Source organism: Eleutherodactylus coqui, chromosome 6 (assembly GCF_035609145.1).
Source record: "Eleutherodactylus coqui strain aEleCoq1 chromosome 6, aEleCoq1.hap1, whole genome shotgun sequence".
Taxonomy (NCBI): domain Eukaryota; kingdom Metazoa; phylum Chordata; class Amphibia; order Anura; family Eleutherodactylidae; genus Eleutherodactylus; species Eleutherodactylus coqui.
Window position 1 is genome coordinate 175,713,007 of NC_089842.1, and position 144,179 is coordinate 175,857,185.

General features: G+C 44.3%; 1 protein-coding gene across 2 annotated transcripts; it reads right to left on the reverse strand.

The window, feature by feature from the left end:
- Positions 1 to 11,159: 11,159 nt before the first annotated feature.
- Positions 11,160 to 88,196, reverse strand: PELI2 (pellino E3 ubiquitin protein ligase family member 2). Of its 2 annotated transcripts, XM_066608260.1 has the most exons (7): positions 87,846 to 88,196; positions 45,834 to 45,963; positions 29,856 to 29,933; positions 18,759 to 18,860; positions 16,378 to 16,572; positions 14,964 to 15,152; positions 11,160 to 12,358 (listed from the first exon to the last, which is right to left on the reverse strand). In XM_066608260.1, exons 1-7 carry the CDS (start codon positions 87,920 to 87,922, stop codon positions 11,792 to 11,794), a joined length of 1,338 nt encoding a protein of 445 aa, XP_066464357.1. In that variant the 5' UTR covers positions 87,923 to 88,196; the 3' UTR covers positions 11,160 to 11,791. The 2 variants fall into 2 exon arrangements, with proteins under 2 accessions (XP_066464357.1, XP_066464358.1); XM_066608261.1 differs by lacking the exon at positions 29,856 to 29,933 and having other exon boundaries at positions 87,846 to 88,194.
- Between the last annotated feature and the right edge of the window lie 55,983 nt (positions 88,197 to 144,179).

Sequence of the window (144,179 nt, forward strand, 5' to 3'; positions counted from 1 at the left end):
ACAGCACATATCGGCAGGCCGATATGCGCTCATGTAAAAGAAGCCGAATGAAGAGGAAAGGCAATAATTGATTTTCTCTTGTTGTTCCCACATCCTAGTTGTCCATATTTTTGATAAATAGGGGGCTTAGATGAAGAGAACATATATTTATGGGACATTTCAAAACTTTCCTAAATTCCAATGAAAGGAAATATGCAACAAATTCTACATTAAACTATTTATACCATATTTATAATATATATTTTATTATAAGCCGTAACATTTCTACCGACTCCACCGCCTTTACCACAAGCCTGCATCGGAGCTGTGCTCACAGAAAATTATAGCATATTTGGAATGAATACTTTGCAAAGTTGCTTAAAGGGGTTATGCAGCTCTGAAGTATCGATAGCCTATCCTCAGGATAGCAAATCAATAGCAGATCAGCAGGGATCTGCCATCCGGGACCTCAACTGATCAGCTATTTGCAGGGCCGCTTTTTCAATGTAGGGAGGAGAAAGCAGAAAACTCTATACATTGCGCAATATCTCAGCATGGTAATGCAGGCACAGCTCCCATCCCCCTTATATGAAAAATGCCCTTTAAGTTAGTCTTAAAGGGGTTGTCTTAATATTAAAAAATAATAAAAATAATGTAATTGGCTGGGCATTTGATAGAATTACAAATGAAGCAGCACTTACCTCTTTCCTCCTACCAAGAAGCATCAGAGAGGCTCAAGTGAAAGTCCTGCTGCCAGCACAGACTGGATGCAGCGTTCACCTGACTTCCAATCAGAGGCATCCATTCTGCTGGCATCAGTGCTCACATCCTGGGCACCATGATGATAGGAGTTAAAAATGGTTATCCTGTGGCCTCTGATTGGCTGCAGAGGTTTCCTGACTTCTGGTCTGTGCTGACAGTGGGATCTTCACCAGTAAGTACTACTTTTGTTATTTTATCACGTGCCCGGCCATAAAAAAATGTTTTGTTTTGTTTTTTTTTATACTCGGGCAACCCGTTTAAAGAAACACTGAACTTAGAAATGATGATAAAAGTTAACAGGAGAAAGTCTTGCCTACACTGCCATCAGTCTGTGGGATTTTGGGCATGTTTCTGAAACATACAAATCTTGCAGAGAATATGGGGCCCTTTCTTGCTGATCTATTTCACTTCCAGCAGGAGAACAGATGAGGTAGTGGTGCTAGGGTCACTGGCAGGGCTCAACAATAGTCTGTCCTACTGCAGGCAAGGCAGAGGGGAGAGGATCCTGCTGCAGGCCGCTGTCCAGATACATGAAAGTAGGGGGAGGGAGGAAACGGCTGATCTCCTGGGACTTATATAGGCAATTTCTTCCTATGTTTCTCAGTTTTCATTGTTCCTATTTTGTTTCATATTGCAAAGGAAGGAATTGCTGGGATAATTTTTTTCTAGTTTTTGTGGATTTCTTTGTAATTTTGGTTTAACATTGAATTCCAAAATTGCTAGTATTTTTTTTTTTCTTGCATTGCTCCTTTTAAGGCATAAAAAATAATCAGTGGTTAAATTGCGTTAAAGTTGAGTAAGGATGCAGTACAATAGACTGTGCACAATGACAACCCGAGCGGCTCTCTCGCTGCCGATTCCTATCTCTGGTAAATGCTTTTTTTTTTTTTTTTTTATAGCTTGAGAAAATAATTGCAGTTCTCATATCATTTCTTCTGAATAATATTAAGACAACATAATCATATCACAGGATCACAGAGTGAATTCCAATGAGCGGCGGTCTATTGCCGTGTATATCAAGCTGTCTGCCGCGTAACACATGTATAAGAGGGGAAGTCTCATTTGTTTACCAGCAGATTTGAAGTGCTCATAATATTAGTGTCTAATGACAGGCTGGGAGGCAATTGAATTTCCAGGGAGGACTTTCAGAGAAATAGGTGTCATGTTTGTTTTTGTGCTATTTATTTTAGCAGTTGCAGAGCAGCATGAGAAAAATCTATTCCTGTCTGCTGTAGTCAGTAGGATGTGCGCGGATGAAACGTGGTACATCCTCCCATGCTAATGAACCTTCTAAGTCCAGCGGGACCAGCTTACATAATAGCACCATGCGGCAGCCCATGCACGGTGCAACTATTTAAAGGAACACTCCAGGTCAAACTTATACACTGTTATGTCCAGTGCAGGCCTGAAGGGGGGCTGAGTAACACATGGGGTTAAAAAAAAACAAAACACCAAGGCCATCTGCTCATGGCACAGCCCGATGACAATACAGCCTCAGATTAGTTCGGGGATGCAGGGAATCCCCCACCATGGCATTTCTCCCATTGGAAGACCTCTCATTGCATGCACCTGACAGGAGGTACGATGCTGCCACCGGCCCCTTTGAAAAGAATGGGTGCTGCGATGCAACGCAGCATGATAGAACGTGCTATAATTTGTTTCCCGCAGAGCATCGCAGCGCGGTGCCATGCAGAGAAACATCCCTAATGTGAATGAACCCATTCTAAAGAATAGGGTCCATAATTTTTCATCTCACAGTGCATAAATCTTTTACGATTTTAGCGCCTATGTAAAGCCGTTCTTAGCGGTACGTTGGACACATAATGGAAATGCTGTGGATCTACACCAAAATCAACAGCATTTCTCCAAAATGCACACCCGTAATGCGAATTTTGACACGGCTTTTGAAGCAGACATGCTGCAGATTTTGGTGCCAATCTGCAGCATTTCTGCTGTGTGTAAACATACCCTTAAGTGGTATTTTGAAGAGGGGTAGTTTTTTTTTTCAGTTTTCACCCATCCACCGAATAGCTGAAAACTAACAGCTTAGTCTGACCACTGGGACCCACAGTGATCCCACACTTTGTGTGGTGGGGGTGTTCTGCTTACCCTTAACTTACTTCACTGCTGTATCGCTGCACTGGTTGCACATGTACGGTGCCGCACCATTCATTTCAGTGGGACTGACTGAAATAGCCGAGCACTTCTACTAGTCTATCTCGCATTGTAAATGAATAGAGTGGCTTGTGCTTAATTCACATCAGTCAGGGCAACGATATAGAAGTGACCAGCAGAGGTACAAATTCTACCCCCTGTTTTTAGTCCAAGCATTCAGACCCAAACCAATCTATCAGTTTTCACCTATTCAGTGGGGGAAAAAATAAAAGCCCCCTCTCTGGAATACCCTTTTAATGTTTATATAGTTGAAGAATCATTCCATTTAGGGGCTGTCTGGTTTTGAAAAAACTAAGTACATGCATTCACGTTTCTACTCCAATTTATAGTGAAGGAAGTGGCTGTAAGGAGCATCTGTCATACCTGTGCATTACATGGACAGCTTGATAATTTCAATCGGCACCATGCAATTCTTCATTTTCCCTATGGTGGAGCTGCATGGAACTTGAACATTTGATCTGGTATCCCTATGCAAATAACAGCTGTGCATAGTGATCAGCTTACGAGAGTTTTGATATTGAAGGGTGGTTTCAAGTCACAAAACCACAGAAGAATTTGGGAATATAAATTGATAACAACATTTGACACGCTGAATACTGGGTTAAATTATTCCCCAGGATTTATGCGTGAATGGGAAGTGTGAGACAGTTATTTCACAGATAAGACACCCATCAACAGTAATTCAGGGACCATAAACTTTCACTCCCTTATCAGTGTTTAGTTAAAAATGTCAGTGTACCTCTTGTAGCATGCTGACCGACACCCCCCCCCCCTCCTCCAACAGTAATTTAGGGACCATAAAACTCTCACTCCGCTATCAGTGCCTAGACAAAAAAAAATGTTTGCTGTTGCGGAATTCCTTTTAAGTGCGAACCAATCACATCCATATCTGTGCCTTGTCATAAGTATGTATGTTATAAGTATGTATAAATATGCATGCCTCTTCAGATCCAATCCATAAGCCTGAAGAAGAACCCTGCGTTGGTTCGCAAGCTCGCTATTATTACATCATGTATTTTTGTTAGCCATTAAAAGGTATCATATCTACAAGATTACGTGGTTTCTCTTGCTGGGAACAATCACATTTTACACCCTTCTCCCAGAGGGACTGTACAAAGTGGACATAGGAGATGTCCACTTTGTACAGTCAGGGTGTAGGTTCCTATAAGTCCCAGATCGGGTATAAGGCTTAGGCTTTAGCATTAGTTCTGCAGATCTCTCAACAATAGTAACATATTTCATGAATGTTGGCTAAGACTTTCTGTAAATGCCACTGAACAAGGCATCTTATTTTTGAAAGCACAAATGATAAATGGAAGCCGCTTACATTGTGTGTCAGGGTTCAGGTTAACCTACCTTTTCTACTTGTGACACAGTGAATTATTTGGATTGTGGTATTTACAATGTCCGTTCTTGATTGTTTTTGCAGGCAAGTCAGTCCTGTGCTCCACTTTGCTAAAGAGGTATTCCAGTTCTATTAAGTTATCCCTTATCTTGTCGGTGTAGGAGATAACGTGATCGATAGGAGATAAGGCCCTTTTATACACAACGATTATTGCTCAAAAGCCCTATCGTGAGAGATAATCATTGGGTGTAAAGGCCCTTTTATACACAAAGATGGCTTTTGAGCGATCATTTTGCATAAAGTACTACTTGGTACTAACGCCTATTAGTACCAATTAATAGCGTCTGAGCTGCCAGGAGCTGCTAAGACAATGTTATCAGCGCTCCGAACGATGGATTGCATGCCGAACTGAGAATAATCGTTCGGCAGAAAAGTGAAAGTGAAAGATTGGCACATTTACACCCAACGATTACCGCTCAAAAGATGGCTTTGGAGGTATAATCTTTGTATATAAAAGTGCCTATAATGAGAATACTGCTTTAAGGCATCAGGTAAACACCGCAAGATCTTTCCATTTATTATAACCCAATTCCATCCGGGGGACTCGGGTCCATGGATCCTATACAGCCGAACATGGCTGTATGAGTCCATATTATTAAAGAGCTGTAGGTACTCCATGCATTATTGTAGAGAACATCGGTGTGAGACTCCTTTTTCCTCTAGAAGAATAGCTTCTTGAAAGGTTTTCACATCTCAACTATTTATGCATGATGGGTTGGGGGTCTCCCACCTCTAGGATCGGTGCGAATGATGGCTAATATGGGCACTTGTGGAGGCAACTGCAATACAGAAGGGGTTGTGCTTGCCCATGCCGCTCTTAATCTTACATATGGGAGTTAAGGCCCTTTTAAACACAAAGATCAATCCCTCAAAAGCCATATTTTGAGTGATAATTCGTTGTGTGTAAATAGGTGCCCAGCGTGCACTTTTCGTCCATCGCTGACTTCAGGTCCGCATGAAATCCTCGTCCCTCAGGATGATGAGATAAGACTGACCACACGATGTGTTCTCCATGGGCAGCACTGATTTTTCCTTAACATGTGTTAAAAGCCACTATCCCACTGAAGAATAGCTATGTATTTAGAGAACAGACCACCCGCTGTTCTCTAAATACATGTAATGAGGTACTCAAAGGCTGATTAGGCCATTAGTACCTATGCAAAATGATCGCTTAAAACTGTCCGTTTCTGACCAAGTTTGAGCAATCATCTATGTGTGTAAATGCATCTTTACTGAAAGGGCCAATCACAGGGGTGGCCACCGTACAAGCAGCTACTCTTCAACGGCAAAAGCCTCCTATTTTCTTAATAGGGCAGGAGATCTAGATCCTAACATACCAGGAATACCATACCTAACATATCCTTTTTAACGTAGTATGCAGATTCATATAGACACAAAGAAGAAATGGTGCGTGTTAAGGCTCCTGTCCACAGGTGTATGTGTAAAAACTTTTTATTTTAAATTCCCTGCTCTGTTCCATAGCGGGGTTGCGTATAAAAACACTGTCCATACATAACGTATTGCGTATAGACAGCGTTTCATACATAGCCTGTACTAATGTACAGAAAAACAGTGTGCTGCGATCTATTTCTTGTGCGTATCGATACTTTGTGTCCACCCGCTCATGGATCAGTAAAAGTCTATTTACAGTCAGTGACTCTATTCACCGCGTATCCTGCGGCTGTCTATCGCACACACAGTACATGGTGAAATTAGTGTTGTGGGCATGAGCCCTTAGAATGGCAAGACCCCTTCCCCTTCTTAATCACATTTTGGGTGCATGCCACCAAGCATCATATCCATAATGCTGTATATGATCAATCCAGGCTCAAGACATGAAATAAAAGCCAAGCATATTCACTGTGGACACACAGAATAGCGGTGAGCAGCAATTGCATCTTGTACTGTGCCCAGCACTAATTAAGGGCCCTTTCACACGGGCAAATTTTTCTATCGGGACACAGCAAAATTTGCCACTGTGGAATTCTGCATCAAAATCTGCAAAGCTCCATTTAGATTTCGTGTGGAATTGCAGATTGATTTAGGCCATTTTCATTGCACATCAAATTTCACACCGAGCCGTGTGCAATTTACTGTGATTTGTGGGGCAAAATGTGGAAAATTCCACCATGTGAAAGATCCCTAGAAGAGTTTTGCAGGCAATTTGTGATCTATCCTCAGGATAGGTTATCAATAGTTGATCAGACAGGGTTCAAGCAGTAGATCCAAGCTGATCAACTGTTAGGGCAGCTGCCATCACTGCTGTGATGTAGTGGTCGACCTGGTAACTGAAGGCGCAGCGGTCATTGATATCAATGAGCACGGGACACGACACAGATTCGGAGCTTAACTGTTTCTGCACAAAAATATAAAATAACAAAATAGCATTACTTCTAAATCTCCAATGTAGCCCCCCCCCCCCCACATGTGATATTTTATGAACCTATAGTAAAGGGGGAGTGTGGATCACTTAAGACCTGCACTTTCAGTCCACAGTGCTCTATTGGCTGTTTTAGGCTCTTCCCAGCAGCTGAAGACCACCTCATAAAGCGCTATATAGGGCGGTCTTTAGCTGCTGGAAGGAGCAGAAAACAGCCGACAGAGAACAAACGCTGCAGCCTGCAAGTACAGGTACTCTAAAGGAATACTCCAGAGAAAACCTAATGTGCTGTTCTATGGCTCATGCAGAACTTAAGAGTGATTCTATAGAGGAGTCATGGACTGTGCTTTCAGTTATAGAAAGAGGAAAGCAGAGCGGCCAGGTCCAGCCATGGTAGATTGTTGCATACTTATCGCAACTGTACTTGGCTGAGATGGGACTACCCCTTCAGGCAGTCCCCAAAAGTAGTATATAGTCTGAGGAGACTACTATATAGCCAAACTATCAATGAGAGTATATAATAACCCCAAGAGAAATAGACCCAGCAAAGGTTCTTCTGCTGGGATCCCTCCCCTATTTCCTTAAAGGGTTGTAGAAGATTAGAGAACCATTACAGACCCTGTGGGCAGGAGTGGGGCAGGAGTGGCGCACAATATGGCTGTTTAGCCCCATTAACTTCAATGGATTGGAGATGCAATTCCAGACACAGCCCATGGACAGTCATGGTGCCATTTCTGGAAGAAAACAGCCATATTTTTCTAATCTTGACCAATCCTTTTAAAGCCAGACTTACATAGCAGCATTTATAAACCAAAATACAGAAGAGGTGCAAGTATTCTATTCCTCTCGTTATTCTACTCCATGTTCTGGCTTACAACCAAAATACTTAAAGTGGCATAAGGAGCACCAAACCTCGTCTACACCTCCTATAAACAGAGACTAATATCTGCACCTCTGGGTGTGTTTAATTTTTAGCACTTCTTAGAAGTGGAGAGTAGCATAAAGCAGCAATTACGACGGCAGGGATGCATAATAGAGGTTGAAATCTGCAGTCAAAATCCAAAGCAAAGTGACACGTGATTCGGTGTGGAATTTTTCTACTCCACGTGGATGAGGTTTTTAAAGTCGCTTTCACATGGCTTGTAAGAAAAAAAAAAAGCAAAATTCCACAACCTTTACAGATGCAATTTTTTTCAATTTTTTACATCAGATGCTCCATTTGGTGTTTGGTACTGAAAACAAAATGTGATTGTTCTCAGCAAGAGATATCTACAAGATTGCTTGGTTTGATACGGTACAAACTTTTTTCAATTGTATTGAAAACCATAAGTGGCATAAAATCTCCTTAAATTGCTATAAATTGATAAAAATTAAATTTAAAAAACATCTATATAAATTCATGGAGGTTTTATGCCGCTTGCTTACGTACCAAACACCTAATGGAGCATCTGATGCATTTTTTGCACACCTCTGTATGTCTCTTGTAAAGGTAACCTAACTGTAAAAGGCCAAGATGGTTTAAGAAGGAGAAAAAATAAAAAACTACTAGAAATGAAAGCTCATTATTGAATGCCAGCAAATAGTATTTAGCAATTCCTCACAATTTATACAATAGCCATGTTGACAAAGGCTTTGGGACATCCACCAATCCTGTGCTGTCCAGAGAAGGAAGTTTGAAAATCAGTTGTGGGAGCATTAGGTATAAAGGATCGTATGACATAGGCATCCCAGTACAGAAACCATCAGGATGCCTCCAGGTGTAGAGCGGACAACGGGGTCTGGTGGTGGGATGTCACCAACCAATCAGTACAGACATCACTGCACTTCTAGAACTTCCAAAGTCCACTGTTGGCCGTGTTATTGGGAGATAGAAGACATCTGGTGTGTGCAGTGCAGACATGTTTGGGGAGACCTCGTAAACTGATGGTAGAAGGCTTAGTTGCCCACATTCTAGCAGTGAAGGTGTCACACACAACTTCTGCCTAAACACTTACTCAGAAGGTCTCACAGGCCACTGGACATCCATTAGAACCATCCATAGGAAACTACATATAAAAGAACTATCCTGGATGAGCGGCTGCACACAAGCCCAACATCACAGCAGTGAATACAGAGGAGCCTACAATAGTGCTTGGAGCGTCGTCCTTGGACTGTAGATGACTGGAATCAAGTGTTGTGGACAGATGAATCACAGTACAACATCTTCCAATCAGATGGCCGCACTTTGGTGTGGTGGTTGCCTGGAGAGCGGTTTGTACGTGACTCCATCGTCCCAACAGTGAGGTTTGAAGGAGGTTCTGTTACGGTGTGGGGGTATTTCTGCCGGGAAGAACTATGGCTGTTATTGTGAAGTCCACCCTCAAGACCAATGGGTTCAGACAGTCCGGACAATGTGGCATTGCCAATCCTCTGGCAATACTTTGCTACAGCTCCATGTCTCTACCAGCATGACGGAGCACCATGTCATACAGCACACACTGTTGAGGCTTTGTTTGAGAACATCTGCAAACTTCATAGGCTAGCATAGAGTCTGAATCTCTGTCCCAAAGATGCTCGATGGGATTAAGTATAAAGCCGTATCTATACATACACCCATCATTCAACGCATCACAATCCGAAGCTCACCTAAAGGAATGAAGTCAAATCCCTCCACACATTTATCAGAGTTTGGTGAAAAAGCGTCATCAATGACTGCAGTGACCCTCTAGGGCGAAGGCAGCCCAACACCATAATGAAAAATGTGAATAAAATCAAAATTTCATCACCTTCTATGTGCCTCTCAATACTTTTGCCAACATAGTGTAGAAGGTAATGTATACTTGAAAACTCATTTGAAAAGGAGGGACTCCGGTTTATGCTCTCCTAAAGAATAAGCTTAATTTGCTTAAACCAAAACATACAATCCATAACTTTTTTTTGAAGCCACTTTGTTCTCCGCTCCTGGAAACAGGGTAACAGAGGTGTGTGGTGACGGTGAAATATCCGATTTTCTAGATTCCACAGCAATTTACAATAAAATGGAAAGGAAAACAAACAATTTCAGAAGGCAGTGTTGCCCTAAAGATGCCATGAATGGTCCGATGGTAAGCACACCCCAGGTTTTATTTAGAACTAATTGGATTGCAGCTTAACAGATGCAGAGGAATAATACAGGTACATTCAGAGCTAGGACGGTGTAATGAGGACGAGAACACAAATCATGGGGAGTGTGACATCAAGTTATTATACGAGTCATTGCATTTTGTTGCTTTAAGCCCTTGCACTGTGACTGTCTAGAACAGCTTTCATAACCCATGGGACGAATGCCCCCGAGGAGTACCTGAGATGCAATTTGTGATGACTTAAACAAAGCAAATCTAACAAAAAATGCAAAGAATAGATTTCATTGTCCAAATAAAAGAAAAACCCATGTTTTCAAGCACATTTTTACTGGTTTAGACAAAGGTTAGGAAGAAAAAAAAATGGGGATTTTCTTCTCAAAAATGAAAGTCTTAGGGAAATTTTACTTCCAAAATAAGTTGTGTAATTCTTTAAGCCATCCATGGATCTAAAGTAATTAAAGTGTCCTACAGTCGATAACCACTTTAAAAAGGAGTTGTCCAGTATTAGTAAAACATGGCAGCTTTCTTCCAGAACCAGCGCATCTCTTGTCTGGAGGTGGTGTCTGGTACTGCAGTTTATTTCTTTTTACCTGAATAGAGCTAAAACTTTAATACCAGACACAGCCTATGGCCAAGAATGGCACTTCCTAGAAGGGTGGGGGGGAAGGGAAATAAAAAGTGGACTGGATGGCACAACCTGTCAGCTCCTATGAGCCCCATAGACTAAAGATATCAGCTCATTGGAGAGAGAGGGAGCAAGGGTAGTATGAGACCAACATCCCCGTTCCCTCGACATGCCCACTATCCTCTTTATGATAATGTTAGGGCAGTGTGTATGTGCCCATATAGATCATTGCACACATTGAGCAGCTTTGTAGGCAGGTGAGTATAGAAACAATGCCTCCCGAACCGCAATTTAGTACCCCCCTCTTCTACAAACCCTATAAAATAGTTATGGGCTCATAGAAGTGGACAAATTCCCTTTTCATGTACCATATTGGGAATGTTAAGAAAATGCTATAGTCATTTTCTGTTCTAGGTTTAAGAAATACTGAATCTACAGGGTTTCTAGGACTAGAATTTTTTTCTAATGTAAAAAAGGCAAAAAAAATAATATACCTACTCTAGCGGCTTTCCATCCAGCTCTGGAATCCCAGTCCCTGCCGCTAAGAACCCAGAAGCAGCAGGCGGCGGTCACATGCCGTACATTATGCACATGACTGCTCAACCAATCAAAGGCTTCAGGGGCGATTCTTCCATGGTCACTAAAGCCTGTGAAGTCATGTTCCAAGCCGTGGGTATTGGGGCTCCAGCAGTAGATGGGGAGGCGCTGGACTAGGAGATTCCCCCCCCCCCCCCCCCTCTATATTTTGTATCATTTTAAGCCTGCAGTTTTTTTATGTCACGGAAAACCCGATTTAGTGCCAACCTGCAAGGTATGTGAAACTGTCAACTATCAATCATAGCCTGCTTGAAAGATACTAAGTTCTTCCTTAACATTAATTTGAACACTTTGCCATTCAACAGGCTGTAGTTTGCACCTATATTCGGACTACCATTTTGGCCACATGACCGTGCTCGCCCCAATTAATCCATAGGAGACAGACTTTAACTTTGGCTAAGCCTTATGATGGCTGCCTTCACTAGGCATCAGACAAAAAGGTAAAAACACAACTTACCATAGATTTCAAAAAAAGAAAATTAAAAAAAAATTCCTCTTTCAAGCAAAGGGTGTATGTTAAAACCAAATCTACAGATAGAAAAATCTTAAAGAAAAAAAAAAAAAGTATATATCCATGGTTAAGTTGCTGGTGTACATGCCAAAGTATTGACATCTGATCAATTTAGGAACACATCAGTTATCGGAGCCCCTTTCATAAAGTTATAAAAAAAAAAAAATTGGACTAATAGTGGTGAAAATTTCACAGTAATTTTTCTTTTGTTTTTATTTCTTTTTATTAACAAAACGTTATCTTATTATAAATAGCATCAGTCAATAGGGCCCTGGAAAATAAGTTTAACGCAGCTTTCTTCGCCAGTCAGTTGTGTTGCACAGAAAGGACAGGCAGCGTGAAACGCATGGGTACCATGAGGAAGTGGGATCTGAGACCAGTATTTGGCAGATTTTTCTGAGCTAACATGTCCACAAGGGCTAAAAGCATGTGTAGGAGGGCCAGCGTCTACGTAAAATCCAGCTTCACACCCAAGCCAGAGAGGCACATATGGACCAACAGTTCTGCACATAGGGCATTCCCTCTCATTGGCCTCTGTGTCACTCCGATGACCCCAGTTGTGATATCCGTGTACATGGCCACAGGTAAGGTAAGCCCAAGGCTGTTTTTCCTCTACTACATCCTTGCGATTAATACTTGGAAAAGCTAGAGTGTTTAATCCAACCGGACACTGGGGCCGGGCGGCGTTAATCTCCTGTCTCAAGGCTTCAATGTGTTTTTGGGTTGGTGTATGTAACAAGCCATCTGCCGTTCTCCAGAGGAGGGTAGCTCCACACAAGTCAATAAGAGATCCATCTTGAAGAATGTTGGTTTCATTTTCCACCTAGCAAGAGGAGAAAAAGAATGTAAATTGTGTCATTCACTGGTCCGCGGTCTAGTCACAGATTACAGGCCCCTGACATTTGGCGACAGCAGGGAATCTCAACTCCTCACATCTCCAATTGTAAAGAAGTCATTTGTGATAAACCAAGATTAGGCAGTTAATATAATAGGATAGTGAATATCTTACAAAGTATATTCAATAATAGTAATCCAGTGGCTAAAGAATAAGTTAGGCCTTAAATACATTATAGTAATTCAAAATTGGTATTTTGTGGTTTTATTATTTATCCTTTATATATTTCAGTCTGTGTGCTTGCACTACTATTGGAAAATAACCAATTTTACCAATTAAAGACGGCTGAGGGGCGATCTAAAACTATGTATAGATATATCATGGGACAATGCAGAGATCTCTCCCATTATCTGTTTATACCCAGGACTAGGACCGTGGCAAGAGGACATACTCTGACTTTCCTTTAGATGTAAAGTAGTAAAAAACAGCTTGAAAAAGAAGGTGACTAGAAACCTTTGAATCGCGTTGCCTGGCTCTATCTTCCTTTCTTTTGTTTTTTTTGCTTTGTCATTTTAGTGTAGTACTAACGATTTAAAGTCATCTTATCCTTCACCTTAATATGGTGAAAATTGGCTTCCACCTCACTGTTTTGTTTTTTTTACCTTCCTCTGGATCAACATTTGGGGGGGGGGGGGGGGGGGGGAATAGGCTGAACTGATGGACATGTCCTTTTTCAGCCTTACATACTATGTTAAAAGCAGGCGATATTTTTTTTCCCCTAAGGGACTATTTAAGTCATGTTTTAGCTATTCATTCAGTATGTACATTTTGATCATTCTAATAAAAAAAAAAAAGTAATTGCCCAACGCATCCATAGACTGATTAGATCAATAGGGGTCAAAATCATAGTTTTGAACTATACACACACTTATTTTGTGGGATCTAAAAGTTTGTCATACAACTTATTTGTAACATAAATAAAAAAAAGAAAGTACACCTTTTTTTTAATTTATTAGTCACTAGGAAGTGTAAAGCTTTATGTTTCCATATGTTGATTGTACAAGTTTTTGTTCTCAAATGCTTAGGGAAAAAAATTGCTCGTCTACAGAACTTTAAAACTTTACAGTGAAAATGTATACTTTATGTAAAAGCAGGCACAAATGTATGAAAATGTATAGCTATGTATATAATGAATAAGCAAAAAAAGGCCAGATTTGCATACATTGTAATGTACATTTAACGTATAAGGTAAATCATGAAAACGTGACATGAACTGCTACTAATAAGTTTTCATTCTCCAATTATAAATTTTAACCCTTTCCAGTCCACTGTCTGAAGACATTCTGATTGAAGGCTGTAAAGCTTCCAGACGCCAATGTTGGAAGATGTTCGGCAGGGTATTCTTCCTGTATATTACTGGCCCCTCTGTTGTCGGGGGCCTCTTCAGCATGTCCCATACCACAGCACTGGCTCTAGCCAGCAGATGGAATCATTGTATAATGTCGGAAAGCGAAAACCCCCTAGGAAACCCTGAATCCAAGATTGGATAGCAAAGGGTTAAATTCCTATTTCTGTACATGACTGGGGGAGGGCTGCCATCTTTCCTAGGTTGCTGTTAATTTAGAGAGAGATGCTTTACCGCAGACTGTAGGAAGCTCTAGTTTCACAGAAGTCAGTAAACATCCCCAGAGTGCTCTGTGACCTGTGCCGAAAGTGGAAGTGAGCCGCTACAACCGCCTATTGTGAATGGTGCATTCTCTTATCCATGTGATGGCCCATTCCCAACAGTGTTGGATTTCTGTTCAGAGCCTGCTGGGCTAAATCGGACAGTAAATCCCGGACAGCATAGCATACATGGCCTGCTGTGCTAGTTTGTCTGATAAAATGTCAGTTGGAATGCTGAAAGGACCCCACAAATCAATGGGGTCTTTGACCTCAGGACAGGCCCGAGTCAATGGTTCCAGCATTTTCATTACTCTGCTCCAAAGATGGAACAAACATGTAACCCCAGCGTAGGTATGAATGGGCCCTACCTTTCAGCAGTCATCCTGCCTATGACGATAATGAGAGGACTGCGGAAAGGGAACAAATAGTGGGAAAATTTACGAAGAGCGGCGTGCCACAATTCTGAAACTAAAAAAAAGGTTGCATAATTTTATACAAGCCATACATGCACATTAAGTTTTACCTTTTTGCCCCTTTAACCTACAGATGGACTGTAGTGGCTCCGCCTTTCATTAAGCCACACCCAACAAATCACTATAAATTATGGCAGCTCCTCACTGGTATAGAATTGACTTTCACATAGCCAGAGACGCACACCTCTTATTAAATTGGTTGCATCTTATTCCAGTGGCCATTACACCAAAACACCGGTCTCTGTAAATGTGCCCCAAAATGTCAATCTATTATTAGGCTCAGTGGTCAGATTTTCAGGATTTTTTTTTTCTTTTTTTTTATAATCTAGATGGTGATATGAAGAATTATTGGTGAATATTTACATTTATTTTGTAAAACACAGTCTTGGTGTAACAATACCAGTAGGTCCTTTTTCATTATCTCTAACAGAAAATAATAAATTTTAAAAATTTACCAGTTTTCCTCTCTGCTGAGCAGACCTGGTTTCTCGGAGAGTGTAGACATCCCCACAAACAGAGATTTCCCTCCAAACTCCAGGTTTAGATTCTTCAGTGAAACCGCCTTTCGGATGCATTACAAGAACACCGTTGGTGGTTAATCCATCCATATGGCCATCAGGATTCTTCCACTTAGCTGCCTTCTCCTAAGGTAGGGAGAAAAACGTGTTCAACCTTTGCCAATATGATGACATACTATGTGGCATCAGTTCTCACTGCTGGTATTCTTGGCTTATCTTATCTGGTCGCCAGGCACCCGCCATATGCAGCCCTCCTGCGGATATACATATTCTTCCTGCTGCCTGGCATGATCATTGCTACTACCATAAACAGCACTGACGATGTGAAGAATGGAAATGTAAAAAAATGTAGATACTCAATTAGATTGTAGAAGGGGGAGAACTATTAATTTAGAAGTATTTCTAAATGTTAGGTATGGTTTAGTGAACTGTTTATGCAAGTCTCAGAAAGGGAAAATTCAAAGATTTGTCCATACAAACAGTGGTATCTGTTCCCTGGCTAAAGCTGCCCATGCGTGTGTATGTGCGCGTGTGTGTAGGGTGGTGGGGGAGGGCAAGATTCCAACAGTGTAACAAGACCCTGTAAGCAGTTGATTGTCAGGGACCAAAAGTCAACCATATTGGATAATTTTGAGCAGCACTCATACCAAACGTGCGCTCTGGTCACGAAACCCTCCTCCGGTCATAGAAAGAACATGCAGGTTTGGCCAAACCGGTTGCATAAACTTTTTGTTTGATATTTTCTCAGTCTCCAGCTATCCAAGATCCCATACAAAAGTCGCTGACTGACATACTGCATTCCCAAAGTCAAACATTTTTTGGTAATATGTTGTCTATATGGCAAGGTAGAACACCAGAAGAAACAAAATGCTTCATGAAGGTGTCTTTAAGCCTGGCCTACAGGAGGACTATCTGGAGATAGAACATGGCAGCACGAAGGAAAGCCTTGGGTCACATAGTGAATGACTACCACCATATTGAGACAGCAATGGGCTGAACTTTTGAACCTCAGAGAAGTCATTGCTATAGAGGATAGCATCATGATTTTCCATAGACTACAGTGGAAGACTCTTACAAAATCCGACTACTGCTGCAGGGAAGTCCTTGTGTAGCCCAGACCATAAAAGGTAGCCATACAGACTAACATCAGCCGACCATTTAAAGGTGTACGGAGTGGGCCAAACTCTTTCCCGCTGGTAGATGTTCAACCTGCTCATTCCAAACTTCCCCATGCACCTACAAACTCGGCCAAGCGTTCATCTGTTCTGAATAGGGAGAGTGAAGCAAGCTATAGTGGTCAGCAAATTGGCCATTTGCTTCCAAGTACTTAAACACCATGCCCAAAACTTACACCAAGAAAGATATTCTTTGAGGAGTCAAATCCCGCTGCAAAGATTCTTGCAGTGTATGGTGGATTCCGGTCACAGACGATCCTGCATGCAAACCTGGAGATGGTACTTTGTGTTATCTGAGTTTCATCGTTCTGGTTACCGGATATGGTGTCCGTAACAACAAAGTCAATTGGACTCTCAGTAGATCTTCCAATCTTTAAAAAAAGAAATAAAAAAAGTCACATTTAGGAAAAGGATCAGTGAGGTTACAATCACAGGTTGAAGAATGGGTGAGGATTTTCCACAGTAGAAAATCCTCACCTGAAAACTGCATCAAAATCTGAACCATTGGTGTGCAGCAAACTTCACCACTTCAACTGAAAGAATGAGATCTGCTGTGGATCCATGCCAAAAACTGCACCAAGTGGTGCGGATCCACACCAAAAAGCACTGTGCGAACTACCCTAAAGGGGGTTTTCAAGGTAAAAACTGTTGATGACCTACACTTAAGTCATCAATAGTTGATCAGCTGGGATCCACCATTTAGAACCCCAGCTATTCCGGTGGTGGCTGTCAACGCTATAATACACAGGATACGGAGCAGAAGCACATAATTCCGACCCCTGTATTAGTAGCCGGTGCTGGTATTTCTAGGCACAGCTCATTAAAATCAATGAAAGCCACCCCCATTACCAGCGCTGGTCATTACACAGCAGTCAGAGCATAAGCTTCCGCTCAGTACCCTGTGTATTTTGCTGGTGATCGATTGAACAATTGATCAGCAGTCATCCTGAGCGGTGGACCCCAGTCCATCAACTATTCACCTATCCTGATGATAGGTCATCAATAGTATTTGCCTGCAAACCCCCTTTAATATATTTTACTGAGAAATACCATGTAATATACATATACACACTTATACCATTTGTGACTTTACAAAAAACACAATAGACTTAAAATTTTGGATTTTTGTCTATTAAGAAGAATTTTCTATTGTCAAGGTCACTCATAGGGTCCCCTTAAGATGAAACCCTATGGACGACCTATTTTACTATATATGTACAATGGCAGTGGTGCAGCCTTCCTTTAAAAAGGGACAGATTGGGAAATAATACCCTATATACTTATGACAGAAGGCAAAAATGAAGTGGAGTCACACCTGCCTATAGTATTCACAAATATAGATCCGCGCCACCACACAAAAAAACCGAACTAAAGGGGATTTTTACTCACCTAGTGCACAGCGGGATTCTTCGTAGACGCAAAGAACCCGCTTGCACCGATGATCCCCGTTAGCCTGTAGGACTAAAGATGTTTCTTCTTGCAAAAAATCCCCAATAATCCTTGAAGGAGATGCAGCAGTAGGAAAAACCCCAGTAGGTGATAACACCTTGCAATGGGGAAAATACAATCTGTAAAAGACAAGGAAAAAAAATCCTCCTGCGCTCTTTTTTTGGGGCTTTTTGCAATCCAAAATAGGAACTTCCAGATCACCGAAATATACAATTAAGTATATTTTTATTCATACAATAAAATTATGTCAGTCTTGCTTAATAATTTTATTGTATGAATAAAAATATACTTAATTGTATATTTCGGTGATCTGGACGTTCCTATTTTGGATTGCAAAAAGCCCCAAAAAAAGAGCGCAGGAGGATTTTTTTCTTGTCTTTTACAACCTGCCTATAGTACTAATTCTTGTAATGACAGGTACCCTTAGGCTTCCTGTCCACGGGCGATGATCTGCTGGCGATAAATCGTCCAAGGATCACACTCTGTAAAGGTTTCCATAGGGTTGTTATGGAAAGTGCAGCACCGGCATCCACAAGCGAAGAATCATAGCGATTCTCCGCTCGCGGGATTTAAAAATCACGATTGCCGCGATTCTCTGTGGTGAGACTACCTAGTACATAGGCTCATCTTGGAGACCTGTCAGTGCTCCCCCGCGGCGGTATATCGCTACACATATTCCGCCTCGCCCATCAACAGAGCGCCTTAAGGTGGTTCTATCAGCTTAACATTCTGCACAACGTAGGGCAGCATATTACACCACAGACCCATAGTCCTCGCGTTTGAAAACATTGTGCCATATTGCTAAAAGCAGTGCTGAAAGAGGACACTGCACTTTGACAACAAAACCTCCCGTGGGTAACCAGGATAAAAGCAGTATTTTATTTCGACCTCACGGATAAAAACATCTTCCAGAAAAAGTTTTTTTGTGCTTGCATGTTTCGAACAGAGTTCTTATTCCTAGCATATTTATGACTACATACGACAGAAGTTTGTTCTGTTCTGCAAATTCCTAAACTGAGATCTGGCCGCTTAATCTTGTTTTTTCTTGAACTTTTAATTAATAAAATTTTTACATTAAAATATCCCAACTACGTAGTAATATAGGCACCTGAAACATATCCGTGTCTTTGTCATGAGTGTACTCCACAACCACCGTCTGGCTTCTGGAGAGCGTGTAGGAGATGCTGTGTTGACCTCTACTGCTGATTGCCTGCCAAGAGTAAGAAAGGCAAAAGAAAAATAAGTTTATTGATCACAAACCCTTAATGAGGCGCTTTCTCTGTAAATGTCATCATTCCCACAGTGAACTTCACACAGCATTTCTATCAGTGGGGGAGAGCAAGAGAAAAAAAAACACAACAAAAAAGCAAACACACATGGTATAGGAAAGGACCTGTTATTTGTATAGCACCAACTTATTCTGCAGCGCTTTCAGGTAATTTATTACCCCCCACCAAGCTGGGTAGTCATTTTACCGACCTAGGAAGGAGGGAAGGCTGAGTCAACCTTGAGTCGGCTACCTGAACCATGCATAGATTGAACTCGCAACCTTCGGGTCATGAGCGAGAGCCTTAGGACTACATACTGCTGCCTTAACACTGCACCGCACGAGGCCCCTATGTATAGCGAGAGAATGGGGCGAAGCTGTGATACCCAAAAACAACCTACGAACAAGACTGGTCATTTCTGGGGAAAATTAAGCAACCTCTTCTATAACCTTACACAGCCCCTTAAATGAGGTTTTGTCATTAGGAGGAGAGAAAAAAAAAATCCTTACCTATTTCTCCCCAGTCAGTCTTCTCACCACATCTTCAACTCACCTATCTTCCCCTGGCTCCTCCACCCCGGTCACCTCACCGCAAGCTGTCCGGATCCTCCTCTTCCTGTTTTGGAGCATCCATTAGCTGCAGTTCACTTCCTGCAGGGCTGTGAATGCTGAAACATCAGCAGCTTGCTTTAGCATGCATGCGTGATATCCCGCCACTAGTGTTTGATATGGCATATGAAACACTAGCGACGAGACATCACACATGCATGCTAGAGCAGGCTGCCGAGGATTCAGCATTCCCTGCTAGGCAGCAAACACTACGTCACTACTGACCAGTGACCGTCCTGACCCGCAGGACGTAGAATGCCGGCAATGTACGCTCCATAAGAGGAAGAAGAGGGTCCGGACGGCTGGAGATGCCGTGGCCCGGGGGACTGGAGGAGCCAGAAGATCTGTGAGGTGAAGATCTGGTAAGTAGACTTTTTGGGTAGGAATAGGCAAGTATAGAAATTAATTTTTTTTTTTTTTTTTTTTTTAAAGTGACAGAACCCCTTTAAGGGTACTTCACATGTAGCGGAATTGGTGTAAAAACGCAGCAGAATTCATCCCTCCAATTGAAAGTGTGAAATCTACTGTGGGACCGCATCAAAATCTGCAACATGTGAACACAGTCTAAGGCAGGTTTCACATGGGAGTTAATAAAAACGCCATGTTTTGACAAAATCGGGCCCCATGTTGCTTGCAACATCATCCAGCATGACCGGTTTGGTGATGGTTCAGTGGTATTTTGGGAGGCATGTCCTCGCAGGAGAATAAAAGCCTCTATGTGATAGCCAACGGTACCCTGACTGCTCTTGGGTACAAGGATGAAACCCTCAGAGCCTTACTCTGGTGCAGCAGGCCATGGGTTCCTCCGGGTGCAGGACAATGCCCAACTTATGTATGCAGTTCATATAGGCAAGAGCAGCCCACATACACTACTGTGACATTAGGAGTTGCCATGATAAAAATTCATGCAAATTGATTTTCTGGGCGATTTTGACTCCAGCCCTCAATGCGCTGACGATTTTGCCCTCCACCGATACGTAGTTTTCCTTAGGTCATCGAGCTCTGATGTGCGATTAAAGCGTTGTCCTACGTCTTCAGAGCAGTGTATTTGTATTTTTGGAAAAGTCACCAGACGTTAGGTTATAATGTAATCCATAATTACGGGAACTCGTGATCACATGTTGTGCCGCCATTTACTAGACAGGTCCGTAGTGTTTTAATGACCAGTTCACCAGACAGCGATGTAGTTCCAATCCTCTACCCTCCCTGTTTAATAACAGGACTTGAAAACCAGTAAGGACTACTATTACAGTTAACCCTTCGTGGAGAAAATCAGCTTAGTTTGACTTTCCCCGTAGTGGTAGTGTGCCAAGTGGCAGAACTAGGCACGGCGTGTCAGTTTCGCAGTAGTTACTGCCCGTACACAAAACATGTTAAAAACAGTGTTTTACCTGTTATAACTGTAAAACCCATGCAGCCAATAAGTGCATCATAAAACTGCGGCACTTTTCAGCTGGAAGTGCAGTTTTGCCACGTGGTATTTGCGTACACGACACATTACAACACATTACAGCGACTTTGAAGAAGCATTACAATTTTATATGCAAAATAGAAAAAAAAAAAAAAAAAAAAGGTAATTCTATCGCTTGGAGAAACTAAAATTTGCTATTCCAGTTTTTGTCACACTTACACGTTCTACAGATATGTCCCAGAGACTATTAAGCCATGTCCACTGACGGTTTTCCACCGCATATTATGCGTGCGTTGCACAGGCGCGGGATACACGGTCAATGAAAGTCAATGGATTTTTATTGATCCACGCACACATATGCGTATGGACATTGCATGTTGATACGCGAGGAGGAAAAAAAACAAAACCGCAGAATGCTGTATTTTACAGCATACTATTTGCATACAGCCCTATTGATCTCTATGGGTGTATATTCAGTATTCCCCCTCTCACTTCAATCTTGCTGTAGCTCCTGATCCATCACAGCTGAAAGCTTGGCAGTGGCCACAATAAAACTGGATCTACAGCCACTTACTGCTTTGGATGATCAGAGCTTGTTCTACTTCAACGTCCTTTAAGAAACTTCAAACAAGGCATGGTCATTGGTGCTAGACTAGCCGGGGGCCGAGGTCAGTATCCAAACCTGCCAGCCTTGTGTTTTCTCATGCAACAGGCTCAAGTGTATACAGAGACTAGTGGGATCAAGGAAAAACATCCACCAAAGGGGATCCTCTAAACAACTCAATGAAAAGGGGTCAGAGGAAAATGGCAAGAATGAACAATGCAACGCTGGTGGTTCCAAGTAATGTGTCCAAATGCACAACTCTTCATTCCCAAGCATGGATGGGCTATAACGGCAGACAATCAGCTCAAGTGCCATTACTTTTATACAGGACGAGGATCTCCCGATTCCTCAATTGCCCGAGCTGGTGAAGTCATCACCGCTAGGGCAGCGGCTTTAGAGTGAACGAGATACGTGCAGTGTGTCACATCCTTATGTGACACACTGAATGACCAGATTTGAATTGCACAAGCAGTCGCAGATTTTTAGGTTGGCTGAAACTGAATGATAAATGAGAGAAGCACGGTTTGTTGCTGGTTGAGTTTAAACCAAACGATTATAGCTCAGTTTTGCTCGTTTGGGCGATTTTTTTTCAGCATTAGAGAAACAAAACAGCAAGACTCCAGTGACTGAGCAATGGACAAACATTGCCTGGTCAAATGAATCCAGACATCTGTTGCACCATGCTAATGGGCGATTCAAAATTTAGCACAAGGCGCCAAAAAAAAAAAAAAAAAGGATGAATTCTTCCTGCAAGGCCAATAGGATATTTAAGGAGCAGAGATCCCATGGGATCCAGGCTTTAAATGGTTACTATGGTTGGTTTTTCCATCCATTGAGAGGATGCCGGTTTAACTTCCATATGCTGAGGACATTTCAGGGTCAGGTGGGGAAGCCTTGAGCACTTTCCAGAACATCTGGCTGGAGAATCAGGTGACTAGGTGTCAGCACTGGATCAGCTGGTAGGAAGATCTGGAGCCTATAAGAAGGGGAGAAGCAGGACCCTGGCATCCATATGTTGATTGAAGGCTAGACGTCTCAAACTATGATGGAGGACCTCCTCAAACAGCTAATCATCTTCTCTAGAGAAGCCGGTGGAGGAAAATGGCTGAAACGGTGCCCCCGCCCCCTGCAGTAAAGCATTAGAGTCTGTGACCCAGAACCAGATGTGCTGGAAGAGAGCCAGAACTACTCCCTACCACCACTGCCTGTAAGAAGCAAAAGCAGGCCACAAGAGGGTGCTGTTTCTGTCAGCATCGCAGGGACAAAGGCCTTAAGTACCATGGCAGCAAGGACCAGGTAATGACCCCAAGGATGGGGATATCCACGGTGGTCAGAGTTAGGCAACGCCATTCACAATTTCTGCCCATATACCAAGTAATAGTGAATTAGATATTGTAGCTTTGATCAACGTTTTATTAACGCTTTCTAGTCTGCTGCAATGGGATAAAGGGAGTGGGGCTAGGTTAACAGCCAGTATATCTACTGATTCTAGGCTGTCAAATGGAGGTCCAGGTCCAGTCTAGAGGCGAGCAGGTGTTCGTAAGATGTGTATGTACGCACTGATGTACAAGTTGTCTCCTCTGGATTTTATCTCCCTCAATAGTTTAAAAGGAAAACATATGGAGAGGTGAATTTGTGGAACTGCTGTCCTTCGTGCCATCGACAAGTGTTTGTGACAAAGTCCGATAAAGATGACGATGACAAGCAGGATGAGTATAGGAGAGCTCCTGTGAAATCATAATCATTTACTACAAAGCCTTTTGTATGTTTGCTGCCGTTTTGACAAAGTGTTCACAAATTGACCATTTTAGAAGCTCTACATGTTGAAAGAACCCTTGGCATTCGTATGACTAAGCATTTCGCCAAAAAATAAGTTTATGCCAATGTTAAATGGGGTGTCAAGGACGTTGGTCTCCGGTTGATCTCAATGCTCCCTCAAAGGCCATCTAATTTTAAAGTCTCAATCTTCTGTCACTACTTTGCCTGACTTTTGTAAAGGAGTCTGCTTCGTCTTTAACGAGGGCCAATGTAAGTGGTTACAGAATTGAATATACTGCCATGAATGCCATTTTCCTGGTGGGACGCATCCCATGTTTCAAAAGAACCAGTCAGCTTAACATCCATCCCGCTGGTAAATAATCTTTGCCCAAAAGCCTTGACCTCCGTGAGGCTTCCAAGAATGTTTCCCTTGCTTGAAAATTCTATCCAGATCTTAAGGCCCGACAATTAGTTTGGGTTTATTTGTTCCTGAATTTACAGGTTCAGGGTATTCATGAGTTAAAAATTTAAAGTCTGTGGATAAGCATCATAACACAGTTAAAACTAGAATTAAAAAAGGTGTTGCTGCCAGTTTTGAAAGCCCCCACCTTAGACCATCTCCACTAGAGGTTGTCGGGGTATACAAAAGATTGGGAGATGGGATTCTTCGCACTTGAGGCTGTATGTTTGGCCACATTTGATAATTGTTTTTTCTTCCTTAGGTGTCGCAGTAATAGATTTGGATAAGGTCACTCCTTTGTCTTTTGAGCCCAGAGGAGGGCTTCGAAGACAAGGTACACTAAGAATCTTGCACTGGATGACTCTAGATTTCACATTTTTGGGGTGATTTTCGAGGTTTGAAATGGGCTAGGTTATTAGCGGAGATTAAGACTAAGAGGGGTTTGGCCTGACCCCGACATCTTAATTTTTCACACTGGAGGGAATGAGATGTTGGGAAATGATGAGTCTTTGCAAATCTTAAGGCTATTCTTCCACAAGTTGTACTTTTTAATTATTACCCCTAGTCTGTTTTGGTGTTTCCTAACTTCTATTTCATTGAGAAGATAAGGAAACAATTGAACTAGGCGATTGAAAACGTTGTCATCCTGTGACGGCTTCAGTTTTCGGCAGTTTGAGTTAGGGGGATTTTTGCCCGGCTTTTACAGAAGTGACTGTCCATTTATCGGATGTAGCATTAGATATACTGTATTTGTTGTCAATTTTCAAACTATAACTGAGCATGCTGCGGGTTGGGGCGGAGAGGGGGGCTAATGGCTTGTGGCAGGTTGACATCCAATTCACGCCAGGTGGGCATAGTTTCACTAGTTTAAGTCAGTTTTGGACTTGACAGACTTGAGTCTGTATTACTAAGTCACTGGACATGTTTTATATAGGTTACTGAATATCGTATATATTATACAGCTAATTAAAAGTTGGGTGACCCTTTAAATACAGACCACAGTATTTCATAATCAAATGGTGTGCATTTCTGATTGATAATATTTATGTGTCAAGACTCATTGGGTCTTATGTCCGGCATCAACAGTTCACACAGGTGTATGCGGAGTAATGGTGTAGAGAAACTTTTCTTAGCGCACTCTGGGTCCGCTTATATCCATGAATGGAGACCAAGATGAATCACTGCGTCTCTTAAAGCCAAAGAATGTCCAGCCCATTACTACATGGGTGTCTCCAAGAAGTGGCCAATCAGTATAGACAGAAAGGGCAGACATCCCCAAGAAAAATGGAGCATACAGCTCTGCCGTTTACCAGTCAGGTCGTCACATTAACACCATTGATCCCAGATTTGTACAAGTTCAATTTGCTACAAAACTGGTTCAATTATACTCTAGCATTCACGGAGAGGCAAAAACAAATGTGATGAAATATTAACAGTATTTCCAAATGAAATCTATAATTACATATAACAGGCACACGGTGAACGTATGACCGGAGAGCTGCTCGCCGCACAACGCGGGCCGCTGCTCTTCATATAAATGCCTCTGCTAGCGTTACATTGTAGTATATAATCAGTGCTAAGTACAACATTAATGGCTCCATGCGGCAGCCAGCTAATATAGAAAGCAGATTAAATTAACCAAATTAAACGTCTAGAACAGATAACGCATGCTTTGTAAATAATATTTATGGCTAAACGATTCTCTGTAACTGAATCCTTCATAAATTATGTACTATCCGCTCTAACCCACAATGGGAATTAATTAATGCATGACGATGGAGAAGAATCGATTAGAATGTTAATCTAGATTGGAGAAAAGAAGTCTTCAAGTGTTCAGAAAAAAAAAAAAAAATTGAAAAAAATATTTATCTGGACACGTGATGCTTTACAAGAGTTGTCTCATCCCAGCCAATAGCTTCATTGCTGCTCTCATTAGACAAGGTGGTCTGTAATGAGACGGCCCAATTAATCAGATCCATGGTCTCAGACTTTAGGGTCACTTTCAGATGTGTATTTTCATTGTTGATAAGATGAAATACTATAGAATCCAGTACAGTCCCATTTATTTTTAGAAGAAATGTTCTCAGCTTTTGACAATCCCGTTTTGCCAGAGGGGTTCTCCAAAAATAAGCCAAAACACAGGGTGCGCCACCACTAGGCAAATGGAAGTATTACTTAGGGTCAGTTGAAATCGATCAACTGTCCATGCAAATGCAAAGACACAACAGATCCTTAAAAAGGGAACCCGCCTGCTCCTGCCATCTTCTGGGAGCTTAAAGTAGCTGAAAGTTTCCCTTAAAGGGGTTGTCCCGCGAAACAAAGTTGGGGTAAGCACTTCTGTATGGCCATATTAATGCAATGTAATGTACATTGTGCATTAATTATGAGCCATACAGAAGTTATTCACTTACCTGTTCCGTTGCTAGCGTCCTCGTCTCCATGGTGCCGTCTAATTTTCAGCGTCTAATCGCCCGATTAGACGCGCTTGCGCAGTCCGGTCTTCTCTGTGTTGAATGGGGCTGCTCGTGCTGGAGAGCTGCTCCTCGTAGCTCCGCCCCGTCACGTGTGCCGATTCCAGCCAATCAGGAGGCTGGAATCGGCAATGGACCGCACAGAAGACCTGCGGTCCACCGAGGGTGAAGATCCCGGCGGCCATCTTCGCAAGGTAAGTAAGAAGTCACCGGAGCGCGGGGATTCGGGTAAGTACTATCCGTTTGTTTTTTTTTTAACCCCTGCATCGGGGTTGTCTCGCGCTGAACGGGGGGGCTATTGGAAAAAAAAAAAAAAACCCGTTTCGGCGTGGGACAACCCCTTTAAGAGAGACTCTATATAGCGGCTCTTTGCTAAGGCCAATTAGTAGCTGTCCTGAATATTGAATCCTCCTTTGCCAACTCAGCGTGCTCTAATAGGGTATTTAAAAAGGATTATTCTTAACCAGACTATTCCTTTAATGTATAGTTTCCTGGCTTAAGGCCCATTTAGACTACAATTATCGCTCAAAAGATGTCGCTCAAGCGACTTTTGAGCGATAATCATTGTGTTATTTATAGCGCAAGATGAGCAATCACCCTGGGCTGCAAGCGGAAGATGCAGAAGACAAGCGGGGTGTCCCACTTGCCTTCTGCATCCAGCTGTTTTCCGCTCTGAGCGCCCAGCTATTATACACCCGACGCCCAGCTATTATACACCCGAGCGTTTGGAGCAGAGGATGAAGAAGACAAGCTGTGAATCCCTGATAAGGCTCATCGTTGTCTTTCAGCACGCTGAAAGACAACGATGAGCGATGGGCTTAATGAAAACTGCACGATGTCAGTATAGTTACACACGATTATTGCTCAAAATACAGCTTTTGAGCGATAATCATTGTCTAAATGGGCCTTTAGGCTGGGTTTAGACTGCAGTTCAGTCTACGCTCAACCTTTCCTGCAGTGGTTTTCATCTGAAAAGGCGAAAAGTGAATTCAAACACAACCCAGAAGTTGCAAACTTTTAAAAAGGACAGAAACCAGACCAAAGCAAATACAAGTTTTTTGGGGAGTTTCATTTTGGTTGACACATTGTCTAATGAACAAAACTAAACTATAGTTTGCACTTTTGGTCTCCAATTGCACAATGAAAGTCAGTGGTTCTGTTCAAGGTTCCATCCAATTTTTTAGGAATTCTAACAACTTCTGGAGAAAAGGCTGGGTACACTTTAAGGCTGCATTCACACAGCGTTGGAGTTCAAGTGAACACACCGTGGAGAGTCAAGTTGCTGTGCGTGTGCTGACTTTGCCGGGGCAAACCACAGGGGACGATTTTGTCGAGTATGAAAGAGGCTCGACAAAAGAAGATTCCACGTCATTTAAACTAGAAGCACCATGACTTGTTTATGCTGCTTATAATTAATGACAGGTTCCCTTTAAAATGGATAAGCAATTAAAAGAAAAAAAAACAAAACAGCCAGCATGGCGATCAGCGATTATTGCCGGCGATGCAGTGACTAGGGGGTAATGTAGTTTTATATGCCAGCTGTTCACATGAACGACAAGTAGTGAATGCATATGCTGGGTCTACCAGAGGGTGCTGACGCACAACAGGGGTCCCACGCAGGAAAACACACTCTCACATCCTTCATAGGGCATATGGATAGGGAGTTTTACCATGAGACAAGAATATGGTGAAACCTACACAAAAAGTTAAATGGCCACTTTACATGGCAGCCTGAAATGGTCTGCTACATGGAAAACGTTACTTTTGGCAGGTGGTTTCCAATTTCAGAACTTCAACAATGTGACTGTGCCAGGATGCTCTGCCCACTTTTATGCTGCAACACATCAGATAATGCATAACCGTTGCAGAGGCTGTTGGCGCATTAAAGAGGTTATCCCATAAATCCTTTAAAAGTCCCCAAAGTCTGCTTAGAACTGTTTTAGAGGTAACCTGCAGTGTTTCTACTAAAATCTAAATTAAAAATAATTTTTAATTAATTTCTGCAGTGGACAGAGGATCACCGTGCAGAGACCTGACTGTGGGTATATTAATGACCAGGTGTGTCATCCAGTCACATGGCTCAGTTTTTTGTCTACCATGAAGGATAGTTAATGGTGGGCCAATCCTTTAATAAGCACGACTAACTTAATTTCTAGGTCAATTATTAGCCCAACTGTTGCACCAGACCAGTACCAAACTAGGTCATACGCACCGATTTTGCCAAAACTGGTGTGAACCATGGCAAGTACAGGTGCAGCATGACATATAGTGGTGATCTGCACACAGTCAGTTACCACAGCCCAGCAGCAGTGTGTAGAGAGGGGAATATATGGGGATGGGGGAATAGAGCTAGGCTTTGATAAATTTCTAAACATTTTATATAAACTTACTTGGGAAGTGAGAGGACGATCAGTTTGTTTATTATCGGCCATAACAGACCCCAAGACGCTATTTAAATGCTCCTACAGGGTAGAACGTGTAGCAGAAATATGCATTTTGGTAAATTAAAGTCCTACGATTCGAGCGCTGAGGTCTGTGGCTGGCTGCAGTATACAGCACCATAGTGGAAACGAGAGAAGAGTATCCGATTGTTTATTTTTATACATTGCGAGCATCATTTCTTTACAAGTTTTTAAGTGACGCTGTCACTGGGTTCATGCTGCCTGATTGACCCGGGCCAGGTATGCCCATTGCCCCCGTGTATGTGTTAATCTGAAACGCTGTGTCATTCCAGAATAAGCACACTTTAAAGTTTGACTGCTGGTATGATGCCAGCTTCCCCCCTCGCCTGCATCATGTAGACTGACAGCTTTCTCTCTCTGCTTGTGTATAGGGAGAGAGCCGTTTGTCAACACGCCGCAGGCGGGGAGATGCCGGCGCGATCCGCTTCTGACTTGACAGCTCTGTTCTGAGTCAAACTTTAAATTGTATTTATTCTGAAGCGCAGCAGCAGCGTTTCGGAATAACAGTGCCTACCTGTCCCGGGTTCATGCTGCCCGTCATTCAGTGACAGGTTCCCTTTAACTCCAACAATTCCTTTAATCCGAGGAGGTTGGCCTGATCTCTGTGTTTACAAGCAGTAATGTCCTGCCTGCTATGATTGTAATAACAGTGATCAGAGTCGAGAAACTTAGTAATCACTAGTTTATAAAGCAGGGTTGCCAACTGTGCGTATATTCCTGGACAGTCTGTAAAAACCGGGAACTTTATGTTCCCAGAGGGAAAAAAAAAAAAAAAAGGGTCCATGATATATATTTTTTGAAGCTGGGGGAGCTTAAACAGATTGGGATTGTAAAAAAGTATCATTTTACAGTAAATGCTGCTAATGTGTTCACATCAGCACTTTGGGCTAGACACGCACGTTACTTCAATCTTTAGGTATCATTCCGGCTTTCCAATTTGTTTGAAAAAAAACAAAAAACAAAAAAAAAAAGCCAGTTTTAGTTTATTAAATAAGATGTCCAGAAAAAAAAATTAGGTTGGCAACACTGTTACAAAGATGGAACTATATAGGTTATGCCATCAGTAGTCAACATGTCAGTGCATCCTTATACTATAGGTGACGTCTAAGTAACAAGTGAAGAAACTGTCATAGTAATCTTACATGTTCTATAGTCTATCTCACCTCCTTGGTAGGACTGTGTGAGATTGCCCCAGCCTGCAAACTATCAGCCACGTTTCCTTCATTCTGTATACATAGATCCTGCATACCAAAAATTAGAAAAAGAAGTTACTCTGTGCAGAAGACGACCTACCACATGTAGTATACAGGTAGTTGGCGAGTCTAAAAGGACCGAAAGAGACCCCTTTCACCAGTAACATAATAGTACAGTAGCATGGTTCCATCAGGCTTCTGTGTGACATCCTGTAAATGGCACCACCCATAAGGACACAGATGGGGCATCCTCAACGGGAGGTAGGCCTCATACATGATAGTTCTATTGCCATCCGACAACATGGATGATGCATTTTCAATATCATGCCTACACAAGGGGCGAAATGTTTTTAACATGACCGGGCATTTTGCAGCATTCACATAAGAACACAGGACTGAGACACCAAGAAAAGCATGCCGTGGCATTTTTGTCGTCATATGTAGCAGAATTGCCTATGCAAGTTGTGAACGGAGCATTACTTAGCCCAACGAAGCTTTATCTTTAAATATTTTATATACTACACAATCCTTTGATCTTGGGTTGGAATTTAGGTTTGGGGGAAAGATTTAATCTTAGTATTTAGGAGAGTGGTGAAGAAAAGAAAAAAAAAAAAAGAAAAAAAATTCCCTGCCCAGTAGGATAGCAAGCAGTAGCATTTTTATTAGATCCAAGCTTAAAAAGGGCTTCCCCAGAGAATATATACTAAATGATCAGTTCTTCAAATGTAGCAGCTGCATAGAATAGGCGATAACACGAAGGGGAGAGGAGGACGACTTCTATAGAGGAAGTTGTAAAGTCATTGCTTCTCATTAATCGTTCGGTTATGAACGATACATCAGTTTTCAGGGATGCAGAAACTGAACGACTGTCTGTTTTCATGTAAAGGACTGGCTGCTCGTAACAATCCCCAGCCTGCTCCACCTCCATTCGGTGAGTGATGCTCGTTCCTATGTAAAACCACAGGAACAATTACCGCCCGGACATCTGTAGCCCGACAGGTCATCCCAGGAACCAGTAAGATCATCAGTTGGAGGTCCTGGTCCATATACCAACTTGCCTTCTCTGTTCTCACATATAGTGATCACTGTGGATCCTTACAAGCAGAACCCTGTATGTCATGTTTGGTTAAAGATAAACAAAACACTGGACCCCAGGCGGGACCACCGACCAACATCCAGTGTTGGCTCATTTGGTAAAACAGCCCAGTGGTTAAAAACAAAACTCAAGCTCTGGTGCCTAAGTGGTGAAAAACTGTCCAAGGGAAAAACTATGGAACTTCTAGCCAGGCCGGAAAACGGCTCATCCCTACAGAAATTGTTGGAATTAGTTAAATACCACTGTTAGGACATAGAACTGAACGGCTGCTGTGTTAGTGAATGGAGAGGGGCGGGGGGAGCGAGTAGTGAAGTCTCCTCCAGCCGCCCCGCCGCGAGCAAATGATACTCACTCCTGTGCAACAGCATGGGAGTGAGTACATGCGGGGACGAGTGTCGGGCATCGTTTGCTCGACAGTCGTCCTGTGTAAAAGAGGCTTTAGGGTTACGCCTGGGTTAGGTCCATCATTTTTTGTAGACTTCTGACAGCACCTTATCACCTGCTCTAAAGAAATCCCATTTCTATCATCTGGATCACATTCCTAATAGAATTAGCTCCACCCTCTTTCTCACATAGTAACATAGGCTGAACTGGACATGTGTTTTTTTGGCCCACTACTTCCCCCAATGTTGATCCAGAGGAAGGCAATAAACAGCCCAATGGAGGTAAAAGCCAATTTTCCCCATTTAAGGGAATAAAAATAAAAAAAATTCTGACTCCAATCTGACAGAGGAATAATCCCTGGATCACCGACCCTTTTGAAGTCATTAATAACAGAACATTGTATCACTCAAGAAAAGGTGTCCAGGCCCCTCCTGTACTCTCTTAGCGAGTTTGCCATCACCACATCCTCAGGCAGAGAGTTCCACAGTCTCACCGCTCTTACAGTAAAGAACCTCCTTCTATGTTGGTGTAGAAACCTTCTTTCCTCTAACCGTAGAGGGAGCCCGCCTGTTACAGTCCTGGGTATAAACAGGGTACCGTCCCCTGATACATTTATACATAGTTATTAGGTCGCTCCTCAGCCGTCTTTTCCAAAAACTAAATAGCCCCATGATAAACTCTTTGGGTATTGTAGTCCGCCTATTCCACTTATTACTTTAGCTACCCCTCATTGTACCTGCACAGGCTCTGATATGTCCTTGAGTACTGATGCCCAAAACTGTACACAATATTCCATGTGTGGTCTGACCAGTGATTGTGAAGAACAATGTTCCCATCATGAGCCCCTACACCTCTTTCCTTGGACGCTTTGATCATGACACACGGGTTATATTAGGGAGAACAGCAGTCACAAATTTCCCAAGTTCTAAGGGTCGTCATGGTTTGAAGTAGCAATTTATTCAATACAAATGTAACAAAATCCCATGTATATTGTATAACGGCTCATTCAGCTGGATTAGAATGATAGATCCCACAACAGCTGCAAGACCATCTTCCTGCAATATTGAATTATCTGGACAAGAGGAGCAAATATAGAATTATTATTTCATATTACGTTATACCCTTCACTTCGTGCCCATGTGAACTGATGCATTCAAGGTTATATGTGATCAAGGCAGAAGGATCCCTTACATAGCAGAGCTCAGTCATAATCTCCTTTGATGGTAATACCTACAGAAGAACACACCTTTCACAGAGTATTATGTAAAGCCGCAGAGGCTTAGAAGAAAGTCTCGGGGTCTAAGAAAGGTTAAGAACAGGGTGTGTGCGTTCTGGGGATTCAGCATAGAGCTCTACAAGTTGGAGAAGTTATGCAGGCAGTTGGGAGAACTCCTCCTCATGTTCTTCGCCTTGGCCGAGAACCATATAACAATGCAAGATTGTTTAGAAGAGGCAAACAGCACTAAACACGGGACGCTGAAAACACAACCGGCTCACATAGCAAAAAACAGATCTGTTTTATATAAAACATCAGTGCACGCCCCAAGATGTATCCACAGGGTCGCCAGGAAAGTTTAACAACTACGACGTAGTTTGAAGAAGTTTTTCTATTTAAAGGGAAAATGTCACATCTTTGCATATATAGTTCCATCTGCAGGAAGCATGTCAGATCAGAATGATATAGTTTTATGGGGAAAGTATCAGTATAACTTACTTTAGTCATTTCCATCCCTGCTCATTCTGAGCTTAGAGGTCCAGTGAGCAGTCCCAAGTTATTTCTGCATGCAGTGTCACACACAGAAGGCTGTCGATCACAGTTTAGGACTGCCTACTGGACTCCTAAAGCCAGAAATAGCGGGAATTTTATTAAAATACAAAATTTCTATTGAATTTGTTTCCACCACACTAATCAGCTCTCCTGAACGTGGGTGGGCACTACCAAGTGAATTAAAGAAAAGTACAACTCCTGTGTTAAACAGTTAAATGAAAAAAAGAAAGAAAGCAACACAGTAATGGAGATGCACACACAAAAAAAATAAAAAATAAAATGTATAAAAGCTTGATTCTGGGACACAAACATTAAAAACAAGTTAAAAACCAGAATTGAACCAAGTCATCACTCAGGACATAATCCTAAAAGTGTTCATAGCAGCTGAACATCATGAGGGCTAATCGGGCAGCATAGATAAATGCATAGCTCCAGAAAGGGATTAATCTATGACAGAGTACCTGAGGGACAACAAATCACCCAATAAAGAGTGAGAGAATATTAAATTTTATATACATACACACACAACCAAGGCCAAAAGTCTGCTATAGGAGGAACCCACATAGATCGGTTCCTGACTACTACTAGATCACACATCTCTCCAGACAGAGCAGCAATGTAGGAATCATATAAGTTGCTTTCTGGTTTCTACTTGGATGACCAGAAGAAACATTCATCTCCAGTTAACAGTTCTGCCTAATTGTTTTGTCATCGCCTGTAAAATAAAATCAAGACCCAATTAATCTCATAGGCAGGTGCCTCATTTTGCAGACAATAAGGAGGCTAATGAGATATTAAGACGACACTGATGATTGGTGGGTATGGGATAACTCCAAGTTCAAGCTCCTAGAAAACAAGGAGTCAGTATTCGTGTATCTTGACACCACCAAAAGCTAGGTGTCTGACAGGAAGAACGCCCCTTTCACACCCCTAGCTTCTGATAGGGTCAAGCCTGCAAGGTGCTAGCAGCAAGCTGTGGATCAATGTTGGCTGGCCCTGCTGCATTAGGCAAACGGTTCGTTGTCTTCTTTGCCTTACATTATTACCCGCAGCATTAACATGTCATAATGTAAGGCAGCAGGGCCGGCAGAAATGGTTGAAGACACAGCAGTGTCTCACCTGTGTCCCGGCCGGCATTTGTGGCATGTATCCCACCCGGCTGCCAGCCTGACACCTCCATCCCGGAGCCACGTGGCAGCTGCCCGCTGACCAATAAAGAACATTCCCCTACGCTAACACGTAAAGTTCCCTGCTCTGCACTGACAGCATTTCCGGCGCACCAAAGGGGAAGCTACTTTGAGATCTGGCTGCAGCCCCCGGTGGCCACTCTATGCCTTTTGTAGCTTTGTTTAGTGCCCTTCCAGGACCTTGTGGCCAAGAAGCTGCACAGCCAATCACCTTCAGGGGGCGTCACCCCGTCAATCTTGACTCCACCACCTACTGCTGGTGGCGTCAAGATACACTAATACCTAAGGAGTCAATAGACTTCCTTCACACATGCTTCTATGTGTCACTTCTACTTTTAGAAGGGTTTTTGGGGCACACATTTTTATATGCATTTTCAGTCTAAGGCTGCAGTCAGACGAGTGTTTTTTTTTTTTGTTTTTTTTGCACGCTTATGTGTACGAAAAAAAATACGCTCCTCACATAAGCGGAAAGCGCTTCAACGCACGAACTTTCATATGCGCAGCACATTAAACTTTGCCTGTTCACTGGAGCAACTGCTCCACGAAGGTCCCCTCACCACTGACCACTGTATCAGCACTGTCAGTGTTCAGTGATAAGGGGATTCCCCACTGGAATTAACAAAGAAGCACCTTTTAAATGCCCTGCTGTAAGCAGCAGGGAAGCTTTTTCCATGCGCAGGAGTTTCCATTAACTCCTGCTCCTATAGGAGTCAATGGAAACTCCTGCAATACAAGCACCTATCTTTTTTAGGTGCACGGTTTTGCGCTTCAAATTCCGTGCATATGAACGCTTTTGTAGAAACCCATTGGTTCTTTTAGAAGCATGCATTATACGCACACAAAACACATGCTCGTCTAACCAAGCCCTAAGGGAAAACACCTGCGGAGAAAAAAAAAAAAATACCTAGACCATGCTGTGTTTTGCAGATGTGACCATCTTAGGCTGGTGTCACACAGTGTTAAGACGACGACCCTTTTTTTTTTTTGGGGGGGTTGCCACAAAAAAAAAAATACAGCTGTGTCAAAAGCAAAAACTTTGCATTAAGGCATTTGCTATAAATTAATAGTGAAATATAAAAAGCCCTTCAAACAAAGTTTTTTGTTGTGCAGTGTCTCACTGGTGCTGCGTTTTGGTTCCATGGTGTTCATTTTAAAAATTGCAGCGTGTTCTGGGTCTGGTGCTTTCTGGAGTTTTCCTATAGGCATCTCTATAGGGGGTTAAACATAAAAATAAAAAAACAAACGACAAAAAAAAATAAAAAAAAAAAAATTTAAAAATTCTAAAAGCCCTTTTCCTCTCTCACTAAACGCCAGGCAAGAAAAAAGGCTGAAGGAAGCCCAAGAGGGGTCTTCTGAGACTGAGACCATCAATGCCCGATTGGTGGAGGGGTTTAATTGGCGGAATGAATGGATATGACATTGCCTGATTCCTAGTCAAATACATGGCACTGAGCAGTACAAAGTATCTCCTACTGCTAACAATGTGCCTTTATTCTCCTTATTCGCAGTAGTCTTGCGAGTCAGGCTTTCCTAACCAAAACATGGATGACTTCTCCTAAGGAAAGGCCATCAATGTATAAAATCCCCTGAAAATATATATATAATTTTTGCCATTATAAAAAGAAAGCTTTACATTCTGATGTTAATGCAGAGTTGTGAAGAATCCTGATCCCCTGAAGTTACAGCAGTATGTAATCTGTTGCTGGGTCGATAGAAAAGCCAATATTAATTCCCAACTGCCCTGCTATAAGATTTGCTTAGGCTTCTTAAGCGGTCAGGAAAATTCAGATTACATTAGGGACTGATCATTCATACAGTAACAACAGACTACAGTAGATTCATAAAGGTAAAAACTTCTAGGAGCCATCAGTGTAATGCATTAGCCCCATCATATGTCCTTGGCTTCTCAGGTGCCAACTCGTTCTGAGCATAGGAGTAAAGCAAATTCAGCTGGAACACCTTGTGATGGGCCAATATGTCATCTGAACAGAGGAGGGGCAAAGAAATTCCTCTATAGTAAATGTCCCATTCTAGAGCTCGGCCAAGAGTATTGCACATGTCCGCCGGCGGGCCGTGTGGACCATCTGCAGTACAGATAATCCTAAAGAGAGGTCGCGCAGATGCCGCTGACTGCACGCACAGGTACACAGGGTCTGCCGCCATGGTCAGAGGCCGGATTCCGTGCAGGATTCCGGCATGAAATCAGACCCGCCCGTGGACATGAGGCCTTAATGTGTGCAGTGAATACCATGAATACTGACATACAATCCATTGTTTTTGTCAATTACAAAAGTTAATTCCACACATTCATTACACACTTTGTTCTTGTATTGTATTTCCTTTTCTCAAAATAAGAGTGGCTGCGCACTGGCGAGAAAAATCGGGCGATTTTCTTGCACTGTGAAAGTGAAAAACACACGATTATGAAACAAATATTTTCAGTGCTTTCATTCTCATTTGCAATGTTTCCACTCCTACGATGCTGCGTGGAAAAAAAATAATAAAAATCACCCACTCTTTTTGCAATATTGCCCATGGTTTCCAATGGGGGTCAGCGGCAGCAGCGCCAGCCCTATTAAAAGCAATGGGAGAAGATCGCGATCCCCTACCGCAGCTGTCATAGCTGCAGCAGGGGATTCCTTCAGCCCCGCAGTGATGTGAGGCTGTCACATCCAGGGATTTAACAATGCTCTCAATGGGGCCGGCAGCAGCAGCGCCAGCCCTATTGAAAACCTAGGAAGAACATTGTGATCTCCTGCCTCTGTTGTAACAGCAGCAGCAGGCGATTCCTATATTCCCGCGGACAGTCCCTTCATCACTGAACACTGACAGCAGCGGCAGGGTGTTCAGTGATTAGAGCTCCCCCTGCGGGGGATGAAGGAATCCCCTGCCACTGCTGTGACAGCAGCAGCAGGGGATTGTGATATTCTTCAATTGCTTTCTGCCTTCGCTAGTGAGAGGCTTATGATATGGGCCAGGAACACCATCTTTTCTCCTTAGAGAGAGCACCTCGAAGGTGAGGGAGGACACTTATAAGGCCATTCATGCTCCTCTGGGTAATATGCAAATAGGGGAGATGTGTTTTATCAAAACACAGACAAATTTTTGTCACGGAGAGTTTGATGTCACTAGGGCAAAAGGAGCCCCACCAAGTAGTAACATATGGAAATAAATACTACTTCTGATTCTTCTTCAGCTGTCCAATTACTTCTGGTAGGATAGTGTATTCATGGCCGGAACACTGAAGCCCATTAGTTAGAGCATGAGGTTTGAGATGCTAGGCTAGGTAGGAAGAAGAGGATCTACAGTAAATGCTGAAGTCCCTTTGATCTCTTCATCCCTGACCAAGTGGAAGTCCGGCAAGACCAGCTAAGATCTCATGTGACTCTACATGTGGATTACAGCCCGTATGAAAGGATGTACAGCAAGCAAGTCTACATGATACATCGAAATTAAGCTTAACTTCAGCCATTAACAAGAAGGTACCGAATTGCAACAATAGAGAGCAGCTGTAAAACACAGTGATTGAGACAAAAGATGCGCCAGACATATAGAGCCATTAATATTGGATGAGAAAAATATAGATTTTTTTTTTTTTTGTTCCTGGCAAATGAATCAGACTTTCCAATAAACTCAATTATGCATAAGCTTCTTGCGACCTCAGAAATGTCTTTTAATGAGAATGTTACGCTGGTCCCATCTCTAAGGGGGCGGTCAGGAGTTCCTCACATTATCCACAGATGTTTGGGTGGAATTCACATGTGCAAGTGTTCAAATCACATTCCATATATAGCAGTAGGAACAATGGGAACAAAATGTTCATGTACAAACCCTGGACAGCAGCAGAAACAAACACAACGTGGTTCTGCATCATGTCCCAAGCTATGGCAGCGCCAGTAACCTCCTCCTGCAACTTTAAGAGGAGAACCTAGATTTAAAAAAAAAAAATAGGACCTGTCCGCTCTCCTGACATAGCTGTTATAGTAAATACTTTCTGCTTCACATTTTCAAAAATCTGAACTATGGCATTCCTCTGTTATTCTCCCTGAAAATGCATCACTAAGTTGCCAACTGGGTGCTACCACTCTACTTGTTGATTGCTGACCCTATCAGTGTGCAGGGGAACAACTCTGATTGCACAGTGTGTGGGACACACCTCTACTGGCCAGGAAAATGGTAACACCCAGTTGTCTATTTATTTCTACATTACTAGGAGCAGTAACAGAGGCACACACAATGCGGAGTGATGAGAAACGATAAACCAACACTGTTAATTGTTGTCAGGAGAGCAGACATATCTGTGCAAAAGAGGTTCTAAGTGTCCTAGACACCTTCGCTGCTTTCAAGCTGCTTACAACTATATTTAACCATTTCTTAAAAAGGAACCTGCCATAGGTGCTTGTAGTTTAGGTAAAGTGGAGTCCAGTGGGGAAGGGTGGGTGGGCTGCGTCATCCTCACCCGGTTCCCTGATGAAGTCCATGCACACATTGACCAGGTGAGAATGAAGTGACTAGGCTCCCCGGACTCCATGTCACCTAAACCATGAGCACCGTAACTTAGTTTAAAGCTGGTCATAGACTTCATAGGTGTGCAGAAAATAAAGCATATGGGCACAGTGGTCAGACATGTATGTATGTCTACTGCTATAGGTGTTCGATAATGGATACTGGATTTCTAGAGATATCAATAGTTGTTGGCCGACTTAACAGAAGCATCATGAAAACAAGACATGCTTCAACTGTTTGCAGTAAAGATTCACGCCACAAAGTCTTCCAGAAGAGCGAAATCAGGATATTTGTATCAAAACCGTTCCCAGTCAGGCTGCCCATATACATAAATGAGAATTATTCATGGATTAGGAGAACGGCTAGAAGAGATGTGCTATACCCCCATAACGCACTAGCATGGTCACACAAAGGTCCATAGCCCCAACATTGATGACAGAGCAAAGCACAAAGTCTACAAGTCTGCACTTGATTACACAGTACTATCAGCCATCTAAATTGTCAAAGGGTGAAGGTGCTGGTGCCCACTTTAATAAGGTGTGTGATTTGTAGTTTGCACTTTGTTACTGCACTTGTGCTCCCTTTTACACTGGCTGATAGTCATCTAAAGGACTGCACGAGCGCTGATGTCACCACCGCCAAGGTCATAAGCGCTCGGGCAGAGCGTTTAGACAGAAAGACTTCTCTCCGGATCACGGGCTTTTCGCTCAGCGCTTCACCTTCTATATGGTTCACCATAATATGGGGACTAGATCCCTGGTGCGAGTTTCTGACCAACCTTCTTCAGCGTGATCTAGTCCCCATATTATGGTGAACCTCTGGGGAGCCGTATATCAGGGGTCCAGTCCTCACATTATGGTGGACCTCTGGGGAGCCGTATATTAGGGGGTCCAGTCCTCACATTATGGTGGACCTCTGGGGAGCCGTATATTAGGGGGTCCAGTCCTCACATTATGGTGGCCCTCTGGGGAGCCGTATATTAGGGGGTCCAGTCCTCACATTATGGTGGCCCTCTGGGGAGCCGTATATTAGGGGGTCCAGTCCTCACATTATGGTGGCCCTCTGGGGAGCCGTATATTAGGGGGTCCAGTCCTCACATTATGGTGGCCCTCTGGGGAGCCGTATATTAGGGGGTCCAGTCCTCACATTATGGTGGCCCTCTGGGGAGCCGTATATTAGGGGGTCCAGTCCTCACATTATGGTGGCCCTCTGGGGAGCCGTATATTAGGGGGTCCAGTCCTCACATGGTGGCCCTCTGGGGAGCCGTATATTAGGGGGTCCAGTCCTCACATTATGGTGGCCCTCTGGGGAGCCGTATATTAGGGGGTCCAGTCCTCACATTATGGTGGCCCTCTGGGGAGCCGTATATTAGGGGGTCCAGTCCTCACATTATGGTGGCCCTCTGGGGAGCCGTATATTAGGGGGTCCAGTCCTCACATTATGGTGGCCCTCTGGGGAGCCGTATATTAGGGGGTCCAGTCCTCACATTATGGTGGCCCTCTGGGGAGCCTTCTATTAGGGGGTCCAGTCCTCACATTATGGTGGCCCTCTGGGGAGCCTTCTATTAGGGGGTCCAGTCCTCACATTATGGTGGCCCTCTGGGGAGCCTTCTATTAGGGGTCCAGTCCTCACATTATGGTGGCCCTCTGGGGAGCCTTCTATTAGGGGTCCAGTCCTCACATTATGGTGGCCCTCTGGGGAGCCTTCTATTAGGGGTCCAGTCCTCACATTATGGTGGCCCTCTGGGGAGCCTTCTATTAGGGGTCCAGTCCTCACATTATGGTGGCCCTCTGGGGAGCCTTCTATTAGGGGTCCAGTCCTCACATTATGGTGGCCCTCTGGGGAGCCTTCTATTAGGGGTCCAGTCCTCACATTATGGTGGCCCTCTGGGGAGCCTTCTATTAGGGGTCCAGTCCTCACATTATGGTGGCCCTCTGGGGAGCCTTCTATTAGGGGTCCAGTCCTCACATTATGGTGGCCCTCTGGGGAGCCTTCTATTAGGGGTCCAGTCCTCACATTATGGTGGCCCTCTGGGGAGCCTTCTATTAGGGGTCCAGTCCTCACATTATGGTGGCCCTCTGGGGAGCCTTATACTAGTGGTCTAGTCTCCACATTATGGTGGACCTCTGGGGAGCCTTCTATTAGGGGTCTTAGACTCCACAGTATGGTGGACCTCTGGGGGGGGGGGGGGGGAGGCTATTAATAGGCATCTAAAGCTCTCTGCATCATCTGTGACATGCACTTTGCTCTAACCCCCTGGATGGGGGTTGTACTGCAGATGCACTGATGGCTTTTGCCCTGAACATATATTGTATACATCCATCTGGATTTATATCCTGCTTTCAGGGACTCATACCATTAGGTGATTTTTATTTTTATTTAATGCGTTTTGATACTTGTGTGTATTTGTGTTTTTTCTTCTTTGTATGACTTTTCTATATTGAATAAATATATATATATTTTTATAAGTCCTGCACTCCAGTTTCCTTTGCTTCTGATATATACTATAGGAGGGACTTTTTGCTATATGTATGGGTTTTATAAAATAGGTATTATCTACCTCTATTGTATGATGTATGATGCCCTGCGGCTTTTGTTAAACTACGTGAATTTACACATGTGGATTTGTTTTCCAGATTCCACATGCGGAAAACAAGTCGCAGCATGCTCCATTCTAGTGCAGCTTCCATTAAAGTTAATAGAAGCCATCCGATCCATGTACCGTCTGTAAAGCAGGAGTTGGGAAAGAAAAAAAAACAAAAAAAAACAACTGTATTGCGCATGTGGACCAGCCGGTGCTTCCGCACACATCCGCAATGCAGATAAAATAGAAGACCCAGACAGGTACACAGGGTGCTTGGCCGGATTCCACTGTGGGTTCTCGCATGCAGAATCTGACCTGCCCGTGGAAATGAGACCTAATTGTTACTCACAATTCTCCATTAGTCTGATTTTATGTATTATCAAAGTATATAAAAAGCACCTTAAGGCCGGAATCCGCAATAGTCACCTATGTGGATGATCTGCGATATTACGCTTCTATTGAAAAAAAATATAGAACCTCCGCATGTCTACTCAGATAAGCGGATAGCGATTTCCATGAGTGACATTCAAAAATAGAACATGATACCATTTTAAAGTCAATGGAAGCCGTCCGAACCACAGCCCATGTACAATTGACACTGCGGATAGGCTGCGGGTACCCGCGTCATCGCCTAGCGAAAGCGCTGAGAAACTAAATATTGAAAAAAATAATCTGTACTACACATGACCAACGGCGAGGGTCCGCAGTCATGCACAGTACAGAAAAGAGAAGGTACGCTCGGTCAGTGTCTGGGGTCAGAGACGGATTCTGCTGTGGGCTCCCGCATGCAGAATCCGGCTCTGCCTGTGTACAGGAGGCCTAATTGTGTGAGACCAACGATGAGCCAAACAAAAACCATAATAAAAGGTCAGCTAAAAAACCCAAAGAGGAAATTCCACCAACAACTCATCCCATGTTATCTGCTAATAAAGATGACAGGGTGGCTAGTTGCCGTCTACCCCGTTTTCACCATAGACAAGACATGCGCAAATGACAAGTCCACGATAAACATGCTCTTGTATCGTCTGTAAGAGGAACAGCGTAATCTTGTAGATATGATTTAATGGCGAACAAAAAAAAGATAATTATGTTACAGCAAGCCTTCAAATCTACTTAGGGTTCTTCATCAGACTTCATAGAGAAACCCAAGTAGTTTCAAAAGCTTGCTTTATCATGCATTTTTGTTGGCCATTAAAAGGTATATCTACAAGAATACTTGGTTTCTCCTACTAAAAACAATCATTTTGTTCTGACTAACATGGTGCCCAAACCTTTTTTTTTCCTGTATCGTCAGTTTAATATATTGAGGACTTCAAATTATGTAAATCAGGTGACTCCAACCGTGGTAAAACCACGACTCTCAGCAGGTAGACTGTCAGTGCATGCTGGGAGTTCTAGTTCCACAAGTTAGAGATCACTAATAAAATGTCAACTCTCTGGGAATGTCAAGACTGTAAAAGTATTAAAACTGGTCCTGATTTTAGCAGTGAAGTGGCACAATGGTTGGCATAGCCGTCATATCGCGCTGCGGAAGCTGTTTAGATGCTGACCAGGATACCATCTGGAAGCAGTTTTGAACGTGGATTTCCTTCATGCATTTCAGTTTCCTCCCACAGACCAAAAACATAGTGGCAGGTTAATTCTGCCTAGATTTTAGGATGGTTTAAAGTGTCAGCGAGTGCAGCCAACAACATATGGCAGCCTATTTCCCCGGACCTGTTAGGAAGGATAAGTCCTGTGTATCCGGGCTGCAGGAGCTTTTCGCCATCTACTCAAGCGCAGCCAGGATTTGGAGGTCAGCAATTTCTAGGATCCTTAAAAAAAAAAGAAATCCAGTTTTTTTTTTCCAGAAGCTTCATGACTTTCCATTGATCATAAAGAACAGCAGCTACAAGGAGCAAAACTATAGTTAGTTATTCCTTTCAATTGGAAACTCCTGGTCTCTTCCTCCTTGGATGCTTATGTGATCTCACTTCTGACCAGATCAGATGTACTTGGGTTTATGTACTCAAACTAGTCAGCACAACCCCTGTGTTATATTACATGGAGTGTACCACACATGCTCTTTAGAAGGTGGGGGGGGGGGGGGGGGAATACACAGACATCTCTATCACAGTTACTGAAAATTCACACAGCTCCTGTCACACAGTCATAATAGAGGAGATCACAGCTCATCCTCCTAGCCGTATACTTATGGTCTGTAGCTTAGAGTCATTTTACATCAAACCAATATCCTTTGCACATGTGAATGATGTCAGAGTTCGCTTGTGCAGCCTGTTTATATAGACAAATACATCATTGAGACGTTTAAATAAGAAATTGTTCAGTCTTTCACATTTCTGGTATAAGTGACTGAGAACGAGTGAATGAACGTTCTTTAAACTCAACGATTAATGAATGACCCAACAATGATTTTTACACCTGCATAAAATGTATAAATGAAAAGTAAAAGATCGTTGTTAGTCATTGGTTGCGTTTAGACTGAACTATTAGGCCGGCTGCACACGAGTGTGACAGTCTCTCTCTCCCCCCCCCCCCCCCCCCCAGAGACCGCATACTTCCCAGCAGATCCGTCGTTCTGGGTCCCGCGTGACGCTTGCCCGCCCACTGCCGCCGCGTCATATGACACGCCGGCCGCGTCACATGACGCGGCGGCGGTGGGCGGGGAAGCGTTTTCACGCTATCTTCCGCTGTGCTACAGCGGGAGATAGCGTGAACGGACGGCTTCCATTGACTGCAATGGAAGCCGTCTGCGCGCACACCCGCGGCATGCTCTACTAGAGCATGCCGCGGGTGAGGACGGGAGTTTTCACGGTGCGGAATTCCACACTGTGTGCCCTGAGCTATTAGGTTCAATAGAACCTAAATAGCTGCGGGCACCGCAGCGGATTTTCGCCGCGAATTACGCGGCGGAAATCAGTTCGTGGGAAGGAGGCCTTAAAGTTAACTTCCGCTCATTTGAGCCATAATCATTCGGTCTGAAAGGGCCTTTACTTACTTAGGCGAATACAGAATGTAATGGCAAGGTTTTCCCTGCAGCAGAGATGGTACAGGCTCTAGCTGCTCATGTGATGCATCATGGGATTCATAGCACAGACTAGTGAAAGGAAAAATCTCAGCATCAAGATGGAGCCTGACAAGCATCAGACAGGAGGCTGCACTGCATGAAAGTGGCTGCAATGCAAAGAGGAGCTCTCCAGAGTGTCATAGTAAAGGGAGCAGGAATGGAAAAATATGTTTCTGACAGAGTGGCCCTTTAAAAGGTGTATTCCTATATTGGACATTTATAGCATATCCACAGGATATTCCATATATGACAGAAGTCTCACGTCTACCAAGATAAAAGCAGTCCTCCAACTCCCATCTTGCCTGGTGAGTCACTCTGCAGTGTCAAGGTGAAGAATTAATGATCAAGTGGCTACACATGTGCGCAGCTTGCTTCATTCACTTAAATGGGGCACATCTCCATTAATTCTTTACCTAGTTCATACATGTCAAACACAAGGCTTGCCATCTCTTTTGTGGCCTACCGGCCATGCAGCAAGCATTTCACTCGCCCAGCCTGCAGCTCGGGTCTGGTGGCGGCAGTTCAGAGTGGGACCGCTGCCCTCTATCCCCCACTGTCCGAGTGGGCAGTCCTGTACGTAGCAGAGAGGTCAGCGGTCACAGACTTTGCACTGCCATCGATGGACCAGAGCTGCAGGCTGGGTGAGTGAATTGCTTATGGCCGGGCGGTATCCCTACAGGCATTTGGGGTCACTATCACTATACAATCTTACAATTACAAGGTAACCATAAGGATAATGTGGCCATCGGTGAAAAGGAGTTTGACACCCCCTTGACTTGGATGCAGTGACTGCCTCACCAGGTGGGACAGAAGACGTCTGTCCTAAGGATATGTGCAAGTTCTATCAGGCATTTATGGCAGATTCTGTTGGTATACCATAAATGTATATGATAGAAACACCTCTTTAAAAAGAGAATGTCATGTCTGGTGAGTAGCATACACTAAAGTTTATAGGCTCATAAGACAGGGGGGCATAGAGGGGAGAGGGGGGGGCACTTACGCAACTCCCCACCCCATTGTACATCCAGTGGACTGTTTGCAGCTTTAAGTGCGCATGCATTGAAAGGTGTCTGTGCCGTACACTAAGTGGTGACTTCCCAGGTCAGCAGCGACTGAGCAGGGAGAATTCTTAAAAAAAAAATAAATAAATAAAAACCTCTGCCCAACCCCGGCTCCCAAACTCCAAGTCCCATCCATTTAAGCAAGCGCTCCCCGCAGCCCGAGACACACTGCTACATACTAAGATTGCTGGGAATAGATCTACAACACACAGAACTACCAAAACCTTCAACAGTAAACTGATCTCATACAGCAATGACGACGAAATCCTTTCTAGTTGTAAGCCGCGGCACCAACCTTAGAGGCCTGTGGAGTGGAGATCACGTGAACGCTGCTGGCTCGGACACCGTTTGATTTAGGCCGCTTATAGAGTGCAAATCTGCTTTTCCTTCTGCCTCGGTCTCCATTAGGAAGGCAGCCATTGTACCTACAACAACAAGGATAAAGAGGGGTTAACAGTGCGCTAATACCGAGGGCTGGAACTACAGCGGACAAAAGGTTCCCAGAACCCCCCCCATACAGCATCTGCCCACATGGACAAGGCCTCACCGCCAGCACTAGGACGGGGGCTTGTGCATTAACCCCCTGTGGCAGAAGCCAGCTGCAGTTTGTTCCCACTATATGCTGTTCATGATGGGGATGTAAGCTGCATCATGTAGTTACATAATGTACACACATGAGAGCAGAGTTTGGAGTGGCATCACAGCAATAGTAATATAATATTTTTCTTCATTTATTTTATTTTATTTTTTAAACATCTGGGTGTTACAAATTTCATTGTCAATGGGGTGTGTCCTTATAGTCTATGGCTGCTAAAACATATGCACTCTGAACCACTACAGTCAGCTGGGTTTATTCATGTTTCTCCCCCCCCCCCCTTCCCCAATGATAAAACATTCAACTGCGTGCTTTTGTGGCCCAGTTCACAGACCGGACATACTGCAATGCCCACTGCCTGACAGATCGCGTGCGCGGTCCTATGAGTTGTACCTGACTATTGCGGGCTACTCGCAGTCAGTCCTCTCTCTCCTTACTGTATGGGCTCATTCACACGACTAGTTTTGACGCATATAACGCCCATAATGCATGGCGAACGCAATCAATGAAAGCAAATCCTTCATTGATCTATTCACATTAGCGTGTAAATACTGCATGTCGATACGCGCAAGAAAAAGATGGCAGCATGCTCCATTTCTCCGTGTACCATGCAGCGTGAGCCCTATTGTTTTTCTATGGGTAGCATATGCAACGCTGTCCATGCGTAATACATTGCATATGGGCGGTGATATACGCAACCCCGCTATGAAAGACAGTGGGGAGTTAAAAAAAATAAATAAAAAAAAAAAAATCACACTGCGCATGATGGCATGCGTGAGATAAGCGGTCATACGCAGTGCCCTCTCTGCCATACGCGGTCTCTGCCAGCATCACGCAGACTAGTACACTGCTGCAGGACACCTGCAGTGTTTTATGCGTATGGTTGTGTGAATGAGCCATGAAGGCTGTATTCAAAGAACTGAAACAAAGTCCAGCATATTAAAATTAAATCGGTTTCTGAGTCGGAACCGGCGGCCGGAGATTCCTTTGCGGATGCAGCTGAAAACTGAGATAAAACACTGTATGGAGCGCTATTTCTCCCGTCCAAAAGCAATCCAATCCCATTATAGTTAATGGGGACCGTCTGGCGCTATTCGTTCTGTCCTGAGACTGAAGCATTCGGACACAGGGATTCCCCTTTCCCAAATGGAGCAGAAAAGTGGAATCCCCAGCGCAAATGTGAAACCACCGTTACAACATCATTGTGGAAAGATTGATCTTTATTTATGTACGACTGAACAAACCCTTTTTGCACATCCCACGACACATCAGAATAAACCACCAATGAGGTCACCAATCTAGAAGGCCCCCGCATCCCCCAAAAGAAGGGGGTGGCAGGGTTTCCATAACTTGGGTTCACAATACAGCACAACTCAAGGAATAATCAAGGAAGACCTGAAGTTATCAAAAAAAGACTGATGCCAAGCTATTCCCTGGATAGAAGATCCATAGCGGAGCCCGCTCTTCATGATTAGCACTGCCCTCCCCCTTTAATACGATGTAGGGCAAGAAATGAAGTAGGCAGTGCTATAGTGCTGGGGAGCCAGTAGATATGTAGATGAATAACAACCCCTCCCAAAAATTGTTTTTTTTTCTGCCGGACATTTATCCAACCCAAATGTACCTAGTAAGATCCATAGAAGACTGCAGGAACTAGAGTAATAAGAACAAAAAAAAGTTCAAACCTGTGGCAAGCGGTTCTATTCCTCACTAGTGGACTGCTAACTCCGTAGGATCGATGGAGAAAACCCATGTAGTGGTGGAGTATAGAAGGCGTCTCACTCGTGTCTCACTTCTAGCTATTGAGGACCTATTCTCAGGGTAGGTCATCAATAGCAGATTGGTGGGGGTCTGGCACTCAGGGGCCCAGGGATCAGCTGTTCCCCCTCAGCAGTTTTGCTGCAGCGAGTAGACAGCTCTGTACATTGTGGCCTGGGTTGGTACTGCAAGCTGAGCCCTACTGAAGCGAATTGGACTCAGCCGGAAATAGCAATTCTGGCCACTGCGCAGTGTTTTTCTCTGCCGTCCCTCAGATCTGCTAGTTCCAGATTCTACTTTTTGCCTTTCAAGATTGTCAACGCAATTTTCAGACTACCTAAATCCCCACAGTGCACTGGCAGTCTTTAGATTAATTATCAATGCACTATACCGACTTTTTGACTAGCCCAAGTTTGTCACGCCATCAACACTAGCCAATCAGAGACCAGTACCAGTGTTGAAAATGGGGCCCAGAACTGGAGGAAAGTCAGAGAAGAACAACTGTAGGTAGTATACCCCCTCCTGTCCCGAGACAGTTTTATTTATCCTGAAACCAAAGGGCCACTTTAAACACAACCACACTGGTTTCTCTTAAACACATGACAGTTGTAGGTTCTTCACAGAACACATCATACTGGCCAACTGAGCAATCCCATCCCCAAGCATCAAGACATTTACTCCAAATGTCTAGAAGCATCTGGGATCTTCTATGGACGTCTTCCACAACCCATGGATATATGGAACAATTGAATGACCTTATGGTAGTATCTCTTTTCAATGACCCAAAAACATGCCTACTGCTGGTAGACTGACAATTTGTCTTCACATGTCAGCAAATCTTAAGATTGGAACACTTTTCCGTGCCAGTAAAGTCATAGCTAAACTTTGCCAAGCTTCTCATATTTCCTCTTTCTCACCGATTAAGAAAGATCCGTTAATCTTTCCATCCTCCCAATTAAATGGATATATAAACACAAAGCTCAAGAGGCCAGATAAAAATATGGAGACAATGGATCAAGTCAAGCTGCTGCTCCTACAGCAATAACTATGGAAAGTTGAAGTGTGTTTTTGGCAAACTCCATTGCCCATGTCTTACCTCATCCTCCAGCTAAGAGGTCATTACCATATATTTACCATTTTATTGTTCTCCACTCTTTCCAGTTTGGTTTTGCTTTCTATGAGACCATATTTCAGTGTAACAAATGAAAATACAAAAGCCCCCCCATCTTAACCCCATACATTTTTGTATGGACCTCACTAATGGGCTTTAAACCTACACATACATCTATTTAAGGTGCCTTTCTTCCAGAGGCTCCTCTTGCCTATGGTCTGTGTACACTATTCTAGTACAGCCTCATTTACTTGAGCTATGCTAAGCCGCAATACCAGACACAGACCATATAAGAGAGTGGTGCGGTTTCTGAAAGAAAGCAGCCATGTTTTTTGTAATACCATACAACTCAAAAAAAAAAAAACGAACACAAAAAACACACTGACCCTCCAGTTTTTGGACAAAATTCTGTCCCAGGACCAGAGGAGTTGGGGATATATTACCTGCAATTGTACTTCGCTGTAGTCCCTCCGATCTGCCATGTCCAGGTCCTGTGGTCAGGAGGCAATCTTCAGAATACTTAAAGGGGTTGTCCCGCGGCAGCAAGTGGGGGTATACACTTCTGTATGGCCATATTAATGCACTTTGTAATGTACATCGTGCATTAATTATGAGCCATACAGAAGTTATTCACTTACATGTTCCGTTGCTAGCGTCCCTGTCTCCATGGTGCTGTCTAATTTCATAATTTCAGCGTCTAATCGCCCGATTAGACGCGCTTGCGCAGTCCGGTCTTCTCCCTGGTGAATGGGGCCGCTCGTGCCAGAGAGCTGGTCCTCGTAGCTCCGCCCCGTCACGTGTGCCGATTCCAACCAATCAGGAGGCTGGAATCGGCAATGGACCGCACAGAGCCCACGGTGCACCATGGGAGAAGACCTGCGGTGCATCGTGGGTGAAGATCCCGGCGGCCATCTTGCTAAGGTAAGGAAGAAGTCGCCGCAGCGCGGGGATTCGGGTAAGTACAAAAAAACATTTTTTTATTTTTTTTTAACACATGCATTGGGTTTGTCTCGCGCCGATTGAAAAAAAAAAAACAGTTTCGGCGCGGGACAACCCCTTTAATTTCCATAGTACATTAGTAGTCTTAGACTGCCAATGTACTGTACCTGCACTCTGATTGGCCAGAGCTGCTCATGTGATCAGTGCTGGCCAATCAGATAGCAGCGTACATTAGGTAGTTCGAAAATTGCTGCAACCATCTGGACAGGTGAAAACAGGGCCCAAAACTGGCAGAGCGCAGGAGCATCAGAAAACAACTGCAAGTAATATCCCCCCCCCCCCCCCCCCCCCCCTGCCCCTCCAGTCCCAGGACAGAATTCTGTCCTGAAACTAAAAGGCTCATTTACATTGGGTGAATACTAGGATGCCAGAAAACCCACTAATCCTACTTTATATCAGAATCAAGCCAAACAATAAAGACTGCAATTCAATATTTCAAACAGCAAAGTTATTGAGTTGGCCACTTCTGCCAAACCTAGAACTTATAATACACATTTTTTGATATAGGCATTTCAGGGAAAGCAGTTGTCACCCAGATTTCCGAGACCCTAGTTCTGCATCTGCACAGAAGCTCTACTGCCCACACGGTGGTATAGCAAGACATAGTTGTCATTCAGGGTTCTAGAATGGCCTCCATTTCAGCTGCAATAAGAGTCATACTTTTCCAAAAAATTATTATTAAAAAAAAAAAAAAAAAAGGTTCACAATGATTTGAGGAAAATCAGAGACTGATTGGAAGGTTTGAAATGCTCCTTAATTATCAACATCTTGAACATTTTAATTCGTAATGTATACCCGATGAAGGATGAAACGTCTATTTCAAGAAGTATATTTTATTGTATCCCTGGAGCTTCCGGTCTGATAAAGCCAGGTCTAACCTTCAGGTAGGTGCAAAAAAAACCAAAGTCAGCGCTTCCAACAAACTAAACGTGAAGGTGCAACAAACATTGAAACACGTGCCTCAGCGTGCGCACACACGTGTAGTATTGAAATAACTGTTTATAATAAAGGCTTTTCATCTATATTTTGATCAAAACATGTGGGCCCATCTGCCATGCTCATGTGAACCTTATTGGATGGGTTCCCAACACTAAGAGAAGCCACTTTGAACCAAAAAGCTTCCCAATGCATTCAGGGAAAGGATACCAAGTTATATACTGGATGCGGCGGATGGGCCCACATGTGATCAAAACATATACTAAGATCTTGTAGTGCATAGAAATGCAAACTGCTTTTATACGGATACTACAAGCTGTATGAATGCTGAAGCACGTGTTTGTTACTGCATTCTTTAGGTGGGATCTTCTGACAAGACTTGTTTAAACTTGAAGAATGAAAAAGGACAAGGTACATTAGTTTGGCACTTCAGAGTTACTGATCCATGATGTAGACAGGAGGAATGATCATGAATGATAACTGTTTGTTTTTGTTGTATGGCAGGGTTTGACGTGGAAGATTTAGAAGTCTAAATACATTTAGGGAATTCCACTGCCACACACAGCTTAAGTACCACAATAAAACAAAGCGTGTTCTGACAAAGAAGACCTGGAGCAGGAGCACAAAGAAGCCATTGATGTAGAGAACGTTTCATCCTCCAGTCACATTTTCAAGAGTGATCAGACAGGCTGCTCGGAACTTGTGCGTTCACATGAACAGCTGTACTACAGAGGAAACTGTCATTAACCTTTATTCATGGGACCGCAAATATATCACATCCTCCAAACCTCCATCATTCCACAGAAAACCTCCAAAGTCAATTGGGCGCACAGTTCCCATGAGTCCCAGATGTCCCCAAAAGGTCCCTTCTGGCCACTTTTAATATTTAACCCTTAATGTTTCAGCACCCACTTTCACCAGCAACACACACAAGATACAGAGTAGAAGCAGATGCTCCGACCCCTGTGTAGTGGCGGCGCTGATCACTGCAGGCGCAGCTCTCATAGTCAACTGTTGGTTATTGTTTGTAAATACTTTTTTAAACACACAGATACCACCGTATGTGATCATTCATGCAAGTTCCTGTTGGAGTAAAGTTTACCCACAACTCTTGCAAGTGACAGGACATCTCCCCTTTCACAGGGGCCTAGCTGATAGAACTCATTACAAGCAGTTGTTGCAGAGATTCCTGCCGCAGTTTGTCGCACATTCAGCTACAGAGCCTGCCAGCATTTTTTTTGCTAACTCTGCCATTAACATCCTCTTTGGATTGTCACAAGAGCTAGAGCCAAAATCTTTTCAGCATGTTTTGGGATAAGTGGCTTAAGCACACACTAGATATCCAGTTGGCTCAATGAAGAAGATTATGCATTCAATGTTAATTAACACACTGGCTCTTGCTTACATCATTTCCCCTACTTGCAATCCCTTTATCCTGCAAGGCTTTGTGAGCCCAAGAAAACAAGCCGGAAGAGTCAAGGCCCTTTTATACGCAAGGATTATCGTTTAAAATACGTTTAAACAGCAAAAAGTGAGCAAAATCGTTACATGTAAACGAGGCATTGTGCACTATTTATTCACTTGTCGTTAGCTTGGGGGGGGGGGGGGGGGGTGTTAACTGCCATAAAAACCATTGTTCAGACGCCTAAAAGAGGTTTCATTTAAGTGGAATTTGTCCAGTCTTGAGCGGCTGCAGGATGTTTTTTTCTGACCTTGTATACACAAAAAAACTACATTGTTTACTCAAGACAATGGAATCCTGTTGGCCAGATAATCCCTCGCACAAACACATGCCCACCCAAGCAAACAGCTGCTACTGAGTTTACTTTAGCTAATGAGGGAAAATAAAAATGATTAGGTACGAGTAATTTTTTTGCAAAAATATTGTAAATTCGTTCGGCCGTTTAAGCGATAATCGTTGCATATAAAAGGGGCTTGACACATAATTTGCTACAGAAAACGAGAGACAAAGATATTGAAATAGTCTACTTTACACAGGCCAGCTCAGATTAGGAAACAAACGATCGATCAATCGATCAAGCACATGAATGTTAGTCTCCACAGAGCTGTCATTTGTCTGCTGGATATCTCCTCATTTACAAGGACAGTTGTGCAGCCAACAACTGATTATCCTTGTATAACAGAGCTAGACGAATTAGAATTTGCACTTCTAGGGTAAACACAGACTTGCTGTGGATTTTTTTCCGACATTTTAAATGTCCTGAACGATCACTCCATGATGAGATTACAGGGTGCTGTTTGGGTGTCATGTCAGACGGGCACCACCCCCATAGCCATACACAGGCGGGAGCGCGCGCACCGCCCCCATAGCCATACACAGGCGGGAGCGCGCACACCGCCCCCATAGCCATACACAGGCGGGAGCGCGCACACTGCACCCATTAAGACGTGCCATCTTAAAAGAATGCCTGAGGAAATACAATATATTGCAATACTGAAGTATTGCAGTATATTGTACAAAAATACCTTTACATGGGACAACAGTGGAGAACCTAAGCACCAGACAGTTGTCCCACAGACAATTGCTCCTGTGCTTTCATATAGGAACGATAGCTCGTTCAGAGAATGGAGGCAGAGCAGCTGGAGATCTCTTCCGGCCACCGACCTCTATTTACTGCAAACAGGGAGACATTCATAGTGTTTTGTTTCTTATTATTTTGCAGTTTTCAACTGTAACAGTGGTCACTGGCAGAGCTGGGCTAGGGTCTACCTAGCTGATCCGCTATGCTGGGGGCTGCCAGCAATCACATGATCACCAAGTTCAATAGAGGAAACAGCATTGCCTCTTCCTCTATTCACTAAATAGCACTGATTGAGCGCTATGTGGGCTGGAAAAGAAGAGGCAGAAGTGGTTAAACAGCTTCTGTCTTCTCCTCTGGGTCCTGGCTGTCTGACAGCCGAGCACCCGACCAGTTCCTGCTGGATTACAGGAGGTTTCAACCTACGTCGTACATTTACAACGGCATAGGATTAAATCCCAGGACCAAGCACCGTGCATTTACAGCGCTTCAACCCTAATAGGTTAACACTTGTACAGAGATCTACAAAAAAGCAATATTTTGTATTTTTATATCCATAGTAATGAAAAATATTATTAAATTTGTTTTTATGACTGAAGTTAAGAAAATAAATCTGGCTTTCTGATGGCAGTGTCCCTTTAAGCATCCAGCTTCCTCTTGACTTCAGCAATCCTACAAGGCAAGGACTGCCACGGCCCAGCATGGGAACCTTACACTTTTGGTCGTCTGAGTTTACAACAGGAAGGAGTTCTAAATATGAACATGTTAAAAGAATAGAGAGCTGTAATCTGCTGTTGCGGTGTGCAAACTATTGCAAACTTGCTTAAATCTTAAAGGAGATGTCCCGCGCCGAAACGGGTTTTTTTTTTTTTAAACCCCCCCCCCGTTCGGCGCGAGACAACCCCGATGCAGGGGTTAAAAAAACCACCCGCACAGCGCTTACCTGAATCCCGGCGGTCCGGTGACTTCAATACTTACCGCTGAAGATGGCCGCCGGGATCCTCTATCTTCGTGGACCGCAGCTCTTCTGTGCGGTCCACTGCCGATTCCAGCCTCCTGATTGGCTGGAATCGGCACGTGACGGGGCGGAGCTACACGGAGCTACACGGAGCCCCATAGAGAACAGCAGAAGACCCGGACTGCGCAAGCGCGGCTAATTTGGCCATCGGAGGCCAAAAATTAGTCGGCACCATGGAGACCAGGACGCTAGCAACGGAGCAGGTAAGTAAAAAACTTTTTATAACTTCTGTATGGCTCATAATTAATGCACAATGTATATTACAAAGTGCATTATTATGGCCATACAGAAGTGTATAGACCCACTTGCTGCCTCGGGACATCTCCTTTAAGAATTAAAAAAAAAACAAAAACAAAAAAAAACATGTTCTATTCTAGTCCTGAAAACCATATGTAATTTTAAGTACAAAGAAGATCCTGCAGAGTCCAACCACCAGGGAAAACAAGGAAGCCGATTGTCTAACAATTCAGGTTATTTCACCAAGATCAAAGGAAACAAATGCATGCCGAGACAGAAGTGGTCTTGTAAGAGAAAACAGGAATTAGCAATGTTTATGCCATTATTAGAATGGTATTTGTGCTCCTCTTCCTCCTCACACTTATCCATGTAAACAGTATATGAGAACCGTCCCTGATCATCTGATTAGACCCGTTACCAGCGCTGTGAAGTCAGAGTCCCATTTTGGTGGAGTCGGTAGAAATGTACCGATACATAATATACATTCCATTAGCAAAAAAAAAGGGTGTGATTGATATTGTAGTCACTTACTTATTTCAATGTTACAGAGCAAATAGGATCATTTATTGTAGAAAACTGACCCCTTCAAGGCAGGCTCTAGTACCCTGTTGGGTCATCTCTAGCTTGGATACAAGATGTGATATGGGCGGGCATGGAGGCTCTAGTACCCTGTTGTACCACCTCTAGCTTGGATACAAGATGTGATACAGGCAGGCATGGAGGCTCTAGTACCCTGATGTACGACCTCTAGCTTGGATACAAGATGTGATACAGGCAGGCATGGAGGCTCTAGTACCCTGATGTACGACCTCTAGCTTGGATACAAGATGTGATACAGGCGGGTGTGGAGGCTCTAGTACCCTGTTGTACCGCCTCTAGCTTGGATACAAGATGGGATACGGGTGGGCATGGGGGCTCTGGTACCCTGCTGTAGCGCCTCTAGTTTGGATACAAGATGGGATACGGGCAGGCATAGAGGCATACAGGTTCTGTTTGGTATCATGTGTCATATCTGACCACATGTGTTGGAACTGAGCCTCTAGATCGACAGCCTACGAGTTTGCACAAAGTTGCTACCTCAGATGATTCCATACATGTTCTATTGGTGATAAAGCTGGCAACTGGGCAGCCACGGGAGTGTGACAATATTGTGGGGACATTCCTGTGACATACCTGTATGTGCAGCAAAGCATTATCCTGATGGAAAATGCCTCTTGGAAGCCGCCATGAGAGGAACACATGTGGCTGCAGGATGCCCTGAACATATCGCTGAGCTGTCATTGTCCATCCTACCACTAATTGGAGGACCGACTGTTGTATGTAATGACTCCCATCATACCAGCAGGGGGCAGTGTGCGCTCTACAGCAAAGGCAGGATCAAGGCGCTCACCCCTAAGTTCCGACAGACACGCCTGTCGTTCGTGCCCAAACTACACCTGTATTTGTCGATGAAGACAACCCCATTCCACTCCGTTGCACCCTTTTTTATTGTACACAACACCACCACCACTGCAAAATGGAGGAGACGGTGGTTGCTGGAGGCTGTACATGTAATGGGTGCCGTGAGACTAAATGTTCTTCAGCCAAACACCTGAAAATGGTTCCGGCTGACACAGGGGTGCAACGATGGTGCCACCTGTCTCTGGATGGCGGACCACCAAACAGTTGGAGCTGCTCGTGCTTATCGGACAACCAGACAATGCTCTCTACTCATCCGTCGAGGGTGTCCTGGGCCCGGTCACCTTGTGTGCCCTCACAGATCCACTGGTCACAAAACCTCCTAACAGTCTTATCGGAATGGCTCAGTTGGCTGGCAATGCGTTGATACGACAATCCAGGTTCCTGCATTCCAAAAATATGCTTCCTCTCAAACTATGTTAACTGGGCAATCTAAAGTAAAGGTAACTTTTCACGGGGCGATCACACCTGAAGTCTAACTAGGAACAGCGCCTTCAAGCAATAATCGTCTGGTGTACATCCGGCCGCCAACAGGGCACCGAGTAAGCAATTGCTCACCTGTCGGGAGGTTTTTTTTAGCAAAGCAACAGCCGGCCGTGTAAACAAGAGCCAGTTAATAATTGAGTGACTGCTGCTACTGTGAATGCAATATATAAAAACAGTCTTACCACGTTTCGTGGATACAGTCCCTTCTTCAGAAACGCCTGTGAAAATGCTGGAGGTGTAAACAGAACTGTCTGCTGGCGCACCATGAGGAGGCATCACGGGTAATTCCCTTGTTTGATCATTTAGCTACCTACAAGTGACACCAGAAAGGTAGTTTTCCTGCTGCTGGATTAAAGATAACTTGCATTATTTCATGGGACACTTACATGAACCAAACCACTATGTAGATGTAATGAATATAAAATTGTATGGGTCTTTCACAGCAGTGTTCATTAGTTCTTCAAAACCCTTATGCTAGACCGCTAAACCGCCATCCACCGCAGACGTAGGCAGGGAAACCACTACTGATCTTACGATATACATCAATGCTGCGGGCTAAACACAACATTTAGCCAAAAATTTCAAAGACGTTTGATTTCAGCTCAAAGACTAATGAGCATAAAGGATAATCTGTTTCATCACCGCGCACCTAAAATTCTACGGACAGCAAGCATATGTCCCCAATTTTGAAGCGGCAACATAAACTGGTTAATCAAGATGTAAAGATGCCAAAATGAACACACAGCTCGGTATCAAGCAGTAGCCCGTAATGGATATTTGAGAACGGGAAGTAATGTGAAACATCCCACATTTCCCAGAAGCTTTCAACAAGTCATTTGTCAAGCTACAAAGCAGGTGCACTAACTACGTTTCATGGTGGTTAAAGACCAAAACAGATTTGCACATGAGCACTTAAGGGCCGTTTACACAGAGCAATTACGAAAAAGAAAAAAAAAAAAAAGTATATGGAGCAAATGTTCCCAATTATTGTCCAGTGTAAACATGTGCAGATATTGCTCGATCAGCGAGAATTTGTTGTTGATCAAATCTTCTAAAAATCGTATGCCAGAATCACATTCCCCCGTGTAAACAGGCATCTGCTAGTCATTAGAAGGTGGCACAGGAGGGAATAAGGAAAGACAAGTAAGCAAGCTCAAAAACAACAAGTTAAAAAATTTTAATTATATAAAAAAATGTGGGATTGCGTCACGGTATCAGACGTGGATCCGCTGTGCCTCTACAGAGATATGACTGAGTTAACTCCAGGGGCAGCACCTGGGGAATCCCTGGTTTTCACTCCTCAACCACACCAATCAGAACCTCGTCTTCACTGTTGGGACCCCCAGGCCACTGCCCACAGGTAACTTGGTCAGGAAAACCATAGCGTGGTACCAGAGGGTACAGACAGACGCAGTCCATGAACAAAGTAGAGGTCAGGCCTGGGGAAAACCTGAGCTGTTGAGAAACGGGCAGAGTTAGTGAAGAATTGAGGTCAGTGAGCAAGCCAAAGTCAGGAGAGGAGAAAACTAGAAAAAACGAACAGGACAAGAAAAGGTCAAAACTAGGAAATCGGAACAAATGCAATAGCACTTTGGGAACAGTAGCACACCAATTCCGGGTGAGACCCCTGCTGCTTGGGGTTTTGTATTAGTTTTCTAGTCAGATTCTCAATCTGAGTGATGCTTTTACGTGAGGCTACCACAGAAACCGCTTAGAGGTGAGGCATAGACACTCCTGTGATAGTTATGAATGACGATCACACACCTACTGTCACAGTTATAGTACAGGAGATCACAACTCATTCTTCTGACTGTATACTTGTAGTGTGTAGGTTATATAGATGAATACAGAAAAGCAATGAAAATTTAAAAAACTGTCCCCCCCAGCAGGCAAAAATGGCATAGCCTCAGCCAATGAATCATGGAAATGTGAAACTGAAAGTAAACAATTTTATCATCAAGATAGTGTCTGATAAATATCGAACATGGGGCTACACTGCAGTGAAGCGGCTAGAAAATAGAGACCTCCAGAAACCTCCACAAGCAATCAGGTGAGGGGGGGACAGCATGGAAGAAAAAAAATGTGTTTTTGCTGGAGTGGCCCTTTAACATAACTCATGTCTATGGTGAGCTTTAGATCAGCAAGTTAAATTTAGTGGCTGCATGGTGGCTCAGTGGTTGGCACTATTGCATTACAGTGTGGGGGTCCTAGGCTTAAATCTAGCTCAGGACATCATCTGCATGGAATTCCTATACTCTCGTCAGGTTTGTGCCAGTTCCTTCCCACATGACAAAAACACGTTATTAGGAAAGATTAAGAATTGTGAGCCCTGATGTAATACGCATGGTCTATCTAAGGGCTCTTTCCCACGAGCGTATATCGGCCGACCATTTTCACGGCTGGCCGATATACGTGGTGATCTGCTGCACTGGATTCCAATGCATCAGATCACATGGCCGTATTCCTGAGATGTAAAAGCGCCCGGCCAGGCCAATATAGCGTCAGGCGTTTTTACATCGGGCCCAAAAGATAGTCCTTGAACTATCTTTTTGGACGGAATATGTTGGCAGCTGCATGGGCTCCTATGGGACCCCATAGCAGTGGACGGAGGTGGGAGGGAGTTTAGCAGCGTGGCTGCTAAACTCCCTCCCTCTGCTCTCCTCCCTGCTGGCTTTTTGCAATTAAATGGAGCGGAGCTAAGCGCCATCCCGCCTCCTCCCATTGCTGGCTGCAAATAAGGAGCGAGATGTGGGTGGAGCCAAGCTCACACCCTCTCCCCACCCCTTGTCCATAGCCATCAATAAGAGGAGGCAGGACAGGCCGGTGCTTAGCTCCACCCCTCCCATTGCGAAGCACGAGCGGGGAGGGAGGGGAAAGGGGTGACAGCATGGTAGTCTCGCCGTATATGCGCCGGGACCCATGCCGTCTGAACGGGCGCACAAATGTTTGATTTGTGCACCCATTCACCAGTTTTAATCTTTCCTAACATAGCGAATATCGGCCGGCCGGCCTACGCTCATAGGAAAGAGCCCTAAAGGCGATTATTCTACAGCAGTACAGCATGTGAGCATTACTCCAAACACAACAAAGTAAGCCAACGACACCCACATGACGACACAACCCGTTCAGTTGGGAGCCCCTGGAGTGATCCATCCGGCACCCATGGCACACTGCTGATTTTGGGGGAGGGCGGCTGTTTATATAAAACATGGCTGGCTTGAGCCTGCCAGAAGAGGAACCAGTTGTACAGGCATCCATATGCCCTGCATCAGACAACTAACAACAAGTGTGGGCATGCATCAAGAGGGGAGAAGCAGCTGTAAACACGACAACCAGTCTCCTACCGTCCACGGCAAATAAAGTCAAGGAAAGGTTTCTTGGAGCTCCACTGCAGTTTTAGAAGAAAAATCGGTAACAGCCCCCTCCTACCATCGGCAAGTCTGTCGACACTTACAAAATTAATACAAGTGATCCTTCATTAGGTAAGTGTTTGTGTGGCACTCTTTAAATGGATTAATAAAAGCAAAAAAACATTTTCTTCTACTCCATGTGCAATTTTTTAAATTCTGTGTTCGTATATGATTATGGGGGCAGCCATCTTGCCCGAGCTGCTCTTTTCAGCAGCCATATAAACCTTTTTAGAGGACCTATTGATTCCTATGGGATACTGTTGCTGGACCTATGCAGGTTATATTGTGCAGGGAGGGGGAGGAGGTGAGCCCTGATTGTCAGCCATTATGAATGGTGGATCCTGTGTTAGCGATATATACAGGTATGATCTTTCATTGTAATCCTATGTGTGATGAAAAGGTCTCTCCACGGACCACGAAGGATCAGCTATTATCTTAAAAGGGGATTTCTGCAATAGCTCTAACTGACTCAGAGATTTTCCAGGGAAGACTATTACCGATTACCTTATTCTTAGGATAGGTCATCAATAGTTGATCGGCCAAGGTCCGGGACTCAGGATCCTGGAGGATCAGGAGCTTGCTGTCAGTGCTGCGGTACACTAGGGTCAGAGTGGAGGTGCTGTTCTGAACCCGCTGTAGTAGCCGGCAACTGTAATTGCAGATGCAGCTCCCATTGATTAAATTACAGCTATGCCTGCAGTTACAAGTGCTGGCCACTACACAGGGACTGGAGCTTCCGCTCCAACCCCTGTGTGGAGTAGTGCTGACAGCAGGCACTCGCTCAACTGATTGACCCAGATCTTGAGGGATCCCGAATGATCAACTACTAATGACCTATCTTAAGAATGGATCATCAGTAGTATTTTTCCTGGAAATACTTTTTAAAACAAACAGAGCAGTACTTACATGTGCTCTGCGGCAGGGATCCAGTGAGGTTGCACTGCAGTCCTCCCGGTGATTATTGTAAAGCAGGGGTCCTCTAGGCCAGGGGTCCCCAACTCCAGTCCTCAGGGACCACCAACAGGTCATGTTTTCAGGATATCCTATAGTAAAAACACCTGTGGCAATGTCTGAGGCACCAACAATAATTACATCACCTGTGCATCACCTGAGGAAATCCTGAAAACATGACCTGTTGGGGGTCCCTGAGGACTGGAGTTAGGGGAACATTGTTGTAAAGGACTAGTAATTATTAAGAAATGATATAGCACAAGTGTTTCTGGTGGCACAATGCTCCACACAGCTCTGCTACATACACTTTTTTCATCCCATACAACAGGGATCACATCCAGCACAGCAGTCCTGCACACACTGATCACCCCGATCACCCCCCTGGTCATGAGACCCCAGACTCCTCCCCCGCAGGTGACTGCTTACAGGACCTGTGGGGAGGTCACCATCATGTGGTCACACGGCTGCTGTCTGGCTCGCATATATCTATATTAAACCCCAGTTCGGCACCAACAACCAATCAGGTTAATTCAGGGAACCCAAACAACCAATGAGGTTGAATCACACAAGCCAAACAACCAATGAGACTGGTTGTGATTCACAATTCCAGCAATGAGGTTGCTGGAATTGCTGCATAGTGCCAAACTGGGGTTTTATATAGATATATGTGTCTGGCTCTGCAGGTTTTTAGTAACGTGAAGGACCTGTGATGATGACATAGTCATGTGATCAGGGCGGAGCTCAGAGACCTGGTGACTAATCCCAGGACGGTGCCATCTTCACATGTAACTCATTCACTCAGACAGGTAGTTGTTAGTATTCCATAGCAACTGAGGCCTTGGGGGTTTGAAGGGGATGTAGTCCGTCCATAATCTGCACAGGGATGAAGGACCTGTGATGACGCCACCTTCATGTGATCAGGGGCGGAGCATGTAACTCACTCACAGACGGACAGGTAATTGCAAGTATTTTGATTACTTCATCAGAAATCACCACACCACTGCAGCACCTATGCTCTGGACGCCTGGCATCATGGCACCCAGGACGAGAGCACTGATACCAGGAGAAAAGGCAGCGACGCTGCAGCAATCAGGTGACTTCTGCTGACGTCATCTCCCAAATCAATGAATGGGAAAACAGCTAGGCAATATCACTGGATCCTCGAAGCAGAAGATATACAAGTACTGTTCTCTCATTTTAAGGCAGTTGGAGCAGTGTTGTCTCTTAACCAGGCAATCATTTTACTGGCCGAAGTGAGAACTTCAAGATAAGATTTTTGTTAGATAATGATATGAAATATGGGCAAAAAAAAAAACAAAACACCTAACTTTTTTTTTTCTATGGACAAAGACTGGATTTAACTCAATAGGTCATTTTCTGATGACCTATTTGCTTTAAAGAAAAGCTGTAACCCTAGGGCTACTTTCACACAGTCGGTGCTCACCAACATGCCATTTCCCCGCTGATGTGATTAGTTTGTGTTGAAAAAGGCCTCGCATCACTTCAGGCAAGTAGTGATCCTCCGCCACGCCATTGTTTTCAATGGGAAACCTTGCATCACACTTGTGTGCACCTCGCTGCGATGCTTTGGCAGCCCCATTGAAAACAATGGGTGATGCGTTCCAATTATGGGCATGCTGAACAAATTATCAAAACAAGACGACATGTGATAAACTTGACTTATGATATCTGCTACAATCCTTAAGCATGTATGGGATAAGTGTAACACATCAGTATTCTTGGACTCCATAGTGCCATCTCGATGACTGCAAGCCCGGAACGAACAACATGCATGCCGCAGATGCAACACATCAGCATCGTTGGGTTTGGCAAAGTACAGACCCGCTAACCAAATGATGGGCAACAAGACGCCATGGATTGGAAGCTTACTGGTGTGGTTATTCAGATCTCAGTGTAGACACAAACAAAGAAAATCTGCTAAGCTTCATGGTACCCCTAAATATGCACAATATAGTAGAACAACCAACATTTCTTACACCTACATATCAAACTAATAAACAAAGAACTAATGATTCAGTTGCAATTATTCTAATTATCACAAACACGCAGGTAGAAGGAAGCATCCCCAACTCCATAGCACCGTGAAATACAGCAATCAAGCAATACAACGACGCATTGACATGAAACGCTACAAAAGGGTATATGTATGATTTGAGGAAATAAAAAAATTAAAAACAAAAAAAACACAACACACACAATAACTCAATTACATAAGGCTTCAAGGGGTTGCCTCATGCCGAAACGTTTTTGTTTTTTTTTTGCATAGGCCCCCCCGTTCGGCACAGGACAAACCCAAGGGATGTGTTAAAATAAAATAAAATATAATATATTACTTACCCGAATCCCCGCTCTGCGACTTCTTCCTTCTCCAAGATGGCCACCGGGATCTTCACCCACGATGCACCGCGGGTCTTCTCCCATGGTGCACCGTGGGCTCTGTGCGGTCCATTGCCGATTCCAGCCTTCTGATTGGCTGGAATCGGCACACGTGACAGGGCGGAGCTACGTGCTGCCGCGTAGAAGGGGGCGGAGCCAGAACGCAGCTCGTGCCCGGGCCGACCAGAAGGGAGAAGACCCTTCTGCGCAAGCGCGTCAAAAAAAGCAAGACGACCCCGGAATTAGACGGAGTCATGGAGACGGGGACGCCAGCAACGGAGCAGGTAAGTGAATAACTTCTGTATGGCTCATATTTAATGCACGATGTACATTACAAAGTGCATTAATATGGCCATACAGAAGTGTATAACCCCACTTGCTTTCGCGAGACAACCCCTTTAATGTGAACAAAACCAAAATCAGTAGTATCGAAATACCAAAATAACGAAGCACAAGAATTAAGTATGCAGTCTGATATAGACGCTGGCAATAAGTGAAAGACCATTGAGGACCATATAAAGCCCGTAACCAGAGTTCGAAAACCATGAGTAATCACGACAAATACAATTCTGATCTAAAACATAAAAGTGTAAATGACTCCTCAAATTAAACCCGAATGGCACAAAATGTTTTGAGCTTCATAATCCAAAAGGATTCCCTGGTCAAGGGAAGACACGCACTGTCACCTCATCGAACCAGTTTTATAAGGTTTGGTGGATAACATTTTCCTGAGGCTTTATTCCCACTAGCGTATATCGGCCGGCTGATATATGTCGTCATCATCAGGGGCGTAGAAGCTCGTGAACGGGCGCACAAATCTAACATTTCTGCACCCGTTCACACAGCATGGGTCCTGGGGCATATACGCTGAGGTCACCATGTCATCCCCCCTTCTCCCTGCCCATCCTAGGCTCACCTCTGCTTTCCTTCCCGCTTGTTCTTTGCAATGGGAGGGGCGGGACAGGGGCAGAGCTAAGCGCTTGCTCGTCCTGCCCCCTTCCATTGATGGCTATGGACAAGGGACGGGAGCCAAGCAGAGGGAGGCTGCTAAACTCCCTCCCACCTACAGCCGCTGCCATGGGCTCCCATAGAAGCCCATGCAGTGGCAGATATATTCTGGACCTAAAGATAGTTCCAGAACTATCTTATGGGCCCGACATAAAACCGCTTGGCGCTATATTGGCCGGCCGGGTGCTTTTCCGTCTCAGGAATATGGCCATGTAATCTGATGCATTGGAATCCAAAGCATCAGATCACAGCGTATATCGGTCAGCCGGCCGATATACACTCGTGGGAAAGAGCCCTTATTATGTGATTTTTTTTCCCAAGCCCATTTGTTTAACATTGATATGTTAGTTATCATGCTGCATGATATCTCCTGCATTTGCCATTTATCATGACTGGATTATGTGATTCTCATGTAACCATGAGGGCTTAATTAACGGCTTCAGCTTGATGTTCTGGTCTTAAAATGTTTTGTGTTGGTTTTAATTCACTTCATTTGCTACAAGTAAATGGCGCCGTGTGGCACTGGAAACGCATCAGTCAGACATCATTGCGTGCGGCGGTCCTTTGGCATCACCATAACTTAGTTTATGCTGCTGTGGGGGCGCGATAGGTTCCCTTTAAAGGGGTACTGCGTTAAGATAAAGTTATTCGCCATATTGAGGATAGGGAATAAGTAGCTAATCGTAGGGATACAATGCGTAGAACCTCCATCGATCGCCAGAACAGGATCCCACATCTCCCTAGGAGGCTGGTAAAATGAATGGAGCAGCCTCCATTAGATGTGCATTCTCGGCCATCATCTAAAGTGTAAGTGGTCTCCCGACTCTCTTACCCCGACAAGATGTGGGTTGGGCAGTTTGATCTGAACTGCCAGATTCTTTCGGTCCTGGGGAGAAGCCATCACAACCTTCTCCCATCTCTACACTTATCGTAAAGTAGCATGGAAAGGTGGAGGACAAGAGCTCCGCCAACAGCCATCGAATGAAGTATAGCCAGCCTCGGAGCTGGGCCAACACCACCCAGTACTTCAGGTAGGCATCTCAACAGGGTACTGCAATCTGTTTTTTTTACATAGTTGGCTGGACCTAAAGCACATGGGGCAGAAACAGATGAAAAATTATTGTGCCACTCATATAGATTACATGAAGCACCAAGATCTCCGGTTACATACAGACCTGTAAAACCCCGAGTAACAATATCTACTTTGAGGAGGCCAATCGGTTCTGTCTCTAACACAATATTAAACGAGAGCTTGTAGGAGTTGGAGTTGTCCTGACATGACTTTGTTTCTTATCAAAACTTGTGTTTCCATAGAAACGTAGAATTTAGCTGCAGATCAGGAACCGCTTGGCCCACCTAGTCTACCCCTTTTCCTACATGTATTTCAAGAGTCAGTGAATTCAGATTTCACGACTATTTTGGTCTGAACAAGCAGACCTCCTTGACAGATAAATGAAAACGGGTCGCCAAAGATGGCACTAAAAGACGGAAGCAGCATTATACTGCATAGTCTCAATGTACCAGGTTATATAGGAATGCCCGTGACACGTAGGGAATAATTAAATATGGACTCCGAGAGCAAACAGATAAATCAAAGTACTTAGAACTTCTAGTATCGTAAAAGTGGAGCAACTCTCCTCAGCAACCAATTCTGTGGTTGTCGAAAGGGTCTTCATGATATCGGACTTAGTCTTATTTCTAATCGTCTGGTGCAGTCCATGGCTTATAGAAGCCAAAGTCTTGAGCTTCGATCTCTTCTGGAGAGCCCCTTTAAGGGCAATCTGGTGTGCTAACAGATTCCCAGCAGAACATTCCAGCTACAAAATGTGAGCACGCAGCATTCTCGCTGCTGGATGCAGATGTCCTGGAGAACGGAGCATCACTAAACGGGTTAGCACAAAGTGTCTTAGTAGTGTGAAGGGCAGAAAGAGACCCCTTTGGCCGGCTTTTCAAAGCAAAAATAAGGCATCCACATTGGATTTAATGGATAACGCCTCCTACCTTGAGAAATATTCTTTATAGCCACTTAACCTGCAAGGCACCTTTTGACTGACCTCACTAATGGGCTTTAAACCTGCACATACATCTTTTTAGGGTCATGGTGTGGCTTCCTACGGACAGCCAGGCTCCTGCTCAAACAGTCTGGCGGTTTAACCCCTTAATACCACAATCAATAGCAACCTCAACATGTAAACAGATGACGGGGTGAGAGGGCTCCCATCACCCATCAGCACTCTGCAGTGCGATCACTGCATGTAACCCAGCCTAATAGTCCCCCATTTCTGCAGAGTCTAATAGGCTTATGGTTCATTTACACGCAATGATTATTGCTCAATATTTGTTCAAAAGAGCAAAAGTAAAGCCATCTGCAACATTAGTTTATTGCCGAGTTCCAGCCTGCGTAAAAATAGTAGTTAGTTCGCTTGTCATTTGGTTTAAATGGCATTTGTTTGGTATTTCAAAGGACTTGAGGGGAGGGGTAACTGTTTGCCCAGCTTAACACACTGACCAGAGGTTATTACTTAGTTCACCCCCCCCCCCTCAAGTGAGCAAACATACAGGGTTTACATAGCTAATGAGGGAAATGAGGATTTCAAGTGATTATCTTTACGTTTAAATGCTCAACATTTGAAAGAAGAAAAAAAAAACCAAACAGTTAATTCATTTGTTCAAATGACAATCCTTATTTAGTGAATAGTACTAAAGGCCCATTTACGCGCAAGTAATGCAGTGTACTATTCCAGCGATTGAACAATTGCATCTTCAAATCCTCTTCAGGGACAAAAATAGTTTAAAAACAACTTTAAAGAGAAAAAAAAAAAAAGTTTAAAAAAGAAACACGCGTTTTTCCCCCCACACAACTTTTCCCCCAAATGGATAAACGATAAAAAAAATAATTAAGAAACACGATAGGCATTACCATGTTCATAATGGCAGACAAAAATATTTTATTTATTTATTTTACATGAAGGTCGTAAAAATAGTAAAGACAAAAAAAGGTAATACCAAAAACTGTTATTTTTCCCTTTTTTTGGGGGGGTGGGGGGCAAACAGAAGGGTCACACGCATTACAAACTAGTACCAATAAAAACGACAACTTTTCTCACAAAAAAAAAAAAAAAAAACACCCAGCAGAGCTCCATAACCAGACAAATAAAAAAAACAGTATGGATCTCAGGGCTTATTCCAACGGGTTTTCACGTCCGGCCGATATACTGTGTCCCCTCCTGTGGGGGTAGCCGCAGTGCACTGAGCTCCTGCCCCCTCTCGCACTATTTGCAATGAGAGCGGAACGGAGCAGAACTTAGCTCCGCCCCAGTCCTGCCCCTCCCATTGCAAATAGTGGAAAGGGGCGAAGAGAGGGCAGAGAGGAGGCGGGAGCTCAGTGCACTGCTCCCAGCCTGGCCCGCCTCCTCACCCTGCAGATAGAGACAGCGTATATCGGCCAGGCGTGAAAACCCGGCCGATATACGCACATCAGAAGAAGCCCTTAGAACGCAGCCACACAGATTCAATTGTATGTTTAAAGACTTGTTTTTAATTGTGCAAGAAAAGTAAAATAAATTTTAAAAATCCATATAAACTTGGGTGTCCCACTAATCGTGCTGATCCATATATGATAGTTATTTTCACTAAATAGTAAAACACTGTAAATGCAAACCCCCAAAACAATGGTGGAATGACCATTTGGCTCAATACACATGGTCGGATTTGCATTGTGAAATCCAGATCGGGTGTCCGCCTCTGGACTCCGCAGCAAATACCTGCCATAAGCATGCAATGTGGAAGCAGGTTTCCATGCCCACGAGCGGAAATAAATTGCGTTTTTCTACTTGCGGGGGGGGGCGGGGGGTTGGCTTAAAATGGACCATGCTGCGATTTTTCAGAGTCTGTGTTGACGGCTTCCATTGAAATCAATGGAAGCAGTGTGCCCCGCTGCCCTTCCGCAATCGTTGCAGAAAAGCCGCAGGATCCGCATCATCGCCTAGCAATGACGGGTCATATCTGTACTGCGCATGTGGGCCGGCTGGCACATCCGCAGTACAGAAGGAAAAACATCCAGATAAGCAAGCAGGGCTCACAGGCCGGGCACATGGGGGGGGGGGGGGCGGGAATTCTGCTGCGGGTCGAAATCCTACCCAGTCGTGTGCATTCAGCCTCTGGGGAGAAAATTTCAGACAGGACCAAGTAACCAAGCACTGGCTCACTCATATGCTGGGGTGATAGTTAATGAATTTGGGAGGGGGAGGAACCAGAGTCGCCCTTTAAAAGTCAACAAAAAAAAAAAAGTGTCCTGCAAAATGCGCCAAATCAGGGGCAGTGACTAGCACTCAGCATGACCCATCGAATTTTTGGAGTCAGGTAGCTCCCTAACTTTTCGCCAAGTAGCAAAGTACCAGTTGTTGGGAAGGGGGAAATCTCTAAAAGCTCTAGGAACGTCACAGACATAGGTTCCCCAGCACTCCACGATTCTTTAGTCAGCTGCTAACATATGGCAGGACCCAGCCATCCCGCATCAGGCACAAAGGAGGCACTACTACTGGATCCACCTGCTGGGCACTGCTAGACCATCTATGGTCTCCTGCAGCTGCCTACTCCTTCCTCTCCTGCTGCCGCCTGCAGGTTTGCTGCACGATTAACTCTTCTGGTTATCCATCCCACTGTGCCCCCTGCCCTCACTTCTCTAGGGCTACCATGCTCCCCAAGCTAAATTTTCCAGGCACAGTGCCCATCTTCTACCAGCCTGGTCCAGTTTTAAGCAGTTTCAAGACCAGTTTTAATAAATCTCCCTCCATTGCCTTCAGGAACACAGATTCCTATATTCGCCGAAGTTAAACTGCTGTCATGAGATCTCTGTAGACAAACTCCGTCGGCTTAATCAGATTTCTTTTATTCTTGGACATCTGGGTTGTGTTTCTGAAGCTTAATTGGGGCCAAAAGCCATGAATTGATTTCAAATTTTTAAGTGAATCCGTCACCATCACGGACTCCTTTAATATTAGCGCATATGTAAAGCGTCATACAAGGCCAAAATAGTAAGTGCAGCTGCACAGCTCAAGGAAAAAAACACTCACAGGCAAAAGCTGCTATGAAGCTCTAGGCCAAGTTATAGATGAAGGCTTTTGCAGGTTCAGTTGTCCACTCTCTAACCACTGCTGCTCGTTCACACGTTAACCCTTTGCAATCTATTTTTGGATTCAGGGTTTCCTACGGGCTTAATCTTTCTGCCATTATACATGCTGGCGAGGATTGTACTTGATAGGCCATGTACTTGATAGGCGCTCTGCATAGGCAGCCCTGGGGCCTTTCAGAAGGCCCCAAGCTGACTAGCAGTCGCACAGCTTCCCGCAATCTTATCGCGGGGACACTGTACAGGGCCCCCGAGCGTCGGGTGCAGGCTGTTCTTACAGCCGGCACCAATTCCGACGAGCCGCGCCGCTCGTCAGAACTGTTAACACTTTAAATACTGACAGCGGTATTTAAAGCATTAAAGGGGGTGGTCTCGCGAAACCAAGTGGGGTTATACACTTCCGTATGGCCATATTAATGCACTTTGTAATGTACATTGTGCATTAAATATGAGCCATACAGAAGTTATTCCACTTACCTGCTCCGTTGCTAGCGTCCCCGTCTCCATGGTTCCGTCTAAATTCGCCGGCAGCTTGCTTTTTTAGACGCGCTTGCGCAGTCCGGTCTTCTCCATTCAGCACGAGCCGCTTCAGTGTGCTCCCCGCTACAGCTCTTCTGCGCATGCGCAGACGAGCTGTCACTGCTCGGGAGCGCGCTGAAGCGGCCATTGTGCACCATCCTCTGTTAGAGGAAGGTGCAGAAACTGGAGCTGCCCAGCGGAGAAGCCCAGCCCAGCCCAGCCCAGCAGCCCCGAGAAGCCTCCCAGGTAAGTGATGGGTCGGGGGGGGGCTGCCGCTGCGCCGGGCTGCGCGGGGGGGGGCTGTCGCTGCGCCGGGGGGGGGGGGCTGTCGCTGCGCCGGGGGGGGGGGGGGGGCTGTCGCTGCGCCGGGGGGGGGGGGGCTGTCGCTGCGCCGGGGGGGGGGGGCTGTGCTCGCTGCGCCGGGGGGGGGGGGGGGGGCTGTCGCTGCGCCGGGGGGGGGGGGGCTGTCGCTGCGCCGGGGGGGGGGGGGGGCTGTCGCTGCGCGGGGGGGGGGGGCTGTCGCTGCGCCGGGGGGGGGGGGGGGGCTGTCGCTGCGCCGGGGGGGGGGGGGGGGCTGTCGCTGCGCCGGGGGGGGGGGGGGCTGTCGCTGCGCCGGGGGTGGGGGGGGGGGCTGTCGCTGCGCCGGGGGGGGGGGGGGGGCTGTCGCTGCGCCGGGGGGGGGGGGGGGGCTGTCGCTGCGCCGGGGGGGGGGGGGGGCTGTCGCTGCGCCGGGGGGGGGGGGCTGTCGCTGCGCCGGGGGGGGGGGGGGCTGTCGCTGCGCCGGGGGGGGGGGTGGGGGGGGGGGGCTGTCGCTGCGCCGGGGGGGGGGGGGGGGGGGGGCTGTCGCTGCGCCGGGGGGGGGGGGGGGGGGGCTGTCGCTGCGCCGGGGGGGGGGGGGGGGGGGGCTGTCGCTGCGCCGGGGGGGGGGGGGGGGGGGGGCTGTCGCTGCGCCGGGGGGGGGGGGGGGGGGGGGCTGTCGCTGCGCCGGGGGGGGGGGGGGGGGCTGTCGCTGCGCCGGGGGGGGGGGGGGGGGGGCTGTCGCTGCGCCGGGGGGGGGGGGGGGGCTGTCGCTGCGCCGGGGGGGTGGGGGGGCTGTCGGCTGCGCCGGGGGGGGGGGGGGGGGCTGTCGCTGCGCCGGGGGGGGGGGGGGGGGCTGTCGCTGCGCCGGGGGGGGGGGGCTGTCGCTGGCGCCGGGGGGGGGGGGCTGTCGCTGCGCCGGGGGGGGGGGGGCTGTCGCTGCGCCGGGGGGGGGGGGGGGGGGCTGTCGCTAGGCCGGGGGGGGGGGGGCTGTCGCTAGGCCGGGGGGGGGGGGGCTGTCGCTAGGCCGGGGGGGGCTGTCGCTAGGGCCCGGGGGGGGGCTGTCGCTAGGCCCGGGGGGGGCTGTCGCTAGGCCGGGGGGGGCTGTCGCTAGGCCGGGGGGGGCTGCCCGCTTGTGATGGGGGGGGGCTGTCGCTAGGCCGGGGGGGGCTGCCGCTGCGCCGGGCTGCGCCGGGGGGGCTGTCGCTAGGCCGGGGGGGGCTGCCGCTAGGCCGGGGGAACTAGCGCTGGGCTCCGGAACCTAGCGCTGGGCTCCGGGGCCTTCACCTGGGCTGAGGGTCTAGCGCTGGGGAGCCGGGGGCTAGCGCCGGTTACCCCTGCTGTCTGGTCGGCGGCTGCGATGCGTCCGGTTGCCATGGAGACACAGCTGGCGGCGTCTCGGGAGCGCGCACGTCGGGCTGCAGCGAGCGACGGGGAAAGAGCCGGCGGCCATCTTGAGGAAACTTTTATAAGTTGCTGAAACGCTGGAACAGTAAGTACGAACCAGCTAGAAATGTCATTTACAGGGGGGCTTTGTAATGTATGTTTAATGGGGGGGACTGGGCAAAAAAAATAATTAACTGCTTCCTCGAGACATCTCCTTTAACAGTTCTGACTAGCGGCATGGCTCGCCGGAACTGGTGCCTCCAGGTGTCCGCTGTAAGAACAGCCTGCACCCGACGTTGTATGGAGCGGGATCCACCAGCGATCCCGCTCCATGCAAACATTTGTTCGGACAAAGGAACAAATGTACTTGCGATCAGGTTCCTGAAACGGAACCTGTTCACAAGTATGGGACCAGCTGTACATGAAAATGGTTTTTCAAAACTGAAGAACCCTTTTCTATAAAAAGGTCCTAACATCTATATCCAGCACTGGAGGTGGAGATAAACATCCTCAGGTTGGCTGTATAATGAGTGGTGATGGTCTAAAATAGTCCCTAGCCCTCCATTTATGACACTGTAGAAATACTTGACTAAAGTTCTGGCAACAGTCCAGAAAGCTGGGCTGAACCTCCGCCAGACCACATTAAAGTAGAGGATAGAACACACATTTCCATCCAACAGAACAGCCAGAAACTACACAACAGAATTACCATCCAGAAAACGTTACGCCACTTGTTTTTGCTGCAGGGATAAGGGAAACCCTGTGCATTTTATTTTTTTTACCAAAAAATATATATTTATTTTGCAGGGAAAGAGGAAATGACAACAAAGTCTGGTGTCTCTGCGAAATGCGCTCATCCAGATATAAAGCGCAGCAAACTGACCCGTTCCTGAACTCTTATGTGTCAGCAGAACGGCGCAGCGCACATAAAGGGCTTGTCTCTCTATTACAGAGATCAACAGAGGGGGGGGGGGGGGGGGGAAGAGAAATCGCTGCACATTGACCTCCAGGCTGCCTGCAGATGTCTGACAATCTGGGTTTCCGAGACGGATCTGGTAAATTCTGGTCCTTCAAATGGAAACACAGATGGGACCTGAAAGCTCTGTGGACAAAAAGACAGAAGGGGTGAAAAGCCAATATTCAAATCTCCCAACACATTGTTAGCTGAAGAGGAGGGGGGATATAAATCACAGTGATGAGACCGGACACTGCGCTCTCCATTCCAGCGTTACACTCAAGTCTCCATGTAAGGAAAGGAACATTCTGGGACTTAATAAAGGGTTAATAAAGATGAAGCCTTAAAGGCACGTCCAAACCAAGTGCAAATCTGCAACATTTCTGCAAACTGTCAAAATCAGCACAGTGCAAAAATCAGGTGCCATCACTTGACCAACAGCGCCGCGCTCACTGGAGGCCGCCGGGTATGACTTTAGAGGGAAGGCGCTTTGGAGGCTGAATTTTGCTGTAGCATTTCCATTGTGTGTAAAGAGGGTTTCAGAGGATTACATAAAAACAAATCCTATACACGCACTCCTTTTAAATCCAGCGTTACCGGTCAAGTCCCGGAAGCTGCTGCTGCGTTCATTCATTGTGCACATGACCACTCTGCAGGCACCCCTGTAGAGAAGACACATGACCATTGAGGCCATTGATTGGCTGAGCAGTTGTGTGAACTATGAACTGCACATAGCCGCTGCATTAGCTTGCAGGACTGGACCAGGAGGCCATTTAAAAGTTGAGAAGTTTTTTTTTTTTTCCTTTTTCTTTTTAAACCCCAAAAACCTACTCCAATAAAATGCACCTAACAGAGCTCAGCCTTACACGGGCGGATGGATTCCACATGCGAGAGCCCTTGCAGTGAATTCTGGCTGTGAGCCCGGCCGGTGTCCCTGCGTACCTGAATGATCTGTATTGTGGATGACCGCGCTGGCTTGCCGTTGGTCATGCCTAGTACAGTTTTTTTTCCTTAGGTGGTTTGCATTTCCCGTGCTGTCGCAAAGCGAGGACATGGGTACGTAATTAGCTGTGGGTACGTAATTAGCTGTGGGTCGGGCTTCAATAGAGGCCAGACACAGTAAAATAGAGTATGTTGCGATTTTTCCTGCACTCGCAGGAAACGCAATTCGTATTTGCAAGTGTGAGTAAAAAAGTACTGTAAATGTCTTTCGATGGCTACGTTTTGCTGCCGATCGCGGATTCCGCAATTGGAATCCACCCATGTGAGAGTCAGGCCTAAATAATGATTTTTCTTTTTTTTTCCCTCCTTTTCTTAAGGCTGCTTGCACAATGGTGGATTTGCATGGCGAGATCCAGAGCTGGATTCCACAGCAAATCCAGCTCATAGCATGCTATGAGAAAACGTGATTTCCTGCCTACGAGTGGAAATAGATTGCAAGTTGCCGCTCGCGGGGGAGAAATCGCATCATGCTGCCATTTTGTGCGGTCTACACAAGACTGGCTTCCATTGAAGTCAATGGAAGCTGTCCGTCCCGCGGCCACTCTGCAATCATCATTGCAGAACGCCGTGGCTGCCATGACCATTGCTATAGCGACGGCGCGACGTCCTCTGTACTGAGGGGCTCTGGCCGGTACATTCACAGCAGAGGAGAAGACTGGCGAGCGGTAAACTGGAGTCTCCTGGTCGAGCGCGTCTTTGGGAATTCCACATGCGGGGTCCGACCCACCATGTGCAGGTGCCCTAAGAGTCCTTCCCTCTCTTTTATTGCTTATAGCAGTCATCTGCAGCGAAACTGCAACTCCCAGGAGCCTCAGTAGAACAGACTGGGAGTTGCACTTCCACAAGAGCTGCAGGCTGCTGGCCACAAGTTTTGCAGATTATGTTACAATCTGTAGAATCCACTAATATCTGTGTCTATATAATTTTTGCTCAGGTCTCAAGAAAAAGGCCAGAGACATTAAAAGTGGTCATGAACGTTGGACAACCATGTAATGTGAATGGGGACCTCCTGACCCTCACCAGATGGCAGATGACAGGGGAAAGAAGGGTCAGGCACCTTGGATTTCAATAGGTCTGAGCTTTTTGTTCTCAAGGGAGATAACCCACCATATGAAGAGTCTGGCAGCAGCTTCTCTCCCTCCGCTGTAAACACAAATGCTTGGCCAAGCATGCATGTGTACGGGGAGGAACAGGTGGAAAGCGGATTGAAGGGGGGAGTCCGAGAGTTTGGACATTTTATTTCATTGATGACCTATTCTCAGGAAGAAAAAAAAATTAAAAAAAAAAAAAAAAAAAAAGGCCTGAATAGATGATCAGTGGGGTGTGCTGCTCAGGATCCCAACAACCATCTGATTTCCCAATGCAGCCAATGTGGTCAGAGATGTCAATTGAACCAGCATCTGCTTCCAGCACTGACCACATTAACAGTTGTACCAGGAAATTAGACGATTGGTAAAGAACCCGAGTGGTGGGCCACCCGATCATCTATTGATGACCTATCCTACAGGGCCATTTAAGCTACTGCTGGACCAGATTCCGCACATGGGAGGCCCGCATCGGATTCCGGCTGTGAGCCCGGTTGGTGACTCTGCGTACTTGCTATTAATGTATTGCGAATCACTGCAGCGGCCCACAGGCAGTCATGCGCAGTACAGTTTTTTTTTTGTTTAATTGTATTTCCCATATCGTCGCTTAGCGATAATGCAGGTACCCACAGCCCATACTAAATCTTAACAGTATGGGCTCCTGGTTGGACGGCTTACATAGACATCAGTGGAGGCCGTTCGAGTGGATTATGGGGCAAAATAGAGCACGCTACGATTTTTTTTTCCTCACTCACAAAATATGCAATTTGTATCCACGAGTAAATTTAAAAAAAAACAAACAAAAAAAAAAAAACGGAAGTTTGTGCCTTTTAATACTCAAGCTTTGCCTGCAAGGACAGTGGTCCTGGAATCAGCAATCCACATCCCCCATGTGGGCTTACATAGGACGATTATTGTGCAATGTCAGTTTGAGCAAAAAAAACAAAAAATAAATAAAAAAAATTATATATATATATATATATATATATATATATATATATATATGAGAGTCGCTGGATCGTTGACGTTTTGCTGTGTCTAAATGTGAAGCGCTGAGCAAGAAGCCAGCGGTGATCTGCCTGTTTAAATGCCCTGCACAAGCGCTGACAACTAGTGGTGACGTCACCCGCCTGTGCAGTCGTTTAGCTGACAGTCGTCCGTGTGAATTGGGCATTGGACAGGTCATCAATAGAAGTCCCGGACTACTACAAAGTCTGATGCATCAGAAGAAATAGCCATCAGCTGTTGGCCAAACACTTATTCGGCCATCTGAGGTATGTGGCCATCTAAAATGGGTAGTCCGGGACTTCTATTGATGACCTGTCCAACGCCGGCTAAAGGACTGCACAGGAAGAGACCACTGCCAGACATCTCTAGCGGTGTCCTTGATGTCAATGAATGGGTGGGGGCGTACCAGGAAACCCCCATACACGTTATACTGGGATTCGATTGGTCATCTAAGTATAGGCAGGTGCCTGGGAACCACTCGTCTTCCTATATTTCACCATGCTGACTGCTAGCTAACATCTATAAAAGTTAGCTTTAACCTTAGAAACAGTCAAAAAGTTGTCCAGAAGGCCTAAAACAGTCTCCACCAAACTCCCAAATCTCAAGGACGCCTGGACCGCCACATGTGAATAAGCCGCTATGGTGATGGCTATAGCACAAGGAGCTCAATTCATAAAAATGGCTATCAAGCAGCTGCATCAGCTTTCCCAGAACGCAGCCAATAAAGCTCATTCATAGAACAAAACCAGTGTCATAAAACACATTAGCTTATCCAGACCAGTCTCTTTAGCAATGAAGCTGTTAACAAGCCTCTCAGAGGAACAATTTTCAGTCTTATTAGCTCCCAACTGTATTATTTACACTGATAATTATAAAATTGGCCCAACACCATGCGCAATTACTATGATACTTCTGGGCCATAAAACAAAGTCAATTACCTTAATCCCCAGAGAATATGATTATCCTGTTGGAAACCAAATGTCTTGAAGGTTTTGGAAGATTTTGATTTCTTGAGCTCAAGCATTACAATATTAAGTGTGGTGCAATTCTAGACACATTGATTGCTCCTGCCCGGTACCTTGGGAAAACCAAACCCCACTATGTGTAGACTTCACCACATCAAGAGTTTGACCAGTCGGAATCAGAGTCAACCAATCAACTGGTTGTGCAAACTTTTCCATCAGCCACATGTCGGATTAAACCAGCCAATGACGGAGGATTGCAGTTGACCAGCGATCACACCCTGCACTTGCATGAACGCTCAATAGGACATCACACTCCGCCATTGCAAACAATCGTCACGTTGAAATTCCCAAATGGTTGGCCAAAGTAGCCAAAATTAGGCGACTTCTTTTATGTGTATGAGCAGATCTAGAAGTGTGTTTTTTGTTTTAAGCCAAACCCAGAACTATAAGCCAAAGAGAACTATAAAGGAAGGACGACCTCTCCTACCTGCTGGCTTAAACATGGACGAAAAACTGCGTGTGAAACCATCTGAAAAGGGGTATATTAAAGAAGAAAGCCAAACTGTGGTCCCCAACAGCAGCAGGTCTACACATCCAGAACAAAATAAGAGTTGTGGAATTGCCTCGGCTATTCCCGTCAACCCTGCTGAAGTGACTAGAGTGGCACTACACATGCACAGCCAACACTCAGTTTACTGCTTGGTACAGGAGTGACTGGTAGCAGGGCAAATGGGAGCCCCTTGTTCAGGCCCCCACCATCTATCAGTTTATATCTATCCAGTGGATGGGTGAAAAATGCAAAAAGCTGACCCTTTCCAGAATACTACTCTAAGAACTCTATAGTCATTAAAAAAAAAAAAAAAAAAAAAATTTAATTATGTCCCCCGGGGCAGACATTTATATTTCTTGCCCTGAAATACAGCGAAAGTGCAGATCAAAGTTGTATTGTCGACTAAAAAAAAAAAAAAAAAAAAAACACAAACAAAAAACAGCAATTGCTGTTGGAGATTTTACTTTTCTACCCCATTCAGGGATCAGGAAAGGGGAATCCTTGTGGCCAAACGAGTCCATCTCAGAATGGAGCCAAACAGCTCCAAAAGCTGCACCCATTGACTATAATGGGGTCCGTTTGGTTTCTGCCCAGCTTTTGGATAGAAGAAAAAAGTGCTGTCTTCAGTGCTTTTGCTTCCTGTACTTTGAGTCGAATCTGCGATGGTACCTCCGACAGAACGCTCCAACGTAGGTGTGAAACCACCTTACAGTTTACAACACAAAGTTCATTTAGTTAAAGTAACTACACCAATATACAGCCACCCATAGACTAGTGCCTTATTACGCAGGACGATAACAGCCATTTAAATGGCCTTTACATCTACCATGGGCCTGTGTATGGGAGGAAAATCCTTTTTATAGCGCATCCATACTCCACAGCGCTGTACACCATGTGATATTAGGTTCAGACTGCAGATGTCAATAGGATTTGAACGCAGGACCACAACGCTGCAAAACAGTGCTAACCACTGAGCCAAGTCACATTACATTGTGTAATGTCCACAACCCAAAAGCGCAGCACACGTTTACACAGGCGATAAGAGCTGCACCCAGGATTCTTGTACACAACCCGCCCGTGTGCTGGCCGACACGTGGGACACCGCACATTGCATGTTCTATTCCCGTGTCACACTCCCACAAGACTAGGACACGCAGCCATTTTTTAAAGACCATCGATCCAAGTGAAATATCACTTAGGTGCATGCACCCACTCAAGCAAACAGTTTTGTTTCCCGTGCGCATTCCATCCATATCGCAATCAGCCGGAACTCACATTACAATATTGCCCATGTGAATAAGCCCTAAAGTGCTGTGCTATACTGTCTGACAAAATGCCATGCAGACACTTCCATTTTTCCATTGTTTGGCTTCTATAAGGCCGTGGTCGCACAAACGGGTCAGATTCCACCTGCGGACATCCGCAGTGGAAGACCTGCAAATGATCAAGGGAACTAACTAGGTATGTGTGCTGGTTTCTGCACAGATGTACCCGTATGGACAGCATATCTTAAATTGCAAGCAGGGAATGACATGTGGAAGTAGCCCAACATTGCCCAGGCGACATTTTCTAGTGCCATCGTTGTGAAGGCTGTTCAGAGAGTCAGTCTCTCTGGTGGGATCATGCTGTGAAGAGTTTGTGGGCGCCATTTACAACATCATTGGCTATACACGGCTGCACACGTCTCCTCACACATTCTAGGTGCTCTCCTTAGGGCTCATGTCCAGAGCACACAGATTCCATGCAGGGAATCCCCACTGCCCGCAGCCAGCGAGCATATTTACCCATTTTTTCCCGAGCAGCGGCGTTCGCACAGCTCCCTCCACTTCTGTGTTTGCTGTAATGCGTATGGTCTTCACAGCTCGCCGTTTAACATGCGCAGTACAGTTGTTTTTTTAATCTCCTGCTTTCCCGCACAACGTCCGCGGTGTCAGCTGCGGGTATGCCACGGATCCAATGGCTTCCATTGACTTCAACAGAAGCTTGTCCGTGCGGGATCCGCACAAAAATGGAGCATGCTGCGATTTGTTTTCAGGACCAAAAGGTCCGCAAATCAAATCCGCATGTTTTAATCCATTTCCGGACACTCATGCATCTCTATAGGCAGCTTGATTTGCAGATCACCTGCACGGATTCCGCAAGTCAAATTTGCCCGTGGACATTGGGCCTTAAGGAGTGATAATACCCCTCCCGACACACATCACAGGCCTCTCACTAGCCAAACCAGGATCCTACTGCACACTGATGAGCGGCAAACATACAGAAACAGCTGTCTGTGTATGGATTCTGGCTTGTTTTCTATTCCCAATCATTGTTGCATAGACCTGTATTAAAAGGGGTCGAGCTTGCAGGAATGCTGACATCTAATAGGCGTCACTGCAGACATATTATTGCGACTTCCTTAATTTGCCCGCACACAACCGGGTCAGATTCCGCATGCGGGATCCTGCAGCGAAATTCGACCAGGTGCTCGGCCGGTGACCCCTGAGTATCTGTCCGCATTCTTCTTTTCTGTACTGCGCATGTGCCAGCGCAGTACAGATAATGCTGCACCATAGCTAGGCGATAAGGTAGATCCCGCAATGATGATTGCGGAAGGACCTCGGGACGAGCAGCTTCCATTGACTTCAATGGAAGCCATCCACGCGGAATCTGCTTTAAAAAGGTGCAATTGATTTATGCTCGTGGACAGCAAAAAGCAGTTTTACATACCAAGCTATAGACGGTATTTGCTGCGAAATCTGGAGGCGGACACCCACTCCGGATTCCGCAATGCAAATCTGGCTGCATGCAGGCGACCTTTTATGCATATATTTTCCAGAGGAGCATGCATGGCCTTACAAGTCACCTTCTAGGTGCTCTCCCTCATGGAGCAACGCTACCCCTCCTGACTCACATCACATGCCTCTCACTAGCCAAGCCAGAATCCAACTGCACACTGATGAGGAGCAAACACCCCGAAACGACTGTCTGTATGGATTATGGATTCTGGCTTGATTTTCAATTCTCAATCATTGTTATAAAGCTTGTCTAAAGAGTCGACCATTGACTTGCAGGAATGCTGCCACCCAATAGGTGGCGCTGCAGAGGTATTGTTCCATCTTCATTATTTGTATATTTCCCAGAGGAGCAAGCATGGCCTTGTAAGCCTCCTCACTCACCTCCTAGGTGCTCTCCTTAAGGAGAGTGGATAGCTTCCCAACCCACATCATACTGAATCATGCAGGATGTGAGCTCCATAATGTATCCCTGGTGGTATAGCACTACCCTGTAATCCACCATGCCCATGTTGCTAAACCTTCTGTGAATGCCAGGGGAGAAGATATGCGAGTGGTATCCCGTTTCTCCATCTATAGCTCACATTTCCCAGGAGGCTGCAAAAGTTCTACAAGGAGCGAGGGGAAAAAAAACAAAAAAAAACAAAAACCACTTCATTCACTCCCAAACATTATCCGGAAGCAGGCAGAGAAAGAATTGGCCATGTATCCGCATGGCAGTGCAAGTCTACTCCCAGCACAGGGCAAGTGAGGGTGTGTGCCACCCGACTAGCATCCATCGCTGAACAATGCAGCAGCCATCTGCAGCGTTATTTATGACCAGCTTTGCTCCACGCTATTTATAAGCAGAGCTACATTTAGCGCAAGCGAGAGCTGCCAACCACTTGACTATCTTCGTGCAGATGGGCAGCTCTATATTCGGTCATTGCAGTGTTTGCTGGGTACCCGGCTCTGGAATGGTACAGAACGTGGCAAATCTGGAATCTTTCATTCCAGAAAGGAGTGGGGGGCGCCCTGCGATGCCAACGTTACACGTGAAGATGCTGCTCCTCCAGAGTGGGAGCATTAGTCAGCACCCAGATGACTAGCGCCTGACTAATGAGGACAGCTATATTTAGTGCCGTTTGGGGTTATTCTAGTGATACAGAGTCCAGGAACACACAGACATTTCCGTGTGCGGCTGAACAATGGGCAGCAGAGAACGCGGGGAGCTCCAGTGGACGGACAGGTCACAAGGACCACACCGCAGAAGTACAGTATATCCAATTCAATGAGTCTGAAGTGCTGGGAACCAGAAGCCATGTATGCTCAGGCTGAAACAGTCAGCAGCCAGGCATGTGCCGTACAACTTCAAGGGAAACTCCGGGAAAACCCTGCACGCCACCACACAAGGACTCAACACATTAAAGATCCGTTCCATGCACTGTGCCTCGAGGCCAATTTCATGCAGGCGACTGCAATATCGGGCTGTAAAATTCAATGGGGTTCATATTTGTGCGTCTCACAATGCACACATCTTGTGCGCACCTATATACACAGGGGAGGCGACAAAAGGGTAGTTGGTGGGGATCTCATCACGGATACCCCCACTGATCCCCTTTACTGTTGGCTCATTGAGGAGGAGATTGAATGAAGCGGCGGTAGCACACATCTTCTACAACACTACCGGAGATACAGTGCAAGCGCTTGGCTATTTCCATTGGCCCCCTTGAAATTAATAAAGCGAGTGGAAAAAAAAAAAAAAAAGGGGAAAAAATCCACAGAAAGCAGCCATATACTTACTGATAGAACAGCAGGTATATACACACCACAGATCCCTCGACATGCAGACACCCAGAATAATAAAAGGAGGAGCGTTGCACCGGTGCAAGATACTGATGAACAGCCACTCACAACCCTTCTTAGGCCGGTTTGACAAGGGCGACAAAAATCACCCGATTTTCTTGCGATGCGACGCTACAAATCGCACGTATGTGAAGCCCATGCTTTACAATGGGTTCGTTTTACATTAACGATGTTTTGTAGGCTGCTACATTGCGAGAAAATAAAATTGCGTGTTGCCAAATATTACCAAGGTTTTGTAGCCCAAGGTTCCCTATGGAGCCTTCCTATGTGTTGGACCGCACTAAAAAGCGGTTTTCGTGCGGTACGACGCAACTTTTACAGTAGCTACTCATTGAATGGCTGCTATTGGTTCTTGAGTGTCACTGCTCAGCCAATGAGAGCAAGCGCTTCCTGAAGTCTGCCAGGGACCTCAAGAGAGATGCGACAGAACCGGACAGCACCTCTTATATAGCTATTACTTATATTTCAAGCCCCGTTGAAAATCCCTGCATAAGAGTGCTACAAAGGCGCTCGTAGCGACACAAAATCACGAAATTGCACAGAACACCGATGCGATTTTGGTGCGATTTCCTCACGGCGATATCGCTGTCGTGTGAAAGAGGCCCTATACTGAGGGGAGGGCTGCTTAGTACTTATTCCTGCACAAATACAGGATGTCCGACCCCATAGTACATGTAGTGCACCATGCAGGCTTACAGCCTATTAATGACTCCATATTTCAATCCAGCGGGCTGTGTTGCACCCCACAGGTGAACACTGGCGCCCTGGGGTGCGACTGCCACTCCCTTCAATCTACACATCACTGTGGGTGCAACAATGAGTAGAGGGAGACACAGGACCCCCGTTCTTGGGCTCAAGGTTGGGACCCCCACTGATCAGACGTATCACTTGTCCTATGGATAGGTGATAAAGTCAATTGTAGCATCAGCCCTTTAAAAATGGTTGTCCAACAAAAATAAACTATCCTCTATCCCGAATAAGGCACAAGTATCTGATCGATGGGGGTCCGACCATTGGATTCCCCACCGATCAAGAGAACTGGAATGAACGGAGCAGCGCTGACCCCTGCACATCCGTTTCAATGGGACTGCCAGAGATGGATAGATACGATCACCCTCTCCGTTCAGGACCTCCGCTGTCATGATGGTGGGGAGGGGCGTAGCCATTAGACCTCCATGGATCAGAAAGTCAACTTTTAATGAGACCTGCCCTAGACTTAGCACACCACAGTATCAGGTTTGCCCAGAGTGTTAGTTTAAGGATAGGTTCCCACAGGACAGAATTGCTGTTGAATTTCCGTGGATTCCACAGTATCTCCGCATCCAAAACAGAGTCCAAATCCACATCGCTGGACTTAGACTTGAATTCAGCTGCATGTCTGCAACCGATTTCACAAGATACAGCGTTCCTCCTCACCTCCGAAGTATTCGCTCTCAATGCATCCCAGTGTCAGACGGCCTCTAGCGAGCACCGCGCCGCTGGTCAGGGGGTTTCTAAGATTACGAAATAGACGACCTACCCTAAGGATAGGCCATCAATACCAGATTAGTGATGGTCCGCCAAATCAGACCCCCTACCAAACAGCTGCTTGAAGAGGCTGTGGCACTTGTGTGAGCGTCGCAGGCCTGTAATGTTAGGTTCAGCAGTCACGTTGGCCCAAGAGCAGCTCAACCCCATTTAAGTGAATATGATTGAGCCGCTGTACCGGGTACAGCCACCATGAAGTGTACAGTCAGTCGCTTAGTGACGTGCGTATAAACGGCGCACATATGTAATGTCATTATGTACAGCGCTTATTACACACCCATAAAGAATAGGGCTCCATCGTATATAATACGCAGTAAAATAAAAGATGCTGCGTTCTTTATTACACAATGTATATACGCAAATGTGAATAGATTAATGAAAACCAATGTACTTTCATTGACTCCATTCACCGTGTATTATGCGCGCGCAATACATAATTAAGTTACGCTTGTGTGAACGGACCTCAAGGAAAACCTTGTCACTGTAACCACTGTGTATCAAAATAAAAGATCAGCAGTTACCCACACCTACCCGACCCCGTTTGCCCACCATCGACTCCGGTCTCCACTGTTTACAGCCAACTGTGATGGCCCATACACCTGCTGCAGCAGCCAACGACAGTGATCGGCCATGATCGCTGATCGCCTTCATTGGCTGCTGCAGCTTGTTTGTAAGCGGGCTCAGCATGCAAACTGACATCACAGGGAGACCAGAGGCAGCAGCAGAAGAGCGGGAAGATAGGAGTAGCTGCTGATTTTTTATTTTAAAGTATGGGGACCCGTTGAGGTTTCCCTTAACTCAGTGGAATCCGGCCCTGGCAGCGTCCGCACATACCTGCTTTCTTAATTGAAATTTCATCTCTACTGTGGATGGTCCGCACGGCTCGCCGTCGGACATTGTTTTTTTTTCTTTTTCAACTCTTGCTTTTCCCGCAGTATCCGCAGCCCGTTTGCAATATCAATTTCGGACGGGTCACAGGCCACACAGCTTCCATTAACTTCCATGAAAGCCATCCGCGCGGACTCCTTACCGTATCTTCTACTCACCGATCTTCTCCTGGCTCCTCCAGTCCCCTGGGTTACCTCACCTCCAGCCGGCCGGATCCTCCTCTTGTTTTGGAGCATCCATTAGATGCAGTTCACTTCCTGCAGAGCAGTGAATGCCGAGTTCTCAGCACCCTGCTTTAGCGCGCATGCGCGATATCTCGCCACTAGTGTTGCATATAGTATATGAAACACTAGCAGCGAGACATTGCACATACGCAGTTGTGCTAGAGCATGCTGACGAGGATTCGGCATTCCCTGCTAGGCAGTGAACGCTATATCATTAGTAACCAGGTACACTAACCTGCAGGAAGCAGAATGCTGGCAATGTACGCTTCGGCACAGGAAGAGGAAGATCCGGTCGGCTGTAGGTGATGTGACTCAGGGGATTGGAGGAGCCAGGAGATCGGTGAGGTGAAGATCTGGTAAGAAGACTTCTTAAGAAGTATAGGCAAGTATAGAATCTTTTTTTCCTTTGATGACAGGACCCCTTTCATATAACTTAGGGTCCTTAAGGTACCTTTATACAAGGCAACGATCGCCTGACTTTTAACAGTGAATTCAGGCAATAGTCGTTCCGTGTACACTTGGTCACCGACAGGACAATAAGCGAGACATTTCTTGATGGAGTTGCTTAATTTTTAGCTCACCTAAAAACCAAGTGACCATCGGCCTAAATAAACAGGCAGTTCATCTATGAACGACTGCCTGTTTACAGTGAATGGAGGCTGGTGGCCAGGAGATTATTGGCCCGCTCCGCCTCCAATCACTGAACCTCTATGCTCCTGAAAAGTCATAGTTAGTGGCATGGTAGCCGCACACTCATGCACTAGACAGTCATCTCATGATAGGTACATTTACACGGAATGATCTTTTAAAAAAAAAAAAAAAAAAAGAAAAAAAATTGTTGGATCTTACGAAGTTGAAGAATAATCGTTCAGTGTGAACACGGCCAAAGATTGAACGAGACGATAATTCATTCACTTACCCATTCATTGTATATAGGTATTAAAAAAAAAAAAAAAAAAGTGGGGGGCTTAAAGTGAGCAAAAATTAAAAAAAAATTTTTTTTTTTTTTTAAATACGCAGAAACTGCCCGCAGCGGAATCCGCCCCTGTGCCCGGCTGGCATCCGCGCGCACCTCTATTTTCTTTTCTGTACTACAGATGGTCCGTACGGCTCTCCATTGAACATGCACACTGCGGATTTTTTTCTTCTTCAAACTCCTGCGTTTCCTGCGGAATTCACGGCCTGTCCGCAATGTCAATTACGGACGGGTGTGGATCGGACGGCATCCATCGACTTCAATGGAAGCTGTCCGTGCGGAGCCCGCAGGACAATGGAGCATGCTGCGATCTTTCATCCGCGAGCAGAAGCCGCAATTGGTTTCCGCTGGTGTGAATGAAGAATCGTTTTTGCATAGCATGCTATAGGCGGCATTTGCTGCAGAATCCGGAGGCGGTCGCCCTCTCTGGATTTCAAAACTAAAATCCGCCCGTGTGCATTCACCCTAAAAGGAAACATTGTTGCAACGATTACTTGCTCCACGCGAAAAACCTTTAAACCGGGCTCACACAAGCGCAAGTCTACCGCATGTACATCAAATACATTATCTTATGGTTTTTCGCTCACATTTACGTGTATCCATTGCGTAATACGCCAGCGCAAAAAAGAACGCAGCATGTTGTATTACGCGAGAGAGAGAGAGAGAGAGAACCCATTGTTCCCCATCAACGCCACCCATGCGCAATTCCATTGTAGATACGTGCTGTTACAATGTGACAGCGCGGGAAATGTAGACAAAAAAAAGACAGCACATGACAGCGTGCATTAGATACGCCGTCATGCGCAGTACAACATCGCTGCCATACGCGGCGAAAGGCCGGCTCCACAGCAGTAACACCCTGCGTGACTCTCACAGCGTTTTACGCCCGGCCTAAGTTTTTGGTATCTCAGTACATCAGTAACACTCGGGCACCATCACTGCCAAGTCCACTGCCTAGCAGACAATGCCCTCCAATCACAGGGTGACATTTTTGCAACAAAGTAGCAAACAAGAGGCCCAACAATCACTCAATTGTATCATTTTCCTAAAGATAACAGTGAGGCCTAACCATATCGGGAGTGTCACGCTGACAAACTCCGCTCTGCTACACGTGAACATTACACGATTGTCTCCTATGAAAGGTCGTCATACGGGGACGGCACTGAGCCGCGACCAGGCGGTATCTCACGGTTGCTGGCAGCGACGGCGGAGAAGGCTGCTAACACTACATAGGCCTGCAGGAATATAAACAAGGGCCGAGCGCTGCCTGCGCCAGCAGGCTCACCGCCGCTCGTTACCAGGCAGCTCGTTGGCTGGAACTGCGGCCCTGCAGGGGTTAATGGAAGGAGTTTACAGAACACGCTGTGGCTGCCAGCGCTGCGACAATGTCAGCTACAAGAGGTGTGCGGAGAAATAAACCCAGCCCTGGGCTAGAAGAAGAGCAGGACTACCGTAGACTGGCACAGCTGCTGCAGAACCCCTTTGCTACCAGTCATCAACAGGACTCGGACATCTACCAGGCAACACTGCACCCATAGACGAGCGCCAAGGGGTACAATGATCATCACATTCCACGGAAGAGCGCCAGGCCCGATGCCCAGTGTAACAGTTGGAGTGGCACAATGCAACTTTTTACGTGTCGCTCAAAAGACCGTCCCGCAGACGCCTCGAGAAAAGTTACGGCAAACTTCGCCAACGAAGAAAAAAAACTCAGTACACAAAGCGACGGTCGATGCGCAACTCCAAGGTCCGTCGCTGGTGATGAACGCGAGAACACCTCATCTATTAAACCTAAAAAGCGTGCGCGACCGAACCGCCATCAACTACAACTTTGACGCCTTCGGACTCGGCCGCGCTCCATTTAAACTTTGCTTTTGACAGATGAGCCGGTTATCACGTTTAAAAGCTTTGACAGACACGAAAAAAAAGGTGCGACACAAGTGCGATCGCACGCGGAACCGCGATTGTACATAGTTCCTCGTCTTCTGTAAACTTTCCCGTAATTATTTCTAGCAGCAGTCAGAGCAACTTTGGCGCCACGAGCAACGCAAAAAATACGAGTATGGGCTAAAAACTCATCCAGAAAAAAATTCTGCGCCAAAGTTGGCCGTACGGTTGGTTTTTTACCATAGAAGTCACGAGATTGTCTAAGAATAATAATATTGTAGATCCAAAGTAGCAGAATGACACAAAGGGCGAACAGCGGTGACATCACACCCCAGCTGGGAGAAGTGGGTCACACACACATGGCCCCCGCACAGCACTCACCCCAGCACCACCAGCTCCCCGTACTTGATGGACTCCTTGTTGGGGGCGCAGTGCTCCTCCTGACTCGGGGAAAACATGGAGGATCCCCCGTGAGCGGCCACAATCCCCTCCACAATCGCTAACGCAACCCCCCGGGGAGCTGCTCGGCCGACTTCATAGAGAGACCTGGGCGAATCCTCGGCAGCAGTGGCGCAGATACTTCTCAGCAGCCCAACCGCCCGTCCCGGTAACGGCCAACCCGGGCCAGACCACTCCACAGGTCACGGGGGTGCGCGAAGCCTAACGCCCAGCGCTCGGTGCGGCGTCTCCTCAGATACAGGCTGCTCCCGCTACCCGTACAAGATGCTGCTGCCCCCTCCTCCTCTGCTCCCCGCCCTCCTGCTCTGAGGCTGCGAATGACTCGCCAGAGCGACCTCCTTCCTCCTCCCCCTCCAGACAACAAATGGAACCCCGCTGCTCTCCAAGTGCCGTGGCAACAGGACACCGGATTACCCGCGGGGGGCGGAAGGGCCGCGGCCTCCTCGCATCCCCTCGCACCGTCCCCTCCGCTGCTTATTTCAGCCCTACTGCCGCCTAATACGCCTCTAATAATCCTTGCTGCATTGTATTAAATGCGTCGTTGACACATAACACGAGATTGATTTGTTCCGCATCACCAACTCCCCCTGCGACTGGGTGAAGAGTGGACGCGTCCATACTGTTATGTAAACATAGAGTAAAATGGGATGGGAGTTCTTAAAGGGGCCGTTCTATTTTTTTTTTTTAGCTACTAAAACACTTTTTCCTGCCCTTTTGCACCTGCGTGATATTTTTTTTCCTCTTTTTAATCTTTTTCTTTTTTTTTTCAAGGTTCATTATTATTTCATGGCCTGCGATGTATGAAAAACAAAAACATCTGTTTCATATTTCTCCTCCCTTAGGAAAGGCGATGAATTACTGTTTGCAATCTGTTATAAAAGCATCTGGTTTAGATTTGGTAATAAAGTGTTTTGGAGAAGGAAAATTTGGCGCATTATTTAGATTCAGTGTGTGTCGTTTTATTTAGATTTTTTCCCCCCAGGTCTTCTGTTAGAATTAGATGAACCAGGGGTAAAGTTACATTCACACGGGCGGGAATCTCACACGCGTTTTGGGCATTGCAAGAAGCACGAATATGAACTCCATTCTTTTGAATGAACTTATTCACATGAGCGATTTTATTCCTCGCAGCATCTACTGGACAAATATTGATCCGTATTTACCCAATAGGAAAAGAATAGCAATATGGAGGCAAATACGGAAAAAATAGGTCATACTGTGTTTAAAAAAACGGCTGTCAAAAATACATAGATTTACATTAGCTCCGTATTACAGTCCGCAAAACACGGACCAAATACAGATCTAGAGGACGTTCGTCTGAAAGCGGCCTAAATGAGGGATTTCGCAAACAGGAGCTGCAACCGTATACAGAATTGTTGCGCATACATGGGCGATAATCAGAAATAATGCTAAATTTCTCGTAAGCCTCAGGCCTCATTCAGGCGCTGTGACGTGATGACATAGAAGATGTTAGTGCAGTTGATCATAGAATAACACATATGGGGTTAGCGGCGCATGCGCAGTTCGGTCTAGCAAATCTGCCCATGTAAAGGCCAGATGAACTGCGCATGCGCCGGGCGTATGTGCAGTGTCCTATGTCATCCATGACCAATAGTATTCTCCCTGGAAAACCCCTTTAAATTGAATAGAATAAACGTCATTCTGAGTTGGAAGATCCATGTCCAGCTTGCTTAAAATTAAGAAGTGCCCTCTGGTACCTAGTCCAGGTAATCAACAGTTAATTCCCATAACAGCACTCAAACGTGATGACAGGTTCCCTTTAATCCCTTTAGTGGCACGCCCGGAAAATTCCCGGGGCTTGCTGCACTGACCATGCAGGTAAACCCTGGAAGATTTCTGTGGACAGCGCTAGTACTAAAATGCTGGCCAGGACACACAGTTATTGTGCCACTGTACACGTTTGCCACTTTGAATTATCTCCGGGGCTTGCTCCACTGACATGGTAATAATAAACCTGCCACTGAAGGGGTTAATGGGTCCGTGTGCTAGGTCACAAAAAATATGGATGAAAAATACACCCATGTGTATGGGCCCTTCTTCGGATGCCCATGTTTTGGGGTCCTGTGCTGTGCATATATTCCACAGACCACACGCGGCCCCATTATACCCTTTTAGACTATACCCATAGGAGATTTTTTACACAGACTGATGGTATATGTGAAAAAAAAGGAAAAAAAAACCCAAATTGCTGGATGTTCTATTCGCATCCCTTTTCACAGACGAGGTAGGACCATCAATGTGCGGTGTCCATGCAGATCGGACAGTACATAGATGGGACGCAGAGAAGCCCCCATTATGGCATACAGCAGGGTTCTGCTTTGCTGCTATGGGAACCCCTATACATCTGTACTATAGTGAGTGATGAAGCATAGCTTGGGTGGGTAGATGCCTATTAAAGTGACCCACTATATTTAGGGCATTTGGTCATTATTAGGTTAACATATATATATAACTGTGACTACTCTTCCTTATCATAGCTAGTATGTATATGTGTTTGTAGCATGGCCACTGCAGCTTGTTTCATTAAACTAGTTCTTTGGAGAGCTTTTCTCATATGGTTGATGAACATCAGTCCCCTAATACGCTAATGAATGTTAATGGGTGAAACGCGTTGCAACCTTATCTGTTGTCCCTACAGAGTTAGTGTATTGCTTTGAGATCAGGGACATTTGGGGTCACTCTTAGCAGGGTGGCTATTCCAATCTCTCCATGTATAGGGTGTGAGAGCATACAGGGTACAACAGCAGTAGTGTTTTGGGTACGGTTGTCCTCTTGTATGACACACGTGTATCATGATACTTGCCAATATGTGACACTTCTCATCTCCGGTCAGCCTGGAGGAAGTTGGAACTCCATATGACATCAGCAGACGTTATGGTAAGTCATTGCTTTACAGATACTTTCTGCACACGATATATGGATATATGGACGAGGCAATTTTTATAACAGGTGTGACACATGTGTTTTGTTATATGTTTGTCTGTTGAGAACATACTGAATTCTAATTACAGGTATTTTAATGTATATTTAACCCCTTAGTGCCCCAGAACATAATGAGAATCCTGTGTGCATGGGGTTTGTATGGCCCAGAATTGAGAGCCAAACCCACTCCATACATAGCCAGCGTCAGAATTGCAAAAAAATAAAGGATTTTAACCCTTTCCAATCCACTGTCTGACGTCTGAAGACATTATGATTTAAGGCTGTACAGCTCCGATGTTGGAAGACATCCGTCGGGGTTCTCTTACTGTATATTGCCAGTCTCTCTGCTGTCGAAGCCTATCCAACGTGTCACCTCATGCAGTACTGACTTTAGCCAGCAGATAGCACCGTTGTAGAACGGCAGAAAAAGAGTAAGCTCCCTAGGAAAACCAAGATACAAATTGGATTGGAAAGAGTTAACCCTTTGCAATCCAATTTTTAATTCAGGTTTTCCTAGGGGTTTTTCTATTTCTGACATTATACAATGGCACCACCTGCTAGCTAGAGCCAGTACTGTGGAACTGGACATGTTGGAGAGGCCCCCGACAACAGAGCGGCCAGTAATATACAGTAAGAATACCCTGCTGGACGTCTTCCGACATCGAAAGCTGTACAGCCTCCAATCAGAATGTCTTTAGACGTCAGGCGGTGGATTGGAAAGGGGTAAATGTTTACCTTCCTCCCTCCGTTTTCCAGTAATCCTAATAAAAATTTGAAAAAAAAGACTGAAAACATATTTGGTATTGCTACATCCATAAAATCTGATCTATTAAAAGAACGTATTAAAAGGGTTGTCCAAGTTGTAACATCTCAGGACAACCCCTTCTGCATGCAGTAAGAAAATAAAAAGTTATCTACTCCCCTCTCCCTGACCAGTGCTCAATCCTCCACTCCGGTCTCTGTTTACAGGACGTCACAAGGGCTCCAGCCAATAACAGAGCTCCGCAATCGATTGATTTTGCATGGGGAAGGAGTTGACCACAGATGTTACAACTCGGACAACCCTTTTAATAAATGTTATGTTTTATAAATAATATAGTGTGCATTCCTGTTCCATTGTTATTTACTGGTGAGTCATTACAGGCACAATTTGAAGTTATTCTCATCCTCCTGTATATGAAGATGGCTGTGGGTCCGCAGAACTGAGACAGGGAGGGTAAGGTAAGTATAAGTGGTTTTTACTGTGCGGTGTGAGGGTAGAGAGAGGAGGGGCTGTTATTAGGACAGACATTGTCTCCCTGTTGGAGGTTTTCTTTAATAATTATCATTTACCAAAAGTCTTTTTGATGTCAGACTGAACTCTTACAAGTGAGGATTTCTAGAAAACACTCTATAATTAATACATGCTGGGTAAAAACATCTGCAGATTATGTAACAACCAGTCCTGAGCAAAGCTACTTCTTTTCTATTTTCTTCCTTATGCTGGAGTTGTACAGGATGTCTTGATGGCTTTAATATAGTCACCTTTTTAATAGTTGTCATTTACTTATTACGTGTGTATGATGTTAACTACTCCTGTATAAAAACTGAAAAGTATTCTAGAGGCGATACCTTTATTGGCTAACCAGAATAATTATGTATACAAACATTTAAGGCCACTAGGCCTTTATCGTCTGGCTGGTGTAACAACATATATATTGTTATATTCGCTTGATGAAGAAGCCTAGTAGCCTAGAAAGCTTGTGTATATCATTTTTCTGGTTAGCCAATAAAGGTATCACCTCTAGAATACTTTTTTTTTTTTTTAATACAAGAATATATAGAATCATAGATTTATCTGGCTGCCGTGGTACCACACTATTTTTACACTACATCTATGTATCTAGGACAAAAGTAGTAAACAAATACATATTTCTAACTAGCAAGATTTCTGGGAGAATAAAATGAAAGGGCAGAGTTTTATATGCATTCATATGCTACTTTTGGTCAAGGCTTTGTGGTCTTCAGCTTTAAGGTATATTCTTGGGTATACTAGTAGATCATAGACTGAACATGAGTGAACAATGTGATGCAGCAGCCAAAAAGGCAAACACAATTCTGGGATGTATTGAGAGAAGCAGAGAGTCTAGATCACGTGAGGTCATTATCCCCCTCTACTCTTCCTTAGTCAGACCTCATCTGGAATACTGTGTCCAGTTCTTGGCACCCCACTTTAAAAAAGACATAGACAAACTGCAGCAAGTTCAGAGAGGAGTTACCAGAATCGTGAGCGTTCTGTAAATCATGTCCTATGAGGAACGGTTAAAGGATCTGGGAATGTTTAGCTTGCAAGAAAGAAGGCTGAGAGAAGACTTAATAGCTGTCTACAAATATCTGAAGGGCTGTCACAGTGCAGAGGGATCAGCCCTATTCGCATTTGCACAAGGCAAGACTAGAAACCATGAGATGAAACTGAAAGGGAGGAGACACAGATTAGATATTAGAAAAAAACTTTCTGACAGTGAGGCGATCAATGAGTGGAACAGGTTACCACGGGGGGTGGTGAGTTCTCCTTTAATGGAAGTCTTCAAACAAAGGCTGAACAAATATCTGTCTGGGATGATTTAGTGATTCTGCACTGAGCAGGGGGTTGGACCAGATGACCCTGGAGGTCCCTTCCACCTCTGCCATTCTATGATTCTATGATATTCCAATCTTAAAGCAATGGTCCAGCTCAAAATGATATGTAAGTCTGTAACTATAGAATATGGTTATTTATTTTCCTATAATTTGCTCTCAGGCTGCTTTTTAGTCCAGCTACAGTGTCTACAGGCAGTTTAAGGTAGTCTGGGACACACTCCCTGTCTCATCATTGGTTCAGGCTCTCACTTTCTCCTGCAACTCTGCCTTCTCTGATTGGCTGCTATGTGTAATACAAGTCTAATACAGGATCACCAGCAAGTCAGAGCATGGAGAGGTGACATCCAGTACAGCAAGGGCAGTTATCAAGTACAAATCTGCTGTATTTCCGCCCTGTGCAAACGTACCCTTAGGCAGGACTGCATGGAAATTTAGCGAGATTTCCGCAGCTGAAGACATTTAGCACGGATTTTGAAAGTGGCTTATTCTGCTGCAGCCATCTCTCTCCATAGAGAGCGATACAATTGACATGCTGCGGCTTTGAATTCCGCGTGGCATGTCAGTTTCAATTCAGCTTGGTCGCAGCGGGCTGTCCGCAGCATGTGGATGAGATTTTTGCAAATCTCGTCCACTTTGCTGCTTAGTCTCAGGCCTAAGATTGCAGGTAGAATTTCCGCGAAGAAAGTCTGCATGGAAATTCTACGGCAATTCTGCCCCGTATGAACCCAGACTTAGAGGGGTTTCATACACATTAAATAAAAGGCCACACTTTTTCTTATAGTTGTTCATGCATTCAAAAGTAATTGGGAAATATAAAGGAAGGACTTCTTCCTGCTGGATCTTCTTCTGGCTTTGGCACCAAAAACTGTATTTAAAAATGCTGTGTGTGAAACCACCCTACATGTCCAGGTGACAAAAGTCCCACTTTACTAATGGAATGACACCAAAGAAGTACAACCACCAAATGGCTACTTTATATTCCAGTCGACCACCCACATTTGGACAAAGATCCTGAAGATCAGAAACAGGATTTCGACAGTCATCCCTACAAAGTATATACCAGTTTGTCCACAGGCTAGACCTGTCATTTAGACCAGCTCAGATATATGAAGTTTTAGCGTTTTAAACATATATCATGAGTGCCACTATTTCAAGCAGCTTTATCTTGAGAAAAATAGAGTAACGTGAATATTTTTAATAGCCACAAAGTGAGCTGTAGTGAAGCCTCTGTGCTACACATAGCCATAGACATAGTTTTTTTTGTTGCACCTGTAACAGTATTGTAACTGCCCATTCCCAACTTCCTTTTAGGTAAGAATAGAACTGCCTAAAGACCCGTTCACACTATGTATTTGCGCTGCGCATTACGTGCAAAAGTTTTGAACGCATAATATACAGTGAATAGAACCCATTGATTTCAATGGGCTTGTTAACTTGAGTATATTTTGTCATGCAGTATATGATCATATGAAAAAAGAAGCCGTCAATGTGCATGGTTAAATATGATTTTGTGCGTTCCTTTATGTATTTTGAAAAAATGCAGTGCAACTGCGAACACAAAAAAACGCCCCAGAGTGGGTGGCTTAAATGAAACTGTGAGCGGGCACATTATTAACATAGGAAATATGAAACTGTGTGTCGATTGAAGACAGGGAAAGAGCATTTATGCCGTAAATACCTGATATATCTCTTTCTCATCTCATTGGAGATGGTCACTCACTTGTCTAACCATCACAGTTTGGCTATTGTCAAAGTTGTTGAGAACTTTAAATTTGCCCTTTTTTCAGCTTCTAACACATCAACTTCAAGAACTGATTGTTCACTTGCTGCCAAAAGGTGCCCATACACCTTTGCAGTGTCCCGTTGGGTGACCCCAGACATAAGACGAGGAGCTAGGAGGGTAGAGTGGTCACTTGTCATGGTGGCACTTACCAGTCTCCCTCCTGGAGGGACACACGTAGCCTCGTCCAGAGCAGCGCTGCACCTCTTCCGGACACCCCTAGGATAGGGATGCCCAATAAACTGGAGAACAGGGATAGCAGATGTCACGGATGACTCCACCGTTCCGTTACCCACCGTTATGACCCTCGGTGGTAAATAAAGGAGCCGCAGACAAAAGTAACCTACCTCAGGTCCCTGGGAACGGTCAGGGCCTGGCAAAACATTACTAAACATAAATTCCAGATGATGGTACAATTTACACAGAATTGGCAGTGCAGGTAAAGAAGTAGACTTAAAGGGGTTCTGTCAGCAAAATTTAAAAAATTATACTCGTCTGCATCCTGCCCTGCATCCCTGTACAGTCTAACCTGTGAAAAGAAAAGAGTTAAAAAAACAAAGTAAACTTACCAAATCCCGTTGCATTTCTTCCCTCTGTTGTTTAGCTGCCGCGTGAGAGGTCATCTCCCAGCGGCTCCTGCACGCTGACGCCGACCTAGCCGTGTCTAACTTCGGACATTCTCGGAGAGTCGACAGCAAGTGCACAAGCGCACAAGAAAGGGGGAGGCATGCGCACTCGCCGTCAACTCTCCGAGGACTTCAGAAGTTAGACGCGGCCAGGCCAATCAGTGGGCGATGCCTCACTTGTGACATGTTGACCACTAACCCAGGCGGCAGTACTTGCCGTCCAGCAGTGGTCGAAGCAGTGGTGAAAGCTTCTGCCCTGCGATAGAAAGGCTGCCAGAGGGACATAAGGAGAGCAGCAGGTTCGTGGTGAATGGCCCGGTAAGCACAGGTGAGTATAAATTTTTTTTTTTTGCTGACAGAACCCTATTAAGAGTACCTCCATCCGGTGGTGCCAGACTTGAGGACGTCCAAATGTGAAAAACAAATGGGTGTACCTTTATGCAGTGATCCCAGACTTCAGGACGGCCGCATAGGAAAGACAATCACTGAGTACCTCTGCACTAAGCCTGGTTGTATGCACCTTCTCTTGTTCACACTCTCTTCTTTCAAGGAACTCATGGTTGCTGTCACACAGGTAAACGGGAACCGCTCTTCCTCCTCCATTCTTCACCACATGAGGGTTGAAGGTACCCCCATGTGGCTGGCACTCTGAAGACTCAGGTACCCAGCAGAATGAACCTCAGAACTCCTTTCCTATTCTCAGACTCTCCTATTTATATGCTCACTCATACCACATGACAAGACAAATTGATACATTGCAAGCATCACCCACACTTTTGCAGACACTTAACTTCATTTGCTGCAGCTGTGCAATACACATAACAGAATGACAAGACACTTTTGCACAGCGCACCAACACAAGACCTTACATGTATGACATTATGGAGGGGCCCAGGAATAGATGTAATGGGCCACTATACCTTCAATAGTTGTCAGCCAAGTGATCATTTGGCCAACAGCTATTTCCCTTAGTTCCAACATGAATGCTGGGATCTGTGAAGCATTTGTATGTTCAGGGAGGTAAGCTGCAGTCAGACAGTTCTGGCACTAATTTTTCTTTTGGAGAGCAAAAGGATTGGGCATTGAGATTCAATGTCTCCAATCAGAGGCGTAAATTGTAGCTCCTGGGCCCCAATGCAAAATCTGTAACAGGGCTCCCCAACTATAATTGCTTTATTCATACTACTGAGCTCCCTATATGGAGAGGAGAGGCCTTATGGGCCCCCTAAGGCTCTTAGGCCCGGGTGCAACTGCATCACCTATTGTTACGCCAGTGTCTCCAATCCTTCTTTCCACCAACATCATCCGTCAAAGAAAAGTTGAGTCATCAGGCCGTCAGAGAGTTGTTCAGCCCCAGTGATCGCAGGATGCTGATGGTTGCCATAGTAGCCCTGGGCTTAGGGAGGTCTCCCAAAGCTGCTTGCGTATTTTAGGGCTCACTCCCATGGGCAAGTCGGTTGTGAATGAATGTTTTCTGATAAGAGGACTTTAGAAGGAGTTTTTAAATGAACATCCAGGAGGGAACCAATTTTTGTCCACCTGGAGTGTTACTATAAGTCACAGTTGGCTAAAAATTAATTCAAGGTTCATTTGGCGATACTGAATTCGTGGTACGTGGTTCAATGCGTTTCGCCGATCATGTATCAGCTCATCAGGAACCAATGCGAATAAAGAGCATACTGAGTAATGAGATTGCTCAATAGCATAACCCAAACGAATAGTCTGGCTTCTCTATTTCTAGCTCCTCTATTACTTTGTGGCTATTTTTCTGCACGCAACTTGCCTGCTGGGGCAGTATATCAGGGTCCTTTATCATAGGTCGTTTTATACAGCAGTCCCCACTTTGTCAACTACGGCACTATAGCAGCTTTCATAAGAGGAGATAGCTGCATACTCTTTTCTTTTGTTTCTTTGACTATTCGTTTGGGTTATGCTATTGAGCAATCTCATTACTCAGTATGCTCTTTATTCGCATTGGTTCCTGATGAGCTGATACATGATCGGCGAAACGTGTTGAACCACGTACCACGAATTCAGTACCACCAAATGAACCTTGAATTAATTTTTTACCCAACCGTGACTTATAGTAACACTCCAGGTGGACAAAAATTGGTTCCCTCCTGGATGTTTGTTTAAAAATTCCTTCTAAAGTCCTCTTATCAGAAAACATTCATTGGGGAATTATAAGGGGGCATATTATCTTCCTCATTATAGGGGATACTTTAGGATTCTGAAATACAGTACCCCCCTTCTCTACCCCCACCCCCACCCCTTACACCCCCTTTTCTCTTTTTTCCCTCCTATTGGTGTCACAAATCTACGTGACAACCTCTGTTGTTTGTCTGTTGTGAGCCCTATTTTTAATTGAATAAATAAAAATTTTAATTTTAATTACGTCTACTCTGTGAAGGGTTCGAAATTTCATTAGATTTGTCTGCCTCTGTGAAACTACAGTGTGTATCAGGCAGTCAGTGAAGCTGGTGTGGCCATTTTTGTTTCTCCAGTCCTGAAGGGTTGCTTTAAAGTTATGGCTGATCAGTGAATATATGTGCACACTCTATCTATCTAATAGATGGATGTGAATATGATGATGTATTCTTTCGTGATGCAGTATGTCAGTAACTTGCCATAGTTCGCCTGCATCTCCAGCACATTAATGACAGCAGGGAGGAGCAGATGCTTCTATAAGCTCATTGCCTCCCCAAGCTACATACATCTCTGCTGTTTGCTGTTTTGGCTACCCCTTAGTTGATCAGATAAAGACCACCCATAGAGAGCAGTAAAAGGCTGAAGTGAGCAGGTGGCTCTCCGTTCCATGGATCACAGGCTTCTGTGACCTCTTGCCCTTGGCTAATAACTCTGGGAAAGGAAGACACCAAAGTGGTGCTAAGTGGGCTGTCTGGGGAGATGTTGTTTGCCTGTGATGATCCTGTCACTGCCTGTTACTGACTATTCCTAGTAAATCCTGTCTGCACAACTAAAGGCCCTGTTACATAGAACGATTAGCGTTTATAAAATCGTTCAAACGGGCAAAAATCAACAATAATTTTTTAGTGTAAATGCAGTCAACGATCGAAGCCGAACGATAAATGGTTACTTTTCGTTCATTGTTCATTTTACACAGGCAAAGAATCATTGTTGGCTTATTCACTAATCATTCGGTTTTTATACTAATCGTTCATTCATTTGAATTCACATATACAGTGAATGTGAATGACTGAACGACTTCTTGTTTGAATGAGCCAACGATGTATCTGCCTGTATAAACAGGCTGCACGAGCTAAATCAGACATTGTTCGCGCGTTCAAACGATATATCTTTTAGTGTAAACAGACCCTAAGTTTTCAAAATCACCAATTACTGATCCCAATTCCCAAAATGATTATGAACATTGGATCCATTGACATCATATTTTGACATATTCAAAAATCATCAGCTCACCTCAAATAAGCTGCAGCCCAGGACAAACTAGCGTGCCCAAAGAGACCTTGAGTGGAAGCCAGATACAATTCTAAGATGAAATTCAGCACTGCCGTGTTCAATAAAATGCCAACTCTTATTTAAAAAATTAAAATGGCTTGTAGTCATTAATGATGAGCCAATTTCATCAAAATCATTGTAAATTAGGACAGACAATTCCGACTACCATTAAAGTAATGGGAGTAAAAATTGGGTTCACTAATTTACCGTCCAGATGGTCCGTAATGCAGCCAAGGCTCCCCAGATTGCATGAGAGTACAGCCACACATCTGGGAAACACTGTGCTCCTCCCAAAAATTGGTAAAAATAGTGTACAGTGGTGAAGGGGTCAGTCATAGCATATGGGTATCACTGAAACCAAATTAGTTATGTCGCTTAAACAACGAGGGTCCTTAGCACCGATCTAGAATGACCGCGACCGAGAGCATTGTTCCATTCGGTGTTGATGTCGGAGGAGGTACCGGGTCCTATCTGTTGCACCCACGAGTGTCACGGACGACCAGGGGGCTTCCACCATCCGGCAGGGGGTCGGCTCTCAATTTTCCTAGCAATTGCTTCGGTTAGAGGACTGTGGGCTGGAACAGCTTTTGACAAGCGTGCAACAGGACCAAAAAGTGCAAATCGTCTCCTTCTTATTGTTTTTGTGATTGACTCAAGCCCCGTGCAAGCCTGTATCTCGCTGTTTCTGATGAAGTCAAACCAACGGACACGGAGAATCTGGCGTTGGCATCGCATGTGGAAGGACTTCAGACACTCAGTGGTTTGTGACAGCAAGGTCCAAGTCTCTGAGCCGTACAATAATATTGGCATGACGCAGGTCTGGTAGAATCGAATCTTAGTCCTGAGTGTTATGTTCTGCCTCTGCCAGAGTTTATCCAGGGACCTCATCAGCAAGGCTGCCAGCGCTATTCTCCGCAGGACGCGTGGAAGCGCCCTCCCATCTGTGTGCTGAACGCTGCTGAGGTACACGAACTCACTGACAGCGTCTATTCTCAGACCGTTTATGTGTAGGTCCGGAGGGATTACGCCAAATCCTAGATTCTGTAGCTTGGTTTTGTGCCAGGAGATGTGAAGCTCAAGACAGGACGCCTCAAAATTGAACTGTTCCATTGAGTGTCTCAGATTATTAGATGTGACATCCAAAAGTGCAACATCGTCGGCGTAGTCCAGGTCGGTAAAGTGGTACTCCGGAAGAGTGACCCCATTATTACCTTGTCGAACACCAGACGAGGTCTCAAAACTAGCAGAGGTTGAACCGTTGATACGGACTTTGGCAGATGTGCCCTGATGCATGTCTTTTAGTAGGTTTAGAAGGGATGAAAAATAATGAAGGCCCATATAGGGTCTCCTAGATCAAAAATTGCACCAAGGAAGACAGCAGGTATTGCTGCCTGTTTTGAAAGCAATGTCATAAGGTTTACAAGCAGAAATTCCTCCAGGTGAAGACAACACTCAAGCACGGGCCTGCTCTAAGGAACAGCTGTAGAGCTAACGAAGATTTCATTACGTAAGACAGCAGGTGTGCTATTTGTTCTAAAAGCAATGTTATAAATTTTGCAAGGACAAATTCTGCCAAATGAACACAACACCCAAGCAACGGGCATCCTCCTTTAAGGAAAAGCAGTAAAGTTAAAAATTATGCCAAGGGAGACAACAGGTGTGCTACTTGTTTTAAAAGCTATGTTATAAATTTTGCAAAGGACAAATTCTACCAGATGAACAGAATAATCAAGCACAGACCTTCTCCACCGAAAAGCTATAGAGCTACAGCTGTTTCTTGTATTTTAGGAAATTTGTCTTTTGGAAGAATGAGAAGAAAGAAGAGGAATAGGAGAAGAAAGAAACATGGTGGAAGCAGGAGGACAGCAGCAGTTCCACCACCAGCAATAGCACCTTGAGGGCAGAATGAGCTCCTTGTCGAAAGAGGAGATCTATAGCTCCATATTATATTTCCTTATTGATATTTTTTTTTTATTTGGGGGGAGGAGGAATAGGAGGAGGAAACATGGCTGAAGCAGGAGGACAGCAGCAGTTCCACCACCACCAGCAGCAACAGCACCTTGAGAGCATAGTGTGGTTATTCATATAAATTTATGCTCAGTCATCTGTGATTAAAAATTGCCAGCCTGCTAACTAATCAGTAGTTTGGAGGGAGTATGGAGGGATGGCTGTGGACCTGGAACACTTTGTAATATTAGGCAGATGTCAATGTTGGTGAAGGTGGTGGTGTTGATGGTGGCACAACTTCTGCTCTCTGTTTCCCACTCCTGGCTCTGAAGTCTGCAGCCTGATCATCAGAGAAGATGCCCAAGGTAGGCGTGTTACTGCCCCTACATAAAACTACTTCTCTGTACTCAGAGGCTAATGCATGAACAGGGAGGAAGATGGAGGAAGAGGCAGCTACAGTGGAAGAGGGAGCAGAATAAAGCAGACTCTTTGCTCCCTGGCCCACGTTAGCTCTCCAAGACAGCACATGATGTCAATTCATGTGGCTGTTCATACGTTTGTGGTGAGGTTGTTTACATTCCTGCCATGTTTTAACCTATTACCACAGATATTACAGATGACCGCTCTTTTGTCTTCACCTGTGGTTTCAAAGAATGCCCAGGCTGCACAAGTCCTGTGAGCAGACCTAGATGGGGACCCAATGTTGTTGTGACTAGTAGTAGAGATTGGTGGTGGTGGTACAGCCCTTTTGTTTTTCTTTGACACTCTACTCCTTTTCTTGTCAGGGTGCTGCCCTGCAACGCCCGTTTCTTCCTCCTGAAAGCAGCTATGATGACTCTTTCTGCCTCTCCATGTTAGGTCAAGTACGTTATCCTCTTCCACCTCTTCTTCATTGTCCTTCTCCTCCTGAGTTGATTCTATGCTACAGCGAGCATTGGGAGCTGACACCTCTGGTTTGGCATCCCCCTGAGTACATATTGCCTGTGGAGGGATGACCAGTCACACAGACCCACTCTCATGTTCCTTATCGGAGAAAAAAATGGTTGGGTATCAGTGCATTCAATGTCTTGCTCTTCTGCCTCTGGTTGTTTAGACTGCCCTGTTGACATCTATGACACTGAATGATAAAACAGCTCCTCAGACTGATCCATGTGGACTGCTTTGAACTGTGTGGGAGATTTGGCATGGGGTGAAGTAGAGGGGTGATGCTCATGGCTGGCTGGTGCAGACTGACTGCTGTGTGCCAGCGACTGGAAAGAAGAGGAGGTGGTGGTAGTTGAGGCATGCTGTGTCATCCATCTATGATCTGTTCTGCCTGCTGTGAATGTAGCACACGGGCAGAACTACTTCTAAGGAATGGCAGTGGGCTTGACTTGCCTTCTGCAGAATATTGAGCCGTTTGAAGCGCCAACTTGACGCGTCCTCTACCACCTCCACTACTGACACATCGACCTTTATTTTTGTGGTTGTTTTATTTTTTTTATAGTTAGGGTTTTCTTGTTTCGTTTTTAGTTTAGTTTTACTTAACTTTTCAGCTAACTGTGTTGTTTGCAAGAAAACCACTAGCAGCTTTGTCACGTATGCTAGTAATTTATATAGGCCAAATGAGCAACTTTTAACAATGTCTCAGGCCACTAACACACATTATGGGGAAGGTTTATGAAACACTCTTAGTTGCTTAAAGCAACCAATCAGAGCAGAGCTTTCATTTTATATTCTGCTCTAGTAAAGTAAAAGCCGCGCTGTGATTGGTTACTATAGAGAAATAAGGAAGTTTTGCTTTTAGACTGTTTCATAAATTTGCCCCTATGTCTTTTTGCTGTTTCTCAGTTAGTTTTTTTTTTGTTTTAAATTCACGAAAACCCACTGGCACCTACTAGTCCACAATCCCAGGTCGGCACGATATGTGAGAACAGAAGGTCAGAGAGTATATATTATATATTCTAAACTGTCCCCGATTTGCGCAGCTTCACTTACTTCCCCTCACCCCACAGGTACCTGCTTCAAGCCTACAAATAATTTGTATTGGCCAGATGCACAACTTTGAACAACATCTGAGGCCACAAACGGAGAACTGCAATTTTCCCCATGCAAAAGCATAGCTTGTCTGTCTGCTCTGCTGCTATATGTGGTGACAGCAGCAGAGATATACACTCTGCAGACTATCTCTTCCTAAGTACACAGCACGTATTGTGTAGACATAGGACATTCATGCAGCTTCTCTGCTTCCTCCAATACAACCCACTTTATCTTCTGTGCTGGTATATAATTTTTCACACCAGCAGTAATATATCCTCTGCCGAATATCTCTCCCTAGGTATGCATCACAAATAGGCAACCTAATATGTGGCATAATGTCTGTCCTGTGTTCAGATGTAAAATGCCTGCTGGTAATACAGTGCCTATGTTATAGATGGCGGGGTCATAGGATGCAGGTGTCCAATGAAACCGCTGCCCATATGCAAGATGGAGAAAACATTGGTTACATCATAAAGGTGACCTGGCTGCTGATTGGCTTCACTCTGACCTTTGTACCAAGCATTTTGTGAAATTTTAAATTTTCCCACGATTTTCACCAAAAATCAGGTCGGACTCATTTGATCCGATTTGGCAAAAAATTGAGCCGATTTTACTGCCTGGCCAATCACAATGAACAACACTACTAGCCACTTCAACTGTAAATGCTACACATTTCAGAAATAAAGATTTAGAACATAGATCCAGCAGCCCTTTCTATTCCCTGAAAGGAGAACCCTTGCAAGTTGCCTTAATATTTTTGACAAAAATGCTTAGAAGCTTGGCACAATTTGCAATCGATAAGGTAAACGACAAATATAGAGTTACAATTCATGTAATTATTGATATCTCCTAGCGTGTTTATTACCATCTCCTGGAGGTCAGCAAAATTGGTTATCTGTAACAGGCTTTTTTCCATGCAGGCATCGTATCCGTAAAGCCTGTTTATATGCTACAAAATCTAAAGCTTTTTATCTACAGAATCCGGGTGTGAATATAAAATCAATAGTTATTTGAATTGGACGCCTACATTATTATTATTATATACAAGGGCCAATTTTAATGCCAATTCAATAGTACAAGCTGTGTAGTTCAATATGATAAATCAATGGACAACAATTTTTTATTTATCAGCTTGATTATACAAGTCCACAGGGCCAGGAGCTGCTATATGCCATATCTATGTAATAACCTTGGTTCTGGTACTGTATCAATGCAATAACCTCAATTCTGTTACTGTATATATATTCTAATTGTCAGCTAATTTAAAAACTTTAGACTGGCAGGGGATCCACAATCTTTATACAGCTCAGAGCAATGGTAGACTTAACCTGCCCCTGGGTGCTGATAGTTCAGAAAGATATGTCTGTCAGGAATGGAGAGGTTTTATTGGGCTGGTAATGATATGGGGGCTGTGTGTAACTAGCACTACTGGGTGGGCAACATTGATATACTGTGAATATGGCATAAAGGTCTCCGATAGGACAAGTTTTATTCTGACCTTTAGGCCTCTTTCACACGGGGAGCTAGGCGCGCAAAAAACACGTGGCCATTAGAAGCAATGTTTTCCTATGAGAACGTTCAGATAAAGGAATCTGAATGTTCCCACAGGAAACCATTGGTTCTAATAGCCATGTGTTTTTTAAGCGCATGATTTTTGCGTGCCTAGCTACCCGTGTGAATGAGCCCTTAAACTGGGAAAGCTTGTACACTTCTGGTCCTATCTTATCTCGCCCATACTATTAACCCTGGATCATTAAACATTAAGGTCCATTTACACACAAGGATGATTGCTCAAAATTAATCAGAAACATCTTTGAGTGATCATTTTGCATTAGGTACTAATGATGTCCATTAGCAGCTAATTAACTTTATTTGCATGTTAATAAGCCGCCAGGAGTTATATTTACAGAACAGCAGGTGGTCTGTTCTTTAAACACATGTCCATTGTTCTGCCATGGGCTGCCAGCTAATAACTATGTTATCAGCGCTGCCCGGGGAGAACTCAGCATGCGGTCCCTCTTATCAGAGACTATGGCTTTTAGGCTGCATTCAGACGAACGTATATTTGCTCGGTTTTCACACCGAGCCGATATACGTTGTCCTCCTGTGCAGGGGGGGAGGATGGAAGAGCCAGGAGCAGGAACTGATCTCCCGCCCCCTCTCTGCCTCCTCTCCGCCCCTCTGCACTATTTGCAATGGGGAGAGATGGGGGTGGGGCTAATTCGCGTAACTTAACCCCGCCCCCGTCTCGCCTCCTATTGCAAATAGTGCAGAGGGGCGGAGAGGAGGCAGAGAGGGGGCGGGAGCTCAGTTCTTGCTCCTAGCTCTTCCATCCCCCCCCCCCCTGCACATGAGGACGACGTATATCGGCTCGGCGAGAAAACCCAGCCGATATACGTTCGTCTGAATGCAGCCCTATGCTGAGCTGAATTCAGGGATGGACAAAGAGTGCATGGTAAGTGCAGGATGGGCACACATTTACACACAAGGATAATTGCTGAAAAGCTGCCGTTTGGGTGAATTTTGACTGGTAATCGTTGTGTGTAAATCAACCTTTAGGTCTCATGTGCACGGGGAAAATCAGACCCGCTACAGATTCTCCATGGAGAATCCGTAGCGGGTCCCTCCTGCTCCGCGGACATGAGGGATGAAAATAAGAATAAATAAGAATAAAGTTACCTCTCTCACGCTCCGGTTCTTCCCTTCGCCGCGGCGTCATGTTCTCTGCGTCGCGGCCGGATCTTCTTTCTTTGGCTCGGCAGAGGCGCAGGATGACGTCGGGGACGGCCCGAAGAAAAAAGATCCGGCCGCAACGGAGAGAAGATGACGCCGCGGCGAAGGGAAGAACCGGAGCAGGTGAGTAAATTCTGATTTTTGTCTTTGGCTTCCATAGGCTTCAATAGAAGCCCGCGGGAGACCCGCATGAAAATGGAGCATGGTCCAGATTTTTTCATCCTCCATTTTTTTAAAAATCACTTTTATTGACCATCCGCGGGTATTTATCTACCCACGGGTGGTCAATGCATCCCTATGGGATGCGGATCCGCGGGCAGGAGAAGAGTTAAAATCCGCTGTGGATTTTAATTCTTCTTTTGCCCGTGGACATGAGGCCTTAGTCTCACATGCTACAGACCCCAGCCGTGGTTGTGGGAACGTTTTGATACTGTGACTTTGAGGAGGGATATTAACGCAAGTATCAAAGATATTTTGAAAATTGACAGTGTTGTGGCAAATACGTCTCAGGCACAGCAAAACAAAATGTGTGTATTTAGTCCATACCAGAAGCGCAGGATGACCAAGTTCTCGTGCCATTCCTGCAGCAAGGCCATTGGTGGCAAACACACTGCTCCAGTTTGCAATGACTGCAAGGAATACATTCATTTAGTTTGATGATAGTTAAGTACATTTTAATAAATCTCCTTTCATCTAAATTACTTTTTCAGTCATAAATAAAAATAAATAAAAAATATGATAAATAAGTAAAATATTGAACTTAAATTTTGTTAGTCTGTGAGCTTAATGTGTAGTGACAGTGTAACTCGAAAGTATGTTTAGTGATCTAGGGTGAGAATACTGCTAGTGAAAACAAAACCATTGAAATCAATGGTTTGGTTTCATCCTGTTATCACGGCTGCATAATGGGACTAAATCACACCCATCTGTTTAAGCCCTGAATTGGGTTGTTTCTGCAGCACGTGGAAGAGTCACAAAAATGTGTTGAAACAAATAGCAGAATAGACAGCCTTGTCTGTATTTGTACTGTTATGTCTGATGTCATATTACGTAACTTTTACCCTTTATAAAGGATAATTATGTATTTGCACCGCATCTCATGTTCACGGATGCTTAGTTACAGAGCTTCGTTTTTGCAGTATGAGATTTAATCAGAATTCAAAAAATGAAAAGTAGTTACAAATGTCAGATCCCTACATTTCAGATCAAATATTTAGAGTGCTGTAAAATGGAGCTTTCCTATTTGAATAAGCTGTGGACGTACTGAAGAGACAGAAGAATGGGATGCATTCAGCGGGCTGACATAAAGTAAACACTGGTTCACTGTACATGAGCTGAATGTGGAATTCCACAGCGTAACAATATGATGAAGGCGGCTATTCTTCACTCGCTTCTTGCTCTAAAACTTCACATGAGTAATAAAAAGTTGCTTTATTGCATTATATAACTTGTGTATTTATAAAGAGACAACACGATAAAAACATTTAGTACGTGTTCCATAAAGTTACATATAAGGTAATGTTAGAATGAAGAATTACAGAGAACCTTTCCAAGACATGCTTCCTTTACAACATGCCATCAAAGTATTACTTAGTGTCAGATACTTCTGTGCTCCAGCACCATCTCTTCTCCACTCCAGTCGCCACCGTAATGAGTCTTAGGGAATCTTCAGATGGCCATATGCGCTGAGGCAAACGTAACGAATTTGCGCAGTGAGCTAGATTGATTTGCGCGTATATCGGCACATAGAACTGCACTTTTTTTCTGCATGCAGGGTCTGTTTATATGCGCATGCGACACCCCTGCCCTGATTTAAAAGGCTATTTAGCCTAATGAGGACCAGATGTGTTCTTTTTCCCATGGTTTTGAGCAGTGCATCACACATCACATTGCGCATGTATTTGCACGCTCTTAAGGTGGTCTCACACTAGCAAGGAAATTGCGTGATTTTCACGTGATGCGAGACTCAGATGGAAAAGAAACTATTTGTAAATCATTGTTTCATAATTTGCTTTTTTACTGAGATGTTTTCACTGATGTGATGTTGTGAGAGCAAAAAAATCGCTGCATGCTCTATCTTTCTGCAATTTGCAATTATTTTTTTTTAATCTCCCATTTTCCCTTTGGAGCCTCCCTTTTATCACATCGCAACACACAAACTTGTGTTGTGATGCAATTTTACCGTTAGAAAGTCCTATTGACTTTTGCTAAAGAATCACGAGAAAATCACGAGCAGCAGCGATGATTTTGCGAAAAAAAACAGCGCTGACACTCAAAAATCACAGGAAAAAAGACGCAATTTTGCCGTGATTTTCTTGCAGCAAAATTGGGATCACCTGTGTGGGACTAGCCTTAGTACACAAATACGCTGGAAAATAGAGCAGATCCTATTTTTTGGGTGAGACCGAAATGCGCTCGCAAAAAATGGTTCATATAAAAGAACCCATTGACATCAAAAGATTCTATTCTCTGCATATTACGCACGTATATACGTCCATCTGAAGGAGCCCTTATGGTAGGGATGCTAAGAGGCGCATGTGTAGAGCTTATGACTACTTGCCCAATCAAAATAAAGAGCAGTGGGAATCCAACTGCTGGAACCCCTGTTGATCAGGAAAGCAAGGGTACTGGGTATCCCCGAATGCATAGAGCAATAGCCAAGCATGCACACTGCTGCTTTATTCAGTTCAATGGCACTGCCAGATTGCAGAGCACTTGTACTCAAATTTCTCTGGCAATCCCATTGGAATGAAGTTAGTGGCAGTCTGCATGTTTAATTGCCATTCAATTCATTTAGAGGTACACAGAACTCCCATTCTTGTGATCGTGGGTACCACCAGCGGTTGGACTCCCACCAATCACATACTTTTTTCTTTCGGCCCATTTAGACAACAATTATCGCTCAAAATTTGCTCAAAAGCCGTCTTTTGAGCGATAATCTGTGTGTAACTGCACTGACATCGTGCAGTTTTCGTTAAGCCGTCACTCATCATTGTCTTTCAGCGTGCTGAAAGACAACGATGAGCCTTATCAGGGATTCACAGCGGGATACAGGCGATACCATTGTTTCCTCTGTATCCCACTCCCTGATAACGGGTTGAGTATGAAGAGCAGAGCAGTCCAGCTCTGTTCTTCATACCTGACATGGAGCGTTCGGCTGTATAACAGCCGGGCATTCTGTGCAGAAAACATCTGGATGCAGGAGACAAGCTTGTCTTCTGCATCTTCCGCTCCGAGCGTCGGGCCGTATAACAGCCGAGTGTTCAGAGCGGGGTAAACAGCTAGATGCAGAAGACAAGGGGGACACCCCGCTTGTCTTCTGCTCCCTTTGCTGGTATCGCAGGGTGATCGCTCATCTTGAGCGATCATCTTGCACTGTAAATGACACAACGATGATCGCTCAAAAGTCGCTTTATCTTTTAGATAGGGGATAAATGTTAAAGCTGACACAACTATTTTAAACTTACTTCTCACTAGACTTAATGCCAGATATAAGGTGTTATAGGTCAGCTAGGCTTATTTGTCCCTGTGATTTTATGCATTGTATTTCGATTGTTTCACCCAACCTCATCCCCAGTATACCGCATATGTGACACTGCTACATCACCATTACTGACAATTGCCTCTTCTGACTACCCTAATGAAATACCTTCTAATGTAATGCATAACCAGTTGTGCTACCTCAATATTACTGACCCTTGCCTCTTCTGACAACAGTACCCTCCTGAACTGCCCGCTACTGTTCTGCATAATCAGTTCTGCTACATGACAGTTACTGACCCTTATCTAATTTGACTATTTTCACAAACTACTTTCTCCTTAGGAATCAGTTAAATTATTACATAAACTTACTTATAATAAGCACAACCAGAAACACCAAATGACTCCTTGAATTCTACTCAGGTCACTGAAAGCTGTGGGATCCAAATTCTCTACAACACCACTGGTGGCGAAAAGATGGCCAAATATCGTAAGCTAGCCAAATCCTTTAGATAATGGTCAAATAAACTGAATTGAAAAGAGAATTGTCAACTATTAATTGTGTGTGTGTGTGGGGGGAGGACTTATTTTCCCTAAACTTTTGCTGTTAGCGTAAACAAGGATTGGGGATGTTGGCTCTTTCGCCCATTTATCTTCATATCCCTAAGACTATAAACATACACATGGTCATTTTGAAGCATGCATGTTTATTTATTGGGGACTAGGCTGCTATGGGGCCCATGGGAAGAGGGGGCCCCAGCTCTGAATGCACCATCCCTTTGCTATTGGGTAGTAAGAACATATATATGATCAAGACCTTCCTCCAAAGAGGAACTGTATTATTAAAAAACAAGGAGGTATACAATTGGCCCAAGTGTCATTTATAAAGCCATGGAATGAAAAACAAACACCAAGGCCTCCTGTCCTTGGTAAGGTGGCAAACTGAGCACCATAATGGGGGGCCCATTTAAGTTTTTGCTTCAGGGCCACTTAACTTTTTTGTACACCACTGATAGCTGTCATTTGCCATTGTGTAATCTATGTCTTCCCAATATCTATAGATACCTCTAGGCAAGACATTGATAGGAGTCTCACTCTTACTTTTTAGAATTTAAAGGACATCTGTTACTACCTTTGAGCCCCATAAACTACAGCTTAAAAGGTGAGGGAACAGGAAGTCTTGGGAGCTCAATTTTAGAATCAGTGGGTCCCTCTTTCCAGTGCTGTGCCCCCGAGAAATCACACACAACTCAACTCTTTTCACGAGGCTGTATGCACGATCGCCCATGGAAATCAATTTCTTAGGGGTACGCCGCTAGAATGGGGGACTGTGAGGGTATATATATATATATATATTGCCATATGTTTTTTTTATGCTTTATACCTGTATGCAAGTTCTATTCAATTCCAAATGAAAAAAACTTATATGTCGCCTTACATCAGATATTTCAAGAGGCCTTGCCAGGCGAAGACAAAAACGTATCTTGAACAAAATGTATCTTAAACACAGCAAAGAAGAACCAGACATGAAGGCCGCATGTACTTGGCTGTTTTCCCAGAAGCGCTGGAACAAGATATCAAGATGTTCAACCATGTACATAATTTTCACTGTATCAGGCCGGAAATCCGGACTGCCCATATATGGTTATAAGCCCATCACCCCTTGATGGGGATGGGACAAAGGGTATAAGATCTCATGTAATCTGTAATAAAGCACAGCTGAGAGCCATGTCCCGTGTGAGAAACTATACCAGACCTCCGTGTGGTGTTTTCTTCTTATCGCCGGCAGCGGGCAAGTGGGGTGGGCCCGATTGGTGCTGTACTTAGAAATTTTACCCTGATAAATGGCGCCCAACGTGGGGCGGTAAAACCAGGAGCTTACGGCGCAATTCACCCGGATCCACGCCACGGGGAAGCCGTCCTGCTGCAAACCGAGCCTGATCAACTCACAAGAACTCCAGGTAAGACAAACATATATTTATGTTGTGTTTTATGCTGAGAGTCTTGCAGCAGGACTGACTATCTGTGGTTTGTGACCGGACGGGTTGGGTTAAGAGTTCTACACGGTAACTCGTGTGGGCTCCGGGTTTGCCGTCATGGACCACTGACCGTGATATGCGCACCAATCGGTCACCCAGAAACTAGTCTGTAGTTTATTTGTACTTTGAAGTCCATGGTGTTTTAACGATAGTGAAGGTTGTTTGTTGTATTTAGTCTCACAAGAGAAGGGACCCTCGGTTGTTTTTCCAGTATATAAGGGACTAACAATTTGAAAATTATGAAGGATGCATGCTGAGAGGGATGCATTTTGTGAGACAGGTCTCATAAAAAAAGGGACCCTCGGTTGTTTTGTCATATATATATATCCCAGGCTGACAATTTGATTTAAGAGGGATGCATTTTGTGAGAAAGGCTTCATAAGAGAAGGGACTCTCGGTCGGTTTGCCTTATATATGGGGCTAACGATTTGATTTCAGAGGGATGCATTTTATGAGGCTGGTTCCATGGAAGAAGATGCCTTCGGTTGTCTTGCCGGTATATAAGGGGCTGACAATTCGGGTCAGAAGGATGCACTCTATGGAGCGTGTTATTTTTATTGTTGTTGTTGTTGTAATATGCGTAAGACCTTATTAAAGAAGATAGAGCCCCTCAAGGGCTGCCGCCGTGTGGATGAATTTGTAGAATGTAAGAAAACTCTAATGAAAATGTGTGACACCGACCCGCACGGCAGATTACAAAATGGTGTCTGGGAGGAGGTCTTTAGGACCGAGAGGTGCCTTGAAAGACCAAGGTTTGCTAGAAGCAGAGAGACAGTCAGAGTAAGTTAAGTATATACACATTATTTGTTTAAGAAAGTATCCGTAAGTGAAATGTTGAAAAGTACAGTAAGTGATCAAGAGGGCGTCAGGAGAGTGTCTATTGAAGGTTATATTGGCAGCTAGGTAAGGGAGAGAAGTATGAGAAACAAGCAAGTCGATAAGAAAGTTACAATGCATGTGATTTGTTGGCAAAGAAAGGAGAAAAATGTGTATAATACAAGATAGATAATAGATATGGATATATATGTGTGTGTATATATATATATATATATATATATATATATATATATATATATATATATGTATATACTGTATGTGCAAATAGTTAACTGAGCTTGCTTTTAGGGGAGAAGAGTTTTGTTGACATGTAGCTGCGAGCTTGTGTTCAGTCTTTAAAGGTCAAGAGATAACGAAGCGAGAGAAAGAATGCAATAATAACCCTGGATAATATCTCTGCTTGCTGTAAAGGAATGAAGGCTTGAAATGAATTTAATTAATTATACTGTCTTAGTAGGCAGGGAAATATAGCAATTTCTAAGTTATATTCTTACTTATACAGGGGTTGAAAATGAAGAACATGTTGCGCTGTAATTATGATTTCAAAATGCAGGCAATAGTTTACGCTAAAACAATTCAGTCTGTGTTTCATATTCGCGGAGAGATAACAATTTGTTTTGAAAAGGTGGGGGCTTTCAGACTTCACTTTTTGTTCAGGGTCAAATACAGAGAAATACAGAGAAAGAAAGGCAGGGGGGTTGAAAAATACCCAGAGATTCTAAAATACTTCAGCGTTTAATACAGCATATAATAGCTTCAGTAAATAAGAAATATAGAATGTATCAGCAAACTTTTTTTCACATAATTTGTCAAAGAAAGCACTCACCTCAATGTTTTTCAACTGATGTATGTATGTTTGTCAAACTTTTTTGTCCGTGCATCTGTATGTACTAGTACACCTTCAATAGGGGGTGACGGAGCAGACTTGAGAGCATGGATGGATGAGAGTTAGTGACCCGTGTTCAAGCTGTGGTGGAATGTGTGATGTGGATAATGACTGGGGATAAAAGTCCTCCCCATGCATGGGACTTTGCTTGGTTGAGATGTGGATGCTTCGACTGTTAAGCTGAAATGAGCTGAGAAGACGGACGCACGGAGCCAATATCGAAGGGGTGGAGCTAGATGATGTAATAGTACGTAATGTTTCATCCCTCTTCTCCACAAGGGAGGGGGTGAGGAGCTTGAGCAGCTAGTAAAAGTTTTTTGTTTTGTTTGTTTTTTTTTCTCCTGTCTCAAACTTTGATAAGATATTGCAGGCAGGATCAGACTAATAATGAATTCACTTAAAGGGATCTCACATTTCCAATATTAATAGGTGTTTGTAGATTATTCTGCCCCGGTGTAACTCATGTTTCTGTTATAGGTGCTAACATCTTACAGGCCTTATCTGCATTCATCAAATCTTTTTACAATGTTGTACTACCTTAAACCGGGTACTATTGTTCCAATTGAGTACCCTGGTTTAAAGGGGGGAGGAGAAGGCATAGGTGATCTAGGTATTGCAAGTCAGCCATTTTTAAATTCAGCCATTTTTAAATTTTTTGCAAGCCATTTTTAAATTTTTAAATTTTTTTTTGCAACAAGGTTCTGATCTTTTTTGAAATAGAATACCAGCCTGATTGTCTAGCATTGATGCAACAAGAAAATTTAAGTTTTAAAAAGTTACTGAAAGCCCTTGTTAATAATGCATATTTTGAGTTGTTTTTTATAGATGGTACCCAGGGTGATTGACGACTCCACACTGGATATACAGTGGTTACACAACAAGATGTCCTAAAAGCAGAATGTCTCCGCATGTCGCAGTACAAGAAGCGGAATTAAAAGCACTCACGGAGGCGTGTGGAATGGCCACAGGTAAGACGGCAAACATTTACACTGACTCCCGGTATGCATTTGGCATAGCTCATGATTAAGGCCCAACATGGAAGGCCAGACAGTTTTTTACCACAGCAGGACAGCCAATTAAAAATGTTGCAGCGGTGCAGTCTCATGGAGGCCCTACTTCTACCTGACAAGGTGGAAAGCTCACACCAATTCCTACACCGGAGAAGCAAGAGGCAATGCCATCACAGACCACACAGCAAAGGCAGCGGCCCTCAAGCCGTGGAAGAAAGAAGAAAAGAAGAATTTAACAATAAAAACTTGGACTTTGACAAAACTTGGACTTTGATAAAAACTTGGACTTTGATAAAAACTTGGACTTTGATATAAACTTGGACTTTGATATGCTAAAGACTTTACAGTTACAAGCCAGCAAGGAAAAATTGACTAAAAAGGGACGGTGTATGGTGAACAGTCAACAGCACTTGCTTACCATAGTCCCTGTACCCCATGATGGCCCAGCTGACGCACGGAAAGACGCACCTCTCAAAGCAGTAATGATGTCGACGCTTGAACAAGGACGGGTGGCTCCTTGGTTTTCTGTAGCTGCTGCATCATTTGTCCAATTTTGCATGATCTTTGCCGTAAGCAACAGGGCAGAAGTAAATTTGCCACATAACACTTGCCTAGGCCACTCTACCCATTTCAGGGATTGCAAATTGGCTACACTCAGCTCCTACTTGTTGGGAAGCATGAATATGTGCTTGTTGTTGTTGTTGATGTCTTTTCAGGTTGGAGACCTACTCTGTTACCAAAGTAAATAAGCAGGTAACCGCACAGAAGCTCATGAATGAGGTAATCCGCAGATACGGGGTACCGGAAGTGATTGAGTCAAACAAAGGTACAAACTTCACAGGTGAAATAATGCAACACATCATGTCTGTTTTGGGTATATTCCAGGCTTTTCACACACCCTACCATCCGCGGAGTAGTGGGAAAGTAGATACAAAAGGCAATGAGAAAATGAGTAAATTTTGAATTGAGTGTCTTCTATTAGTTTTTCTTTTTTCCAGGAGGATACATGCCACAGTAGCAGAGTTTGTGGAATGATTTTCTTGTTAATGTTGTCATAGGTCTCTCCAAGGAATTGTTAGTAATGTATTCTGTAGTCTCTGCTTTTCTCCCAGGTCCTACAGATGAGTGTCACTATCTAAAACCAGGTGACAGGGTCTATGTGAAAAAGTTTGAGAGACAAACCCGGTTTGAATATCCCTACCAGATGTTGCTCACCATCCCAACTGCAGTCAAGCTTGAAGGAAAACCCACTTGGATCCACACTTCGCACTGCAAAAACTAATGATCCTGTATATCCTTTACATGCTATAATGTGGTACAATTCCTCTAACACACACCTTTGACTACTGTACACTAGCCCCCTGTTTCAGAAAAAATTAATACAATCAAATGTGCAATATGAAGACTACACTGAGGGTGAGAATCCAACACCGCATCGTGCTAAGAGAGACATTGACACTCCAGGTGGTAACTTTGACCCACATGTATACATAGATGCAATAGGAGTGCCAAGGGGGGTGCCAGATTAATTCAATTCTAGAAATCAGGTTAAAGCAGGTTTTGAGTCCTTATTTGCTTTTGTCACTGTTAATAATAATGTAGATTGGATGAATTATATCTATTACAATCAGCAGAGGTTTGTAAACTACACCAGGCATACTTTGCAAGGGTTAGCTGACCAGTTAGGGCCCACTGCATCCATGGAGTTCCAAAATAGAGTGGCCGTGGATATGATTTTAGCAGAAAGAGGTGGTGTATGTAATTTCATGTATGTGTATTTTCCCTTTGATCAAAAAGAGTATGAGTAAGGGTCTGAGTAATGTGACACCAACATTTCCCTTGTTTGAAAAAGATGAAGAGCCAGTTCCGATAATGCCAACCAGGTACGTTACCAGAAGAATGGAGAGATGGACTAGTACTGCGCCGCCTCAGTCTCCTAAGATGGACTGTCAGTGGACTTCCCATTTGCCTAGGGAAAGTGCAGAAGACCTTAGGTTCCGGCGAGGGCACACCCTGTGGGGTGTTAACTCATACAGATAGAGGGTGTGGATGCCCGGAAATAAGCCCAGGGAATCCATGGCCTCCTTCTGAGGTGAGGTAGGGATCCCTCCCTTTTAGGAGTAGGGACTTACGGGCAGTGGAGAAACCCTGACGCAAGGGAGAGACGACCGAGGAAGAGTGCAAAGTCTGATGCTTGATCTCCATATTAAGTTTTTTAGGGGGGTTTGTGAGGGTATATATATATATATTGCCATATGTTTTTTTATGCTTTATACCTGTATGCAAGTTCTATTCAATTCCAAATGAAAAAAACTTATATGTCGCCTTACATCAGAGATTCCAAGAGGCCTTGCCAGGCGAAGACAAAAACGTATCTTGAACAAAATGTATCTTAAACACAGCAAAGAAGAACCAGACATGAAGGCCGCATGTACTTGGCTGTTTTCCCAGAAGCGCTGGAACAAGATATCAAGATGTTCAACCATGTACATAATTTTCACTGTATCAGGCCGGAAATCCGGACTGCCCATATATGGTTATAAGCCCATCACCCCTTGATGGGGATGGGACAAAGGGTATAAGATCTCATGTAATCTGTAATAAAGCACAGCTGAGAGCCATGTCCCGTGTGAGAAACTATACCAGACCTCCGTGTGGTGTTTTCTTCTTATCGCCGGCAGCGGGCAAGTGGGGTGGGCCCGATTGGTGCTGTACTTAGAAATTTTACCCTGATAGGACCTGATGAGTATAAAAAAAGCTCCCTGGATCCCCCCCTCATGGGACTCAAAAGTGATGACACAGGCCCGTAAAAAAAGAGAGTAACTGTAATAATACTGTTCAAGTACAGTACAATACCGAGCCTAAATAATGCCGCCACAGAATACCACTAACTACAACATAATATCACACACACTAGGGCCAATTTGGTCATGTCCAAGCTACATTGATCTATAAGTACAATGTACAAAATCCTCTGGACATCATTTCACCATTATGTAGGACCAATTTAAGATGCCAAAGTTTTTACACAGAATTTATTTTTCATTTTCTCCTTTGCTTTTTCTTGCTATTATGTAAGTGTGCTGCAATTGAAATAAAAGTACTGTACATTCATTCACCAAATACCAACGTCTGTTGCAATTATAGCTTGATTTGTTGGTCTGACCCTTTGTCATGTGTTTTTCAACCTTTGGAACAGAGAATACAAAAACTTTACGGAAATAAGAATTTCTCTCTAGCAACAACTTTTACAGTGCACAAGTTTTTCTTTATCGCAACTATGCATAGAGAACTGGAGCCATGTCAAAAGACTCTTGTCTCAGTGATGACTATCTCCAAACTGCCAAGAAGCAAGGCTTAATATTAAATGTTAGCTTTAACATATGCTTTCACATTTTGCTTTCCTCTTTTTTTTTTAATTAAAAACACTTTTACTGAACCAAATAATAGATGTTCTATTAACTATACTAAAAGGGGGGAATAAGTGATTCTTGTTAATCTTTAAATACTACTATAGGTGGTGATAGGTTCCCTTTAAAGGGCTTGTCTGGTTTAGAAAACCCATTTTCATATAACCTGTTAGAAAATTCTGAGTTAAAGGAGGTATTCCACCAAAAATATTTTTAACTTATCGATAGGTGATAAATATGCCTATACTACAGCTGACCACTGGGGGTTCCAGCAGGAGGACACTTTTGTGATCGGTTTATTGTAAATGAACCTTTTTAACGCACCAACTATCTACATTCTGATGTTTGTTGCTGCCATGCAGTGAGGGTTCTGGAAACTTGGCCATTTGACCAATCAGTGTATCCAACCTTTCAGTCAATCCAGGAGTCTGGCTGATCAGCCAATGAGGAGTCTGGGTTAGCAGGCCAAGGAGGTGAAGGGCTGGTGTGACTAATGGAAGAGCAGGGCTTTCTATAACCAGCGCATAGCCTGGTTGTGGACATGCATTTGATGAACTAGCTATTGATCCCTAGACGTTGTTACTGTTGTTAGCTGTTTGGTCGTTCACGACCCTCGGCGACTCTAAAGGTGAGCTCCCTCCATGTTTTTCAGTTTTGCACTGCTTCTTTCATTTGGTTGATATCCATGCCAGTATCATCTCTGCTATATCATAGACGTTACACCTTTCCTACGTGGAGAACCTGTTAAATAGTAAATTTGGATAGGTTATTTATTATTTTTTTTTATTGTTTAATGCCAAATAACTTTATACAGTAAATATAGTAGAAATGTAAGAGATGGCTTTGTCTACGGAAGTAAAATTATATGAGTGGCATAGCCAAGTATGGAAGGAAAGAAAATGACTATCCCAATTTTCTGCTAACCCTAGCTATAATCTGGTGTAAGTTTTTTTGCCACACAGCCCTAAATCAAAAGATATGATGTAACCCAAAAATGATTAATTCTGGTATATAGGTTATAGGCTGTTGAGAAGAAGGTATAGAAGAGGATAAAATGAGATTATGCCAAGTGTCTACTAGAACGTTGGCATGCAATAAACGTGTAAATTTAGTAATCTGCTTTGTGTGTAGAGGGTCAGATTTATGTAGTAAAAGGTTAATGACCAAGTTAAGGCCCTTTTACATGGAATATCATTCAAAAAATCATGCAAACAAGTGAACATGAAGGATAATCATTCAGTGTAAATGCAACCAATGATTGAACAACAATGATAAATGATATGCAGGCATAAAAATCATCAGTGGCTAATACGCTAACTGTTCAGTTTAAATTCTGATCATTCAGTCGTTCTCATTCACTTATACAGCGAATGTGAACGACTGAATGATTTCTTGTTTGAACAAGCCAACGATGTATCTGCCTCAATAAACAGACTACCCTTGCGAATCGTTCGTTCAAATGATAAATCGTTTGTTGTAAACGGACCCTTAGTGACACTTCCCATTATAAAGGGTCTTATATATGGGGGAGTACCACATCTAGCTTTTGGTGGAAAAAGGGTAGCTGATCTGTGCTGGGTGCATAATATATAAGCAAAGAAATAGATTTACCTTTGTTCACCTCTGTCAGAGAAAGCGCCAATCAGGGTCACGGATTTCTCCTAAAAATAAGCTTCCAACTCCTCATCTTTTCTCCGGCATATTGGCTAGGAAAGTAGTGGAGTACTTGTGGTGGAAATATCATTATTAGAAGAAAAGAGAGTTTCATGTATTGATTTCTAGAATCGAAAGGCTTTGTTCCTCCTAGTTGGAAAGCTCAGCCCCTTTACATTGTGAGACAATAGTTTCAGGCCTCGATCAACTATAAGAGAAAACATGTTAAAGGGGAATGTAAGTGTTTGTAACGATTGGCTTTCCTATAACAGAGAGATCGGTAGGAAAAAAAAAAAGATTAAAAGTTGTGTTTAAACATTTTACATATTTCTTTAATTTTAAAAAACTATTAAAAATAAAGTTATATTGTTTGCCTCTATCTTGCAGTAGCATAAGAGTACATTAACAAGTACTGAAAGTACGGTGGAACATTTAATAGGTCAAAGAAGCAGTTGTAGCTAATGGCAAGAATAATCCCATATCACCTGAGTAAGATGCCCTAGTGACCCTCTGTTGTCAAGAGTGAGCTTGGGAAATTGTATTCAAAATTGTAAGAGACCGCCAAACTCAGTAGGCCATTATAAAATAGTTATGAAATTGTTATGAAAAAGGAAATTCACAGTCAATAAAAATAGTCAAAAATAACCAATTGCCCATATGTGTATATGTTATAACTTTCGCTGAATTATAACGCAGGAGTTATCACTAAATAACTAGGCAGTTTGTTATTATGATTCTAGGAAGCAGTGGTTCTGGGTTTTATCTTACTAAAAGGGGTTGTGGGTAGTCTGTAGTCATAGGCTCTTAGGCACTGCTCTAATGCCCAATCAGAACTTGAAGCTTCTGAGCCCCAAAATCTGTAACATTCCCCCTTCCCCCCCCCCCCCCCCCATCTACCATGTGCCATTTATGATACTGGTGTTGTCTCATGTAGAGCAGAGGAGCCTATCAAGGCACTTTTAGTTGAGCCAATGACTGGCCAAACAAGCATTTATCGGCTGATCAGATCTTTTATGCAGGCATTAAAGTCCTCATTTGCTTGAATATACAGGAAATGTGCTATTGAAAGATAGAGGTGAACAGCTGCATGAAAGATTCAAGTAATAACAATAATTCGTGCCCCCGTTCAGTTGAATGATCCTCGTACAGTTTGTACATCTTTCAAATGAGCACCAGTTTCAATTATATGGACAACTGATCTGTCCATATAAAAAGTACCCGTAAAGGAGTTGCATCATTATAAGAAAAAAAAATGTAATGGCTGGGCATTAGATAGAATAAAAAAAGAGAGCCTATTCACCTGTCTTTGGCTCCCTGGGGCATAGTTGAGCAGCTTCTGTAGTGGCCCAGAATTAGCAGGGCCCCTCCATAATGTTATGCGTTTGTCTTGTACTAATTGTATTGTCAGTGTCTTCTATGTAGTATGCATTTGAGATGTGTATTGCACCTTTGCAGCACTGAATGGGTTAATGTCTGGGGTATGTCTGAGAAATGTATCTTGTTGTATGTCATGTGACTGTGATTGATATATGTGTTGGTGAGGGGGTCTAGTATAGGCAGTCTATGCAAGTCTGAGTCTAAGTGAGGTTGTTGTTGGAGTCGGCAAGCGAGTGAACCCCACAGACACTGCTCGGTCTGTGCGGGAAGAGTGGAAGAAGCTGAGAGGTACCTTTTAGCTTTGCCTACTCTACCAAGGATGGGCTGGTGTTACCACTAGGCACAGGGAGAGGGAGAGGGGAGAAAGGAAAGCACCTGAAGAGTGAGTGTAGGAGGGAAAGAGAGTCGCCGGGAGCGGGATCACACAGATAACTGGGACTGTGGACTGTCTGGTTATCCTGAGAGAGCCTCCCTGTCACACCATCTTCTAGAAGTGTAACTTGTGCCGAACTGCTGTTGTTTTGTTGGAACTTTGTTGAAGTTAAGTAAATGGACATTACCGACCATTCACAGTTTGTCCAGAAAGTTATCCCTGTAAGTGGACTTTTTATTACAACTTCAGGATTCACCGTAGAGGACAGAATGATGGCGTCATGAGTGACAATGGACTTTAATGTAACTGCTAGTTACTCTTTCACTGTGACCTCCCCCAGCAGTAACTTAGTTGGGTCCCAAGCTACCCTCAGGTGAAGAGATGGTAGAGCCACTGTGACAGAAATCCTTATCTATCCCGCCATCTCTTTGGCTGTGGGCTTCCTCCTCGGATGCTGCACTTCCGCATGGCTGAAATCAGATGACCGTTGCTGCCCATCAGAGGCCCAAACTTCTGGTATCATGGTGCCCGGGTTATGACTGCTGATGCCAGGAATTTTTAAAATGACCAATTAGAGGCTGTAGGGGTCACCTGACTTCCAGCAGTCGTCTGCGCCGGGGGGCGGGGGGGCGAGGATGGGGCTGCAGGAGCTACTCAGCTGGCTCACAAGAGCCAAAGACAGGCGAGTATGCTTTCTTCTAATATTTTATCTCATGCCCAACCATTACATTTTTCTCTTTTTTTGTAACACAACCCCTTTAAGCATTCTTTGACACCAGGACCCAAATACAACTACTATGTTTGCACCTCCAAAAGCCACAATCGTGGAGACACTGCTGTAAAAACAGCATCATTGTTTTATCACAGCTTTTTGAGAATCAAATACAAGTAAGTTCAACAACTTGACCCAAGAAGATAACTCAACAACTTTTCTTTATTACCTCCTTCTAAATATCTTTTTACAAAATCCAAAAGCCAATACACTTCTATAAATGTTGAGCAATTACTTGCAGCGTTCTGCTCTTTACAAAAAGTGTATCAATCAACCCCTTTTCATGGGATGACAGGAGAAAGTTGATTTATTTTCTTGCAAAAAAAAAAAGATTTCAGTGAATGTGCAGCTGGACCTTAGAATCCAGTTCATGAGAAGTGAGAGGAAGGATGGGAGCGTTGTATGTATCACTGTCTATGGACTAAACAGCATTTCTTGATTCCTGCCTTTAAACTGAGCACAATGCGTATTGTAAAAGAATAGACTGAGCGGAGTGTCCGTGGCAAGTTCTGCTAGTCTCCATGCTGGGAGCTGAAGTAGAGGTCTCTTGTCTATTTGAAGAAGGGCATAGATGCTGCACTGAAAAGTCTGTCTCTTCAAGACAAAAAGAGGCCTTTGTAGTGATTGTCACTTTTTTCTTTTCTATTCAGCAGAGTGAGCAACAACTGCACCATAGAAAAGTACAACAGGGATGTGTAATGTGATAAACTGTTCTGCTGCCTTTTTTTAGATTCTACGGAAATAAATACCAGAAGCGTTGTGTTATCTGGAGTATAATAATTAATAATGGGACAGATTTAACGGTTTTATTTCTAAGAATTTTTTTTATATGACCATAAAATAAAAACTTTAAAACCTCTAAATGCAAAATGTGGAGTTATCCTTAACAAATGTCTCCTCATATTGTAGGTTCCATACCTAAATAAAGTATAATTGATCTCAATGTTGGAAGACCCCACAATTAACTATTATCTATGCTAATGTGTGATCATCCAGCCACATGAAGAAGTTGCATAGTTTCTGAAAATCCGTTGCTTCCTTTAGGCCTCCTTCACACGACTGTATGCGTTTTTACGTTCACCCGTATATTCTTTCATGCCGTATAATCGTATGAATGAAGATTTGTCGTGATCAAGTCCCAATCTTTATTTGCGTATTTCAGGTCATTCCCATGGGGAGCTGCTGCGTATAGGCAAAAAAATATGTAGAAGTAAAGAAAACCAGCGATCGGCGTAAATCTTCGGAATGACTACTAATGCTTAAATAGGGCCAGCTTTCTTCTTTTCCCTTTTTTCTAGCTTCCATAGAAATCTATGGGAGCTTCCAGCGTATCTCAGCAAAAGATAGGGCAAGACCTATCTTTTCACACAGCATATAAAACCGGTGCCTGAAAACGGTCATGTATGTGCTATTTTTCTCGGCACAATTATTTTATGTGGCAAAAAAAACGTTGATCTGAATGAACCCATTAAAATGCTTAACATGGTCATGTTTTTTCAGCGATTTTCTTTTACGCGGCTAAATACCTGCGTAAATACGATTGTCTGAATAAGCCCTCAATGTTTTCACATGTGTCTGTGCCGAATAGTGCAGCTCAGCTCCATTCATTCAAGTGGACTGATTGGTGTTGATCCAGGGGTTGGAAACTCATTGATCATGCATACTAAGAACAAGACATTCATTAATGTATATTCCTGGAAAACCTTCTCTATGATACCCTTGATTGTCCTTCACAAATGGAAATCTTGATTATTACTTTGTTTTTGACCTTTTCATAGAACAGGGAAAGAGCTGACACAGCGTTAAAAAGTAATATCGGGTCCAACCATCCTAATATCCATAACTGGATAGTGTGGATGTCTGACTAGACAAAGAGTTGTTATACATATGTAAAGATACCGGTCTGCAGGGCAACATAGAACACATTTCCATCCTGCAAAAGGAAACATAAAACTTTATTGACTTTTATAAAATGAACTATGGTAATGGAAAATATTGCATTTGGTGACCTCAGAAGTCATTGACATGCTGCGATCGAGTATATCATTGATCAACAAAGCCAGTAAGAATGACTAGACCTGACTATGCCATTACTGACAGTTAAGCTCATTCTCATTACCATGTTCTCTCCTTAATCATTTGGGAAAATATAATGTTTCCATTCTTTCAGTTACCTTGCAACAGTCACAATGAAAATGATCATCTGATCAATAGTTGTAGAACATGGAAGCATTATGCAATCACTATATTTCAGGAAATTGTGCATTGATAAAAAAAAACCAGGACACAACTGAGATCTTGTGATGAAATATTAGATTAACTTTTGGCTATTGTACAGAAATACATTGGTATATATGGTCACCTGTAAGGTTTGCAAAATGAAGTTGGTCACACTAGACTTAAAGGGGTTGTCCCGCGAAAGAAAGTGGGGTTATACACTTCTGTATGGCCATATTAATGCACTTTGTAATGTACATCGTGCATTAAATATGAGCCATACAGAAGTTATTCACTTACCTGCTCCGTTGCTAGCGTCCTCGTCTCCATGGTGCCGTCTAATTTCAGCATCTAATCGCCCGATTAGACGCGCTTGCGCAGTCCGGTCTTCTCCCTGGTGAATGGGGCCGCTCGTGCCGGAGAGCTGGTCCTCGTAGCTCCGCCCTGTCATGTGTGCCGATTCCAGCCAATCAGGAGGCTGGAATCGGCAATGGACCGCACAGAGCCCACGATGCACCATGGGAGAAGACCCGCGGTGCATCGTGGGTGAAGATCCCGGTGGCCATCTTGCTAAGGTAAGGAAGAAGTCGCCGCAGCGCGGGGATTCGAGTAAGTACTAAATGGTTGTTTTTTTTTAACACATGCATTGGGTTTGTCTCGCGCCTATTGAAAAAAAAAAACCCCGTTTCGGCGCGGGACAACCCCTTTAAATAGAAACCATGACACAGAATGGGGATAGGCTGGGAGTCATGAGGCAAAACAAAAAGGTAACAGAGAAGCAAGATGTACAAGGCAACAGACGAAGAAGGATCTTAAAGTGGCCAAACTTGCCTAAAAGTGGAGCACCTGCCTTGAAAAGGGTGACCCACAATAGCAACCTGGGGAACTTCCATTAACATCCCTAGATGGGATATAGGAGAGAAGGACAAGCCCTAGGGATGGACCAAATGGGTCAGACCCACCAGCACACAAAATATACTTGACAACAGGCACAAGAGGAAAAGACCATATTAAAAGTATGGAGGACCAACCGACACGGACTAGAGACTCAAATAGTACACTGACCAAACTATAAAGGGGAAACCCCACACAGAACGTACAAGACCAGGAGTACAATTGTATAACCGGTGCCCACTGATAGGAGGAGCTGGAATAAGGACCCTCTAACAGACACTGGTAAGCTGTCTGGGTTGTCATTCACCTCAACCAGCCTATCAGATTAACACAGAGGGCAGATGTTATCCCTTCAGCATCAAGCATCAATTGACAGCACACATGCATCTTCAGATGCATCATGGGGTTTGGTGCTGACGATGTGACATCACTCTGGACCCACCCAGAAATCTCGGGCTTTGTGATAGAAATTCTACTAAAAGGAAGAATTATGATGCTAGGTTGAACAAATATATATTTATTCTATGTCAGATACCTACATTGGTGCTATGATAAACCCTAATCTTGCTAATTGTACTTAATGGAATTCTCTTGTGAGGACACCTTTTACAACTGAAATTGTGGGTCCAGCATCAAAACCCCCTGGCCATTAGTTGTTATCTGCAGGAGAAAAGTGCTACAAATTAATAACTGAACATCTAATACATGGATGAGTCAGATCTACCCTTTGTGAACAACTCTCTACTAAGGCTTATAGAAGGAGTCTTGAGGAGAGGAAACCTTGCATGATGTCCATATGACTCATGGATGTACCAATTGACAGCACAAGCAGTGACTATCTGTTTGTATTGAAGACTGCTAGAGCAGTGCATGCACTACTTTATGGGACCATGGGATTGCTGTGTTTTATGACCCCATAGTGCACTATTCCCATTTAACTATTAAAATAAAAAAATATATATACCAGGGAATCAAATAGTAATTCCTAATATGATGTTATAAGAACAGCAAGCAATTACAAACCTCCCATGCTTATTCTGTAAACCAATCAGCAAAGCACACATGCGTACAACTGAAATAATCAGCAAAAATACAATATATACGCCACAACAATATACTGTATATATCTGCATTGACCATAAAAATACAAAAATAATTAAGAGCATAAAGTGGCATCTACATAATATATAAGACCAAATACATAGAAATATATATATAACCTAATACATGGAGGGCTTTATAGCTCTTCCAGGGAAAATGACATACTTTTCCATTTGTTTCTCTAATAGAAGGGACATTTGTTCCTTTGCAAGGGTTCACCATCTGGATGTATGTTTGGACTAGCCTAGTAATCATCTACAGTTTGGATTTCATTGGGTTTGGGATGAGAGAGGTGGTAGAATTAGCTGTGAAGCTGCTCCTTTAACAAATTAAACTAGGATATGTTGAAGAAGGTTCCAATAAAGGTAGTAAAGTAATGGTACATTTACAGACAGTTATTAAAATAGTCTAAATAGAAAGTGTGCCACAGAGGCATAGGTAGGGGTTCAGCACTGGGCAGAAACATCCTCAGTGGGTCCCCAAACCAGGCAATACATGTCTACAACTGTGTCGGTGTATCTTGGTAATATTGGTCTTTGCATAACCACAATTACTATCATATAATGACTATATACTGTAGTTGTAAATACCAGTTAAACAGTTTACAGTGCAGTTATGTCCAGTAACGCACAGATGATGACCTCGCTTCCTAGAGTCGTTCGCGTCTCCCATCTTTTACATCCAGCCTAGACCATCATGATAACATCTTCCAGCCACAACCTGTTCCTGCAAAAGTTTGCAACACAGACATCATTGGCTCTTCTGTTTCAAACACTATACCAATATTTTAGCAAGCTATACAAACTCTCCATATTACTGCTACCCCCAATTCTATGCATGTTGCTGCTCCATCTACCCATATAACTTTACCTGTTGTGCGTCATTGTCGGGACTCGAACCTGGGACCTCCTGTTCTCCAGGTGATGGCTCTCCCCAGTAAGCTATCCAGTCTGTTGAACAGCTTCCCTGCTGAATCGTGTCCCAGTTCCATGCTCCTGCAATGGATTTTTCTAACTCAAACTATCGGTCCAAGAGAAAAATTGCTCATGTGAATCAACCCATTCAAATGAAAGAGTTCTTTTCTTGTGCGAGTTCTGTCCATCTCGGAATTGGACAGAACTCGTGCAAGAAAATCGCCCATGTGAATATAGCCTGATGCAGTGAGGTCATCGTGCCACCTGTGCAGGGATGCTGAAGGTCTCATCATGGGTTTTGGGAATAGTTCAGAGAATGGTAAACCATGCTGGCTATGACTGTGGACTTCAATTCAGTTGAATGTGGAGTCAGCCATCGCTAGAGTTTACATGGACTGTGCGATTGGTCATCAGGATAAAATGCTTTTTTGTCATTTGCAATATATAATGATCATGTAAAAACAAAAACTACGGTTTTGGTCTGTGCCCACCAATACATGAACCAATTTATGTTGCAAATGATGTTTTCTAAGATTGCTGTTATTACAGTAATAATAATGTGAAAATAAAGTAGCACTACCTGATTTTTCATGGTTTTTCCTTTTCTCTGTGGTAGTTAAACATGGTTCCTTTCCGAACCAGTGCCCACCCCCTGAATCCGACGCACAGTGCGCCGTGACATGCGTATCCCAGGACCCTTATTCTACCATGACAACCATTTACACTACCAATCATGGGAAACTGATGGGTGACAGAAAGAGTCCCCTCCCTCTGTCTAACTACGTAGATGCTGTGGTTACTGTTGACCATGGCTTCTATGACCTGATACAGAGTGCCGAGCTCCAGAGTCCTCTTTAGTATAGTACGGCAAGGTTCTTATACTTCAGCAGTATCATCGGGTGCTGCTATGGTATAACCTCAGCTGCCATTTACAAATAACCTGGACAGTTAGGGAGGATCGCTCTAAAATTTGTTGAGTTGTAGAGCAGTCCTCAAATGGCTAAAATTAAAGGGAGAACTCTTACAGTCAGTTCATGGTTGACACATGAGAAGGAACTTCCTACAAAGGTGGTCAATGACACAGTGCTTCTGCAGGAAGAGATAAGCGGCATCTATGCAGCTCCGTTCATTTCTGTATAATCATCAGGTTCCGACATTAGAATATGATGTTTACACAAATATTATTTTTAGACTTGTGAATTGAAAATGTCCATGGATGTGTATTCTACAGTAATAATTAACACTGTGAAGATACATGCCTTTTTATTACACATGCCACGCTGAAGCATTGTGACCTGATTTTATTAGCTGTTATCTCTTAATGAAGAAGAGATAATGTTGATGTAAATAAATAAAATCTAACAAGGAAAAAGATATTGTGAAGGAACGGCGGGGCTGAACGCCAGCTGTTGGAGTTTATTTTATTGGGAGCCGGCCAAGCCTCCAATACCTTTTCCTTTATTATAAATAACACAGATGTTTTCCTCAGCTTTTAACTGTGCTCACGGTTACTTATAGAACCAAATATTTCCATAGACTTTGCTTTGATACTCAGCAGTTCTTTCATATGCTCATTTATTGGACTTTGGAGAGATCAGCGGAGCATAAACAGTTTGGATCAACATATGGCTCAGCTAAACAGCACTACGTTAATGGGGTACATATTTAGAAATACTGTCCCTTCTGGGGCCAGGAACCAGGGAAAGAGGAGGCGAGTCAAGTCAAGCAATCCCTTCTTGGAAATAATATCACGCTAATAGACGATTGATATGGACAATATTAGCAACGCCTGGTGAATTTTGATATGATGCTCTATTTTGACCTTATCCAAGATTGGGCCATCTCCATTGACCCTGCATGGTCCCGTGCCGAGTCACTGCAGATCAATTTTGCACTCCGTGTGCCTCTATATGATCCTCTCTAGATGTTATATTTTTCATTATGATTTTTGTACTGAATAATCTTTGTAATATAGCTTAAGTAACATTTTTTATGTTTTATTGGCTTTTAAGTTCAGTTTTAGAGCTTATACACATGGCCATATTATGCCTCCATTCTGCACAGTCATAAGGCTGTCATACAGGTCCATGACGCCTCTTCTATACCTCAAAGGTATATAAAGGGATTTTTCTGTTGGATTCCTTATGAATTCAACAAAAAAATCATGGAATTTGGAATAATGGAATGTTCTATTGAATGCAGCATGTACAGAGGTAGATTATGTTCATTAGCTCTAAGGCTATATAAAATGTCGTCTAATGGTCAGAATGCACATTACAAGAAATTGTCCACTTTCCCCGATACAATTTGACGCTGGATCCACCCATCCCACAAAGTCAGGCCCATAGTAAACAGTTAACTGTCAATTGGCTTCCATTTTAAGTGTTTGGCATATTGAATACAACATAGAAAAGAGACATCTTTGTGAGCAGGACTGGCCCCCCAGCAAGTGTTGAGGGACACTATCTTGTGTAGCATTACCTTACTCCTTTCCCGGCTGCAGCACTCGAATGGGTGGGGGTGGGGAGTGAGGTAATGCTACCAATGATAGGGGCGAGAAAAGATAGGACTTGCCCTATCTTTCTCGCACTTGACCCGAATGCACACGGACGGGTCGGATTCCGACTGTGAAATCTCACAGTGGAATCAGACTCTGTGCCCCAGCATTGGCCCCACGTACCTGTCAACTCGTCTTCTTTCTGCTCTGTGGATGTGCTGGCTGGTGTACTGCACATGCGGTGACGCAGATGGCTTTCATTGACTGCACTGGAAGCCGTCCATGCGAGACCCACACTAGAATAGGACATGCTGCGATTTTCCCCCTATGAGCGGAGAATCGCAGTTGATTTCCGCTCGTTCGCATGGGAAAGTGTTTTCCATAGTATGTCCTATGGGCAATATTTGCTGTGGGACCCGGAGGCGAATGCTTGCTCCGGATCCTGCAGTGCAAATACGGCTGTGGGCATTGGGCCTTAGTTAATATCTTCTTGCATTTTGTTTTCAACTTGCATGCACTAGCATGGAGTTTGAAAAGTCCAAGAATAAAAAAAACGCTCATGTGCAACTATGTTCTGTAGCGTAATTGAAAGTAGTAGAGCTCCACATGCCCCTGTAGGGTAATAGAGCCCCCCTGTGCCCCTTTAAAGTAAGAGCCCCACAGTGCTGCTACATAGTAACAGAGCCCCCTGTGCTCCTATATAGTAATAGCCCCCCCTGTGCTCCATTAAAAGTAATGACCCCCCTCTGTGCCCCTATAGAGCCCTCATGTGTCCCTTTAAAGTAATAGAGCCTGCATGCCCCTAAAATAATAGAGCCCAACTCCAAAAAACAGCTTGATGTCTTCACAAACAGCAGCACATCACTCATGGCGGTCAAGCTGCCTGTCACTGTGGTTATGTGGCCAGAGCGGAGGAAGATTCCTCCAGCATCTCCAAATGTCATTCCTGCACTCATAGTGCTTACTCAGCCTGTTGCCAGTGTTATGTGCAAAGAGCGAAGGATGACCCGTGCCCCTTCTTCAGATGTCTGATTACATAGTGAAGGTGGAGGAGTCTTCCTACGCTCAGCCTCCACAGACTTCTATGGGGGAAATGCGCAACAAAAGATATGAATGAACCCATTGAAACAATGAGTTCTATTCTCTGCGTATTGTGCATGCAGTTTTTGCATACACAAAAACATGCACAAATATGCCCATGCCACCCTTACCAATGTGTTTCCACGCTCATCCTTGTGAAGACATGACAGTTTAGCTGTGATTTTACACTGAAATTTTAGAGGCGGTATCACTCTGCTGTGTGAACATAACCTGAGGGTGGGCACTGCCTATGGGCTGTGTGCTTGCCCCCAGGCTAAAATTTGCCAACCAGCCCCTGTTTATGAGAAAACTCTTTAAATACAATACTATCTAAATAACAAAATACTTTGCAATAGCTTTTTAAGTGCAATGTATCGGGCTGCATTGTATTAGAGAACATTAAAAGAAACATTCAGCAAAAACACATGCCGCACGACTTCCTGATGTAAACATCGAAATTGATGTTGGCACATATCCACGATAAACAGCTCTACCCTTATCTTTATTGACAAAGCATGGCATAGCAAAAGATGTGACACGGTTCGCATCCTATTCAGTCTGATTATAAATGTTTTATGCACTTCCTGCTGTGCTTATTATAATATTGTTCTGCTTTAGACCGGGCTCACGCGACCGTATGATAAAACGCTGCGTAAAAATCGCTGCGTTTTACCGGTGTGTGGACCTGTGTATCACCGCAATGATGATAGCGTATGTCTGTTTCTTCTTTTTTTTAAAACTTTTCTTGTTTTGTTTCTTAGCAATATGTGTATAAAACGCTGCACATACGCAATATAATTGCGTATGTACAGCATATTCATACGTGCCCATAAAGAACAATAGGGCTCCATCGTGCGTAATATGCACTAACACAGAACATGCTGCGTTCTTTTTTAAGCCTATATTACACGCAATGCATATGCGCAAGTGTGAATGAATCAATGAAAATCAATGTACTTTCACTGACTCCACTCACCGCGTATTATTGTGCACGTAACTAAGCAGTTCATTGTGCAATTTTGTGAAGATCGTGTGTGCATATGCGCACCCCCATTGAATCCTATAGTGCCTTAGGTGCACAAATATAGAGCATGCCATGTTTTAATCACACAAGCAAAATGCGCGCGCAAAAAAAGAACAGTGAAAATGAACCCATTGGAAACTATGGGTTCTATTCTCTGCGCAGTGTATGCGCAAATTTTGTGCGTCAAAAAACAGTACGCAAATATGGTGATCTGCAGCTGCTCTTAATATTGAAATGAGCATTGCATTACATATATTTTTATATAGGTAGGGGGGGGGGAGGGAGCTTAGTGGTTAGTACTGTTGCCTTGCAATGCGGGGGTCCTGTGTTCAAATATCACCTAGGACAACATCTGCATGGAGTTTGTATGTTCTCATTATGTTGATTGGGATTTTCTCCCGCACTCCCAGAACATACTAATAGAAGAATATAGATGGACAGACATCTGTCTGGGATGATTTTTGGTGAATCCTGCACTGAGCAGAGGGTTGGACCCGATGACCCTGGAGGTCCCTTCCAACTCTACCATTCTAGGATTCTATCAGATTGTGAGCCCAAATGGGGACAGAAAATATCTAGTGATGTAAAGTGCTGTGTAATATGTATGTGATAAAAGTGATTATTATGTAACACAGGGAGAACATACCAACTCCATGCAGATATCGTGACATTTGAACCTAGGACCCCTGGTGAGAGGCAACAGTGCCAACCGCTGAGCCACAGGAGCACCAACACCTTCATTAGTGGGTTTGGTTGGGACGAACGTTTTGAGGTTCAGGGTCGCTGCAAGCCGAATTTTAGCAAAGTTTAACCCAGAACAGTGTCCAACTAAACTCTGGAGTACGCACAGTTGGCTGATATTTCCTATTTTCTAAAACTCACTTGCTAGCTTTGCTGTGTAGACTGGGACATCTAATTAAAATACACTATATTCGATATTTAAGATTTTCAGCTAATACACATGCAGTTCTTTGCAGGAGAATTTAATATTTTCAGTATGGGTTCTAGATGCATTTTACTTTTTTAATATTAACAGATCTGCTGCTACTATATAGACGACAACAACTGACCAATTAAATTCTAAGACTATGGATATTAGAGGTCTCTGCCAGCTTATGCCTATTTTCCTACTTACGAATATGTTGAGATGAACAAGTATGTTTATATTGGAGTTGGGCTTATACCAGTTTAGCTTAAAGGGGGTTTAAAGCACTGTGGAATAAGTTGGCGCTATGCAAATAAAAATTATTATTATTGATTGTAATATTGATGATCTATCCTCAGGATAGGTCATCAATATCAGATCAGTGAGGGACCAATGTTTGACACTCTTCTTGATCAGCTGTATGAAGGAGCCCCTGTGCAGAATACACAGACCTATGCCAATTATGCTGCAGTGACCAACTGGTACTTAAAGCTGAAGTCCTATAAAACCCCCTTTAAAAAATAAATTTATCTGGATTTCAATATCCAGTTGGAAACTATTGTTTTTAAAGGGGTATTCTGTTTTTTTTACATTTTTTGTATTGATGACCAACAGTTCGACAATAGATGAACGGCGGGGATCCGCCACTCAGATCCGATTCCCCACCAATCAGCTAATTCCCGTAGCCCCTGCAATCAGCACAGAAAGCAAAAAGCACTGACCATTGCGCAACAGCTTGGGTTGGTATGGCAGAGCAGCTCACATTGAATGCAACATCTGTCCTCAAGCAGTGAGGTCTGTGATTGGCTGCAGCAGCCTTGATGTCCTGTATACAGGCTGTTGCAGACTGTCGATACAGTGCCATAGCAGAGATCTGAGATCTGAGGATGTGGTGCTAGAGCCGCCAGAAGAGGCAACAGTATGATTATTATTTTTATACATGGCGGGCAAGAAGTTAAAAAATAACTCAGGCAATTAATTTAAAGTAATAGTCTCTCTCTATATTAATAGAGCCGCCTCGTGTCCTTTTAATAGAGTCTCACTGTGACCCTTAAAAGTAATAGAGCTCCACATGCCCCTGTAAAGTAATAGAGCGCCCCTGTGCCCCTACATAGTAACAGAGCCCCCTGTGCTCCTATATAGTAATAGGGCCCCCCTGTGCTCCATTAAAAGTAACAATGCCCCCCCCCCCCCACACACACACACACATTTCCCTATAGAGCCCTCTTGTGCCCCTTTAAAGTAATTGAGCCTGCATACCCCTAGAGTGATACAGCCCAACTCCGAAGGAAAAAAGCTTAATATTTCATCAGTGCCCTCTATCCCTCTGAGCATCATAGTATCAGCCTGCTTCACAAACAGCAGTGCATCACACATGGCGGTCAAGCTGCCTGTCACTGGGGTTATGCGGCCAGAGCGTAGGAAGACTTGTGGCCCTTCTTCAGATGTCTGATTACATAGTGAAGGTGGAGGAGTCTTCCTACACTCCCGTCACATAACCCCGACAAACAGTGTGAGCGCTGTGAGTGCTACGCTGCTGTTTATGAAGCAGACTCATACCATTATCCCAATGCTTGGAGTGACAGGGGGTGAAGAGGAGCAGTACAATCAAATAGTGGTGACAGGGGGCCTTTTGGCTCCCCTAGCTTAGGGGCACGGTCTCAATTGCCTGCTCTATTGCTACGCCACTGGATATAAGTAATGGGGGTCCATACCCTGCAGACTCATGAGGACCCTTAACTCACTCAATCAAAAGAAGAATGACCCTATAAGGAGCCAGGCTATAAGATAATTCAGAAACCCATTTGCCCATAAAGCAACAATCCCCTTTATTATTTATAATTAAAAACTACCTCATGATTATATAAAACAGAGTGCATCCAAAGTGATGTAGAGCAATCCTCTAATATAAATAGAGTTCCACATTGGACATGTATATGGGGGTCTCAAGATACTAATGAAAGCACAAAAGCTGCTAAAAATAACTAAAAAAAAAGCCCCCCCTGACATGTTTTGACGTGTACTGGCATTCTCAGAGGGTGAGGCGTCTGATTGATTGCGAATTTATTCTGAAGCAGGACCACAACCCCAAACATACAGGCAATGTCATTAAGAACTATCTTCAGCGTAAAGAAGAATAGGGAGTCCTGGAAGCGATGATATGGTCCCCACAGAGCCCTGATCTCAACATCTTTGAGTCTGTCTGGGATTACATGAAGAGACAGAAGGATTTGAGAAAGTCGACATCCACAGAAGAACTGTGGTTAGTTCTCCAAGATGTTTGGAACAACCTTGTACAAGTGTGCCTAGAAGAATTGATCATAGAATGGTAGAGTTGGAAGGGACCTCCAGTCATCTGGTCCAACCCCCTGCTTAGTGCAGGATCACTAAATCATCCCAGACAGATATTTGTCCAGCCTTTATTTGAACACTTCCATTGAAGAAGAACTCACCACCTCCCGTGGTAACCTGTTCCACTCATTGATCACCCTCACTGCCAGAAAGCTTTTTCAAATATCTAATTTGTGTCTCCTCCCTTTGAGTTTCATCCCATTGCGTCTAGGCTTTCCTTGTGCAAATGAGAATAGGGCGTATCCCTCTGCACTGTGATAACCCTTCAGATATGTGTAGACAGCTATTAAGTCTTCTCTCAGCCTTCTTTCTTGCAAGCTAAACATTCCCAGATCCTTTAACTGCTCCTCATAGGACATGATTTGCAGACTGCTCACCATTCTGGTAACTCTTCTCTGAACTTGCTCCAGTTTGTTGATGTCTTTTTTAAAGTGGGGTGCCCTGAACTGGACACAGTATTCCAGATGAGGTCTGACTAAGGAAGAGTAGACAGGGATAATTACCTCACATGATCTAGACTCTATTCTTCTCCTAATACATCCAAGAATTGTGCTTGCCTTTTTGGCTGCTGCATCACATTGTTGACTCATGTTTAGTCTATGATCTATTAGTATACCCAAGTCTTTTTCACATGTGCTGCTGCTTAGCCAATTCCTCCCATTATGTATGTGTGTTTTTAAAATTTTTCTTGCTTAGATGTAGGACTTTGCATTTCTCCTTGTTAAATACCATTCTGTTAGTCGCTTTGTGTCATCTGCAAGTTTGATCAGTTTCCCATCAATTCCCTCCTTCAGATCATTTATAAAAATGTTGAACACCACTGGGCCTAGGACAGAGCCTTGTGAAGTGGGGAGCAGACGTAACACCTAAAGTGCACGTAGCCAGAGGGGACAAGGCAACCCTCATTACTGATACAAGCGACCTATAGGACTTATCCATAAGGGTCTATTACTGAGCGTACAGCCGAAGGCCAAAGACACAGGTACATACCGCATAGGGGTCTACAGAAAATTACGTCTGCAGGGCGCACACGCAGCTGGACGGACACCGGGACAGGAAAACAGACTGCATAATGCAGGACGGGTAACAGACAGAGCTGAAACTCCAACACAGACAGGGAGACTGACCAAACAAGGCCCTAACATTCGCCTACCAATAGACAAGGGGACAGGATATCAAATCGGGTGTCTGCCCACCAACGGACGGGTAGACATACGGGAACAGGAATCAGGCGTCCACAACCAATGGACGGGTGGATCAGACAGGCAAGCACAGAGACTGTCAAAAACAGACATATGAAACAAAACAAAGTTTACATGCATGCCAACATAATAAACCTTATCAACATATGCGACATATCCATACACCAACATGAAATACCAACATACCAGTTTCACAGACAACATAGCAAGAACGTACTAACATACGAATATAAACATATATAGCATATAAACATACAACATAGATGTTGCATAACATAACATAATGCACCCCCTTTGGTAACTGGGGGGGTATTATGTTACGATCGTGTAGGCAAACTAAGCATGGGGCCCACACGATCGTGACCAAAGGAACGGATACACATGCACAGGGGTTGCACACGGTATTCACACGGGTTTCAGGCAACTGACCCTGTGCTACAGAGAGGATGACATGGCCCTACCTGAGCAGGGACAATTGCTCCAGTAAAGGGCAGCCCAGTGGTTTTCGGATCTGGGCCCTAGCTGCTCCTAGGAACCACGCACCAGAACAAGACGCATTCACAGGCCACATGACAGGGACTGAACAACAGGATACACAGAGCCAGAAAACACAGCATACAGCAGCCAAAATGCAACCACTAGTAATGGATGGTAAGCTGAATGTAAATACGTAAATAGGTATTAGTTGACATTTTGTACAAAACGTGGAAGCTAGCGGGCCAACTTCACTGCTCCTGGTTATACTGCTAGACCCTACACTAACCAGGAGTCCAGCAGACCCGGACACAGTTCACACAGCATGCTGCAACAGGACAGGACACAGATCACAGGTCATACAGCAAGCTAACACAAAACTGACAGAAAATAAACGTACAAACAGACATGAACCAGCACACAGATGAAACTCACAGCAAGTCTATGTGTCCTCATACAAGAGGGATAGACAGTCAGCCACCGTGCAGACAAAGGGAACTGTGTCAGGGATCCACTATCTGACACACAGACAGAGACATAAGATGTTTGGAGGCCGCACCTGTACAGGAGGAAGGAAAGGGGAGCTACATGTGCTGCAGACCAGGACTACAGGTGACCAAACCAACTTGAGGGAAGCAGAGAGACACAACCAGATCTACTTGCAAACACAGTTCAGAGTGGGAACAAGTTACACAGCACAGAAGTAAACATGACTGCTCACCCTGGAACACAGACAGAGACTGACAGGAGCAGGGTTTATATGAGCACAGACCCAGGGGATTGGCTAGCAGGAAGCACCACACCCAGCCAGCTCAATCAATTAACCCTCAATCACCTGTAGCTGTGCTGCTAGAAAGTTTAGAAGTACAGATCCCATCAGCACACGTAACAGGAAATTCTTCTGGGTTCCTGAGAGTGCAGCTGCATGAGGGTACCTTGAACCCTCATGTAGTAAAGAATGGAGGAAGAGGAGCGGTTCCTGACTACCTGTGTGACAGCAACCTTGAGTTCCCAACAGAGAGAGCGTGAGCAAGGGAGAGGGTGCATACGACTGTGCTTAGTGCAGAGGTGACTGAAGTCTGGGATCACCGCGTAGAGGTACACCAATTTGCTTTTCCCTGAAGTCTGGGATCACCGCCTAGAGGTACTCTCAAATCTGTTTCTTTTTCCTGCACTGCCCATGGTATGGAAATTATGCCTGCATCCAGAACTTTTGCCTTAGTGAAGTTTTTGCCAGGCCATGACCGTTCTCAAGGACCTGAGGTACGTTATTTCTGTCTGCGGCTCCAGTTAGTTACAGCCGTGGGTCATATCAGTGGGTAACATAATGGTGGCGTCACCCATGACATCCGCTATCCCTGTTTTCCAGCTTATTGGGCATCCCTATCCTAGGGGTGTCCGGAAGAGGCCCATCGCTGCTCTGGCCAAGGCTACGTGCGTCCCTCCGGGAGAGAGCGTGGTAAGTGTCGTCGTGACAAGCCAGCATCTTGCCCACCCAGCTCCTCAACGTATGCCCTGTGTCTGAGGTCACCCTATGGGACGCTGCACTGATGCCGTTTTGAAGGTAAAGGATGGTAACACCAGATATTGATTTGATTTCTCTTTTGTTCATTCACTTTGCATTTTGTTAATTGACAAAAGTAACATATTAACACTTCTATTTTTGAAAGCATTCTTACTTGGCAGCATATTTCCCACAGCTGCCTAAGACTTTTGTACAGTACTGTATGTGTCAATAGGCATTAGCTGCTGTGCCATGTAAGGTGAGGAGGTGCAGTGTCTGGAGCAACAACCACAATAAAAGAATATACAAAGAAGAAAATCTAAGTAACTGCAAGACACCTATCAGAGGAATGCAAGGAATGCTGTTCATGGCGTGTCCTACCTTCAATTGTTTGGAGGAATGAATGAATGATATTTACACCCTGTTGAGGGAACCCACTAGGAGGCCCTGGAGGAATTGCTTAAGTGGTTTCCCTAAGGAAGGCAGCTAGCATCCTCAGCAGTACAAAAGTGCCAAGCACATACATATTTTTTCCTTTTTGTTCATTTATAATAAAAGCCAAAAATCACGGAACACACGATGATTGTTCCTCTCGAATCAAAGAGACGTTTTGTTGGTTTAATCATCGTTACATACCCAGAATTCCTTTGCCTACTCGCACAAAAACCCACTTGCAGCGAGAGCCTTTTCACAGTCCAATGTGAAATTAGGATGGCTAAATAGGCAAATGGCTTAGTTGTAATTCACAAGCTCTGTTCAGCAGGACCAATCATTAATGTAACGTTCTCACAGCCGCTGGTTTTTAACTACATCTGGCTTCATACCGGAATTTATTTTACTATATATAAATTCTTTATGGATATATTTTACTTAAAGCTACACTCTACTAAAGCTACATTAAAGTAAGAGGAATGTGCTGGTGTAATCATTACCAGGAGGCAATTTAGAGGGAAAGAGATCAGAAATTCTTTCAGTTAGCTTAGCAACCATATTTACTGTTTTATGACTTGTAATTGGTGACCCGGTAACCTCAGTATTACTGCAGGTTTTTTTTCATTGGCATGTTGAATTTACTGCACCTCATAAAACGCAAGCAGCCAATTTATTTAAATTAAAATAATATGGATCATTCATGCAAAAAAACGGAAATTGTTATCAAAATATGCCAAAAAAATTGGAGGTTTGGTTTATTGGATTGGTTTGTTTTTAATATTACCTTGGCTATGTACTGAGCAGGGTTACTATAAAAACATAAGTTCTATAAAAACATAAGGTATAAAATAGATCGATTCCAAGCAATAACTTCTTTAGTATAAATCAAAGACAGAGCCTCGGATTTTGCTATTAGGTCTGTGCAAGAATCTATCTGGTCAATGGATGACCCTCAGAATAGAATGTAATGAGGGCCTCCTTCCACTTTTATTGCTGCGATTCACTATCAACAACTATAGTCCAAGCCCAAATTTCAGTTAAGGCTTTGTTTATAATAAAGTGATCAGTAGGGGTAGGGGTGAGTCCTGCAAGGGATGATGATCCATCGGTTCTCGATATCAGTGGACATGGCCCCCTGCTCTAGCTGGTGGGGTAAGAGATATAGGCCTTGGGAGAGGAGAGGGCCCCAACTGCCTTTTCATGACCAGTCTGGGGCCATGGGTAAGTGGGAAGCGATGGAAGCCCCTAGTATAGGCATCTGGAACAAGGAACCAGAATGATCACCAAGAAACGTGGGTTCCGTGCTGAACAACAGAACATTTATTCAAACCGGCAAGTTTTCTCACTTCTTCAGGTTAATGTTACATAAAGAGTATTGTTAACAGGAACAACTAGAAATGTCCTATAGATAGTTTCTTCATAGCTAGTCAGGTGCAAAATAAGTCTCTGGGGGCAGAGGCGTAACTTGAAGCTTCTGGGCCCCCATGCAAAATCTGTAACAGGGCCCCAAATACAGTGCTTTATTCATAGTACTGTGCTCCCCATATGGAAAAAAGTGGCCTTATGGGCCCCTTAAGATTCCTGGGCCTAGGTGCAACAGCATCCTCTGCATCTCCTATAGTTACGGGGGTATTCACCCCGTTAGCTGAAAGACCACTTGGCAAATACGTTTTATCTCCTTTGTAGAAAAGGAAGAGGAATGGGTGCTATCGGCATCAAGATGTGTGCACATGTGTCATGGAGGCTGTGGACCAAATGCTGAACGCCAGGACCTTTCTTTCTAAGTTTCACACTGGTAGGTAATGCATTGCTAATGAAGTTTCAGTCACTCATAGAATAACCAGATTTGCCACACCAAATCCAGATTACCCTAAGAAAAAAATGGTTGCACACGCCAGTCTTGGATGGCATATCAACTTACTTAATAGGAAGACCAATGCCTTTACTTCCTGTTGGCACCCTCAGCCCCCACTCCTCCACCTTAAAGCGTTGAACACCTTAAATTACAAAACAAACTTATACAGTGTAGAAACATCATAAAAATATCCATGGGGCAAATATGAAAGGTGGAAAGATTAAAAGCACCCAACCCCCTCTACAATATCACGCCAGAGTCCTACATTTACTCTTTACACCAGCAAATGGGTCCATAGGGCTCCATTCACCCAACAGATATCAAAAGAGTGCCCTTTTGGTATTTGTTAGACTGATATACATTGGTATGCCTCTCTTTTATCTGTATAGAACAGCATACTACACAATCTCTATCGGTCAACTTCATCAGAAGCAACAACAGCTGAGTACAGTCGTGGTAGCTTCTTCCAATCCTAAGCTTTTTGTGTGAGAAGTACAAGGTAGCTTCCGGCAGCTCCACCAAACTCAGGTCAGCAGACGTTGCTTTGGCTGGCACACTCTTTACAGCAACGCTTTCTCAGCACTCCCAGATTTCTGTGGCGAAACAATGGCAGCCCACTGACGATTCATTCAGCCCTTTTTTATACTAACACTTTGCTGCATCACATGACACAGTCTTCCTTCATGGAACCTTTTTATGTCCTATCTTCTTGCATAGCCTCACAAGACTTGAACCACCCCTGCCACAGTCCACCTAGTAACCTGGAGGCAGAAAAACTTTAAAGGAACAGTTAGAACATTAAAGTACTTTGAATTAAACAGAATATCTACTGTAATAATCCAGGGGCTCTCATAACCCTCTTACACCAGCATCACAAGGGGGTTCATTTCAAAACTGTAGATGTGATCACCTTATGAGGAGTGTAAGAGACAGTAGCCAATAGGTGTTGGAGACTCCTGGATAATTTTCACTTATGCACTCTCTATAATCCAGCCCAAGGCCCGTAGAATGGGTTGCTCCTAAATCATGTTGACTCCATTCTACCTTATGAGTATAGTGACAAAGCAATTTCAGTACACAGTAAATAAGAGGAATGCAGCCTTACAATCATGGCTTTGTTCTATCCTATATGAGATAAGAGGAAAGGGAAGAACAAATGGTGGACCCTTCAGTAGAGGTGAGCGATGGAGATGGAGCAGGAATTGGGTGGGAAAATGTATATCAATAACAGAAAGAAGGCTCATGTTTGACTTCTACATGTCAGTTTTTCTCTATGTGCACTCCAATAAATGATATACTACGTATGCAAATAGTTTGGTCATTAACTCAAGTGTTAGTCTAGACTATGTCTGTAATTGATTTAGTGATACAGAATATACAAGATGGAAATGGAAGAAGGCAACAGCCATGTAAATATTGAAACATAAATAATTGATGATGATAACAAGCACATCATATAGTTAACAGGCGTAACTCCTACTGGAAGCGGCTTCTTAACATCCGCCAGCTTCCTCTCTACCATGACCATGGTGAATTCAGATGTCCTTATTTGACATGAAACCTTCTGCCAATTACTTGTTAGCCAGGAAAAAGACTTCCAAGAAATCAAAAGCACAAGAACACTTTAGTCAAAGTTAAGCCAAGTAGAGTTAGAAATAAGTCTCATGGTATTATCAGTGCCATTAATAGTGCCAATGGCTTAGCTTTAGTCTTTAACAGAGATTTCTTTAAGTCTTCTCCGCTTTGGAGAAAATGGATTTATGAGATTTTCCTGATTTAAAGATTTGTTTCTCCACTGCTCTCTGCAACCATGTATATAGAGGAAGCAATGGCAGAAATGGTTTCTAAGTGGCATAATAGCAGATTTTAACTTCTGACTCTCCAGATGTTGCAAAAACTACAGCTCCCAAATTTCTCTGGCTATCATCATATGTTAACAGATATAGTTTTCTAACAACTAGAGAGCCACAGTTTGGAGACCACTGGGGTAAAGGATCATTTGACATGGGGTACATTACTATGAACCATGCTGGTTGGAACTTGTGCATCTCTCTGATGGATGTTTGGTAAGGCACATCATGCTCCACATAGTGGTGCCTGTGTTTGGCATAAAAGGTGGACCTCTGACACAGTGGACCTTTTACAACTACGTAGTTGCATATGACCACTTGCTTCCTCCAGATTCTTGTGCACACCCTTCCAGACCTCCCACAACTCACTAGTAATAACATCAACAGTGGGACAAGCTGTAGGTACTGGAATGGAAGTCAGAAACCAGGGATACTGACCGAACACACAGAAGAAAGGTGACACCCCCCATCGCAGAACTGATACGATTTATGGCAAATTCGGCCAAAGGTTAAAAACTCTACCCACCGACTGACCCTCTCGCCCACAAAAAGACGCAAGTATTGTACTAGGTCTTGATTTTTACGTTCCGTTTGCCCATTTGTCTGCAGATGAAACGCTGATGAGAAAGACAGAGATGTTCCCAAGTTTTTACAGAAGGCTCTCCAAAATTGGGCCATGAATTGCACCCCCCGATGCGAAACTATATTGACCGGTATTCCGTGCAATCTTATAATCTCTCTAATGAAAATCTTAGCTAATTCGGCGGCAGACGGTAATTTTTCCAAAGCAACAAAATGGGCCATTTTCAAGAACCTGTCAACACGTTCATAAACTCCTGAAAAACTGCAGGGGCGTTGCATAACCCGAAGGGCATAACCAGAAAATCAAAGTGCCCCAACGGGGTGTTGAATGCGGTCTTCCACTCGTCACCAGACTTAATACGTATAAGATCATAAGCTCCCCAAAGGTCAAGCTTAGAGAACCAGCGTGCTCCCACCACCTGATTCAACAGATCAGGGATCAGAGGGAGCGAGCACTGATTTTTTTAATGGTGATCTTGTTTAAAGTCCGCAAAGACCCATCTTTCTTTTCAACAAAAAAAAAGCCTGCTCCAGCTGGTGACTTTGATAGTCTGATATGCTCCTTGGCTAAAGCCTCTGAAATATAGGTTTTAAGAGCCTCATGCTCCCGACCCAACAGATTAAATATGGCCCCCTTAGGGATGGGACTATCCGGGACCAGATCAATACTACAATCTCATTTGCGGTGTGGGGGTAATACCTCAGAAAGCTTCTTAGAGAACATATCTTGAAAATCCCATAAATAGTCTGGAATCCTAATAGTGTCGGTGGAGCACAATGTAACAGGCACTAGATGATCCTGACAGGACCTGCCCCAATTTTTTCCGGTCCCCCCAAGCACACCTCGGGTAATGGGCATGTAGGTTCAGGTACTGGATCAGCGGCACAACCAACCGCTGCTCATGATAGCTGAGACGCCCCGACAGGACCTGAACCATCCCGGCCAGGTCACAAATCTGACCGGTAATCGTATTGTATGACTCCATTCACACCATGAATCCCACCTCAAAAAAACCCAGGAAAATATTTTAGGCCAGTTATTATGTTACAGCACTAGTAGGGTGCACAGGTATGCACAGCGCTGGACTCCCTGACCCTCACCCACGCCAATGTCCCTTCTGGGAGGTAGTCCCAAAGGTGGACAGGTTTAGGCCACCAACACTGACCCTACGCTGCCTAGTGGCAGGACAGGAAAGAACCGCCGAAGCTATGCAGATGACAACTTACTAGTACTAACAGGCTAGGCTGATAGAAAAATAAACACGACAGGAAAACCACAGAACACAGGCAGAGCTGGATCGAGATAAGGTAACTTTCACTGGAGCAGGACTGAAGTCAGACACACAGGGAACGGAACCAATAACTGGCA

What these genes read in the sequence shown, in the direction of transcription:
- PELI2 (XM_066608260.1), bottom strand. Translation starts at nt 87,922, where the DNA reads ATGTTTTCCCCGAGTCAGGAGGAGCACTGCGCCCCCAACAAGGAGTCC. An exon ending in CCACTCCACAGGCCTCTAAG is followed by an intron (nt 29,934 to 45,833) that starts GTTGGTGCCGCG and finishes TTTGGTATGCAG; the next exon opens with GATCTATGTATACAGAATGA. An exon ending in CAAAGAATATCTTTCTTGGT is followed by an intron (nt 15,153 to 16,377) that starts GTAAGTTTTGGG and finishes TCCCTACCTTAG; the next exon opens with GAGAAGGCAGCTAAGTGGAA.